The sequence below is a fragment of the Marmota flaviventris genome, chromosome 6 (genome assembly GCF_047511675.1).
Source record: "Marmota flaviventris isolate mMarFla1 chromosome 6, mMarFla1.hap1, whole genome shotgun sequence".
NCBI classification, from domain to species: domain Eukaryota; kingdom Metazoa; phylum Chordata; class Mammalia; order Rodentia; family Sciuridae; genus Marmota; species Marmota flaviventris.
In genome coordinates this window covers 6818484-6942369 of record NC_092503.1, presented here as the reverse complement: position 1 = coordinate 6942369, position 123886 = coordinate 6818484, and the positions used below count along the sequence as shown (strand labels likewise).

At 49.0% G+C, this 123886-nt stretch overlaps 1 protein-coding gene across 2 annotated transcripts; it reads right to left on the bottom strand.

The window, feature by feature from the left end:
• Positions 1-2429: 2429 nt before the first annotated feature.
• Agpat4 (1-acylglycerol-3-phosphate O-acyltransferase 4) lies at positions 2430-107258 on the bottom strand. 2 transcript variants are annotated; one of them, XM_027939542.2, is made up of 9 exons: positions 107137-107258; positions 71463-71729; positions 20937-21106; positions 10568-10729; positions 10155-10308; positions 7788-7890; positions 5079-5154; positions 4174-4372; positions 2430-3034 (listed from the first exon to the last, which is right to left on the bottom strand). In XM_027939542.2, the coding sequence occupies exons 2-9, from the start codon at positions 71638-71640 to the stop codon at positions 2940-2942; spliced, it is 1137 nt and encodes a 378-aa protein (XP_027795343.1). In that variant the 5' UTR covers positions 71641-71729; positions 107137-107258; the 3' UTR covers positions 2430-2939. The 2 variants fall into 2 exon arrangements, with proteins under 2 accessions (XP_027795343.1, XP_027795344.1); XM_027939543.2 differs by lacking the exon at positions 107137-107258 and adding an exon at positions 100969-101294.
• Between the last annotated feature and the right edge of the window lie 16628 nt (positions 107259-123886).

Genomic DNA, 123886 nt, shown 5'->3' with positions numbered 1-123886 from the left:
ATGGTCCTGATTTGCAGCGTCCATCATCAGCTGGTCCCTCACTGCACTGAGCTATGACTGGGGCCTGAGTTGTTGGAAAGGGAGGCGATGTCAGCCCGTCGCAAAGCATGTTGCATTCATGCCAGCTTCACACTGTCCTCTGTAAGCCGCACTTCAGGACTGCTTCAACTGAGGCCTTGAAGACAGTGTTGCTGAGGGAGGCTGAACACATTCCTAACGGGACACCACGAGTGGCCTCTCACGAAGTAAGTGCAGAGTCCCTTTGGCCAGGGCCTCCCGGGGAGCACTGGGGAGGATGCAGCAGCCTCACGGCTTACTCAGCCCAGGCAGGCAGAAGCCATCAGACACAGGCAGGCTGTGGTGGCACCACGCACTCCTCCAGCCAGTCCGCGGTCCCTTGGGACACCTGCTGACCAACCAGCTGACCGGCACATTGCTCCCTCCATTCATCTCAGCGCACATGTGGGAGGTTTACACAGCGGGAGCGCGCTGGACTCCCTCCAGCCTTGAGCAGGAGCCAGGGGCCTCAGGCTGCAGAGGTCTCACTGGTCGCTGCTTCTGCTTGTGATGGGGCACCTGTGGGTGTTGGGGTAGGGCGGGGGTGTGTTTGGGGGACATAGGTCACCAACTTAATGAATGGGAGGATGGCACATTTTCAGCATCCCCTGGTAAGTCCTGCAGGTTTTTGAGCAGTGGTGATGTGGACGCAGCCTCCCCGCCCTTCACGGCTGCCTTGATGCAGCAGGACTCTTCACGTGCCTCTCTGTGCCCTGGCAGTGACCCAGGAAGTAGGCGCCACTCCCACTGTACAAATGGTAGGTGGGCTGTGAGAGGCAGGGAGGCTTGCTGGAGGCTTGCAGTGACCCCAGCAAGGCAAATCACTGGGAGATGTAACTGGAATATCATGGGCACTGCAAAGGGTCCCTCTGACTGCCTCACTCTGGTCCTCAGTGGAGGATGGCCCTAAAATCCAGGGGCAGGCCTGCCACGGCACTCAGACAGGAGTGCACACACCTGAGCGCCTCACAGGTCTCACCCACCTAGGGGAAGCATCCCCGGGGGCTCACCTGCGGGTCCTTGTGCAGGGGAGCTACTGTGCTGGGCGCACACAGGGAGTCAGCAAGCGTGGGTCTCCCCCAAGTAGGTCGGGATGAGCTCCTTTCTTCATCTGTGAAGTCACTTGTGTGAATAATCACCAGGCTCCGCCGATATTGTCTCCTAGGCAGAAAGCGCTCTAGACCTCCCTTGTAACTCGGTTCCTCTAGGTCAGTGGTGCTAGGAAAGTGCTTAGTGACTCGATGAGCAAATATCTGAAGTGTGACTCTGAATAGGCTGAGCCTTTGGTGGGATGTTTGGCCAGCTCTGGTGTGGACCAGTTCATCTCTTCTGCAACCACAGCAAAACAGTAGGTCCTTTACATGGGAAAGACGTCTGTTTCATTCACGCTCCTAAGTGCCTGTCAATTCGATCGCCATTGGCATCTCAGCGTAGAAGGACGTACATGTTTCAGTTGTTCCCCTTCTGAAATGTCACTGCTTCATGTTCCCCTGGTGTGTCTGTCCTCTGTTGGCTGATTGGTCTGCAGAAGTCCTCCCCATTGGCCAGCACTCCCAGACCACTCAGTTTGCTGAAGAGCAGAACCTTTTAGTGGTGTAAATTGGTATCCAGTTGGGAGCCAAGATGGAAGACAGAAGCCCAGAATGTTCTGGTCCATGGGAGCTGCTCTATGGAGCACCAGGCTCCTTGGCTGCTAGGAAGGGGTAAGGTATATCTTCGTAATGACCCTGCTCTTTCTTGCTAACAGTGAGGCCATTTCCCAGATCACTAAAGAATGCCCAGGCTTTGTTGTTTTTTTCATGTTCGATTTCTTTTTTGTGGGGAGCCAGGGGGTACTGGGGACTGGGGATTGAACTCGGGGGCACTCTGCCACTAAGCCACATCCCCAGCCCTATTTTGTATTTTATTTAAAGACAGGGTCTCACTGAGTTGCTTAGCACCTCCCTGTTGCTGAGGCTGGGTTTGAACTCGTGATTCTCCCTCTGGAACCACTGGGATTATAGGCGTGCCCAGCGCATGTTCAGTTTCAAGATCAGCTTTTTCTAGGAGTTGGGCAGCTCCTTAAGATTCACACAGTGGACTCCATTTCAGCAAGACAAAAAACCAGAGCTGCCTTCTGGAAGACCTTTGCTGTTTAGGGATGTGTCTGCTAGTCCCCACATCCTGCCATCTCTGTCCTCAGAGAGGCTCTCTGTCACTGTTGGCATAGCCACCTAAGTGATCTGTGTGCCTGCAGGTGCCGCCTCACCCCAAGCTTCCTGGCAACCCTCTGCTGTGAGCATGACCCCTGCCAGGGCAGAGGCAGAATGGGGGGCAGAGCAGTCAGTGTAAACACACACCACAGGTGACCCAGACAAACACTTTAATTTTTTTTTTTTTTTTTTTTTTGGAGGCATAATTTAGTCATCTTACCTAAAGCACTTTTCACTGTCTCTGGCAATCAAAGGTTACAGAAGACTCAGCTCAGCACCAGAGGATGACAGGGGGACTCACCCCTCTGTCCCCAGCCCTGCTCCCCCCTGCAGCCTCCAAGACCCTTTGCATTGTCACAGAGGCAGGCCCACACGCAACTGCACAGCCACTCTCTCCCTCCCTGTCTCTCAAAACCACACACACACACACACACACACACACACACGTGCGCGCGCGCACGCTGGAGAGTGAAAAGAAAACCAAACCCACTAAATCACACGGGGAAAAAACGATTTAAGAGCATCATCTTCCCCCTCTGCCTCCGAGACCGAGCTCCGTGTCTGGGGAGGCCTTGATGTGTGCTCGTGCCGGCAGGGGCTACCCAGCCTCCATCATCGTGTCCCACTAAGAAGGCTGTGCAGAGGCCACCAGTTCCCCAAGGTTCCCTTTGGAGGTGACACATCCCTGAGTTAGTCACTCTGCTTCTGTTTGTTGTCGATGTTGCCATAGGCAGAGCCCTTGTCGATTTCTGTCACACCAATCATCCATCGAACTCCCATGGAAGCTGCAGAGACAGGGCAGGAGCAGAGATTAGCAGGAGGACAGACTGCAGGGAAGTTTGCCTCGCGAGAACCTGCGGAAGGCAGGTGGGTGCAAATCCCAAGCATCAGTGAGAGCTGGCAGATTTAAGGTGCCTTTTCATGACCCCAGCTTTAGAGTCAATCTAAAATGTCAGTCTACGTGACATTGAAAGGAACCGAGTAAGGCTGCTCGGTTGGGTTTTCATTCTTGTGTACTGGAAGTGAACAGCTGTTTGTGGGGCCCACAGAATTTTCAGCTTTCCATGCTGATCCCCATGGCAAAGAGGGTTCTTTTGCCAATGCAGGGTAGGAGCTCATGGGACCTCAGCAAAGGAGCCTGGAAAATGCAGGGCTCCAACATCTAAAGCACCCAAGTTCAGCATGCCTGGGCGAGTATTGGAGCGGTGAGTGAAGTCCCTGCCCTGGCTGAGAGCCTTCACACCTGTGGGTGGGAACTGTAACCACCTCTGCAGGACCCAGGCCCGAGCCCAGTTAGCCACCAGGAGGCTGGAAAACAGGGCTGCTGCTCAGAAGTGGCCGTTAAGTTGTTCCCTCTGGAGAGGGCAGACTTCCAGAGGTCCTTGGTACAAGGACCACACCTCGGTCACCTTGATGTGCCCCCCATCACAGGGCCAGGCAAACACTGTGTGTGATCATCATTCATGAACCAACAAGGGAGTGAACAGAGTCTCCCAGAGCAGTGGCACCAAGCTCTGTAGACTTCCTCAGTCATGGATGGGGCAGAGGCCACAGCCCTCTTGGGGTGGGACACGTATCCCATAGGTCATTTAGAAGTAAGGAGACTTCTGCTTGAGGCCACCTCTCGAGAAGCTGAGACTCGAACCCTGGCCTGGTCCTAGAACTCACATAGAATTACTCAATGCTACTGTAAAGTAGAAGAGGGGAGCACAACACGGTCTCTGCTCAGAGGCCTGTGAGGAGGAGAGGAGCAACACAGTGCCACGCAGGGCGTGGCCTGTGGATTGGCAGCCGCAGTGCCTCGAGGGCAGTGTGCAGCCTCACAGGCCCCTCAGCCTGGCTCCACCCTCCCACTGCCAGGTGCTGTCGCCCCAGCAGAGCAGCACCACTGCCTCCACTTGGAAGCCTCTTGCTCTCCACTTACCCATGCAGAAGACGAGGATGAAGGTGGCCAGCGTCACAGAAGAGCCACTGCTGACCATGCTGACCAGGAACTGGAAGAAAGGGTAAAGCAGCAGCGAGGCCCAGAACAGCCAGTTGAGCAGGGCCCAGGGCCGCCGCGGGGGGACCCGGGGGGTCTCTGGGAAGACACCTGTCCTGTAGTACTCCTCCTGAAAAGCATCCTGGGGATAGAGGAAGGGACCCTCTGATACAGCACTGGACTTGGCTGAGCTGGCCTGCCCAGACCCACCCAGGACGCACACCACACTGACATTCTGGCCTCTCCACACAGGACCTGCAGACTCCACATGCAGTCCACCAGCACCAACACCCTGTCTGTGCCCTGCAGCTTCCCAGGGGCTGGGACTTCAAGACCACACAGATGACAGAGGGCCTTGAAGCCTGCAGGTGCCACTCACAGGAGGTGATGGAACACAGGTGTACTTCTTCCGTGAGAGCAAATTAGGGAAATATTAGATGGCCCCTTCTCAGTATGTCTTGGGAAGAAAAAAACAGTGGAAGCTAAGGTCCTGCTCAGAGGAAGGAAGGACGAGTCAGGAGCCCAGCAGCTGACCACAGATGGCAAGGAGGAGGGGCTCCTGCAGGTCTGAACCCAGCCATGGCAAAGCCACCCTCAGGGACTATATCCTGCTTATGCTGGTGATGTTCTGGATTAGGCAGGCAACCAGATTGTTGACCCAGAAGCACTTTAGACTGCATCCATTGCCAAAGATAACTGTAGCATCTTGCAGGAATATTCTGCCCCAGGGCCACAGCCAGGAACCAGCAAGGGCTATGGGGCCTACCTCGTCCTGGCCACTACACCCATAGACGGCTTCATTCTCTCTGTGAAGCCCCTTAAAGACATTTCACTTGTCTTCCCCTCACCTTCTCCTGGTAGAGCTTGTGGAGCCAGGCCGAGCACTTGTCCTCGTCTTCGGGGATGTCTTCCATTGGAATCCGCCTGCAAGGGCAGAGAGCAGCTAGTGGTGGGAGGCCACACCCGGTGCCAGCAGCACTTTCAGCATAACAGTGCCTGCTCTCGGGGCTTTCATTCAGGTGGCATACACAGTGTGGAAGCAAAAAGGAGTACTTCCATGGAAGCCAAAGTGTCGTCGTGGCCCAAGCAGGATGGAGCAAGGACCTGATTTGATGACACAAAGATGGTGAGACGCGGGGACACCTGCCCTTTTCTCTTTTCCCTCCTGCCTAACAGGAAGGCTCCCTGAATCTGACACTTGCCTTAGTCTCCATGAAAGATGATCCAACACATACAGAATCTACATGTAGGAGATAATACGCCAGTCATTTTTTCAGCCAAGTAACGACTTCACGGCAACGGCCAGATACCTCCCATCAAGTGATCTGACCTGGTAGCACCAAGGCAGGCCCCTGCCAGAGTGTCACTACATGAAAGGACCTGGATGGGAGAAACCAGGGCATCTGCCCCTCTGGACTCAGGGATCCCTGTGTCACTTTGCACCCCAGTGTTTACTCACAGGTTCAAGGGTGGCCCTGGAGCCATTGCTAGTAGGGGCATGAGGATCATTCTGCAGACAGCCCATCAAGAACAAGGGGAGATGCCACTTTGCTCTGACTCCTGTTCCATGTCTGTCTGTCCCTTTCTCTCTCTTGCTCGCTTTCTCTTCTGAGGCTGCTGGCTCTGGTGACTTCAAGGACTGTGAATTTACACTTGCTTTTGTCCTTGAGAAAGGACAAAAGGCTCGTTTCACTTCTCACTGCTCAGGAATATCTTAGGAAGAAGAGACACTTCAGAACTTCTTTGCCAAGGTGTAGCTGTTCAGAGAATGGAGGCTGGGATTTCACCTCATAAGAGATGACGGGAGCCACCGCTGTTAGAGTAAGGGCTTCCTTCTCAGGCAGAATTCTACAGAGGTAAGCTTTTAACATAATTAAGACTTACCCTGCAAGTTTCTCTGGAAATATCCTTTCCCCTTTCCTGTCCCTACATCTCTTTCCATGGATACACCATTTCTTTCTTTGCTCTTCTGATCTGCCCTCGTTTGCAGATCAGATCTTTCAGTGTGGTTCATGAGGAGGTTAGAGATGCTGCCTGCAAACTATTTCTTTACTTGCACCAAGGAGCTCGGATGGTTCTGCTCTTTTCAGTAATGTCCTTGGCACTGTTGCCCTGGTTGTTTTCATGCTTCACACTGAAGTGCAGTGTACCTCAGAGCAAGGCCTCAGCCATCCCAACTGGGTCACTACAAGGAGAGAGGTGCATTGAGTAGCAAAAGGAACCTTCCTGGGGGCTGGGGAGATAACTCAGTGGTAGAGTGCCTGCCTTGTATGCATGAGGCTCTGGGTTCGAGTCCCCAGTACATTATAAAATCTCTTGGGAGGCCATGAGTGAACTTGACGAGACCGGAGCCAGTTTTGGGGTGTGTGCTCTGACTGCCACATGCTCTGGAGAGTTGCAGTGACCTAGGAAAACAGCCTCATGGGCCTGCATTCCCAGTGGTCCGGCTGGCTACTACGTGGAGCTCCTGCCAAGTGTTGAAGGAACTTGGGAGAGAAAAGCGCATTTTGTCCCTGAAGAAGACCCCCTTAGGGAGGGTGGGGATTCCCAGCCTTCTCTGGCAGCAGCTGAGTGAAAGACAGTGGCCACCCCACCATTTGGAATATCTCAGAATGCTGCTCTCTACTGCCTCTAAGGATCTGGGCTCGATTCCAGGCAGGGAGTGGCTTTGGACTTCAGCGGTCAGCCCACCAGCACATCTCCTCAGGAATGTTCAAACATCATGTTGAGCCTAGTGAGGATGGTCAGCCACTGGCGTTTCGTTGAGCCGTGCTGTAGCTTGGCATCAGTAGAGTCTTGAATGGGAAAATACATACCACTTGCCTGTGTCTCTGCTGGTGGGCATTTCAGGGGCTATTGGTCAGACTTTGGAGGAGATGACTCACAGCACAGGAGACCAGGCCAATCCCACCAGAGTCATATTGGACTTAATGAGTAAGTCACTGACCTAAGGCAAATCACCCTTGCGTTTTACCATCGGCAGCTTCTCTAAATTCTTCCTGCTCACCTTGGTGACATTCTGGAGATTAGACAGTAAGCCCATTGTATTAGTCAATGGACAGGTGAAGAGAATTGGCCTAGGGAGGGTTTTCCCTAGTCATGACTAACTGGAGAGTAACCCATGTGAGGTCTTGCAGGAGTGTTCTGCACCTCTACATCTCCTGGGTGCTGTTACTCGTGTGTATTTGCACAGGGCAGATCCATCTTCCAAGAAAAGGGTCAATAAAACAATTGCTTTACACTCAATGTCTAAATGATTGATTATGAAATATGGTCTGCCCTTTCACCAGCCATGGCTCTGGGATGAAAATGAGTTGGTCTAAGAGGATCAAGAAGTAGCTGGGAGGGAAAGAGGCTTCCCCAGGTTAGATTGTTCCAAATAGTAGAAAGTGACTCGAGTTCATCACATAAATATAGACTATAAATGAGTTCAGGGTAAAACAGACTGAATGCAAGATGTTAACCAGATGTCCCTAGAAGAAGGTCTCTCAGTCATTTGTGACTTATTTACTTAGTAACGAGCTTTCTCTTTTCTGAAAAGGAAAGAGGCAGCTTACCTGACATAGCAATCGGCATGATATTTCTTTCCATTTAGGACTCCCAGCAGTGTTGGGTTTTCATTATTTCTGAAATTGAGTGTACAGTCATATACAGCTGGGACTATAAAAATAAGACAAACACAGAGCAGTATATAGCGGGTGGACCCGTTTCTGTTTTGCAGACACACATTCGAAGACACAACATCGCTAACTGGTTGTCTACGAATGGCACAATCAGATTTCCTTGTGCCTTTTCTATGTTGTTCAAATGTTCTACACCAAATATGTGATCAGGAAACCCCGTTATAGTACAGTAATAGAAAACAGAGTGATTGCTGAGGTCAGATCAATTTTAAAATCGTAGCAATGCTACAATATTAGATCTAGATGTGTGATAACAATGATTGGCATCTTTCTAATATGCATGACCTGTTGTGCTCACAAATGCCCATATTCACACAAATAGGGGCAGAAGACAAGTTAATGGGAAGCATATCAAACATCTAAGCATGTCTGTTTCCTGGGAGCATTTTTTTCCCCTAGAACAACAGTGAGACAGCTGCAAACCTACCATAAGATACTGACTGGAAGTCCTTCAGGAATTGAATCAGAGTCAGTTACAACATGGCCAAGAAATTATGCATGATGTTAATGGCCCACTCCGTGGTGAGGGACCCTGTCAGCACATTGGACTTAATGTGAAAAGTTGTGGTTGTAGTCCCCAGACTGCCCCTGCTCAGAAAGCTCTGGTTCTCAGGATGGAAGATGGCGAGAATGAACCAGTAAGTGCTAGAAATGCCTGGTGGAAACGTGGACTCTTGCGGTGTGAGGGACAGGCATGGACAGGGGAAGGAACAGGGATTTGTGTCAGACTAGACATGAATCCCAGGGCCACCTTTCTCAGTGGGGTGGTGTTTGCTTGGACAGGTGTCTCAGCCCTCCAAGCCTAGTTCTGGAGGATGTAGTCCTTCTGATGCCTTTGTCACTGTGGCTGAAATGACAATCAGGTACTGGCTGCAGGTCCAGCACCTTGTACTCACCACATTATGAGCCCGGCCCTTCATTGACAACTCTACATGTACCATTGCTATCAAGAAAAGGAATAGAAAATACTAGGAAGCTTCAAAAGTTCTTCATCTAGTTGGGAAAGTGGGGAACCCAGATTTGAAAATGATAAAATCACTATCATGTTTTCTCTACCTGTTGCCTGACCCCCCCTGCAGGTGCTGCAGGCCCACCATCTTTGGCAGGGGGAGAGGGTCCCTCCTGCTGGCCTGCAAGAGTGCCTGAGAGCAGGGCCCCCAAAGTGAACTGCACCACAGAAAACAGCTGGTCCAGCCAGGCACTGAATCACCTGCCATCCCAACATCTCATGAGGGTGAGGCAAGAGGATCGTGAGTTCAAAGCCAGCTTCAGCAACTTAGCAAGTCTCCAGGCAACTTAGCGGGACCCTGATTCTAAATAAAATATAAAAAAGGGCTGGAGATGTGGCTCTGTGGTTAAGCGCCCCTGGGTTCAATCCTTGCCACCAAAAAAAGAAAACAGCTTGTCCTCCATATCCTCAGCATCCAGCTAAATCCTGAGGCTGGCCTGGGCAACAGTTCGGGGTCTCTTGCTCTTTGTCTCACGAGGAGGAGAGGAGAGATGAGGACAAGGCCACAGGAAACCAGCAACATGAGGCCCGAAGCCATGAAGTGGCTCTGGTGACAAAGGGCCCAGCCTTGCCCTCCTCTCTCCACAGGATGGACCCCAGCCTTTCCTGGGTGTACCTGGCATGTGACACCCAAGGAAGGTCTGCCCAGCCAACGGAGCTGCCCCCGAGACCCAAAGCTGTGTGGTGGCCCATCCAACCAGAGGGCAGTGAGGCCTCCTTCAGAGCCCAGGGACCAGGGATTCGGGAGCCGGGAAGCCACATGAGTTATCAGGGAAGAGTGTTTTAAACTGCAAAGAGGACTAGAGGTCAGAAACCTGTTGTTGGTTTCCTTGTTTCTTCTACCTAACAATAATTCAAGGCTCGGAACTCGCAGGTCAGCTGCCAGACACAGGTGGTTCATCATCTGCAGTGCCAACAGATCGGCAGGAAATACCCCAGACCAACAGGGCTCACTTGGGTCTGTAGCCAGGGGCCCCTGCAGGATCCAGCACATTCCACACAGTCACACGGTAGTGCCACTGCTGAGCAGCAGAGGGCAGTGTTTGCTGGGATGCACTAAGGAGAGGTGCCCAGCAGGTTCTGAATCCCTCAGAGACCCTAATTTAGCCGTCACTCCTGCTGCCAGCCACATGCCGGCTCCAAGGCATCACCAGGGAACGGCACTGCAGATCACAAGCTGTGGACGCCCTGTGCTGGCAGGAGTGGCAGTGCTGCAGAGGCCGCCTCCTTACCTACATCCCTCAAGCACCTCACGGTGATGGCGAAGCCCTTGGTGCGTGGCAGCAGGTGGTGTTTGAGGCTGGGCAACCCCTTGGCTTGGGCCACCTGCATGCTGATCTGGTGTTTCTTCTCTGTGAACCGTGTGCCCTCGCAGTGGATCAGGAACTGGAAGGTAGAGGAGGGACTGTCACACAGGACCCTATGGGTCCACAGTGTTCCATGGTCACACACAATCCTAGATCACACGAGGTTGTCAAGTCACACGTCCTGAGATCATACACAACCCTGCAGTCACACCGCCTTGTGGTCACACACCACCCCAGGTCGCATGCAATTCTGTGTTCACCCATGGATCCGAAGTGACACAGAGTTGTGGCCACAAAAGGACCTGCAGGGATTGGCAAGACGTGCTGCTCCCACGTACAAGATACTTCTCGGGGTAATCCCGGAGGTGCAACAGGCTCCTGGCGACTGTCTCACGATCTTGCTCCCACTTGCGTGTGCAGAAGATCATTTCCGTGAAGTACCACATCCAGCCAATGATTGGGACGTAAGACAGCTCTTTCTTGGCCAGGACCTTGGAGTTCTGAAACAGGAAGCAGCACAGGGTGTCCATAAAAGAGAAGACGGGGGGGGGGGGGGGGGAATCACCCCTTATGGCTCTTGGAGGTGTTAGTGGGAAAGGAGAAGTGTTCACACGGGAAGCCGCACTGCGTTCCAGAACACCCTGTGGCCAAAGCTGGTGGCCCTGGAGCCCTTCCCACTGTGTCAATGGGAGGTCAAGGCCACTCACTGTTGGGGGGACAGGGAGGGAAGGCTGGGTGCGTGCTGCAGGCAAGGCAAGCCAGAGTCATTACACATGAGGAAGTGGAGCCCAGAGGGGTTCTCGGGCACAGGCCCTTGGTGGAGCTAAGTCCATCAGACCAGCAGGTGCTCGGGCACTCTGCCAGCTGCTTGCTCTCATCTCTGGAGCAGTGCCTGAGTGCCCGCCACAGACCTTCCTGAGGCGGTGCAGGGTGCGGCAGCCTGGCCCACCAATAGGTTGGCATCCCAGCCACCGAGCCCCAAGGGCTGCCGGGGGTGGCCCCAACCAGCTGTGCCCAGAACCCACAGGCCCTCTCCAGGCTGGGGAGCACCAGGGTTTCCAAGGGTACCAGGGCGGGGACACAGAACAACTGGCCAGGATGCTCCTCCCTCAAGCTGGGGAGGTCTCATATCCCAGGGGAGTCAGGCTGAGCTGCTCCTGACGGCTGCCTGGTTGAGCCCTAAACCTGAGCCACCCAGGGCCAACGCGAAGACGCCCCCACACGGTCCTTCCTTCCCCCGCTCCCACTTTCTACCTTGTTTAAAAAGCAAACTTCGCCCTCCCTGTGGGGAAGAGGAGCACGAACACATTTTGATGTGCTTTTTGTTTTGGACATGGAAATCCCCTCAAAGAGAACCTAGCCATGCAACCTGAAGCTGGCTGGCCACAGCCGACTCGGAGGTGAGTGCTGGCAGTGTGGACACTCTCCAGCGGGAGCGATGGCTGCCCTTTGCCCACCCAAGGCCACACACTTTGTATGAGTTCTATGTGATTCTAAACCCACGGGAATGTCCCGCACTTTACAAACCAAGGCTCAGAGACATGAAGTGACTTGCTTGGCACCACACATCACGTGGCGAATGGCTGGGGAGGCCGAGTGTGTTGGCCAGTCTCCTTCTGAGGCTGAAGTCAGTGGGGCACAGGAGCAGACACGTGGGCCACCTTCCCAGTAGCCGTGCCCTCCTCCTTTTGCACCCAGACTCCCTTCTGTTCTAAGGACCCTTGGCACAGGGTCTGAGTGACAGGAGCCCCGCTCCATCTGTGTGGCTTTGGTCAAGAAACAACCTTTCTGAGCTTCGGGTTTCTCAGCTCTGCCATAAGGAAATGGATACTAATCAGTTTCACAGGGTTCCCACAAAGGTCGAGTAGCCCGTTACTTATAATTGTAGTGCACCAATAAAAATGTGGGGGAAAGGGCTGGACAGCATATGGAAATTTCCACAAGTAGTGAAGGGTGTGGCCCTTATCATTGTCCCAGGCCTAGCACAGAGCCAGGGTCTCTTCATTCAGCCCATTTTCTAAACCCAATGTTAGCATCACAATGATAAATAAGTCATATTTATCCCAGCATTAACCAATGGGCTCTGTGCTAACAGACTTATGTGACTTAACTAATTTATTACTAACAGACTAGAAGTTATGGTCCCCAGAAACAAATTATAAACATCAGGACCCTCTCAGGCCCATCAAGGTTTCTGTGTGTGGGTGGCAACAGCCTTAAGGAATTTCCAAGAAAACATACACTGACTCCAGATTGAGCTTGAAGGTAGACCCGACAGGCTCTTCTGATGAGTTAGTTATGTACAGACCCATCCAGATGCAGCATGTCTTGAAAATCTGAATTTCTTAGGTAGTACAGGGTAATCCACAACCTATGGGGCTGCTGAAGTGTCCTGCCCTGCCATTTTCTACTGGTATAGGGTCACCTCGTCATCATACATTCTACAGCTAAAAGTCTACAAAACTCGTGTGTGTGTATGAGAGGGTATGTGGGGTGGTGAGGGGTGCAGCTCTCCTTCTCATCCCATGAGGCAGCCAAAGTCAGGACCACTACCACCCAGGGACACAGCCATCCCATGAGCCCAGAAGGCAGTACCTTGGCCAAGGGGGCCACCAGTACAGAGACCCGTGGTAGTGGAAAGATCCACTCTGCCTCTCATGGATCCAGTGCCTTCCAGGCCTGAGATTGGGTGGCTGCCACCTCACTTGTGCCGTGAAGAATGATCCTCATGTGTCCCTTCTCGTTACCCTTACTTCAGCATTACTCTGTGAGTGCTAGTCAAGGTCTCCCCCAACACGGCAGCCTGCCGCGGGCTAGCTTGAAAACCCTCAGTGCCTGTGCTGGATGTTAAGGTTCTCGAAAAACCGTCAGCACCTTGCCCAGCCACATTCCTGTGATGCCCCACAACCTCTGACCCTCCGTGGGGACCTGCAGAGAGCCTGGTCAGGGGTGAAGACCACTCAGAGAGATGAAGGCATCGTTAGATAAATCTTTCAAACACAGGACCGTTCCCACAGGTTTATCAGTTTGGCTACCAGTCAGTCATTTGTTTAACCCGTGGTCATTTATTTCTACTACATATATAAACTGAGGCCTCGTAAGTAGAAATTCAAAAACCAGTGAGACGTTTGTAAAAAAAAAAATAAATAAGCTAGTTGGAATGTTCACACTTCAACACTTTGATGTTTTTCTTGACCATGAACTGGAGAAAGCAGCCAACTGAAGTTTGGTGGAGTCCAGGCGAGAGCCTAGTGGGCAAGGAAGAGCAAAGCGGGGCAGTTTCTGTTCTGTCTCTGCCACTGACTCTGCAAGGAAGTTGTTGAGCGGAGCCTCTCTTCAGCAAGGCTCATGCCTGCAGAGGACTGGCTGTGGCCAGGCCAGTCGTGAACTCTCAGTCCCTACCAGAGTCATGCACAGGAAAGAGAGCGGAGCTCAAGATGATGCACCAGGAGAGAGAGAGAGAGAGAGAGACAGAGACAGAGACAGAGAGTGTGTGTGTGTGTGTGAGAGAGAGAGAGTGAGAATGTGGGTGTGAGTGTACAAACTCGAGTGCCACAAATGGGGCCCAGTATTGCTTATGCTCATTCCTTCCTTTGCTTTCTACATTCTTGATGCCTGGAGGAAAATGCCGGGGACTGTACTCTACCAGAGAATTCTCCAGAGAGTCGCTAAACAAAATGAACTCTGTTTCACAATTAGTCACAGCCCTGGGGGAAATGCGCAAACCACACCTGAAACAAAAAACCCACTCTCTAAGAATTCATTTCTCGTAGACTAGAAATAAGTACGTGTGGTCCCCCAAAGCCCAGCCCACTGCCCGCAGCTCTCGGGCTTCGGACAACATCTTCACCTGCAGCCCCCAGTCGACATCCCTCCCCTTGCCAAGCCCAGGTGGTATGTTCACAGCTGGGCAGGTGTGCCTGGGGACAGGAGCAGCCTTTGGGGGCCAGTCAGGGAGCACAGTCCAGCAGGACATTTATCACCACTGACTCTGCTCCAAGGGGTCATGGTGATCAGGACAGAATGGAAGAGAGAGGAGGTCCCTGCACACGGCTCTGGACTGTCCTTCCTGGATACAGGTCCTCATGCCCCTCTCAGTTCCTATTCCAAACAGCTGGCACAGGGCCTTCCTGGGGTGGCTCTAGGCCTGAGCAGCTGGGAAGACAAGAAGGCATAAGAGGGCAGGTGGCACAACAGGACTCCCAGGGGCAGGTCGTGGGGGCAGTTTGCCCTGTGTGCAGTCCCATCTAAGCAGCAGGCATTTGCCCCACAGTCGCAGGCGTGTGGGTGGCAGGTGACAGGGCCCTGAGCCAGCACGGGGGGCAGGGCAGACAGAACTGTGAGCAGCATCCCAGAGCAGACCATGTGGCTGGCACAGTACATTGTGCCCCAGGGGACCAGGCCACCCGGCCAGCGCTGCCGCCAGCCTCCTTTACAACTGGACGCTCGTTAAGACATTGCCAGAGAATTCCAGTCAATGAAAGAGGGGCCTTGCCATGTCTTCCGAGGGCAGCCAGAGTCGGCTGGTGTGCCCGGGACCACTCGTCAGCTCACGAGCGGGGGCTCTCCTGAGCTGCCACTCCTCTCCTGGCTGGTGACTCACCTGGTCACCTTATTGTCACTATCCTCTCAGGTTCCTTGTCCGTGCCACACCTGGCCCAGGAGGTGAACCGTGAGGGCAGAAGCAGCAGCCTGCCCACTCCCTCGGTCCCCACGGGGCCTGCCTGGTGCTGCAGACAGGGTGGACGAATCCCAGCCCAGATGTTCCATAAGAACGGGGTTTCATCCGCACAGGGATCTCGCACAGAACATCTGGGTAAATCCCAGGTAGCAAAAAGCTCTGTCCTCAACTTTATCTGGCTTTTCAAAAATAGGAAAATGGCACAAAGGGACCAGTGGCGTCCCTCCCTGGGCACCTTTGCTGTCTCCCATGAGCTGGTAGACACTAGGCGTTAGACTAGTGCTAACATAGTGACATTCCTCCCTACCCACTGTCCCAGATAGCACTGCCCGCACGCCAGCCTCCCCTTCCATCCCTCCTGTGTCCTGTCTTTGCCACAGTGGGCCCAGCTCCTCCCCGGGACTCCGACAGCACCAAGGTTAACACCCACAACCTCCCGGGGCACTCCTGGGGTGCTCCAGGGCACTGCCCTGTAGGGAACAGGTTGAGTACCAGCCTGGCCACCTGCATCCTGCCACCCCAGGTGAGCATGTCCTGTTGCCCTCAGATCACGTGGCCTCACAGGAAAACCATGCACACTGTCCCTTCACCTCCCTTCATACAGCACTGGTCCTTGGAGACACCTTATCTTTCAACCCACAGCACCCAGCACAGTGTCTTCAAGGGCTCACACCCACAGTACACAACTCCTTGGACACATACTGTGAAAATATGTGGCTTGTTGCCATCATTAAGGATCTTATTTAAGGGGGCTAGGGTTGTGGCTCAGACAGGGTGGAGTGCTCACCTGGCATGCATAGGGCACTGGGTTCGATCCTCAGCATCACATAAAAAAATAAAATAAAGATATTGTGTCCGCCTAAAACTAAAAAATAAATTAAAAAAAAAAGAAAATTAGTGGCTCAGTGGTAGAGTGCTCACCTGGCATGCATAGGGCACTGGGTTTGATCCTCAGCACCACATAAAAAAATAAAATAAAGATATTGTGTCCACCTAAAACTAAAAAATAAATTAAAAAAAAAAAGAAAATTAATTTTTAAAAAAAGAATCTTATTTAAAAGGCAGGACCCAGCTTTCTGAGGGACTTGGATGTCCCTTCTACTCAGGAATAGTAATTCTGCACTCCTCTATCTTTTTTAGACAAAGAAATACAACAAAGTTTCAATCTGTTTTTAGACTGAACTGCCTCGTTCACCCTGGGTCATAGTTACTAAGCAGAAAATGGAGGTCTGAGATGTTGGGCTGGCCCCGGTGACTTCCCGGCCTCACGCCCCTGAGTGCTGGCTGGGTACACTCGTCCTCTTCTAACAAACGGCAGACATAGAAGTGATGGGTGTCCCTTCTAAGTTCCAGCTACAAAAGTGCCCTGGCTTCTGTCCTGAGTGCTCGCTCTGGGGGGACTGGTGGCCATGTGCATGCCAAGGCCCACGTGGCAGGGTCAGCGTGACCTGCAATGAGATTGGAGGTGGGCCACAGACACTGGAGGCCCTGGGTGAGACCACCTCCCCGCCACAGCTTGACTGTGGCCTTCTGAGTGACCTTGCTGAGCTGTGCCTGGACTCCTGATCACATGAGCAAAGGTCATTGTCCCGGTGCCTGGGGACGTAAGCTGCTCAGTTTGAGGCTCCTCCTGCTGCCGTGGATAACTCAGGGATATGGCTTCTTTGTCCTTAAAGATGTCCCAGGTGGCCCTGGAGTGAACCTCCAAGCCACACGTCCCCAGCAGGTGAATACTGAAGACAGCACAGCTACATCTGTGCAGTGCAGGGCTGGCACTGCCCAGAGGCGGACAGTCTGGACCATGACGTGTGCATGTTTTACCAAAGGGAAAGGCAAGCTAACGGGGCTGAAGCCTCAAGCCTGTGCCTGACACGCCAGTTTTTCCGGCCTGTGGTGGCAAGCACCCTCAGCTGTCCCCAGGGAAGAAAGAGCCAGTGGGCATCTGAGATCCCATGACAAGGCTTTGGGGACCTGGCCAGAACAGGAGCCGAGTCTCTGGGTCAGGCTGGTGGACTCACCCCTGGCCATACCAGTGGGGCCTTAGGATGCTTTCAAAGGTTGGAGGCTTCTGTTCAGGAGAATTCCATGACTCTCCCCTCAAAACGAACCTGATAACCCCTTGTTCAAGAGTTTTGCAGATTTCACTTTAGTTGGATTCAAACTCGTTTCCTCATGGACCGTTCCACAGGTGAGGAGGAAAAATGCCTGCTCAGGAAAATGCTTCCTTCCTTTCTTAAAAAGCAACCTGCTCAGCTCCAGAGGGGTCTCCTCAGCTCAGACTCCAGAGGGGTCTCCTCAGCTCAGACTGGACTCTCTTCAGCTCAGACTCCAGAGGGGTCTCCTCAGCTCAGAGTCCAGAGGCATCTCCAGAACAATCACCACAGCTCAGCTCCAGAGGGGTCTCTATAGCTCAGGCTCCAGAGAGATCTCCAGAGTTCAGACTCCAGAGGGCTCTCCTCAGCTCAGACTCCAGAAGGATCTCCACAGCTCAGACTCCAGAGGGGTCTCCACAGCTCACGCTCCAGAGGCGTCTCTCAGCTCCGACTCCAGAGCCATCTCCAGAATGATCTCTACAGCTTGGCTCCAGAGAGAATTCCATTACTCAGGAGAATTCTTCTCAGCTCAGATTCCAGAGGCATCTCTGTAGCTCAGGCTCCAGATGGGTCTCTCTGCTGTGACTCCAGAGGCATCTCCAGAATGATCTCCATAGCTCGGCTCCAGAGGGGTCTCCTCAGCTCAGGCTCCAGAGGGGTCTCCTCAGCTCAGAGTCCAGAGGGGTCTCTCAGCTCAGACCCCAGAGGCATTTCCAGAATGATCTCCTTAGCTCAGACTCCAGAGGCATCTCCAGAACGATCTTCACAGCTCAGCTCCAGAGGGGTCTCCTCAGCTCAAGTTATCAACAAGAGAGTGATGAATGCAGGGTTCGTCTTAAAGGTCATTGAAGACAAAAGATTCTGCAGACCATTACAAGGTGCTGTCCTGTCCAAGGTAGTAGGATTCTGGGAAGAGGCCAGGCCTCTCCTCCAGCACTGTGGGTTGTACTGGGCCACAGCTCCTCTGCCAGGCGGCAAAGCTGCTTTTTACTACATTTGGAGGGGGGCTCCTGGCACCTTCCACCAGCTCCCCATAAGGTCCCTGGTCCCCATCCTCTCGGCCTCCGCATCCTCTCTGCCTCCTCCCTCCCCAGGGCCTACAATCCACCAACACTTGGCCCCACTGGGGCTACAGCACATGCTGTTTCTCTGGTGTTTATAGAGAAAATGGGATTCACTTCCTCTCGCTCTCCTCCCGATTCTAAAGAAACTCAGGGGCTCTTTAGTGAGAGTCCATGAAACCTGAGGCCCCATTGAGCATCCAGTGAGGTCAGAGGGTGCCTGGGCCAGGCTTTGAGACCCGCCCCCTCACCTCCAGGTGTGTCTCCCAAAACCCTCTACCTCCTAAAACCAGTCACCTACATCTGGCGACCCTCCACCCCTTTTAGCCACATTAGCTGTGTGGTTTAATAGTGTTCGAGGAAATCCTCTAGATCTGGTATTCGCTTAAGGAATGGAGAGTGAAGATGAGGAGCGCCCTGGGCACAGGCGGGTGGGCGGGTCCTGCACGCAGGAGGGAGAGCCTCCAGATCTTAGAAAAGTACTAACAAGGGTTGAGAGGGAGTCTGCCTCCCTCTCTGGGCCAGCGTCCCTTCCCAGCCCAGGCCTCCTCTGCCCCGGGTCTCCTTCCCCTCTCCTGGGCCCCTCTCTACCTCTGGGTCCCCTTCCCCTTTCCTGGGTCTCTCTCCTGCATCCTTCTCTGCCCCTGGGTCCCCTCCCCTCTCCTGGGTCCCCTCCCCCCCTCCTGGATCCCTCTCTGCCCCTGGATCCCTCTCTGCCCCTGGATCCCTCTCTGCCCCTGGATCCCTCTCTGCCCCGGGTCCCTCTCTGCCCCTGGGTCCTCTCCCCTCCCCTGGATCCCTCCCTGGCCTGGGTCCCTCTCCATGGGCCACCTCCCCACGTGCACCGTGGGGTTCAGCTTGTACTCACTGTGCTGGCCGGGGGCCCTAAGCCATCTGTTTCCTGAGCTCTTAGCTCCCATGGCTCCATGTCCCACCTGGTAAGGGCTTGATGACTCCCAGCCCTCGGACTGAGCCCTGGTGCACCCCAAGCTAGGGTGGTGCTAGGAGCCTGGTCCCCCGCTGCTGGCCTGTTGTTTAACATCTCTGAAGCAGGTCTCAGGCCCTGGAGCCCGGCTTTCCCTCCACACCTCCCGGGGAGGAGCAGGACTCTGGACGTGGCTCACTAGCTGCTGCCCTTGGGCAAGGTCGGGGCTCTGGGAGTTCATTTATGGAGTGGGACTGATGATGTACAAGGTTGGCCACGGCACAGATGAAGGGCGTGGAGCACAGAAGGAGCCCAGGAGGCCTTCTACACTGGCCCAGGCACTCCTGCCATAGACTGCAGGCGTCTTTACGGTTCTGAACAGGAATGCCACCAAAGCCACTGGAAAGCCTGGGGTACCACTGCCTAGACGACCTGTGAGCACTGGTCCCAGGGGGTGTTGGCACATCAGGAAGCAGGTTCTGACGGCCATCCCCAGGTGCCCCCTCCCAAACACAGGAAGGGTCCCATCTCCAACCAGAGGTCTCCACGACAAACCAGGTCAGGGACTATGACATGTTCAGGGTGCTCTTGTCTCAGAGAGAATGCAAATCACAGAAAGGTAACCAAGACCCCAGGCCAGGAGCTCTGAGGCAGAAGAGGGTGGGGCAGTGGCTCCCCTTAGCCATGATCCGCTTTCTACAGTCTCAGTTACCCAGAGTCAACGGTGGAAAATTCCAGAAATAAACAAGTCAGCAATTTCAAATAACTTTTGTTATAGTAGATTACTATAATTATTCAGTTTCATTAGTAGCAGTTGTTGATTTCTTACTGTGAATAATTTATAAATTAAAATCTATCCTAGGTTTGTATTTATAAGAAAAACAGTACACACTGGTGTTCAGAAGAATCTGAACAATGTAGAGCAACCTCAAAATGGCTTGGAACTTATCCCCCAAAGATAAAGGGGGAAACTGTGCTAAAATTGTTGCTTTTGTTTTGAAAACACACACTCTCTCACACACACACACACCAAAGAAGCATGGAGAGTAAATAGGAAAATGAAAGAGAAGCTATCAGCAGGAGGCTCCCTCACCTTCCCAGATAACCCAGCCCCACAAACTCCTCCAGCCCCTGTCCTCCGTGGTCTCCATGGGCTGCCAAGGACAAGGGTGACATGCACAGTCCCCGCTGTCTGCAAGGCATGGTTCCCAGGTACAAAGCCCTGGCAGAGCCCTTCCCGCCCAGGCCCACGGGCGGATGCTGCGCTTCCCACTGCGACTCTCCAGTGCCGCTGCAGATTCAGGGATGTGACATGACCGGCTTAACCGTGACACACCTTCGTGCATTAAAGATGACAAAGGTCAATGGGGGAGACACAGTTCCAAAGGTATGTGAGCTGCATGCAAGAAGAAATCAAACCAAATCGAGAAAAACAGAATTTAATAATATTTTGGAATTGTGCCATTCAAACTTGCTCACGTGGGAGCTCAATGTTCTTAAGCCTGCGATGATGGAAATTCAGAGATGAATTCCCTGAGCCACACAGGCAGGCGGGCAGGGTAATTAAGAATGTGGATGGGAGTCAAACTGGACAAGTTCAAATCCAAATCCAATTACAGCTGTGTGACCCTGAGCAGAATATTTAAGCTCTCTCTAACTTAAAAAGGGAGGTGGCATATGTCACCCACTGGCATATCACCTGCTCTGCTTCTATAAAGATGGAATGAACTATTAAAATGCCTGGCCTACAGCAATGATGAGGATCCCCCCTTATTGCTCATAAGATGTTAATCCTGATCCCAGCAAGAATGAAAAGCAGCTTTTAAAGAACATTTCATCCGGCAAAAACTCTACGGATTCTTCGGCAAACTCTGGAGGAGAGCAAAGAGGCAGGTTATGCTAGTGTCGTTAGAGAAACGCACGAGCAGGCAGCCGCGCCCCGCTTACCCCTAAGATCCCGAAGCGCTCCGCCAGGCTCCAGCCGCAGAGGAAGTCGATTTCAAATTTGTGGTTGAGGACGACGATGGCGTTCTCCGTGCCATACTTGGAGAAGGCCCTCGGGTCCGTGTAGATGGTGCACTCTGTGCCCGACCACCACTCCAGCAACATCACCAGCTCTGGAACAAACCACAGTGACAGGACACTTATTTGCCATCCTGTGATCTCTGGTGGGTCCCTCTGGCCAGGGCTCTGCCCTCCCCACTGGGAAAGGAAGAACTTTTAGGCGTCAAGTCCGGGATCCTCTCAGCCTAGACCCAGTCCTTAGGAGGGTTTAGAAGGAAGCATGAGGGACCTCCAGCTCCAGGGAACAGGGGAAGCTCTGGGACAGCCAGCGACGTCCGCCCTTATGCGCCTTGGGAGAAAATAAAATAAATGACACAGACTGAAGCCACCCCGCATCCACGTCCTTGCGTCAACAGCAGAGGCAGCGTGAGCTGATGCAGGAATTCTAAACCTCCTGGAAAATGACCAAGGGGCACAGTCACAGACTCCACCAAAGGACAACAAGTGACCATGTTTCCTCTGCTATGGGCGATGTCTGTGGGCACCCTGGATAAGAGGGGGCTGTGGGGCACAGAAGCAGCTCCAGCCCCAGAAGGCAGGGGTGGATCCCAGTTGTCATCCTCGAGGCTTTGATAAAGCTGATAATGTGCCTTTAAAGGAGACTGTGAAAATGTAAGACTTCCTCTTTCAGGTGAAAATGACCAGTTTGAGCATACTCTTTAACATGCCTCTAAGTGATGAGTTTCCAACCTGGTAGCCTAAGGAAAGCCCCTGGGGTGCATGCTGTCCAGAAACACTTCAATGTGCATGGTCGCACAGTCCCCCCAATTTTTTTTTATCACCCATTTGGCAGAGGGCTCCCTCACCACCCCACCCCCCCATGCACACAAAGGTAAGTGGTGGGACCTGGGCCGCCCTTTCTCCTGGAGGCTGGAGATGTTCTTAAGCCTGCGATGATGGAAATTCAGAGATGAATTCCATGAGCCACACAGGCAGGCGGGCAGGGTAATTAAGAATGTGGATGGGAGTCAAACTGGACAAGTTCAAATCCAAATCCAATTACAGCTGTGTGACCCTGAGCAGAATATTTAAGCTCTCTCTAAGGTCTCACAGTCTAGAGGCCAAGGAGGGGCACGGTGGGACTGTGGTCAAGCTAACTTCACAGTGCCACAGTGTCCTAGTCCCAGGAGTGGCAGTCACATGGCGGGCACACAGAGCACTACAGACAGGAAGCTCCCACAAGCCACCATGATCTGTACCCTTAAAAACAAGAGAGAATGCTCACTTCCTTTTGTAGAAGCGGATGGTAGGTGGCTGCCTCTTTCCAGGAGTAGAGAGCATGCCCTGCTCTGTCCAGCTGTCCCACCGGGCAGCGGCCTCAGTGGATCCCCACGGGGCAAGCCAGGGAATAGTCACGTATAGACGGGCAGGGCCGCCCAGCAAGGGTCACACTGTCCCCATGGGGGTGGGGGGTGGGAAGAGGCTCTGGTGCTGCAGGGATTTCTGAGAAACAGGAGGAGCAGGACCCATCCGCTCCCTGACCAGCACATGGGAGTCAGTGGACAGAGCAGAGACGCTGGTGCCACTCACACCTTATGAGTGCCATGGGCTCACAGGACATTCCTCCTGCCTAAGCCAACATGCATGCCCACCAACTGCATGTTCCCCAGGACCCTCCCAGCCCAGCACTTATGATTACAGCACGAGATCATCTCCCCCATCACGACCACAGGCTCCACAAGGCAAGAGCTTTATTGTTGGGTTCTTCCTGACCCGAGTGGAACCCTAGTGCCCACCAAGCACCTGGCACGTTGGTATTTTCTACCAGCACCATGTGGTTGCCTAGCATGTGTGAGCACCATGAGAGGGCTGGAGGACCCAGGTCCCCAGATCAGACTCTGCTGTCCTGGGGATCCCTGCCTAGGGACGACAGCTCAGGAACCACAAAGCAGCGTGGCAAGGGGACAGAGACGCGCCTGTCAGGGATGGCTGCAGGCTGTCGGTTCAGGGAGTTGGCTCCAAACCTGCAGTGCCACTCACCAGGCATGAGGCTTTGGCTTGTGTCTCAGTATCCCCCCGGTCTGTAAAACAGGGGTGGCAAATGCTTTTAGAGACTCCGGGTATGAAACGTGACCCTGTGTGCAGGGTGCCCAGAGCATAGTAGGTGATCAATAAACAGCCAACTTTTCAAGCCGTCCTGTGCATGGTCATTTTATCATCCACAGGTTGTGGGACCACTGAAGGGCGGGGGTGGGATGGAGACAGACGAGACCCAGAGAGAGTACTGCAGAGGCTGTCGGACCAGATGCCCTGCTGTAAAGACAACAAGAAGCCCCCAGAATATTCTGAAACAGACACACACCCAATTTCTATTTTGAAGCATCAATCTGACGGAACGGGGGACAGACTGGAATTGGGAAGACAGAAGCAGGTAAGCCAGTGAGGAGGAGATCACGGTGACCCAGCGAGGGGCCAGTGGCCGGTGGGCTCCAGTGAAAGACCCAGTTCCTCACTCACCTGCATGCACAGGCCACCGACTCTGCAACAGGACCCCAGGTCTCACTGCTGGGAGAGTTTCATTTCCCTCCTTCTTTTACCAAGAGGTTTCCATTGTTTTTTCTCTTCACAAGAAATATAATTATATGGTCCCGTCGTAAAAGACTCCAGACAGCCCCGCTGTATGCAGAGGAATGCGTGAACCTCCTCTTGGAGCTTGGAATGGGCCACTAGGCGAGCCAGAGCCGCAGCTCCCCGTTCCCTTTCTTGTCTGTTTCTGGGTTGGGAGCCCCACAGGGCTGCCCGGGAAGTTCAGGTGGCAGGGGGAAGGGCGCGGCTCTGCTCTGTAGGCACGTGCCGCTCTGATCTGCTCTGCACCGCGCTCCTCCTTCCCCTGGTTCGTCACCAGCTTCTCTGACCCCCTGGCCAGCGCTTGGGCAAGATGCCCATCCCGTCAACAGGGGCAGATCCCCGTGGACGCCAGATCCCCATCAACGCCTCAACACCAGATCCCGGTCAAAACCAGATCCCCAGCAACACCAGATCCTCATCAACACCAGATCCCCATCAACGCCTCAACACCAGATCCCGGTCAACACCAGATCCTGGTCAATGCCAGATCTCCGTCAACACGAGATCCCCACCGATGCCAGATCTCCATCAACTCCAGATCCCCGTCAACGCCAGATCCCCGTCAACGCCAGATCCCCGTCAACACGAGATCCCCACTGATGCCAGATCTCCATCAACTCCAGATCCCCGTCAATGCCAGATCTCCATCAACTCCAGATCCCCGTCAACGCCAGACCCCCATCAATACCAGATCCCCGTCAACATGAGATCCCCACCGATGCCAGATCTCCATCAGCTCCAGATCCTTGACAATGCCAGATGCAATAAGAACCAATTCAAGATCCAGCCCTCTCATGGGGCTCCCACCTGTAACTTTCCTCATTTTGTGTCCCTTGCCCCTCCTGCCTGCCCTGTGAATGCCCGGCTCCAGCCTCAGGTGCAGGATGAAGCCCTATGGAGACCCCCTGACCACCCCAGAGTTGATCAGGCAGTTCCTGTGACCAGCCCCTGAAGGCACCTGGCTGTGTTGGCTGTCCCAGTGGCTGAACTGACTGAGAACCTTCAGTGACCAGCCCATCCCACCCCTTCTCCAGGACTAACCATCATGAACAGGAGGGACAGTTGGGAAGGAAGGCTTCCAGCCTTTCCCTGGGCATCAACACACCTACACACACACACACACACACACACACACACACACACACACATACACCTCCTCCACAAATGAACCCAGGGGTGCTTAACTACTGAACTACATCCCCAGCCCTTTTATTTTTTATTTTCAGACAGGGTCTTGCTAAGTTGCTCAGGGCCTCACTAAGTTACTGAGACTGGTCTCAAACTTGTGATCCTCCTGCCTCAGCCTCCTGAGTCACTGGGATTACAGGCACGTGCCGCTGTGTCCAGCTATTAGCCCCACTTTAAAGATGAAGCAATGGAGATATACGGAGCTCTCTCATTCTTTGTTCAATATATAAAATATCCATTTCAAGGTTAAAAAATAGCTAAAATGGCAACTTCCCAAGTTCATGGTATGGGTGTAACATGACTCTCCAGCCATTCATCTATTGATTAGCATTCCCCCCTCTTTTGTACTATTACAAATAATATCATAATCAGCATCATTGAAAATACATGGTTTAAAAAATACTTGTACATGTATTCCTCCAACTTAGATATACAAAAAAAAAAAAAAAGGAATCAAGTGTTGAAGAGTACACATATTTAAAATTTTACAGATACTTCCAAATTGCCCTGCAAAAAGACCTTTCAGATCTATGATGAGTCAACAGTGAGAGAGTCCCCTTCCTATTACCTGGACACGCAATGCAAGCTCCTTCAAGGCGAAGCCCCATCGGGTAACACCCACTGCCACAGAGTATGAACAGTCCTGTCAGTCACACTGTGTCACCTTTGACGCCTGGCCCACCTCTGGCTCACCGCTGCCTTCCCATGTCCTGGCTCAGCCCCCAGCACATGGTGGATGCTTGGGAAGCTTCTGCCTTTAGCTGAATGACTTCCTAGTTGGTGTTTTAGTTAGGTGTTCCTGGGTAAATAACTGTGTGGACTCGGGTTTCATTTACGCTCCTGCGCCATTGCCAGAACTACTGCGTGCCCTCAGCCCGGGACGCCCGGGCTCTGTGGGTGCTGGGGGCTCCATCAACATGAAGGCATTCCAGCCTGTCCTGCCCACCGTTATCAATGGGGGCAACAGATTCCATACGTCCACTCGCCCTCCATGGTCTTGCAAAGGACACAGTCTTGGGCACTGTTATGGTTTGGATGTGAGGTGTCCCCCAAAAGCTCACTGTGAGACCATGCAAGGAGGCTCAGGAGAAGTGATTGGGTTGTGGGAGTCTTGACCCAACCAGTGAAGTTAGTCCTCTGATAGGGACTGACTGAGTTAATTTGATTAACTTGTTCGGGCATCCCCTGAAATGGTGGGGTGTGGCTGGAGATGGGAAATTGGGGGCATGGCTTTGCAACATAATTTATATCTGGCAAGTGGAGTCTCTCTCTCTCTCTCTCTCTGCTTCCTGATCATCAGGTGAGCTGCTTCCCTCTGCCACACTCTTCTGCCATGATGTTCTGCCTCACCTGGAGCCCCAGGGAATGCAGCCGGCCTTCTATGAACTGAGACCTCTGAAACTGTGCACCCTCAAAACAAACTCTTCCTCGTCTACAATTGCTCTGGTTGGGTCTTTAAGTCGCAGTGAGAAACTGATGTGACTCCATTTCAGCCTGTCTTGCCCACCCTTATCAAGGGTGGCAACAGATTCCAGCCTCTACCTCAGAGCAAAGCCTGTCCAAGGAAGGGGCGTGACCCTTGTCCTTGGAAAAACCCACAGAGCACTCCTAGGCACATACCCACCCTGCTGAGTTGTTTGTCTACAAATAACAGGAGAGATCTGCTGCACCAGGTGTCCCTGACTCAGTCGGGCTAGGTGTGGACCCATAGCAACCCCCTAGCAACCACCAATCAGCATGAGACAGGGAAACACCTGGGATGCCAGATGACCCTCCCAGTAGTTTATGGTGGTTGATAACGTGTTGGGAAACCATGTCGTTCAGCACGTACTCCCCTCATGGCCTAAACCAATCAGTTCAAAGGAATCCCCCTCTTGAACTAACCAATCACCCCTACCCATTGAATGTGCTAATCAATGTTAAGAGTTGTTGTTTGACTTTCCCGTGGTGTGGAATGATTTGCTGTGTGATGGTGTGACGCATAGAGTATCCCCCCAAACCTATAAAATCTCACTGAACAAAGGACCAGGACTCACTCCCTGGGACCGCTGCGTCGGGAACGGTTGTGAGTCCAGGCTCGAGCTTGCCATAAAGACTCTTGTGTGACTGCATCGGATTGGGCTCCTGGAGGTCTTTTGGGGTCCCACGAATCTGGCATGACAGCAGCAGTGAGGAAGCTGACCAAAGGGTACCTCCAACAAGACGCAGAAAGACACCCAGGGCACCTGTGGGATGACCCTGACCTGCGGCTGTGGAAAACACCTGTGGTGTAACCTAAAGGAGGAAAGACTTACTGGGGCCATGGTTTCAGAGGGGTCAGTCCATGGCCGGTTGGGTCCTCTGCCTTGGCCCATCGTGGTGGAAGCATTTGGAGGAACAAGGCTGCTCACCTCAGCCACTGGGAAGTGAGAGAGAAAAGGGCCAGGCTCCCGACATCCCCTTCCCGGGCACACGCCCAGTGCCCTAACCTTTCACCTCTCCAGGTTCCACCGCCTCCTGGAAGAGCCACAGGCGGACACCAAGCCTTCAGTCAGTGGGCCGTGAGGGACACTGAAGACCCTGTCTTCAGCACCGGGGAAGGGGGGCCTGTGACAGGAAGGTCGCTGGCCAAGAGCTAGGGTTGCACAGAACCAGCGCCACGGCGGGCCAGGGGCCTGCGGTCAGTGGGACAGGAGGGTCCAAGAGAACCAAGGCGCGGCCGTGCCCCGAAGCACTCACCTTCCCAGTTGGTCAGGGTGCCCTGCTCACTAGCGCTCATTAACAAGAACTGGAGCCTCTCATTGAGTAGAGGATTGAAAACTTGTAATGCTGATCCTTCAACCCAGACGCCCAAAGGAACTGAAGCCGAAGGGGAAAGAGACAGGGGCTCTGCTCCCCAGGACCCAGGCTGCAAATGACACTCAGGAGAAATGCCAGGAGGGAGGAGGCAGGTCGGCCGAGGCTCCAGGGCTTGGAGACTGGGGTGAGTGACGTCTGTGCCCTGCCCTGGCATCTGCTGGGCACACGGCACCCGGCCCAGGCTGTGGTAGAGAGACTGTGTGGGGGCACCCAGAGGCACATACAGACTCAGCAAGTCACAGGAACCCAGGCCCACCAACACCAAGGTCCTCACCAGGAAGGCCACTGGGGACGGCCAGGTGCCACCAGGTAAAGAGCGCCCACACAGCCCTGCTGACCCCCACCTGCACACTGGGCTATTCAGTGAGTCCAGGGCAAGCGATGGCCCCTGCAGCTGAGTCACCTGGGGGCCCTGCTGGTCCTCGCATCCCAGACACAGAGAGGGCTAAGAGGAGAATAAAGGACACCCGGCCACGGAGCAGCAGCTGTTGTCACCGGTGCCGCCCCCACAGTGACACAACTGGAGCACTTCAGTGACCCTCTACTCACTCTGTGACCCTGACTTTGTGAAGGAGGCTGACAGCCACTGGTGCCGTCCACTGGCCGCTGTGCCATCCCCTGGGCCCTTCCCTGGCTCTGACACATGGGCAGCCCGGGTCCTCCGCACCTGCAGACACCGCAGCCATCTGGCAGCTCCCAGGAGACAGCCCTCCCCAGCCGAGGGTCCTCCAGATCCTTCCACCTGAAAGCACCCTATCCTGAGGCCCCGCCTGGGGCTAGGGGTTAAGGCTCTCTGTGGCACCTGCAGTGGCTGAAGGCCCAGTGACCAGAGCTGCGGCTTGGCGTGTGGGGATGACCCTGGCCTGCTATGCCCTGGGTTATGGTGCCGTTCTGCTGGAAAGAAGTAGGTGAGAAAGAGAAGCAGAAGGACCGAAGGAGAAGTGGAGAGGAGGGGGTAACGGATTTCCTAGTGTCGAGGAGGAGGAGGAGGAGAAGGTCAGCAACTGACATTGGGTGAGCTCGTGACAGCTGTGTGAGACACCACTGTCCCCTGTGGCAGATGTGGACACTGGAATACAGACAGATGAGGTAGGGCCCACACCCCACAGCCAGGGCACGGGTGTGCTGCAGCGGAGCCCACCCAGGGCCACTAGCCCCACAGGGACGCCAAGAGGCCTAGATGCTAAAGCCATAATTACACAGGTGGGGAGCAGAGAATGAGGGGTGGGAAAGAGGAAGATGGGGGGCAACCTGCCTTGCCCTCTGGCAGGCCTGTGGGCAGCTCCTCGTCTGCAATATACACATAAAACACCAACTCAAAGGTTTGTTCTGAAACCGGGCACAGTGGCACACACCTGTAATCCCAGCAGCTCCAGAGGCTGAGGCAGGAGAATCCCAAGTTTGAGCCAGTCTCAGCAATTTAGCAAGGCCCTAAGCAACTTAGCAAGATCCTGTCTCAAAATAAATTATAAAGGGCTGGAGCTGTGGCTTGCCTGGCACTGGACTTGATCCTCAGCACAACATAAAAATAGGTAAAATAAAGGTATTATGTCCATCTACAACTAAAAGTGTTTTAAAAGGGGGGCGCTGGAGTTGTGGCTCAGTGGTTAAGTTATGGCAATTGCAGGTAAATGGATGAAACTAGAGAATATCATGCTAAGTGAAATAAGCCAATCCCCCAAAAAATCAAAGCCCAAATGTCTTCTCTGTTAAGTGGATGCTGACCCACAATTGGGGTGGGGGGAGGTCAAGGGAAGAATGCAGAAACTTTGGATTGGGCAGAGGGAATGTGGGGAGGAGGCACAGGGCGGGGGAGATGGTGGAAGGAGTTGGACATTATTACTGTGTACATATATGGTTACACGAATGGTGTGACTCCGCATCTTGTACAACCAGAGAAATGGAAAGTTGTGCTTCATTTGTGTACAGTGAGTTGAAGTGCATTCTGCGGTCATGTATAACTAATGAGAACAAATTAACAAAAGAAAATATTGTTCATTTCTACAGTTGTGATGACAACATTGTGTTCGTGTTTTTAAAATGTGTCTCATAACCCAGGGTGATGTTTCATGATGAACATGGTGGGAGTTTATAAATTTTCATCACCCAATTAATGATTCAGTAACTGCCAGTAGAAGGAAATATTCAGAGTTAAACGAGGGGCTGTGACTGTGGGGAATTCTGATGCAACTCTCTGTGCTCTTAGATTTTTTTTTTTATAATAAAAATAATTAAAGGAATCGAATTGCCTCTTCCACAGAAGAGGAGACCCAGCAGGCATGAGCCCAGGACACCCCAGCCTTGATCCAACATCCACCCCTCCCCTAGAGCAGCAAGGACAGATGGACGAAGAATTCCCATGAACAAGGAAGGCCAAAGCTGTCCATGGATTTTCTTTTCTCGTTTTTTTAATTTCTAAAGATGAAGATTAAAATGCAATTTGAAAATGCCCCACATTCCAATGCTGCTGTATTTGGAGAGATTAAAGCTCTGAAGCGCCCCCAGCCTCACCTCTCGACAGAGTGACTTTGGAGAGCTCAACCTCCCCAGGACTCCTGTCCTCTGACGGATGACATCTGTCACCTCTCAGGCTGTAGGGCAGCCTGGGTCAGCACCTGGCCTTCTTCACTCTTTAACCTCGGGGGGCTTAGGGCACCCCTGACCTTAAATCTAATGAGCGAGCACCGCGTTTGCTAAGTCCTCTCTGTCGAGGTCCTGGGTATCCTTAGGGAAGGAAGGACAGCAGACACTCAGCTTCCATTCTACTCAACAAGACCCAGCAGAGTGACATCCGGCTAAACCGGGTTATAGCGAGCTGCAAAGCCCCTGCCAGGAGCGCCCCAGCAACGGCCCCTGGCTACCCGCCCCAGCCTCACACACCTCTCTGCAAATGCTGTGCCCCTCAAGACAGCGACCAGCCACAGCCTGCGAGCCTCCCACCCTGTGCTGCCTGAGCCTTCCCCGCAGCCACGGGCGGTGTGCCCACTGCGCTCTGGCTGGAATGCCTAGTGACCTAAAGTCCCTTCCCCTTCCCATAGGCCCCCAGAGCTCTGCCATCAGACTTCCGCGTTCTTCTCCGGTGTGGCAGGGGACGTGCTAATGTCTTGGAGAAGGGAAAGCTGTCTGCGGCCGGGTTCTGTCCAGGCTCTCCCTCCCCGCAGAGGGGAGATGACCTTGTTAGGCTCCAGGCCCCAAGGTTGGACCTGAAGATGGGAAGAGGCAGGACGGTGTGCCCTAGACCTGGGGGGACACTCTTCCAACCTGAGTTTTCACGGAGAACCTGGAAATAGGGGCACGCCATGGCGTGTTGGTGGTTTGTCCCTGGGCCTCACATGCTGAGGCTGGTCCTCAGCCTGGCAGGAGAGGTGGGAGACCTCTCAGGGGCGCCTAGAGGGAGGCCGCAAGACCCGCCCCTCCCAGTCAAGCTCGGTCCTCCTTTCTGGCCTCCTATCTCTTCCTCTCACACACACTCTGGCTAGTGTGATGCTACCTGGCGTGAAATCCTCCCCCTGGGCTGAGCCGATGCCAGCACCATGCCCTTGAACCTACTCCTCAGTCAACTAAATAAACCTCTTTTCTTTATGAAATACCCAGCTTCAGATATTTGATTATAGTACTGAAAAATGGACTAATATAGACTTCAAGATGGTTCCATCAAAGTTAAACTGTACAAACATCAAGGAAGTGTGCGGAGATGTGCAAAAGCAGAGACCAACGGTCCCAGGTCAAGACTCAGGCAGCAACTTAACTTAAAGACAAGGCACATTTGTAGAAAGGAAGGCCCCAGGCGTTCAGGATTCAGGAGGCACTTCTCACCTCCAGGCAGCGAGGCCTAAGGCCTGCGTACCACTGGGTGGACCAACTCGGTCACTTCTCTCACTGCCTTCCCAGTCACCCTTCCAACTCTCTTTGCTGAGATTGCAAATGTACTCATCAACCTGAGTGTCACCAGATGTCACATGTGGGTCAGCCTTCAGGGCAAAAATGTGTTGGTGGGCAAATAGAGGGTTCAGAGAGTCTCACTCTTTCCATTGAGAAATCAATTATTAGCTGCATTTCTGCTTCATAATTGCTTGTTTCATAAGATTGCTTAATGCGAGTCCATCAGAGCCAGGTTAAAATGACAAGTCATCACACATCTTACCCTAAATACTGAGGACCACACTCTGGGAGTGGTAACTCTTCAGAGGCACAACCACACAAGGAACTCCACACACCCTCTGCTCTCCCCTGGAGCTCCCTGAAGACAGCCAAGCAATAGGAGGCCAAGAAATTCAGCACAGGGCACACCACCCTCTCACATCCCCGCGGCCCTGCTGTTCAATGCCCGGCCCTCCTGCCTCCCACCTGCCCTCCATCATTACCATCCTCACTGTCTCTGGGTGACCATCTCTCTGCCTCTAATTGCTGAGAGCCATAGCCGAGTCGGAATGACACATGGCATTTTTGCCAGAATGGAGTGGTTGACAGGTGACCCCAGCAAGCCATTGAGATGATAATGGTTATGTTAAGCTGTGTATTCAATTGTAAATTAGACCCCTGCTGTCCGCCAGGGCCTGCTACTTTGGAGTTCTCAAGGGGATTCCCGGAGAGTTCCCATGGGTTGGGGAAGTGCCAGAGGGGAGGAGGGATTTCCGGTTGGTGTGTGGTGTGACCCCGGGAGAAGACCACGTGGGTGGCGTTGGCGGATAAGTGCACGGTAAGAGTTGAAATAAAGTAGTTGCTGTTTGAACCTACAAGGCTTTGAATTCAAGATAAACTACAAATTATTTTTTAGAATGAGGATGTTGTATGCAATCCCAAGTGGAATACATACGAAATAATGAGCCAGGCTCTATTTGGGACAAATACTAACATATCATTCATTGTTTGCCTGAAGTTAAAATGTCGCTGGGAGTCCTGGATTTACATTTGTTAAGTCTGGCAATCTGAGCCCTCATCAGCCCAGCTGTGGCCATGGTAATGAGTCCTGATGTGGCTCAGGGATGCAGATGGGAGGAGCTGGAAAATGTCCCCAAGGGAAGAGCTGTGGACAGGTGAATAGGGATTCCAAAAACCCTGCCTCACAGAAGCCCAGGGCACCCAGCCAGAGAGGCTTCAACACCCCATTTTACAGATGACAAATGGAAGACCATGGCTCTCCCAGGTCACTGGTGCCACCCTTGGACCCTTGTTGGTTCTTACTCTGCTGGCCTCATGCATATGCAGAACACGCGTCCTTGGAGCTGAACTAGTCTGAACAGTACACCTGTCCCTGTTACATCCCGGCCGTCAGGAGGTCCATGAGAAAGAGCCTGATCTAGTCCAGCTGTGAAGCCAGTGGGCGTGACTGTGTTGCTAAACCCTATTGCTCGGCAGCCCTGGGGACACCGAGGCCAAACCGGGAGGCTCTCCAGCTGCAAACAGTCCTCTCACCCCATCTGGCTCTTGGTGTGAAGGCCAAGGAGAGTGCAGAGATGGCGCTGGAGGAGGTCCCAGGGCTCAGATGACGGCCACAGTCCAGACAGGGGCCCAGTGAGAGGCAGCGGCAGGGAAGGAGGGCTGGGGCAGTGGGGAGGACCAGCCTTGCTCCTGCTGAGCTCAGGCGGTGGGCTGGCCTGTCACACACAGGAGCTCAGTGCTGATCCCATGGTCACCTGTCCGGATTCGCATTCCTCCACGCAGCCAGAGAAACAGGCTCGTAAAGTGTTGAGGATTTCTCTCTGGTCTGTGCCTTCCACACAGGGACCTGGGGGGCCTGGGGCCACAGCCAGCACCGCACACCTGTCCCCTCAGCCACAGGATCAGGCTAGATAAACCACTGGTCTTGGTATTCAGACTCTCCAGCATCATCACGACCCAGGTTTTGAATCCTTTAAAAATATAATATTAAAAAGGCTAATGATTCGATTCCCACTGTAATAATGTATTTCTTAAGTGCTTGTCGTGGGCTGTACAAAGTGACGAATGTCTTACAAATGTACCTCTGGGATGAAGCAGGCAGAATATACTCCACAGGTGAGAACACCAGGAGAGGACGCAGCTGCTGTACCCCAGGCACAAGGCCAACGGACCTGCAGCCCACACTCAGCCCAGGCCGGTTCTACTCTAACTCCCACTCTCAACCACCATCCAGACTGCAAATCAAGAGGGGGAACTGCAAATAGTTATAGTCGGGTCCTGAGACACTCAGCTGTGTTGAAGCAACAGTGAACCTGTGTATCGAGTTTTTCCATTTAGTGATTTTTCATGTTTAGAGATTCTTCTGGTGCATTGAAAACCCCCCTAAGTTCCTTTTTTTTTTTTTTTTCTTGCTCCTTATGGACACCACCGGGACCGTGTGGGTGCAGGCTGAGGCTGGGCGTGTGCAGAGCTCCTAGGTGTGGGCGACTCACACTGTATTCAGCAGGCAGGCGGCTCTGTGGCCACAGCTTCGGGGACATCTCAGAACCAACGCAAATTCCTTGAGGACCACTGGGCCTGGGGGTGGGTTTATTTTGATTTTTTTGATTGAGGTTATAGCCACTCGAGGTTCTAGTTTTTTGGAGGAAGAATCTCCTCTTGGACCCTGGGCAGGCGCTGGGCTGGGACGTCTGCCGCACATGGCGGGAACCACTGATGCTCACGGGGCCTGGCTCGTATCTATGCTCAAAAGCACTTTTGGAGCCCTGACCCCTCTGACTCCTGTGGTCCCCTAGACTCACCTGGATGTCCTCATTTTTATGTAGACCTTGAAAACCTATTTTATCCTGGATTTTTAAGGGCTCACAGACACAGACTGGGCAAAATACCGTCGGCTGCCGTGCCATTGGAAATGGACCTCAGCTCTGTGTTAAGGTAGTTGACTTCTCGAAGCCTCAGTTCCCAACTGTGAAACAGGCTCACTGCTGTGGTCCTGGCTGTGATCCACACACAGCTGGCCTGGAGCATTTGAAACAAGGCCAGTGCGAATGGAGACACACCAGAGCATGAAACACTCCGGGAAGACTCAGCACAAAGAGAAAGCAGAAGACCTCAGTAATGGTTTTTGAATGGCTATAACGCAATTAAAAATACTTTGATAGAATGTGTTCATGAGATACATTGTAAGAATTAATCACACCTATTTATTTGCATTTCTTTAATGTGTCTACCCAGAAAGTTAGAAATTGTGTATGTGGTCCTCCGTATGTTTTAGCAGACAGCACTGACCTAGCAGAGTGGTAGAATCCTGGCAATGTCACAGTGACACCTGATAAGCCATTCCTGCCTCCCCTGTCACTTGTTCCCCAATGTGGCTGCTATGCCTCGTGTGCATGTGGGTGTAGGGTGTGTGTGTGTGTGTGTGCATGTGTATGTGCATGGGTATGTGTGGGTGTGTGAGTGTGGGTGTGTGGGGGTGTGTGGGTATGTGGGTATGTGAGGTGTGTGTGGGTGTGTGAGTGTGGCACTGGGTGTGGGTGTGTGAGTGTGGCACTGGGTGTGGGTGTGGGTGAGTGCAGGTGTGTGAGTGTGGGTGTGTGCATGTGTGTGGGGGGGTATGTGTGGGTGTGTGAGTGTGGGGGTGGGGGTGAGTGTGGGGGGTGTGGGGGTGTGGGTATATGGGGTGTGTGTGGGCATGTGTGGGTGTGTGAGTGTGGCACTAGGTGTGGATGTGGGTGAGTGTAGTGTGTGAGTGTGGGTGAGTGTGTGTGGGGGGGTGTGCACGAGCAGGCATATGCTTCCTCTGCCAGGCTGTTGCTGGGAAGCAGACGCTGACCCTCTCCTCTCTGGTCAGGAGACTTGGGGCTGGTTCCAGTCGCAGCTCCACACACAGTTGAGAAGCTCGTGGATGCGACAGTCTTTTAGAGAGAGCCACGGTGTGTCCCTGCACCCTTGCTCACTTGCCCCAGCTGAGGGGGAGTGACCCACAGAGGGTCAAGGTGGGAAGGTTAGATGGGCATTCTGGGCTGGGCTCGGCACTTCCACGAGAGTAAATCCTACTCCCTGGGACCTGCTCTCCTTGACCTTGCAGAGCTGCCCGGGGCCAGGCCTGCCTGGGCCTGGATGGGCAAATCTAATAAACCCTAAAACACAGGGTTTATTAGTAAACCTATTTATTTCTTCAGCTCTTACACAAGGCCTTCAAGTGAGCCTCCTTCAGCGTAAAGGGAACATTTTTGCCACCATCTTTCACGGCTTTGCTTAATTTCTCAAATTGTTCAGAAAAATAACTGAGAGGGGCACTATTGATTGGGACCCTCTTGGGATCTCAACATGATCTAAGTCCAAAATTGAACATGTTCTTTTCTCCAGGAGGACATAGTACAGTCTAATTTAACTACACCAGGAACATCATTCAGAAGTCGAAAATTTCCACTTAACCCGAGAGTAGCCGAAGGCAAGCAGTCAGCTATGACTTTGGGGGTAAGATTCCAGCCTTCAGGAGGAAAGAGCGATCAAAGCTGCAGGGGCCAACTGTCCTGGAACACGGACTGGACTGCGAACACCTTCTAAACCACGTTCACCGTGCAGCAGGTCCTGCGGTGAAGGCTCAGTCACTCCAAACTTTAAGCCATCCACAAACACAGGGACGTCAGGATCATCAAAAGCAGTGGCTTGAACAACAGCCAGGCATCTGTAAAAGCTCAGAGCATTTCCTAGAGTGCACTTAGTGTATCTGCTGACGTGCACGTGATGCCTGGTGACAGCTCACTTAGAACTCATCAAGGGGTCAGAGACGCAGAGGGAACAGAGGCCCGGAGCCACTGAGGGCTCCAGCCGCGCCCCGGCCCTCTCAACGCCGCTCAGGACCCGCGAATTCCAGGAATGACCTCTGGGAAAGCTGTCCTCCCTCTCTTGGTTCCAAACTTTACGCGTCTGGACACGGAGACACAGGGCATTTGCTGTGCCCCCAGGGCCCGTCAACAGGGGTGCTACTCCTGTCTTGCCTGTCGCCGGTCAGCGGCCAGGGGCGCCAGCCTTCCTGCGCTCAGCAGCCAGGCGACGGGGTGAGAGAGCTCGCCAGGCTCACACCTTGCCCAACATCTACTGGGAAAGCTCTCCCTGTCCTCTGCACAGTGACCCGGGCAGTGTGCTCCCACAGGGCTCCGTGACACATACAGCTGCTGCACTTGACATTCAAGAGCCTGACACGACTTAATGTCCTTAAGGATATCACAGTCACACCGCGGAAAGGTGATCCAAGCTCCTTCCTGGTAACTCGCTCCCTGGAGTCTGTCTCTAGGAGGAAAGAAGTGCTGCAGTTGGGACATAGGGAGGCTCTGGAGGCTCCTCTGGGTCTGACTTAGAGCAACATCAAGAAAACTTCAGGATCAGGGTAGTTTGGGAGGCCGAGGGGAAGTCAGGAGAAGTACGTTCTGGAAACCAAGAGAATATTTGAAAAGGAAGGAGAAGGTGATCAGTGCCAAATGACACACAGAAGTGACATCAAATAAGACACCGTGACTGGGGTGGGTGTGATCAAGTGAGGGGTCAGGCTGGGGGCAGGCAACCTGGGGTCCCAAGGAGGTCAGAAGCAACAGAATTGGGCGAAAACTAGAGTTGGGGTCGTGTTTAATTTAGTGTGTTGAACCCGAGGAGCCGGGAGAGGACAGCTGGGAGGACACATAGGAAATCTGATGTCTGGTGGTGACATCAGGACTCCTCGCTGAGCAAACACCAGAGAAGCCCTCCTAGGCGCCTGGCCCCGTCCTGGGCACAGGGGGATTCTGCGTGAGCAGGAGACCGAGATTCAGTCCTCTTGGAATTGGAGGGTCAAGGAGGAGCGGGCGATGGACGGGCAGGGGGCAGGGGGCGAGGTACAGGAGCACACCTCAGGTAAGGGGGAGTGGGCAGCTTGAGGGAGGGGAGTCAGGGAGGCCTCTGGGAGCTGGTCTCTGAAAACCCACCAAGGGAGTGTCTGGAAGAGGGTCTGCAGCAGCAGGAACAGAAAAGGCCAGTCCTGCATGGGACACACCAGGTGCAACCCAGGTCCGTGGGAGGTGGAGACTGAAGGACCAGGGGGTAGAAGGGGTGAAGTCAGAGGCCACAGCTGGTCAGATCACGCCTGTCCTTGTAGGCCACACCTGTCCTCACAGACCAAACCTATCCTTGTAGGCCACACCTGTCCCCACAGACCACACCTGTCCTCGTAGACCACCCCTGTCCTCGTAGACCATACCTGTCCTCGTAGACCATACCTGTCCTTAGAGACCACACCTGTCCTCGTAGACCACACCTGTTCTCGTAGACCACACCTGTCCTTAGAGACCACAGCTGTCCTGTAGACCACACCTGTCCTCGTAGACCACACCTGTCCTCGTAGACCACACCTGTCCTCGTAGACCACACCTGTCCTTAGAGACCACAGCTGTCCTGTAGACCCACCTGTCCTTATAGACCACACCTGTCCTCGTAGACCACACCTGTCCTTGTAGACCACACCTGTCCTTATAGACCACAGCTGTCCTTGTAGACCACACCTGTCCTTATAGACCACAGCTGTCCTGTAGACCACACCTGTCCTCGTAGACCACACCTGTCCTCGTAGACCACACCTGTCCTTAGAGACCACAGCTGTCCTGTAGACCCACCTGTCCTTATAGACCACAGCTGTCCTGTAGACCACCCCTGTCCTCGTAGACCACACCTGTCCTCGTAGACCACACCTGTCCTCGTAGACCACGGCCAGGACTTTGGGTTTTCCTAATGGGAGGCCATGGGAGGATCTCAACCCTGGGATGAAAAGTGTGGTGTGTTTTGAAGATGGCGGACGGCCGGCGGGTGGACATCTACGCTCAGCTCCAGACTGGAAAAGGGCAACCTCTGTGCCTGGGCAGCCTCTTTAAGTGACGGACAGGGAAGGAATCGGCACTGGGGAGGGAGCTCGTGAGTGAAGGCAGGATTGTCCTGGCAGTCCAGGGACATCACCAGGCTTGGCTTCACAAGTCACTTCTAGAGAAGATATTCACAGTTGGTCACGTGGGCGGGAACCACATTCCCCAACTCTGTTCCATGGAACCCCACCTGGTAACACTTTACTAGTGGATGCTGACAAATGGGGAGGTGGGTCATTTGGAAAAGTAGGGAGCTAACCCCCGTCTTCCCCACCAGAGCCCTCAGGAGATGGAGGGTACTGATGGGCAGCGGGTGTTTTCAGAGGAGGGATGTGTGCGGCCCCTAACCTTGAGCTGCTAGGGACACTGAAGACTGAGCCCCAGCAAACACGGTGGGATGTGCTGCCCTGGGAGGCTCCGGGTGATTTTATTTATTAAAGTTCTATTCCACGTGATCTTGGTGAATATTTTCTGTGACAAAGAATGGGACCTGGTCATGGTGGAGTTCACCTGCCACCTCAGCAACTTGGGAGGCTGAGGCAGGAGGATCCAAACTCCAAGCCAGCCTCGGCAACGTAGCAAGACCCTGTCCCAAGCTGAAAATAAAGAGGGCTGGGGATGCAGCTCAGTGGTCGAGTGCCCCTGGGTTCCATCTCCAGTACCTTGGGGAGAAAAAAACAAAAAAGAACTAAAATATGCTTCGCTGATATGCTTATTAAAGGGGTTTATTTTTTAATTCTCATTTTAAAAGTGGAAATTAAACGACTTATATATTTTTCTCCAAAATATAATGAAAACCTCGGTTACACTGCTTACTTTTAACCTGGTATGGTACATAGAACCTTCAAGTAATTTTTCATTCTATGGCAAATGGCGCTTGGCTGACAGTGATTTTGTCCCTCATCCCATCCCCGGGAACAGTTGGCAACATCTGCAGCATTTGGGGTTGTGACAGCTTGGGAGGGGGTGCAGGGTGCTGGCAAATCCCCTGCAGGGCTTAGGACAGTCCCCGTAACCATAATCATCCTGTCCCCATGTCAGTAGCGCTGCCATTGAGAAACGGCTTTGGGCCCTCTGCAGGGGCAAGGACAAACGGAGGTGGTAACCTGACCTGTCGATTGAAGTTGGATAAGGGACCGCTTGGGACGGGTTTGCATCCTGACTCGTCATCATCTGCCAGCTGCGGGGCCGTGGGCGAGGTATCTAAGCTCCCTGGGCCTCAGTCTCCTCGTCTGCAAGGTGGCTACAGCTTAAGGAAGCCGACCAGGCAAACAACAGGAGGCCCAGCACCTTGCTCACACACGTGGCCTCTCCCACTCTCCGGGGCAGTGGATGTGGCGGTCAACAGAAGAACTGGCCTGAACTCGTCTGCTTTTCCCAAGGCTTAACAGATGGCATTGCTCACTGGGGAAAACATCCGGTTTCTCTTATCCAAGATTCCACACGGATCTCCTCTAGAGAGCCCTCGCACCAGCGGACAGGAGACTGCTGCTAACACTGATTTCTTTTCTGAGGTCCTAAGATCTGTTTTGGAATCCATGATGCAGTAAGGTTTGGGGCAGACTGTTGACATTCATTCTGAGCATTTTCCACTGGCCTATTGTAGGACATCTGATGTTAGAGACAGGCTCAATAATGCAGGCTCCAAAAGCATTCTGGTTGTCTAATTAGAGAGAAATGATAAAAACCACTAATTGGCCTCTGAGTCTTTCTGCATAAATGACTCTTGGCCACACTGAGACAGGCGTGGGGACGGTGACACCTGTTCGCAGCACCGAGAGTGTGTCGAGCAGGTGTGTCTGCGTCCCGTCAGCACCGTCCTGGGTGTGTCCCCGGCCCCCACCGCCTGCGGTTCTTTCAGCGTTCAAAGCCCAGGCCAAGGAGGCTGAGGTTAAGGGCACAGACCCTGGCACGGCCTAGCGATGGCCAGTCCTACGCTCTCCTTGGCCAGGCTGCAGTTACTCAGACACTGACTTGGCGCAGGGTTGGGTGGTGTGGCGACACACGCAGACACACCAGCACATACACACACACACGTTGAATCTCAGGAAAACTCGAGAATGTACCTGTCCACAGGGGTCCCTTTAGGACGGTGGCAGGCTGAGGCCACACCCACCGTCCCAGCTCGGGGAAGGTCTGGGGTGATGCCCCAGCCCCCACCACCAAGGCCGATTCCTGCGTGGAGACTTTCCGGCTCTGGCCTCCAGGACCACCAGCTTCCCTGAAGATGACCAGAGTGACATGGGGGTGAAGAGAAAGGACAAGAAAAGGCACTGGCAGTTTTCCAGGGAGCGAACTTTGTCTCGGGGTGAATTTGGGCCTCAGGGAAGGAAGAAGCAAGGGCAAGGCTGATGGGAAGACAAGGACTCCACACTGGCCCTTCAGCGAGGCCAAGAAGGCCATGTGAGCCTTCCAGAGCGGACGGGCGGAGAGTGCCCAGAAGAGGCAGCGTGGACATTGAGCACTCAGTCACTATCATTAATACTCCAGATTAAGATCTGCGCTAAAGCATCTGCAAGCCAGAAAATAATGGAGTGGCTGTCCGGGTTTGGAGTTTTATCTTAAATAATAGGCCATTCAATCTCCAAACAACCGTGGTGAGATCCTGATTATCCACGGGAAGCCCTGCACCCTGAGCCTTTCCTTCCTCCTCTGCCCAGTGTCTGACAGGGCCGGCCTGCACCTGGGGAAGCCAGGTGTGTGGGCATATGCCACAGGCCTGCTTTGAAGAGAATCACCAGTGTCTTTTCCTCTTCAATTATCACTTCATCATTTATTATCAATTGTTACTTTATAATGTGACTGTAGGTCCCTCCCTTGCCTTAGGTCAAGAATCAGGGACAAGGGCTGGGCTATAGCACAATGGCAGAGCACCTGCCTGGTATGCTTGAGGCCCTCCCTGGGTTCCATCTCAACACTGCATGCACACGGATGCGCGCACACACACACACACACACACACACCCCAAACAAACAATCCAACAAAAAACAGTGACAAATAGGTTGTATATTTGCATCCAGATGAGGATCCAATTGTCCTTGGGGCCACTCAGGCCATTAAGTGCATCAACTGAATGGACACTCTTGAGCCTGGGGAGGTTGGCGGGTGGTAGCTGGGGGGCTGCAGGGGTAGCCAGTCCTCCATCAGCGGCATCGGAAGCTCCCCGGCTCCTGCCTGTGCTTCTCTGGCTGAGGAGGTTGTCCTAAGTCGAGCAGCTCGGTCCTAAGTTGTCAGCTTGGTTCCTCTGCAATAGTGATGTCTAGTCCTTTCTGGAGAACAGTAGGGGAGAGGGGACAGAGGCTTTGCAAGGGAGCCTTAATTCTTCACCTAATCAGATAAGGCGAAGGTTAAGAAGCCGTTAATGAAAATGACAATTTTCCTTGGGACTGGATTAATGAGCACCACAATCCCAAGAGAGATGTTAAATTACTTGAAGAAAAGAAAATTGCAGGAACCAATTGACTTTTTTTTTTTCCCCCAAGTCTTATTTTTATTCAAAGAGCTCTTCAGGTTAAAAATAGAACATAGAAATAAGAAAGTCATTTAAAAAACCGGGAGAGATGGTTTTCTGTTTCTTTTATTAGTCACTTCTGGGTTTCCAGGCTGTCATCTGAATTTCTCCCCCATGAGCTCCACCCGGGAGGGGCCAGGAGCTCTCGGGGTGGGCACAGAGCCTCTGCCCTCTGCAGCAGGGATTCTGAAGTAACGAGCCCTGGCCGCCTTCAACTCACCATGGTGCAGAGTCCTGGGTCTGGGGAGAGGGCCTGAGAGTCTGCGTCTTAGACCACCCCAGGGCCATGTCGAGGCTGGTAAAGGGCGGAGGGGCTGGTGGAGTACTGTGCCCCCACAAGAACAGGGACCTGGTCTCCACTCTGGAACTACATTAGCTCTATGGGTTCTCTGACCAGTCCAGAAGGAAGTCTCCACTTTGTGGACAATTAACTGGACCCTAGTTCTTTTTTCCCTTTTCCAGGGTTTTCACTTGGCCCGCCCAAGTTCACCTAGCTCGGCCTGCCATTCCCAGTCTAAGCCCCCAGAGACTCATCACACGCTTTTCCTCCTCCAAGACGCCTCCCTGACCTGGCGCTGGGACCAGGTGACTCTGTTCACACCCAGTTCCCTCTCCCACACACTGATGTGCCCCTGTATGCACCGGCTACCTACTGCTCAGTAACAAGTACCCCAAATCGGGTGGCTTAGGGTAACTATAAACAGTGGTCCCTGATGGCTTCCGGAGCCAGGAATCAAGGACATGCCAAGCCTTGGGGTTCTGGCTTGGGGTCCCTGGGAGGTTAAGTCAAGAATTCCGCTGGACTTGCCTGAGCTCAGTGAGTCGGGGCTGGTTATTGGCTGTAGATCTCAATTCTTCTTCACAAGGGCCTCTCTGAAGACCACTGAGACGTTCTCATGCGTGAAGGTCTTGGTTGTTGGCTTCCCCAGGTTGAGAGTGGACAGAGGGACACAGACGGGGCAAACACCAGGCAGAACCCACAAGTTTTATGGCTTCTTCGCCTTAGAAGTCATGCAGCATCATTTGTGCCACTTAATAGAAGTCACTAAGTCCAGCCTACCCCAAGCGTCAGTTTCTATGAATTGCAGGAAAGACGGTCAGAGACGCATTTTAAAATTATGATATCAACAGATTATACTTTCCAAAGATGGCAGTGACAATATCACATCTCCCCCAGGCTCTTTTAGAATGTAGTCATTCCCCCCTCAAAAGCAGGCCAGAATTCCCCTCCTCTTGCCCTGGGAGGTGCCGATGGTGCTTGTTACCAGGAGAGTGGGCAGAAGTAATGCAAGACTGTTAAGGTCAGATCATAAAAGGCAGAGCTCCTCCAGCGCTCTGATCTGGAACATTCCCTTCTGGAGCCCTGAACCACCAGTAGGGAATCCTACCGCCTTGAGGCTGCGATGCCAGGAGGAAGACCAGGCTACATGATGAGCTGCTCGCCTGACAGCCCCAATTAAGGCTCCAGCCAGGAGCTGACATCAACTTACTTCCAGACCTGGGGTCGGCTGTCGGCTACTGTCTCCTGCCCCCAGTGTCCAGCCTTTCCTCTGAGAACAAGCCTGCAGGGGCGGACTCCAGCTGTGCCCACTGGTTCCTGGTCAGATTCCAGACCCACAGAATCCACAGGCATAATGGAATGCTGTTTTCAGTCACCGAGTTGCGGGATGGTTTGTTACACAGCATATAGTAACTGGAACACACTCTGCATTATCATTGTTTAGTTATGGTCTCTCTCTCTCCTTGGATTGTGAGGCCATAGATCATCTGGGTCATTAGATGTGTCTTTCTTACTCACTCATGCATATAACGCTTGGCTCGAGATACAAGCTCAAGGAACGTTTGTTAAGTGGATAATGAATGGAGTTTGTGAAATTCCGGGGGAGAATTCTCTTTGCTTGGAACTCAAGAGTCCCACTGGTTGGAAGCCGGGAATACAATGAACTTACTCCTAAGCCAGCGGGGTGCACCCATCTCCGGCCCTGGAGGGTTTTGCTGGTTTTATTTTTCCCCTGCCCTTCCTTTGACACTGAAAGCATTTTATAGGTCTGTTTCCACTCCTCCGCAAGGACTTGCATGCCATTAACAAAATCAACAGTGAAAATGATCAGAAATGTGGTGGCGACCTCAAAGCCAGTAACACTTGGCTCATGGCTGATTCCAGGTCGTGACAGCTGACTTGACTTCTCATTCTGCACACATAGTCCGGAAGACGGGTTTAAAAATCCTAGGTTTTTCTCAGTTATATTCATACAAGTTGAATGCATTTAATCTTCACATTTATAAACATACACAAAGGGGTATTGTTCATGAATCATGCTATTTTTTTGTGTAAGCATAAAGTAGAGGATGGATGTGTGGACTTCGAGGAGGTCATCTGAGTTGCTCTGGATAAAGGTTCATCAGTACATGCTCATTATGTCCTTCAGCTGGTCCTTGACCTAATGTGTTATTGTATTGTGTTTAATAATGACAAGTGCCTCCCGCTAATATCCATGGAACCAATTTCATAACAGCTCCACCTCTGAAGGCAAATTCTCCAGGCCCTGCTAAATCCTCTCACCATATTTATCCTTCAGCAGAAGACGGTTATCTAGAAACAGCACTCAGTTCTCATTATCTCATTATCATCTCTTGATTACGTTTAACTCCCCGAAATTTTACAAATGCTAATTAAATCTTAAAAGGACAATGTCAATCAAAACTGATCTACGGTGGCTTGTCATCAGCAGCTTCAAATAACAATTTCCTCAAATGCAAAGCAAGTGCCCCAGTGCCAAATGCAGGGGACACACTCTGATGTGGTGGATCACAGAGGCAGGAAGATCTGCCCCAAGTGCAACCCACACTCTCAGGGAAGCCGAGCCGCCACTGGGCTTCTTTGGAATTATGAGTGAGTCGGCTATCAGAATGATTTCTGTTTTCTTCAACAGTCACCCCCAAATAAGAAAGATCATCACATTCAAAACGAGACCCGAGGACCAGGGAGGTAGCTCAGTGATAGAGCACTTGCCTGGCATGGGCAGAGGCCCAGGTTGGAGCCCCAGCACCACAAACAGAAAAAAAAAAAATTAAATAAATATATAAACCTGCTACAAACGACTTTGTGCCACTGTTCATTAAAAAGCACCAGAGAGAGAGAGAGAGAGAGAGCAGGGAGGATCTCATTGCTGATAAAACAGAGGAGTCAGCCGTGTGTTAGGGAGAGTCAGATAAAGACCACTGGCACGGCTGATCCTGAAACTGTGCCTTTCCCTCTGGTTCATGCCCGACCCTCCTGGCTGCCCCGCCATGGACGGTGGGATGCATGTCCCACTGACCACAGGGCCCTGTGTGACTCTCACTCCAGCTTATCAGAAACTCAAGCAGTGGAGCCAAGTGGCTAGAACCATCCCAAAGCAGGAGCAGAGGCAGCCACAAGGATCCCTGTGCCTGCATTTCCTGGGGCTGAGGTTAGAGGGTTCTCTTCCTGCATCAATGCTGGGCAATAATGCAGCAGCATCAAGAGTGACCAGGAGGGACACTTCAAGGTCAGAAACCTGAAAGAGCAACCCCTCCCAGCCAAAGAGGGCAGAGGGGCCTCTAAAGCACAAGTCACGGGTGACTTAAAATGCATTTGCTATATTTCCACCTACGGCATCCCCAACCACCATGGAAAATCAACTAGGAAAGTGGCTAGTTTTACAGTAAGAAGCAATAGCACTTTCAAAGGAGAAAGGGTTTCATAAAATGTCCTACTGGCAGGTCACAGAAAAACAATACAAAACAAAACATCAAGTTGAAGGGAAATCGATTCTTGAGAAATGGATTAGAGGAAAAGGCCATTGTAAGAGTTGAAATTGTAATAACAGCAAACGCGCGCACATAAAACCCCTTTCCTTTTGGATCTCATTTTCAGAGTCGTGTCTTCTACAATAGGACCTTAGGGGGCTGGGCTGCAGCTCAGTGATGACCACTCGCCTAGCACGCGTGAGGCCCTGGGTCCATGCCCACACTGCGAAATAAACAAATCACCCAAATAAATAAACGGACAGCAACAAGGTTCTCCTGGACTTCCAGGTCCATGCTGGAGAACACACACTTCCTTCTGTTCCACTAAACTATGGACGTGGCATAAAACGTGAACCTGAGTCCCAGGCAGGCTCAGCCCGGCGTGCAGTCATCGTCTTTCCAGCTTTAGTGGTACTTCCTTTTCTTTCCTTGAAGTCCTTTTGTTTTTAACAGCTCAGTACACACTCATGAGTACGCATGTGCACACACATCAGAGAGTGTCAACATCTAAAGATTCAATTTTTTTTTCATGACATTCACATCATTTAAGACAAAACCCAATAAGGTGTCTCCCCCTCTGTCCCTTAGGTCCCTTGGATTCACTCAAAACAATGAACTACTTGGATGGAAAAAAATAACCACCATCCATCATTTAAAGCTTTAAGATTCATAGCTGCAGAAAAATAAAACTTAGGAAAGAGAACTGGAAAAGGAGTATATATGTTCAAAACAAGACAATTTGATGCTGACTGATACAAATAAGGAATCCTTCCCAAGCATCTACACAAGGCACATCAAACACTTCAATCCCATCAGTTCATAATCTGTAGCCATTCAAGCAAAACCAGAGGAAATGTGTGGCCTGCCCAACAGGAAGGAACTGTGAATCACCAGCTGGAACAATGCCCCCAGGCCCCTCCGCGGGCATGAGTGTCAAGGGGAGACCCATGCTGGAGGGGGTCCCGGGAGCCCTCACCTTGACCCCCTAGGCGTCGCTGGGGAAGATGACTCACAGCCAGCGGCCCTGGGAAGTCAGGGCACCATACGTGGGACCGAAACCCGGTGCTGCGTGGGCTGGTGCTGCTGGGCTGTAGGATGAGGCGCCATCCCCACCAAAGTGGGACTGTGGCACACAATGGTGTCCCCCCAGGACCCGCTGGAGGACAGCTAAGCAGAACGCCACAAGACTGTGTGAAGGCCTGCGTCCTCCTCTCCTGGGCTTGGACGAAGCTCCAATCAATTTCTCTAACAGCGTGGGATACCACGTGGCTCAGGCCTGGAGAGGAGGCTTGATCACCCCTCACTCATGAGGAAAGTACTAGAAAACGTCTCCACACACCGACCCATCAAATATGGCAATGGGTCTGACAAAGAGGGCAGGGGTTTCTGTTTCTTTTGATGCTGACCTTGCTAGTCGGTCCCACAGCCAGGGACACGGGAGAATTGGGGCCAGCACAACAGGGGCCTCTGAAAGTTCAGGGCGGGAGGCACCTGGAAACAGGCAGGACAGAGCCAGGCCTGGGGGCCACTTAGGACCCCAGGTCAATCCTAATGGGCTCCTGAGGGTCAGAGGCCAAGTCGTGGATTTTGCCACCGGAATATAAGCTACAAATACGTCTTCATCTGTCTGCCCAGCTCCTAGAACAGAGGAGGCTTCAGCCATATTTGTGGAATGAATGAATGAAGTCAATCAAGGCACACACACCGATGGTGGGTCAGAGGCCAGAGGCCATGGCTAGAACCCAGGGAGGTGGGCAGGAGGCTGGAGAAATGCAAAGGCAAGAACTGAGGGAGTCCCAACGGGCAGCTCAGTCCTGGGCTCTGCACAGTCCTGTGCAGGAGGACCCAAAACCAGCCTGGCCAGCCTGGACCCTTCAGGTCACTGACCACATATGCTCTCAGTGGACACAACAGGGGACAGTCACTTCTTTGTCTCCTATGTGCTTCCCCATGTAAGCACTGGAAACTGTCCATCGACACCGTTTCTGGCTACCCAAGCCTCAGAGGAGCTACCAAAGACTGGTTTAATTATCAGCTGGCAGGCACGATCAACGGCTGGCCTCAGCTCAGAGAATGCCCCGGGGACGGCTCTGCGCCTCCAAACCAGTTCTGCCGGCTCCGCAGACGGGCTGGAGACAAAGGCAACAGGCCCGTCTGGGTCCTGAACAATCACCTGCACCACATCCAGCTCGACACCAAGTTTTTCTTTAGTGAGCGACCAACTCTGCTTTTACGTGATATTTTAAATACTGCTTTAAATCCCCCAGTGGGATATCAGGACGCTCCTTGTGTCTACGAAGCACAGTACAGTTTTGATACTCATTATTAAATGAGTCTCTACAATTGGGCAAGACATCCTAATTATCCTATTTAAGTTATGGTCCCACTCCTACATAACCCAGAGCACTGTATTTCTAATCTGTTGCTTGGTTTGTGAATGTCTTCGCAGAATTGGGTTTCCGCCCTCCGTGGGTAGGGAGCGTTCGCGCCCCAGTGGGCGTGTTTGTGTTGGGTCTCAAGTTCCCCTAAGCTGTGGCTCACTCCCCGTTCTTGCTCCTGACTTTGTGAAATGCACAATCGTACCAGCATGTGTGGCAGGACAGTGACTTGGTGCGGCCTCAGCCCCAGTGGTCACATCAAAATATCCTCCTTGTTCGGCCTGAGTGTTCCACAGGTCTATCTCTCTGGCACATGTAATAGGCAAGACCCATGTTTAAAATTCACAGCTAGATCTCTTTGAATCTCGAACATTCTGGTCTTTATGTCCTGGCATCCAGCACATTCCTGAAATACTGAGATCCTTCCCTGGCTCAGGACCACCCAGCAAAACAAAACCCACGGCTCTTGTTGGGAGCCCACACTCAAACAGTCCCAACCCATGGTCACCATCCATCCTGATCTGTCCTTTCCAGGTGGCTGCACCTCTCCTTTATCCTTCATGCAGCAAGATCACCTCTCAGTCTGCACGCCAAATTGGGCAGAGTTGGCAAAACCACGTTCATCTCTCTCCTCGCCAGCAAAAGTCAGCCTGCTCCCTCCTGGGGAGGGCTCCACCCTTCTCTGCCCCCAGAGCCGAAAGCTGTTGGTCTCAGATGCGCTTGCCTCCTCTACTACTGCCCCATGTCCAGTGGAGAGAGATCAGAGAAAAACAAACAAAAATGCCATTCAACGCCGGCCAGATTCAGGAGGTGCCAAGAGCTCTCGGACTTGACAGGGCTCCTTCACAGTCCAACAAAGACCAACAGTTTGGAGACACAGATACAAGTTGGTGATGTCTCTGTTTCAAAAACAGCTCTGACCCTGTTGGGTGGTGGGGTTGGGGGTGAATAAATTAATAGTCAATGGGTGTGAAGGACCGAGGCACCCAGGCGAGCCCTTGCGGGAAGCTGTGATCAGGGAGAGCAGAGCACCCCTGGATCTTCATTTCTCAAGCAGCTGTCAGCACCAGCAGGCCTCCTGGGTCCCGGGGGGCAGAGAAGCACAGCAGCTGCCCTCTCCCATGTTCAGGCTCAGCTTTGTCAGTCCAGGGAGATGGTGCGCAAGCTCAGACCACGTCCGGCCCCAGCACTGCTGACGTGGAAGCGATGGCCCTGGGTGATGGGTGCCCGTCCACCTGCCTCCCTGGCCGTCCGGGGCAGGTCTCCTGTCCACACCTTGATTTGATCACCGCGCCCCTCTCGTGTTGCACTTGTTCTCTGCCTTTAGACTTCCTTGTCCTTGTCCCAACTTCCTCTGGCCTGACTTAGCCATGAAAGATGAATGCACAGAAAGAGGGGCATGCCAGGGGGGAGACAGTGAGCCAGGTGTGGGCACACAAGGGGTCAGGAGAAGAGGGGTTCCACTTGGGAGGCCAGGTGTGGAGCTGGGGCTGGAAAATGCAGCCTCAGGACAGAACCAGGCTCCAATCATCTGGCTGCAGCGCTTGAGCCCAAGGCCCAGCTCGTGGTCAGAGCAGGGGCTCAGTGAGTGTCCACTGAAGACCCGGGGCATTTAAAAACACTCTCGGGTCTCACATGGAGGCTGCAGGGCTGTGGAGGAGAGAGACGTCTGCTCAGAGCTTACTGCAGTGACCCAATGGCTTTCTCGTATCCGAGGGTCCATCCACACCCATGCCAGCCCAGGACAGAGGCACGGGCCTCATCCCTGCCTCCTCTCACTAACCATGCATGTCCTGCTCTCCTTGGAGACGTGGGAATAGAACTTGTTACTTCCAACTGAAAGAACTTAGCTGTTGGTGTAGAAATTGATCATGAATGATCACACAGTTTGAACATCTTAAGGATTCTGGTGGAAGGGCTGACTCGGGGGAGCAATCACCTAATCAACACGTTAAGATTTCCAAGGAGAAACGCCAGATGAAGGAGGACCAGAATCCAGCCCAGCCCGCCTGCTCTGCAGCTGCCCACGGGGTGTGGCTGCCTCGGTCAGCTCCCTGCCACGCGCCTCACTCCTTCCTTGGACAGACGTTGTTCCCTCACTAGACCTTGACTGGGCTGAGGGGCGGGGAGCCTGCGTCCCCTCACCTCTTGGTACCAAGCACAGTACTCTGCTGAAGCCTGTAAAGACCACTGTCTGCCCCTCCCTAGCCTCTACAGTGCTCTGTGAAGGCTGATGTCTTGGATCTTGAAGGCTGATGTGCCCTTTGCTTCTGAAAAGATAACCATATGCCAGATGGGCATGCACCTGCACAAGACCCTCCTCACAGTGATGGTGCACACGGTGCTGTGCTGGGAAATGGTCAACAACCAGCTCGGGGCGGCGGGGGGGTGGGGGAGCTGATTAATAGCTTTACTGATTTCCATGGTGCAAATATCCCCACTGTGGTTGATGTCCAGCTGTGGATGTAAAATCACCAAATGAGAAGCTGGGAAGAGATGCACAGCAGCTCACTGTGGTATATAATTTCTAGAACTCAGAAACAAGAATGTAAATAACCTAAGGGCAAAGATTATAGTAAATGAAGTCAACTACCCAGGGAATGATGAGTTTTGAGTATTATCTTTGTTTTGTTGTTGGGGTTTTTTTGTTTTGTTTCAATTTATCTATTGGTACCAGGGATTGAACCAGGGGCACTTAACCACTGAGCTACATCCTCATCCTTTTATTTTTTTTTTTTATTTTTAATTTCGAGACGGGGTTTTGTTAAGTTGCCAAGGTGGGTTCTGAACGTGGAATCCTCCTGCCTCAGCCTCCCGAGCTGCTGGGATCACAGGTGCGTGCCACCACGCCCGGCTCATCTTTGTTTTATTACAGAACCTACTTCATATTTATGCTCTGAGTTTAATCACCGACTTGGAAAACCCCTGACATTTTACCTGCTGGCACTGGTGAATGGCCCAAGCTGTTCCTAGCACACTCCTGGATGCGGAGATGGGCCTGTGACTCAAACTGGGCCAGGCACTGGAGCTGAGGGGACCCTTGTCCTCCTTGGAACAGAAAGGAAGGAAGGGGGCAGGGCGCTGGCAGCTGGCATCCATGGGGAGGCCGCTGCAGAAGCTGAAAATCAGACAGCGCGTCTGCACAGGCAGCCACGTGGCCCGGCGCTCGGCACGCTGCTCTCGTGGCCAGGGCCCAGGCTCACCGCCCGCCCGCACTGGCTCTATGAGCTAGTAAGTCCCTGTCTTCGGCTGGAGCCAGCTGGGCTTTAGGCCCAAGCTGCCAGGGGCCCTAGCCAACCAAAGGCCAGCTGGGCACACCCCCTTCCCAAAGCCTTCCCTGCCGTCCAGCCCGTGGTCACCTCTCCTGCTCCTTGAAATTCTGCAGAACTGCGCCCCTCCCACCTCAGTCAGGAATCAGCCCCACCACCCTGTGTTTCCTTTCTCTGTGCTGAACTGGCTTTCACGGCTGACACTAGAGGTGCCCTCAATGCAGTCTGAGCTCATTCAATCATTATGACCTGAAACCAGGAAAGGCAGTGAGCTCCTCCAGGTCTTCCAGTCAGCGCTCCCTGCAGGCCAAATGAAAGTATGAGGAAGGACGCTGGGAGGCTCCAGTGCTCCAGGGGCTCACACCAGACTCCAAGTGATCTTCTGTCCATTCATTCACCCACTTAGACAGCCCTTGTCTAATGCCAGGGCAAGCGTGGCTGCTGGCTCTGTGACCTGACCCCTAAGCAAACATCACTGCCCTCAGAGTTCACACTGGTCAGCCAGGGTCGGCACTGCAGGAGCGCCAACTGGGAAGCACTGGAAAGGCACGTGCATCTCTCTGGAGCTCGAGGGAAATTGAGAGACAGTGTATAAAGGCAATGGAGTGGGACTTCAGCAGAGCAAGCTACCAGGCCCATTAGTAAGATACCCCCAGACCTGGCATTGCACACCTGCAAGTCTGCCAGAAGGCACCACTGTATTCTCTCAGTGTGGCAATACCTGCCTGTAATGCCACGAAAATGACCTTAAGCATCACACGCACATTATTCTGATGCAAATTACATGAAAAGGATTCTCCACCTTCACGTGCCCACAGGAGGTCCCTAATCCAGACAGGCCTCCAACTGCCCGATTATGTGTACAGTTTTAAAATGACCCTCAAACACAATGTGTGGACAGCAATGTTAGCCTTCACTTTTTCTCTACTGTTGAATTTATCAGTAAATAACTGTCTGAAGCAACACACGCGAGGGTCAAGTTCATAAAACACAGATGCTCAGCCTCAGTGGCGCTCGGAGCCCGCAGCCAAAGCATCATATCAGAGTCTGTTCAAAGATGCTCCTTGAGAAACGAGCAGTGGTGGATTCCCAGGACAGAGGGCAGGGCAGTAGACACTGAAACCTGGGCATCTGGGTTACCATAGTATCTGCAGGCCTCGCCTTGAGATCACCCACCACGGTCAGAGAAGGCACAGAGTTCTCTCTGGTTCTGGAGATGGGTTAGAGCCTAGAGACCTGCACTTGGTGTGAGCAACCTCACCCAGTTTGTCAGAGAGCATCCCAATTTTAGAACAGAAAGTCCCAAGGCTCAGTCTGAGGGTCATGGGAAGATTGATTACCTGAGCATTGCCCTGGGGAAACAGGACCAGAATGGGAGGAAGGGGTGAATTGGGCTAAATGGTCTTTGCCCATGACCGTGACCATCACCAGCAAAATGGGACCACAGTGGGACCTAGCCACCTGTGTTGCCTAACCATCTGGTCAGTCCAAAACACTATTTTTCTTGCCAAAAAGTTTTAATCCTGTTATTTTCAACAGAATTTGTTTATGTTCGTCCCTCTGCCCATCCACTCATGCATAAGGAAAACATTTACTGCTCCATCTGCCCATCTATCTGGCCTTCCCTTTTTCTACTCTACATACCTGAGACAAATCTGGTATTCCTTTGTTAAATGCTAAGGGCCAGCTCCTTAGAATGCCCTCAAAGACTGTTCTTGACAGATGCAGCCTCTCTGGCCTATAACGGTTCTCACAGATTCTTAAGGCTGGAAGAAGATTTAAAAGCTGTGGCAAGAACTCCTCCATGCTGATGGGTGGACTGAAGAAATCCCTGTGAATCCTTCTGCAAACTGGTTAGACCCTATCTGGGCAGAATCCAGAGGAGGAAGCTGCTGTGTTCCGAGCCTCCTGCTGCATTCGGGAAGGTTCCTACCACAAGAGACCTTTAGCATAGCTCTCTGCAGACGCCTGAGTCCTTCTTTCTAGGGTTGTGAGAATGCTGCAGTCCTGCTCCCACAGAGTGTCCTTCAAATGCAGGAGCACAGCTCTGAGACCCCCAGACCCAGCTCCCCACAGCCCTCAGGACCCACCCCACCCATCACCTCCTCTGCGCCCATTCCAGGTGGTCAGGCTGCCGGTCAAGCAGGCTCTGGCTCAGCACCGTCTGTCAGTGGGATGGTCCCACTCAGGGCGGGCAGCAGCGATCGTACCTGATGTTTTCATAGCAAGCTAGAATTTATTCCCCTTGTTTTACTAACAAGGAACAAAGCCCCAGGTAAGGCGACGCGTCACCAGGTGGCTAGGTGAGCACAGAGGGAGCCAGGCTCCAGGGCAGCATCCTTCCTCCCAAGGGAGCCATGGGAATGCTGGCGGCCAGCAGCTGCCCTCAGCCCTCCCGGAGGTGGAGAGCGTGGGACAGGTGTTATAAACAGTGTGATGGGACACTGGGACCCCTAAGCATTTCTAGTTTCTTCTTCGAAACCAACTGGGGAGTAAGATGCTGAGCAAAATAAGCCAGTCCCAAAGAACCAAAGGCAGGATTGTCTTCTCTGACTCGCGGAGGCTAATTCACAATGGGGGTGGGGCATCCAGGGAAGAACAGAGGTCCTGTGGATTAGGCCCAGGGAGTGAAGGGAGCCCAGGGGGTCTGGGGGCAGGAAGGACAGCAGAATGAATAGAACATTATTACCCATATAGGACTACATGACCTGGTGATTCTACATCACGTACAACAGGAAGAGTGAGAAGTTACGCTCCATTTAGTATGATGTGCGAAGTGCATTCTACTGTCACCTGAAACTAAGTAGAACAAACAAACAAAACCCAACTGGGGAAGCGGGACTACTGTATCTAGAATCCCTGCTCTACCTGGGCCGCAGTGGCATCCGAGAAGGGAAGGCTCAGGAAGTTTGAAAATGTCCCATCTGCCATCTCAGCCTGAGATAAGGTAAAATAGTGGAAAATAGCAAAAACACCTTTTGCCATTAGTCTTCCCTTTTGTTTTAATGAAATTAATTTCCCCCTTACTTCAAATTAGTGTTATTTAACTTCTATTTCCAATATATTGAGATGAAAAGGCTAACACAGTCATCTTCAAATGTTTGATTGCTTGAGAAAACTAAAAATGTACTACTAGCATGCAAATCTTTAAAATTTATGTTTTTTTATAACCTCAAAATGTATTTTTAAATGTTAATCCTATCCAGATAGATAGAATAAAAGACACAAAGAGGAGCCCTGAGGTTTCTTTCTACACCCTGACGCTTGTCTTTCTTAGCTCCTGGGAACACCCGCCCTGCTCTGAATCATCTGATGAAGTTATAAGACACCAAAGTCAAACTTACAGCTAATTTGAAAACTGTAACTCAAGTCACAAGTGAAACTTAATACTTCCAAAAACAAATGGGCTCCTTGACACAATTAATATATTTATAAACTATCAACAACTAAAGCAACTTGCTTAAACCACGCAACCACTCATACAATTCAGTCCAACATGGTTATTCTTAAATGTGCTGTTTCATTAGTGTACCTGTTTGAAACCTAGAGCATTAAGTTCCCTAATTAAAATGTGAAGTCATTTATTATACTAAGGGTCTCAGATTCCTAATAGAAGAATACACACACACACACACACACACACACTTAAGATACAGAAGCAGAGTGTTACTCAAAATAAACAAGGCACGGGACAGCACAGCTACATCACTCTGTTTAAGAACTTAAAAGCCCAGTGTCCTTTCTTATCACCCTCCTTGGACTGAGTCAGCTTCCTGCTGCCAGTCACCAGGGTGTCACCCACACAGCTGTGATATTACTTGACCCACTGAGCTAATAACACACTGATGGACTCGTCAGGTCTCAGTCCCAATACCTCTTTCTTTCCTCTAATTAAACTAGAAAGCGTTGACAAAAAGCTAATTTTGTAATGAGCATCATGTGGAAAAGTTCCATAAGGTAAAGCCCAGTCCTAAATAATGTCCTTTCCCTAGGAAGGGGCCAGTCACACTGGATCAGGGCCACCCTGATGACTTGGTCATCCACAAAGCCCCTACCTCCACACCAGGCCACATCTGCAGGCCCTGGGCGTTGGGACCTCAGTGTCCTGGGGTGGAGACACTGAGCCAGAGCACTAGGCACCCAGCTTTGGTGGCCTTTCTGTCCTCCCAGCTCCTTTCCACTGAGTTAGGACACAGGCTGACTGGGATCCGATCAGATCCTGTGCAGGCCTGGCCTTGCGGAACCACTGGCCCCGGCCTCTGCCAACCAGCTTCGAAGAAGCCTTCAGTCCATCCATCAACACATCACTCAACAGATGGATGGTTTGACAGAATCCCACTCATTTTGTCTGCCTTTCCTACTCTCTATTTCCCATTTGGTTCTTTTATGGTGTTGGTTTTGTTTCTTGTTTTGAAGATGTAAAGACAGTTTTTAAAAATCATCCCCTAGTTATAATACCTAAAAATAGCATGTGGATAAATGAATTTCCAGACTCTATTGAAAGATCTGGTATTAGCTGTACCCACAGCTTTGCATGGTGCTATTTTGACTTAATACTCTACTTAGGGTATAATGTGGTTCAAGGAAAGAATGACCCAGTGGGGTATCTTTCTCTAAAAGCTTATGTGTGGACACTTTTTTCAAAAAGCAAATTAACAATTCCTCCAGGTACGTGGGGTACGATGTTGCTCAGGCCATGACAAAAATAAATCTTGAACTAAACTGACGTCCAAGCAGCTTGGAATCCCCAGGGAGGGACTCGCGGAAGCCCATCCAGCGACAGCGTGCCAACGGCTTCCTCTACACCTGGGCATCCCGTCTCCGTGCCTGCTCTTCTGCTGGCTTCTCGGGGCTTCTTAGGGCTGCATCATTCCCACGGCAGCCTGGTGACATAGGGACGCTGCTGTGGTTTATTTAACTGGGTGCCCCAAAGTTCCTGTGTGGGGAACAATCCCCAAATTCATGTTAATGAATGTGGAGCTGGGGCCTCTAGGGGGTAATTAGGTGCTGAGGTCGAGGGAGTGGGGCCACTGTGGCCAAGAAGAGAGACCTGAGCTACACACCTGCTCTGACAGCGGTGCCATCGATGCAGCAAGAAGGGCTCAGCCGAAGGAGCACCATGGGACTTCCAGTCTCCATGACTGTGGACTGTAAAGTCCCCTGCCCGTGGCATCTGGCCATGGTAGAAAATGGCCTGAGTTAAGGCACGTGACGCACAAGGCCAAGACAGCATCTGGTGGGGCCACCTCCTCTGAAGTGAGGCTGCCGAACCCACGAGATGAGCCCGCCCGCCCTTCCTCTGACAGACACCCCTTGCTTGTCTTGCCCACACCCCACAGTCCGCTCAGTCGCCAGCACCCTGCTTGGGGCACCGCTTTGGCTCCCCGCCAGGAGCGCTGGCTGTCCTTTCTCTGCACTCCCTGGTCCGAGTCTACTTTTACCTCACTTCTTTTCCGTGCTTTGGGCCCATGGGTCTCCCCACCAGATGGGATCTCCTGAGGGCCGTGGCTGCAGGCCCTCGGCCTCTGTACTCCAAGTGCCAGCCCAGCAACTGCCTCCCCAGTGAACTCAAGAGCGTGTTTGTTCAAGAACACCTGCTGGGCAGCAGCAGGCATTCCACAGGGTCCCCTGGCTCTGAGACCGCGCCACATGACTGAGCACACCTTTGCCTAACATTGTCCACAGGTACTAAGATGAAATGCACAGGGCGAACTGCGGGTACTTCAAAGTGTAGCAGAGAAAATGGACTCTACATGGCCTTCGACAAGTCCCCCGAGCTCTCTAAACCCCAGGGAATGGATCCACAAAACGGGGCACTTCGGGAGTGATCATGTGACTGAGCAGGCAATGAGCTAGGAGGCTCAGCACAATGTCCAATACATGGTTGACACTTGGAGAGTTACAGCAAGAGAAATGAGCAGAAGGGAAACAGCTACCTGTTCTGGTCCTATTTCTGTTCTCCTTAGCCCTCAGAGTGTCCCTTGGAGGTTCTGGGTTTGTGAGCACATCACTTAACCACCATCATTGGGCCACACCCCAGGAGCCTCCTCTGATATGACTTCCTCAATACTACCCAAAGTCTATGTGACGGGGAAAGGGAGCAGGCCCACTTTGGCCGACCGTGGGACGAGCAGGACGGTTCCGGTCTGTGGATACGACTGGTGCACTGTGTGCCAGGCCGGACTTGGTAAAGACTTGCAAGTGGCCATGACACCCAGGCTGCAGCTGTGTGGGGACAGGGCAGCAGTGGCCTTGCTCTCCTCAAGGCCCCAGCACCAAGCACATACTAAGTGTTCCCTAATACCTGTGGGACAAGTCACCCCAAAATGACTTGGAGTGAGAGCTTTGCTGTTGATTCAATGCAGCCTCATCTGGTGGATGGAGGTGTCATCATCTGGAGACACACACCCCTCAGGCTTAGAGAACAGAAGGAAGATGGCTAAACTTTGCTGGTACCCAAGAGCACCCAACCACACCACCACTTGTGGAAGTCGAGGACCCTCCTGAGGTCAGGCCACTATAGCACACAGTTCCAGATGATAAGGCCTTGTTGACTTGTCCACACACATACTTCAGGGGAAGCAAAATGTCCCAGCCAGTGACAGCACTATTCCAAGGGAGAACTCACACCCCCCTGCTCAGTGCAGAAGAAGGGCTTTGGAGCCTCAGGCCGCAGGCAGAGGAGCTGAGGGGCAGTTCTCAGGGGCGCTCGGGGGCATGAACTCCCTTTCCATCTGATTCAACTCACCAATGCCACTGGTGCAGCTACAGTGAAGGGACAGAATGCTGGCCTTGGGTGGCATGGCTCCCAGCTGGAGAGTGGATCAGCCCTTGGGAGCTGTTAGGGACGGATCCTTAGACCTTCAAAGATGGGTGCGTTTTGAACAGTGGTCCTACAACAGCGGAAGCTGGTAGATCTTGTCTTCCTCGTTTAGCAGGCTCAGAGGCGGCAGGGGAAGGGACTTGGGAACATTTTAATGAAGACTGTTTCTAACACCTTAGAGGTGAGTCGCTGCCCTGAGAGTGACAGTTCAGCTTGGTCTTCTCATACTTCTCAGGGTCAGGAAGGCCGCTAGACTGCCTGAGAGCCAGACCAACCTGGCATGGACTTCCAGGGCACAGAATTCCCACCTGTGAGGTGGGAATAAAAGCACTGGACTGTCCCCCATAGCATCCTCCTGGTCCTGCCTTCTGTCCCACCCAAGGGGCCTAGAGAGAGCTCATGAGACTGCCATCTGCCCTGCCTGGCAGGACTTCCCCAGCATAGTGAGGTCACTGTGAAAGAAAAAAGCGATTGTCTGGTTTGCAGTTTATTGCATTATTGGAACTGTAATGCCAAGAGGTACTTGTGAGGGGGCGGGGTTCAAAAATCAGGCCTCCTGGGCAGGCCCGGCAGCCACGCCTAGACACAGTTCCAATACTATGGAAAAGCAGATGGGCCTGCCAGTCTCTGGGACTGCCCTGTGCAGAACCCAGCACCAACCAGAACCAACCCAGAACCACCAGAACCCAGGCCACCGCAGCTCTCCCGGAACGCAGAACATAGGCTGCTTCCCTCCACCAGCTTCACCTTGGTAGCTCTGCAGACCTGCCTGGTGACTCCTTGGCCATGACAAATAAAACAAGAGCAGATTCACACCAGAGAACCTCCGCCCTGTCCAGAGGAGGGTCAAATAAAACACCTTCCACCTAGCCAGGAAGCCTGTCTGCTCTCAAACTCACCCGGAAGGCTCTGACTGGGCAGAGAATCTGCTCCTCCAGGAACAGAGGGGCTCCCACTCGCTGCGGACTTCAGGTTCAGAGAGGCGTGCCAGGGATGCAGGTCTCCAGAAGCTGCAGAGCTCTGGTGCCTCCTGCCTGCACAGCCTGGGCTTCAGCCGGGGCTGACAAGTTAGAGCCCCGTCCTCCCTTCTAGACAGGATCACAGACAACCTCTGCCAGGGTTGCTGGCTGCTGCTGGAGCCCCTGAAGGACGCCATAGATGTCTGTCGTCATTAAGGCAGGACACCCATGGTGCCTAAGCGGTGGCTCCACCACTGGGATCCACCCCACTGCAAATACAACACAAATAACCTTCAAAAGGAGGGCGGAGAAAGCGGACGTCAACATCTTCCCAAGAACAAAACCATCTAAGTCCTTTATGAGAAGAATGTAAGATCCTGGTCAATTCTATCCCGTCCTCTGTATTTCCTATGTGGTTGGTTTTGCAAAGTCACCTGCTCAGGTAATCAACCACCACGGAAGGAAACAGACACCCTGCCCACCCTCCTTGCTCTCCCTCCTGCGGAGATCTGCCTCTGACACAGGCCCTTGCCCTCCTGGGCCCGGTGATTTGGGAGGGTTCCTGCGGCTCGCCCGCCCCTGGCCGCGCAGCCTGGGAGTGCCATGTTTTATTTTGCATCCTCACACTCCAAATTCTGCCCCCTCCTTGCCAGCACGTGGCCTTGCCCATGAAAGGAACTCCGCGGAGCCTGCGTCACGGGCCTTTGAAACCCGGCGGGCGCAGCAGGACAGCGCGGCAGGCTCCCACTGCACCCGGCGCAGCGCTGGATTTGGCAGCCCCAGAGCAGGGGCGGGGCGGCGGGGCTGTCTCCATTGTGCCTTGTCCCTCCAGTCCTTTTCAGGGGCTGTCTCCATTGTGCCTTGTCCCTCCAGTCCTTTTCAGGACACCAGCGTCATCTGTAGCCCTCCTTCCCCACCCCTGCTTTTCTTTTCTTTTTTCCTGTTTTAAGCTCTGACAGGAATAGTCTCCTAATCTTTCTGGTTTTGTTTTTTTAAAAATCCAGCATGTCAGGAGGAAGGAAAATAAATTGCCCGTCCTGGCCACCTTTCCCTGGAGATTAAAAGGCACATCTGCACAGTGCAAAATTCTACCTCCACGGCTGCTGACCCCGTCTTACTTGTTCTGACCTTCAGGAAGCGCGGTCCATTCTTACCGTGCTCATTCAGTACACCAAGCAGGCAGCCTTAGCATTTCCTGTCTGCATATCCAGGCAAAAATAGGGCAACCCCTGCCCCTTAAAAACCAGCGTCTAGATTACAGAACTTGCACGTGGGTACCACGAGGGGGGTTCTTGGGGCTGGACTTGCGCTGTCTGTTGGGGCGTCCTGCTCTTTTCTGTGCTTTGACTCTATCGTTGACATCAGTGTGGCCTTTGGCATGTGGGTTGGCATGTGTTACAACATCCAGCCCTTAACAAACAGTTAATGTGAGAAGGGAGATGGCATAGCTGTGTTAGTGAAGCGTGACCAGGGCGAGGGACGCATCGGCATCTTGAGGAAACACTCTATTCTGCCCTTTTCTTAGAAAATCAACTGCCAATGATGAATGCTGCTGATTCTGTGCGCTTAGCGTGATTCCTATGCCAGAAGACACAATTAGACCCTGTGAATAGTTTTTATCTGAAGTGGAGAGAAGAGCTAAACCAAACTGAAGCTGCATAAAGCACATAGCCCTGGCTACTCCAGCTGCAGAGCAGCCCGAGAGCTGTGGCCTGCCGCGTCAGAGCCCGGGAAACCTTCCTAATGCTCTCTTCAGGGCTTTGGAGGCTGTGAAACTCTCCAGGTGTGAGTGAATCTGTCAATCATAGCAAGGAAAAAGAAGCAGCAAAAAAGGCCAGCCCCGCACCTAAGGCCTGCTGGAACGCAGGCCAGGGAGAACCCTGCACAAGGGGCACCAGTCTTGATTTGAATGGACTCACTACAGGGAGGTGGCCATGAGCCGTGCCCAACATGGATCCCCTGCCTCTGCCACAGTCTCCCTCCCCAGGAGCGAGGACTGCTCCTTTACACAGAAGTCTTTCCTTCTCCTTTCGGATCACTAGAACATGTCTCTGCTACTGCTGGCCCCAAAGCCCATGGGCAGTTTCCCCTGGGGAAGCAGTCACACAGCACTGTGGCACACACACATGCATGGAAGTGCCTGCCCTGAAATGCTAGTCATCTTGCAGGATTAACTCTTGAGTTTCATTTGGAATTTGTTCTAAATAATTTAATTTATGATTATAAATATTCCACCTTGCTTTCTGCATTTGTTACTTATTAATCTGTACCAGAAACAAGCAGGCTAAATCACCTTCAGGAAAACATCTACATGATCCTGCCGTTGCCTTAGTGTGTCAGACCCACAGAGAACAAAAGATATAGTGCCTTCAGGAACTTGGATCCCAGATCTGATTTCTTAACTTCTTAACTCCTAATGAGTAATACGATCCTTAGCCACCATCTGCTTGAAATTTGGACAGGGATTATGATAGTGCAAATATCTGTGATTTTTAATTTCAAACTGAAAGATTTGGGGATCTCCCAAGGTGCATGCAAATTATATACATGCAGGTTTCCATGAAAAGTACAACCAACATTGCTGTAGTAAATCTAATTTTGTAAAAAAGAAAACTGTTGCTAGAGTGTAAAAGGCATTTAAAATTATAAGGTTAATTTCAGGCAACTAGCTCCCCTCTCAATTATGCAAACTCCTATCTTCAAACAGCTATAGCTCCAGGCCATCTCCTGCTTTCTCTGCCCTATCCTGACAAGTCTTTCCTTTTTCGTTACTATCCTAGATGGCTGAATACCAGGAGAAGAAGATCCAGTAAAACACATGCTAAAGAGAAGTACATTATGAGGAGTTGGATTCAATGGGTGTTCATACTTAACAGGCCACAGACAAATGGATTACAGAGATTTTTGGACCATTACATCAGCCTTATGCTGTTATGAACATTTTCAAGACATATTTATGTAAAACACTCTAATACAAGATATGATAAATATTGTGCTCAAGCCATAATAGAAATAGCATCCGACACATTTGCACATTCTGAGTTGGTTAAAGACATCATGAATAAGGATGTTGCTATCACTTCTTCCCTTACAGGTAGTTTACAAAAATAAAGACACAAAAGGTATTGGGACTGCAAGATGGCTGACTAGAGGTGCCTGATGTGTTTTTTCATTTCAAAAAAGGACCCAAGAAAGGGAAATCTTGAGCTACATCACTGGAGGGTTTGGGGTGGGGCACTGGAGTGCAGTGGGGTGTGAAAGAGAGATATCATGGAGCACAGAGACACGCAACAGCCTTATAAAGAAGGGAGTGAGGCACATAGCATCTACCATCCCTTCTCTGCAGGGGAGATCGTCCCTAAAGCCAGGGCAGCCTAACCTAATGGGAAAGCACTGGCCCCCAGCAGGCATGAAGCATTTGCTGCTGAGAGGCATGCAACTTTTTGTGGGCTCCAAGTCCTGTTGGAGAGCTACTGGGTCACTGCACTATAGCACTGCTCTAGAGAGAGCCCAGTAGCATTGTGCCCTGACTGTGCAGGCTCCTGCCATGCAGCCAGGGGCCCTAATCCCCCTCACACCCAGGTCACAGCCTGCAGTGCATTCTGAGTGGCTAAGCCCACAGAGAGCCATGGGAAGCAGGCAGGTTGTCTGATTACCCGCACTTTCCCCTGTAAAGTAGCTGGGCTGTCTATCCTGAGTGGCTGGGACACAGGGAACCCCAGGGAAGTAGATGGGTGGTCCTATTCACTCACTTCAGCCCTTAGGAACAGCTGGGGAGCCTGTCATGAGAAGGTCAACCCATCAATGTCCTGGGATGCAGCAGGCAACCCCACCCATTGTCCACAGGAAGCAACCAGGTAGCCTTCCCTAAGCTGCTTGGCTTTCTGAGGTCTCAGAAAGCAAACAGGAAGCTCACCTAGAGCAGGTTGCCACCCCCCACCCCCACCATGGCTCTGCAAAGGCATCTGCATGGCCCTGGCACACTGACAGATACCCCACCAGGGCCCATCAGTGAAGCCAACCACCTGTGGGCCTCACCCAGTACCACACACCCTACCCCCCCACTTCACCAGTCATCCTTCACCTATATGGGCTCACCATTCCCAGAGCTGTGGTAAACTCACCCTACCTAAGAGAGACGCATCCCAGCTGGTGGAGCACCAACCACAAATCCCTATCGTCTGGGCCACTTAGACAACAACATCGACATCTCCATCACTGTAATGCTGCATGAAACGGCACTGCTGCCCTCCCCTTGAGCCAAAACCAACAGAGCCTACGCAACCTACATCCCAGAACACAAAGTCAGGAGGGTCTTTAACTATGAAAACCACCCCACAAAACTGTCAGAGGTAAATGATCCACATCAATGTAGAGATGCAAGAAGCAGGAAAGGACACAGTGACGTGGGGCCTCCAAACAACAACTAAACAGCAACGTTTTAGAAACAGACCACGAAGAAAATGAAATCCACGAACTTCCTTTAAGAGAATGCAAAATAACGATGGTAAGGAAATATAGATATAAGAGAATACTGAGCAAGAATTCAGTGAGGTTAGGAAAACAATTCATGACCTGAATACATTTGGCAAAGAGATAGGGATCATTAACAACTACCAAATAGAAATGTGGAGCTAACAAACTCAAAAAATGAAATAAAAATGCAGGAGCCTCAACAAGAGACAAATCAAGCACAAAAAAAGAATTTTTCTTAGCTTGAAAAAAGGTCTTTTGAAATAAATCTATCACACAGAAGGAAAAAACCTTAGGGGAATGAAGGAAGCTTATGAGACAGAAGGAACACCAAGAAGCAAACAAATATTTGCATTATAGGTCCTCCGGAAGAAGGGGGGTGGGGGGAGGCATTAAAAAAATCTACAAAGTAATAGCAAAACTTTCTAAATCTTGGAAAAAATAAGGACACCCAGATCCAGGAAACTCAAAGTACCCATAATAGATTCCACTAAAAAAGATGCTTTCCAAGGAACATTATATAAGTGAACTGTCAGAAGTACTAAACAAAAAGGAGAATTCTAAAAATAGCAAGACAATGAGAATTCACATATAAGGGAATCCCCATGTGACTAATAGCAGACTTCTCAGAAGAAAGCTTACAAACCAGGACAAGGGGGTGATAATATTAAAAAAAAAAAAAAAGGTGGGGTGGGGTGGGGGGGGAATGATACATTCCAAGTCCTAAAAGAAAAAATTTGCCAACCAAGAATACTATGCCCAGCAAAACTATCCTTCAGAAATGAAGAAGAAAGAAAGTCATTCCAAAATAACCCAACTCTCTAGATTTTTTTTTGCTTAAAGATGCAAAAAAGATACTATCATCATGAAACATGAAAAAGTACAAAACTCACTAGTAGAGCAGATACACAAAAGAGGGAAGAGAATCAAACATTCTCAACACATAAAATCATCAAATCATAAATAGGAACATAAATAGGAAGAAAGGAACAAAGGTTTTACAAAACAAGCAGAAAAAAATGACAAGAGTAGTATTTATTTATCAACAATAATCTTAAGTGTAAATCCATTAAATTCCTCAATTAAAAGACTTAAACTGACTGAATGGGTTTAAACACACACACACACACACACACACACAATGATATGCTGATTTTAAGAAACTCACTTCACTATTAAAGACACACACAGACTGAAAATGAAAGGATAGAAAAGATCTACCATATACAGGGAATCAGAAGTCAGCACAAGCGGCTCCTCCTACATCATGTAAAACAGAGGCAAGCTACAAAATGTAAACAGAGACCAGGAAGACCACAATGTAATATAAGGACAGAAAGATCAATTCAACAATAAGAAATAACAATTGTGATATATATGCACATGTCACTGAGCACTCAATTATATAAAGCAAATGTTACCAAATGTAAAGGTAGAAATAGACTCCAAATGCAGGAATAGCTGGGGACTTTAATTTTCCACTTTCATCAGTGGGTAAGTCATCTAGACAAAAAAAAAAAAAACAAAACAAAGAAACATTGGAGTTAAACTACACTGTAGATCAAATGACCTAATAGATGTTTACAGAACATGTCATCCAACAGCTGCAGAAGATCTATTCTACTCATCAGCACGTGCAACATTCTCCAGGACAGAGCCTGTGTCAGCATGCAAAACAAGTCTCAACAGATATTTAAAAATCAGAACCATATCATGTGTCTTCCCTGGTGACAGTGGAATAAAACTAGAAACGACAAGAGAAACTTTAGAAATGGTACAAATATGTGGAAACTGAATGATATGTTCTTAAATGATCCACGATCAATGAAGAAATCAAAAGGACATTTTAAACTTTCTTGAGATGAATGAAAATGGAAACGACATACCAAAATCTTTGGGATAAAGAAAAAAATTACAAACAGGAAAGTTTATAGAAATAAATGCCTACATCAAAAAAGAAAAAAAAAAGTTTTAAATAAACAACCTGATGATACGACTCAAGGAACTAGAAACACAAGAACAAAACAAACCTAAAATTAAAGGAAGAAAAGAATAACAAACATCAGAGCAGAAATAAAATAGAGACTGTAAAAGAACACCAAAGACAGACGGAAGAGAGAGTCTGCTTTTTAAAAGGAAACAAAGTCAACAAGACTTTAGCTAGGCTGAGAAAAAAAGAGAAGCGGTGGAAATGAATAAAATCAGAAATGAAAAAGAAACATTAGAATCCACACCACAGGCAGGAAAAGATGCAAGGATGCCAAGGACCAAACGGCTTCCCTATTGATCTGACCAAACTCTTAAAGAAGAACTAATATCAATTTCTTCAAAGTATTCCCCCCTCAAAAAGAAAATAAAAGAAATAAGGGGGGGAGGGGGATAACAAAACCTAGCACCACCAAAACGGAAATGGAACAACCCTTCCAAATTCATTCTGTAAGACCAACTAAAACCAGAAAAGGACGTTGAAAACAAATCAAAGGGATAAAGAGAGAAAACCACAAACCAATATCCCTGATGAATACAGATGCGAAAATCTGTGCCAAATGCTGGCGAACTAAATCAACAGCACTAAATCCGAAACATTATACATCATGATCAAGTGGGGCTAATCCCAGGGGTGCAGGAAGGCTCCTCATGGGAATCAGGAAATGTGATACATCACATGGACAGGGTGGAGGCCCTAGACCTTCTCATCGCCTTAACAGATGCAACCAAAAATTTCAATGAAATTCAACATACCTTCATGATAAACACCCTCAAATACTAGGAAGGAATGTACCTCAATAAAGGCTAAATAATAAAGATAAACCCACAGCCAACATCCCACTGAAGGGGTGAAGGTCATTTCCAGTAGGGTCAGGACCCAGACAAGGAGGCCCACTTCCACCACGCTATTCCACCTAGTACTGGAAGTCTTAAGCAGAGTGTAGCATAAGAGGAATAAATAAAGGACATTCGAGTAGGAAAGGAGAACATCAGCTTATCCCTATCGGCAGAGGACATGACTTCATGACTCCACCCCAAACTGCTAAAACAGTCAGGTTGCAGGATACAAGATCAACATACAAAAGTCAATGCCATTGTTAAACACCAGTAAGGAAACTGCTGAGAAAGAAATGAAAGCAATCCCATTCACAATAGCTACGAAGGAAATAAAATGTCTATAGAGATCAGCTTAACTGAGGAAGCAAGTGATCTGTACAATGAAATTCACAAAATGCTAATGAATGAAGATGAAGAGGACACATGCACCACACCCCCCCACACACACATTCCCTATTGAATCTGACCAAACTTTTAAAGAAGAACTAATATCAATTTAGACAGATTGAATAATTGTTAAAATGTCCGTGCTGCTGGTCATAGTGTTCACCTGTAATCCCAGCGACTCAGGAGGCTGAGGCAAGAGGATCACAAGTTCATAGCCAGCCTCAGCAACGTAGTGAGATCCTATCTCAAAAAATCAAATGAAAATGCTGGGAATGTAATTCAGTGATAGAGCATCCCTGAGTTCAATTCCCAGTACTGCAAAAAAATTAAAATTAAAAATACAAAATGCCCATGCTACTCAAAGTAATCCATAGATTCTGTAATTCCTAACAAACACAAATGACATTCTTCATAAACATAGGGGGAAAAAACCCTCCTAATTTGTATGAAACCACAAAGACAACAGTCAAGCAATCCCAAACATAAGAGCATAGTGGGAGGCATCCTGACACCTGAATGCAAGACTTTCTATGAAGCTACGATATAGAACCAACACAGAGACCAATGGGATAGCACAGAGAACCCAGAAATAAACTCATATTTTTATAGCTAACTGATTTGACAGAGTCAGCAAGGACATACTCTTCAAAGGACAGTCCCCTCAATGATATTGGGAAAACTAGATTCCACATGCAGAAGAATGAAAGTAGATCCCCAACTCTCATCATTAAAAAAAAAAAAAATCAACTCCAAATGTATCAAATTTATATGTAAGATCTGAAACTTGATAATTGCCATTCTGACTAGAGTGAGATCAAATTTCAGTGTTGTTTTGATTTGCATCTCCCTGATATTCTTGATAATTGCCATTTTTCCATATATATTGGTCATTTGTATTTCTTCTTTTAAGAAGTGTCTGTTTAGCTGGGTGCAGTGGTGCACATCTATAATCCCAGCAGCTCCAGAGGTTGAGGCAAGAGGATTGAGAGTTCAAAGCCAGACTCAGAAACTTAGCAAGGCATTAAGCAACTCAGTGAGACCATGTCTCTAAATAAAATACAAAAAAAAAAAAAAAAAGAAGTGGGGGTTGAGGATGTGGCTCAGTGGTTAAGTGGCCCTGACTTCAATCACTGGTATGGGGAAAAAAAAAAAAAGTAGTATCTGTTTAATTCCTTTGTTCATTTGTTTATTGAGTCATTTATTCTTTTGGTGTTAAATTTTTTGAATTCTTTATACATTCTGGATATTAAGCTCCTATCTGAGGAGCAGATGGCAAAGATCTTTCTCCCTTCTGTAGTGTCTCTCTTTATGCTCTTAATTGTTTCCTTTGCTGTGTAGAAGCTTTATAATTTGATGCCGTCCTGTGTAGTGATTCCTGATTTTTAAATCAGAATGGCAATTATCAAGTATACAAATAACAATAAATGTTAGTAAGGATGTGGGGGAAATGTACATTCATACATTATTGTTGGGACTGCAAATTAGTACAACCAGTCTGGAAAACAATATGGAGCCTCCTCAAAAAATGAGGAAAGGAAACACCACATGACCAGCTAGAGCACTCCTTGAGATACACCCAAGGGATCTAAAATCAGCACCTACTACAGGAATGCAGCCACATCAGTGCTTCCGGCAGTGCAATACACAACGGCCAAATTATGGAACCATCTTGGTGCCTGTCAAAGAACAATAGGAAAAAAAGTGGTCTATCTACACAATGGAGTTTCGCTCAACCTTGAAGAAGGAAATTACAGCATTTGCTGGTGAATGGATGAACTAGAGAGCATCGCGTTAAGTGACATAAGCCAGACTCAGAAGGGTTGAATGTTTCTCCCATATGCTAGAACAAAATAAGGGGAAAAGAAAAGAAACAAAGAAAGAAGTTGGGGGCATCCCATGAAAATAGAAGAACGATCAATGGAGTGGAGAAAGCAGTTGGGGGGGACAGGAAAAGGGAAGAATGGGGGAGCAACACTGACCAAACCTGCCAGTGTGCGTATATGAACATCTCCTTTATGTGTATCTGTAATGCACTGATTTTAAAAACCATAAATAAACAGGAGAAAGATCAGTAAGTAAAGAAAAGGGAACAGGGGGAAGAAGAAGAGGAGGAAAAAAAGAAGTATGAGGGACTGAATTGGAGCAAACGTTATTTCATGCTTGTGTAATAATCACAATGAACTAGTCATCTGGCAAGGGGTTAATATCCAGGACATTAAGGAGTGCAAGCAACTCAAAATAAAATGATGATGGTGACGATGATGGTGATTGATGGTGATGATGATGGTGATAGTGGTGATGGTGATGATGATGGTGATAGTGGTGGTGATGATGATGATGGTCAGGTAGTGATGGTGATGATGGTAGTGATGGTGATGATGACAGTGATTGATGGTGATGATGATGGTGATAGTGATGGTGATGATGGTAATGATGGTGATGATGGTAATGATGGTGATGATGATGGTGATAGTGATGGTGATGATGGTAGTGATGGTGATGATGGTAGTGATGGTGATAGTGGTGGTGATGATGATGATGGTCAGGTGGTGATGGTGATGATGGTAATGATGGTGATGATGACAGTGACTGATGGTGATGATGACGGTAATGGTGGCAATGATGATGGTGATGATGGTGATGATGAGCTGATTTAAAAATAGGCAAATGACCTAAATAGACATTTCTCAAAAAAGATGTATAAATGGCAGACATATGAAAAAATATTCAACATGACTACTCATCAGAGAAATGCCAATCAAAACCACATTGAGATACCATCTTACCCCACTTAGAATGGCTGTTATCAAAGGGACGAAACAAATAGCAATTGGTGGCCAGGATTTAGGGAAAGCTAGCAGTGCTAACCATATAAATTAGCACAGCTATTGTGGAAAGCAGTGTGGAGGTTCCTCAAGAAGCCGGAAACAGAACCGCCACATACCTAGCACTCCCACGACTGGGTAGACATCCAAAGGAAATGAAATCAGTATGTCACGAGACATCAGTACTTCACAGTGTGTTACAGCACTACTCAACATAGCCAAGAGATTGATCGATCAACCCAGTGTCCACTGAAGGATGGACAGATGGAGAAAATGTGGTCCATACCTGTGTTAGAATATTACTCAGCCACGAAAGTGAATGGCAAAACATCAGTTGCAGCAACATGAACAGAAGCAAAGGATGTTATGCTAAGGGGAATCAGTCAGGCATAGAAAGACAAATTCCACAAGTTCTCATTTACATGGGGAAAGTTGGATGGTGGTTCCCAGCGCCTGGGAAGGCGAGGGGGAGAGGGATGGAGAGAGCTCAGCTAACAGGTGCAGCATTGTGGGGTAGAGGAGGAGTAACTTCTAGTGTGCTACAGCACAGTAGGATATTACGACAAAAATCAATGGTATATTTCAAAGTGGCTGGTAGAGAGGACTGGAATGTTCCCAAGACAAAGAGCAACGACTGTTTGAGATGATGGATGTGCCCAGTTACTCTGATCTGATCATTGTGCTTGTATATACATATCAAAGTGTCACACTGTACTCCCAAAATATACATAATTACTACGTGTCAATAAAAGTTAAAAATACATTAAAAACATAAAAACGAACTGGATCACTAGTAACTCATTTAGAAAATTGTACATAGCTTTTATTGTTTTGATTCAAATTCTTTTTTTTTTTTTTTTTTAAGGTTTCACAAAAATATTGATGATTTTGGACTGGTGACATAATCTAAGGTTACAGATTTTGAAGAGGACTTAATTTGAAAGCATTCATATTTTGAAATACGTTTGTACCTGTGCATAATGCTACTGATACAGCGCATGTTCCGCTTTTGAGAAGAGGTATGAGCTTAAAGTCAATCAACAGCAACGATGGAGCACATCTCTAGATACGCAGTGCACTGATTTCCCTTTTAAATGCCAAAACTTAGGCTAGTTAGATTAGTCATGTGTGAAACTAATGACATAAACACATTACATAAACACCAACAAGTGTGTATAAGAGCTGAGAAAGCCAAGAAGGGTTGCTGGATCCTCTTAATGTCCGTTTCTTGGGATGTTGTAATTCACTGTGCAAGACGTTACCACTGGGGGAAACGGGCTGAAGGGCATTTGGGATTTTACCTTATTGTTTCTCAGAGCTGCATGTAAATCTATGATCATCTCAAAATAAAAGATGGGAGGAAAGCAAGGAAGAGAACAGTAGAGAAAACTGTCATTCATTTAAAAAAATATATGCATATTTGATCCCCAGCATGGCAAAAAGAAGTGTATATATAGTGTGTCAATGTACATACGCAGAGAGACTCACAGGTACACTCACGGGCCAGATGTACCTACTGTTTCTCTAAGGATAACTAAGACCCAGGGACACGGATCGCATCTGAGAAGTGAGAACTGGGGGTAGAAGCCACACAGCATTCTTGCCCACTGAATTTCACGTTCCTGGCAGTCCTCATTCAAAGCACCATTTTCAAAGAGTGAGGACGAAAACAGACATTTCCAACAGAAAGCAGACCAAAACAAAACCCAGAACAGCGGAGCAGGGACCGAAAGGCCAGCGGACCATATCAAGAGCCACAGTCCCGACAGACTGGTCCCGGGGAAGCCGGGAGGACAGAAGTGTAAGGAAGGGTCTTACGGCTGGAGACGCAGTAGGACAGTCTGCAGTTGATCTTCCTGAAGAGCTGCTTGTTGATGGGCCAGAGGACGAGCGTGCAGAGCTGCGTGGCGTTGATGATGAGCCCCGAGGCGATGAACACGTAGCAGAAAACCAGGTGGCACAGGAACTGGGACTTCAGCAGTCCAACGAGGTCCATGACGTGAGATGTTCTTGTTCAAAAATAAATAAATAGCTGCGGTAGAATATGTCCAGACGAAAGGAAGACCCAGGACTCAGGAAAAGCCGCTGAAACACAAACAGATGCCAAACATTAGCCAAAGCGTGATGTGCTTTTGAAATCAGAAAAGATGCTCTGAAAAGAAAAATTTAGGCTCGAGATTAGACTCTGTGTGCCTCGGTCGATTTACTTTTATTTCGCAAATATTGCCACAGCGCTTAGTTCCTGCAGGTGCAGTCTGGATGCTTTTAGAACAACACCCCCTCTAACTCTCGGGAGCCCTCTGAAGTTGAGACCATTATTGTCGATGGGTCTCCGCGCTCCCAGCTGAGTGGTGGCCAGGTGGGCACTGAGCCACGTTCCCACGTGCTGTCCCCGGTCCATGCGGCTCCCAGCGAAGGCCCCAGCTCTGGGCCTTCCCTCTGCCCCCCGCCCCACCTGGCCTGTCCTTCTCCCTCTGTGTCTTGGTTGTTCTCTTCCTCCAGGTCTCAATGGCCCCTCCCTTCTGGCAGGACGTGCCTGAACTCCAGCCCTGGGCTTCATTTTGGGGACACAGTGGGGCTGGACTGGCCCCCCAGTACCCCACCCTAGTGCACATCTGCTGTCACTCTGCTTGCTGGTCCAGGGGCTCGCCTTCCTCCTCTGGGCTGCCAACTGCTCCAAGACCATCTTGAAGATCATCACTGTCTCCCAGCCCCGGAGACCATCATCAGCATGTGGACGGAACGCAGTTATTTTCTAGTATGTGCAGAATGATTGAATGAAGAGGTTGAACTTTGTGGATGCCAGTAAACACTCCTAACTATGAAGACAAGAGGACTCCCCCACTGCACCCCCTCTCCCCCCACACACCTTAAATGTTCTAAAATCAGACACGCAACACATACAGAGCAACCAGGTTCCTGGTCCTGTGACCAGACTCCAGCTCCAAAACGAAAGCATGAAGTGACCTCACAGTTTGACAAATGAAGCCTTTGAGGCAAGGCGCGAAGGCAGGGTTCTGGGAGGCTCTGATGCAGGCTGGCGGGAGCAGAGCAGGCTGGCTTCTCCTAGGAGCAGAATGTACCCCAGGAAGAACACAAGTTCCAGGATGAACTTTAATAGTTCACAATCTTCATCAATAATGCCTCCAAATGAATGACCTACGTAATAGCTGCACATCTATTATCTCCTTCAAGACGCCCATGAATCCTACTAGGTAAGTATTATTAGCCCATTTTTCAAAAAAAGAAACTGAGGCAACTCCTAAGTCGGGCAACTGACAACTGCTCTTGGGGCTTGGCTGTTTATCTCTGAGCTCTTTCCTGCACCTGTCCTGGCTGTTGTACTCCTTAGGTCTGAGGAGGGGCTTCTCTTGGGCTCAGAACAGCCCAGAAGTTATCCCAAGAGCAAAAGACCAGTGTGGAGCAAAAGACCATGGAGGTTCATGGGCCCAAAGGACGCTCAGAGTGGGGAAGCTGGCCTCTCCTGGGAACTCTAGGTTGGCTTGGGGACGACCTCAGCTGTGAGGATGGTCACAGGAGGTGCGCACCACTTGCCCAGGTGATCTGGAAGGGGTACTGCACCCTGTGTTACTCCCATGGCTTTCCGAGAGGGACATGCCACGGAACCTCTGGCTGGGTTTCTCTGCAGTCGGCGTGGCAGAGCTGGTCAGAACGGTCACGTTTCAGCCCTTCCTAGACAGCATTTCTGCAGACGTTTCCGGACTGTGAACTCGACACGGGCAGCCTCCTTCTCAGGACCAGGCACAGAGCTGGCAGAGCAGCCACATGCACAGGAAGGAGTGATTTTGGATACAGTTGGCAGCAGTCGCCGTTGGATGTTGAATATTCATGCAATTTATTCCTAGTACCTGGATTAGTCACTAATAGCTTCCAGACAGTCTTGCTAGAAGTGTGATTCTTCCCTGGGTTCCTGGGGTCTAGCAAACGTAGGTCACATACTTAACAAATCCTTTGCTGATTTGGCACCAAGAAAAGGAAACCAGCCAATATCAGATACGCGGGGTCCCGGGCCGCCTTCTTCAGCTCCCGATCAGTGGTAGGGTGCGAGGAAAAGGAAGGATTTTCTCCTTATAAAAGTTCAAGACCACCATATCCTCAGGTAAAACCCTCCCTGAGACTATCACACTGGGGCTCAGCACGACATTGGCAGTGTTCAAGGGGGGACTGGCGGCAGGCAAGCCTTCGGAGGAGTGGGCACACAGCCCTGGTTTCTTTGGGTTCTTAGGTTTTTGACCTCCGCCTCTGACCTCGAGTCCCAGTCTTAGACTGCTGTGGGGGCGGGGAGCAGGTGGAAGCCCTGGGTTGCCTGGGTTCGAAGCTCTGCTCTATGTCCAGTCTGTAAAATGGGATAATAGATTTTAATCCACCTCCTGAGAAGGGCATCGATTTTGGATTTTGTGAGTGTGATGACATTGGGCGTGGTGTAGCCTTTCAGAGGTGGGGCCTGGTGGGAGGTGGTTAGGTTACAGGGGGCACTGCCCCTGGAGGGATTAATGCTGGTCTAAAGAGTGCTCATGAGAGCAGATTGTCATAACAAATGAGACAGTCCCTCCTGGCTCTCCGGTCCTGCCTTGCCATGTGGTCCGTCACTCTCCCAAGCTCTGACCCTCATATATCCATCCACCAGGAGGCTTTCATCAAGGCCACGCAGAAGCAGGTGCTCTGCTCTCAAACCTCCAGAACTATATGCTAAACAAACATCTTTTCTTCATATATTATCCAGCTTCTGGCATTTTGTTATAGCAATGAAAAAAAGGATTTATAAACTGATTCTCAAATTTATATGTAAAAACAAAATAAGAATAGTCAGGAATTTAACTGAAGAACAAGGTGAAAATGCTGTGAGTTATTAAATAATTTAACTCTTTAGTCTTAGTGCTGATAATTAAGAAAGAAACAAGGTTAAATTATTTAGAGAGGTGGATAAATAAGTGAAGCACGTCTTAAGTTTATTCCAAATACAAGTTTGGGTTAATCGTCCTTCATGTCTTTCTCTTACAAGGTGGCAATTAGCCAATTTACTGTCAGACTGAGAAAAGAGGGTATAAGCATCTGACCAGGGTGAAAGAGCCAGAGAGAAGATGGTTTGCCTCTCCTCTTTCAGCTTTGTTAAGTACCTAGAAGGTTATGGGGACAAACTGCCCAGCAAACTCACTTCAGTAGCATACTACATGACGCAAGGATGTGATTAGAATTTTATGCTAATACCAGAGCAGTAACTTACAGAATTTGTAAATCAACAAAAAAACTATGAAGCTGTTTCCACATTTCTTATCATTAAGATATTTCTTATCATTAAGGGCAACAATGAAGAACTCATGTGCCCCAAATACCAAAACAATCTTCTTTTGCTCGTTTTGGGCACTTACAAAAGCAAGGGCAGTGGTCTGCACAGAATCTGCACAGGGTCTGCACGGGGTCTGCCCGGGGTCTGCACAGGGACTGCACAGGGTCTGCCCAGGGTCTGCCCGGGGTCTGCAGCGGTCTGCACAGAGTCTGCACAGAGTCTGCACAGGGTCTGCACAGGGTCTGCACAGGGTCTGCACAGGGTCTGCAGCGGTCTGCAGCGGTTTGCACAGGTCTGCACAGGGTCTGCAGCGGTCTGCACAGAGTCTGCACAGGGTGTGCAGCAGTCTGCAGTGGTCTGCACAGAGTCTGCACAGGGTCTGCAGCGGTCTGCGAGGGTCTGCACAGGTCTACACAGGGTCTGCAGTGGGTCTGCACAGGGTCTGCCCAGAGTCTGCAGGGGTCTGCAGGGGTCTGCACAGGGCGAGCTCTGCAGTGCTTTTAATCCTTTCCAGAACACACCACAGGACCTTGAGAATGGCCCCTCTACATGTCAAGCAGGGAACCCATCCTGCTGGGCATCTTGGTCCAACAGTCCACACAGTGAACCTTGGCTACCGAGGCCAGCGCAGGCCACCTGGAGGGCAGACAGAGGGGATACAACTGAGGCTTACGGTACAGGTGTCCCCAGAGTGAAAGGCAGAGAGAGGATTCTCACAGGAAGGGGAATCCCAGAGCAGCTATACCCGGGTGAGCTAATATGGCAAGCGGAAGGGACGTCGAAACATGACGACTTTGTTCAGAGGCGTCACAGGGAACAGACGCAGTGCCAGAAAGCCCAGTTGCACATCGCACCTGAACTTCCCAGCAGGAGAGTCCAACCCAAGAGCTTGACACAGATCTGAAAAATCATTGCATCAGTGTTTTAAACAGACAAAAGAAATTGTCACTAGGAATCACAATAGGGTCAAGAAGGATAACTTACTCCAAATTGTCCTTCTTTCCCAGGTTGCTGATAGATCAGTCGATTTTGAATTGAACTAATCATTGGATTAAGTTTCTAGCAGTCACTGAGGACATGATGGAAAACCCTCAACTATGGGTCGATTTTGTTAAGTTAGTTCATAGCTATTATGTGGAGGGTTGTATGAGAATATTTTGATTCAAACACTTCTCAAGGACATGGTCCTGAGTTGTGAAATAATAATGTAAGATATCTAGGTACCATTCTCAGCTACCTCTGTGGCTCTATCCATGGGTGTAAGTAGTGGCCACCTTTTGGTTGAAGGACTATGGCTTATTTACTTTTTCCTCTCTGTGTCTTATTATTCATTCCTATGGGCACAGAATGGGGCGGCCCTGCTTCCCAGCTCCCATGGAGGCCAGAGGACAGACACCACGCACGTGGGATGCAGGTGGGGTACTACGTGTCTCCAAGGAAAGAGCAGCCAGTTGCCTACTTGCAGAAAGAAGCATGGGTGGACTTCTGTTCAAGAGCCCGAGAGGCGACCGTGCAGCCAGTCAGCAACAGAGGAAAGGGTTCTGGAAGGTGAAGGAGCTGCAGCCACTCGGAACCCAGCCCCGTGGGGTGGGTGGAATGAAGCACATGGAGCTCAGGCCGCGCTCCAAGCTGGGCCTGACAGCTCGAAGCTGCTTAGCTGACACCCTTCGCTTCCCCATCATCACGAGGCGGCCGTGAGGGGTGAGCCGGACACACTGGAAACACCCACACCTGCCCGAACGGGGCCTGGGAGAGCAGGGCTCCCTCTGCAAGCAGGTAGGAAGGCAGAGAGGGCAGCTGATGTCTGGCTGCGCCATTTCTGGGGAAGCCACTGAGATGTAAACTGTTTTCCTCCTTAACGTACATCGAGGGGCCGGCCTTTCCTTAATGGGTCCTTCAGCAATTAAGACACCTGCCTTAATGGGTCGTCACTCTGGCCTACACTTGCCAAAGCCTCATAAGCCTTTACCTTCTTCACTACCTAATAATCTTAGGTGTGCTCCATTGCTCTGGGTGCCTCTGGCAGCATTTCTAATTCTACACACACACACACACACACGCACACACACGCACACGCACACACACACGTACGCACACACACACGTACGCACACACACACGCAGAGCCTGTGAGCCATGAGACTCCCAAGGGAGTTATGGTGGTAAAGCAGATGTACCGTATGCTGCCTGGCCCGTGTTGGTGGAAACACAGGCAAATTAAAGAAAGTGCAGAATCCACCCAGGAGAGGGTTCAAGCTGCATGGATTCTCCTCTAAACAGACACAAAGAGCTGTCAGCCCAAAGCATTAAATTAGGCAACAAACAAGAGAACCTCAGTTAAGATTTCCATATTCTGCCTTGTTCCATGTTGCGCGGCTCGTATCGTAAATAAGCATGAGCTTCAGTCCTGCTCAGGATAGGCTAAGGCCAAAACCGGGATAACTCTGTCAACAGCTTGTTTTCAGGGTTTGTTTATTTATCACTCACATTATAGTACTCAATCAGGTCAGGACTGTAGAAGAGGCAAAAATTTCTTTCTTCCAAAGAAATCAATCCAAAAATTGCTAAAATAATACTCACGCCAATTTACCAACATCATTAAAATCTAGACAGTTCCTTATTGAGAATCTTTCGACCTCAAAATCCATAATGGTTCATAAAACATACAAAAAGAGATCAAAGGGATGCAAATTCTTTTATACTACATTTTTTATTCCAAAGGAGGCTTATTTGTTTTAATGATAACTCTCCAGGACTCCTGGCCCCAGGTGAGAACAAATCCACTCCACCTTCCCACTACGCCATTCGAAACTCACAAGCAGGACCTTCAACACATGCACACGCCTGATCCCCTGATGCGGCTGACAGCCTGCCTCAAGGACCAAATCAAGGCCCAGGAGAGTCTCTCCTGGGCGGACGTGTCGCGACTGCTGCTGTGAGCACCACCGAGAAGCACCCCAGGCTTCCAGCACGAGGAAACAAAAAGTGCCTCATGGGAGACTCACCCAGCAGGAGGAGAAAGTGTCACCATCCTAGGTGGGTGAAAAGGACAAAGTTCCATTACAACATTAAGTGACAAAGCCACAAAGTCATAGAGGAGGATCATATTCTAAAACCGAGCATAGAAACAAACCGAAGCCAACCCAACACTAACAGCAGTGTCTTTGTGAACTCGCTCACACACTCACACCCCACGCACCCAACAACACACACCACATGAACGCTCCCCTACACACCAAACATGTATACACCCAACACACACACATATGCATGCACACACACGCACCCTATCAGACACACATGAATACACCGCGCTCACACACACACACACACACACACACACACAAACACACACACACAACTTAGCAAGTCTGCCCACCTGGAGCCTGGCCCAGTCCAGGCTTTAGATCGTCATCCTTAGGAAGAAACTGGCTAGGTTCATTCCAAGATCCTTTTTCCAAACCAAGCAAATCTACGCCCTCCCAAGGCAGGCTCTTGTTTTTTATCTTTTCAATGCATTTTTTCCTCCGTGGTTATTAAGGGATCAGGCTCCACCTTGCTTTTCCAACTCCCGCCTACGGAGAAGGTGCTGAGCGCTGGCTGGCCACTGACGACTGAAAGGAACGGAAACTGCAGGGACTGCCAAGAGAGCAGCAGCCGCCGGGGCAGGGACGGCTGGAGCGTCCAGCATCTGGACCCCTGCTCTTGGTCTGCTGGACTCGGTGCCTGAGGAGGGGGAGCTGAGTCTCAGGAGAGACCTGTGTGGTGGCCTCTGGGCGCAGAACATTGGATCATGGCTGTGCTCTAAGTGGAACGGACTTGGCCACTCCTCACCCCCAGGACAGCCAGGACCTGGGCAGCCCTGGGCGAGTCCCTTAGCCCTCAGTCCTGACAAAACAAGGCTAAGTTTAGTTTTTGGATTCCTTGCAGTTATGTTGGCCTAAGGCCCAAAACAAAACAGGAGAGAAAATATTCTAGACTCAAGTTCACTGTCATAGGGACCATCTCTCCCTAAAACACTTCTCAAAAACTCATCATAGTCTGAGAGTTCAGCAGAAGCCTATGTAAAATTAGCTTATTTAAAAATTTTATAGGACAGTGCTTTGTTCAAGATCCCTGAACAGTACATGATGTCCATTAAAACAAACTGAACTCTGAAGAAGCTATAAATCATACTCGAGATTTTCATTATGTCCTCTAACAAACAGTCCTCAGTCTCTTTCCAAATCCTAGCTATAGAATCATAAAGACTTAAGTCTACAGAAAACACATGCTTTCAAGATTCTATTTCATAGTTGGTTCTGAGTAGCTCATAACAGAAAAATTAATTCTAGAGAGCTTTCACAGTCAAGGGATCCAAGACTCAAGAGAAAAACGCAGATGGATAACCTAGGTAACTTCTTCTATCATGAGAAAAAGAAAAAAAGATGGAAGGAAATAAAACCGGATATTTCTTGTAGGCCTTCTGTAGCTTTCGCTTCTATGAGATAAAACATTCATAGTTCAACACCACAGGATTCTGAATAGCAATCAGATGCACACGATACATGTCTGACGTGATTATCTCATTGTCACAGAAAGCCACTGTAGGTTTAGCTAGTGCAGGTCAAGTGCAGAGCTTGACAGTGGTTAGATGTGGGCGCCAAGTCCGCACAAGACTAGGCTTTCAACGTGCCCCGTCAGGCAAGAAGCCCAGCCTGCTGGACGTCAGTCTCCAATAAGTTCATGGTACCACTTCCAAAAGTTGGGGTAGTGAGTTTTCAGGCTCCTGCCCTCTGTCAGTCCTGTGGCACCCCTGTCGTGCCCTCCTCCCACGTAGAAGGCCAACCATCTCCAGACCCTGATCCAGCTCTCCCCAAGGGCCATCGGGGGCTGCAGGGCTTGCACCTCTACCTGAGCTGGTCACTTTCTCAACAACCAAGAACATGTGAGCTATTTTAAAAGATGCTCAGTGAAAAGTAGATTTCTAAAGTGTATTCAGGCTGGGCGCGGTGGCTCAAGCCTGTAATCCCAGCTGTTCCAGAGGCCGAGGCAGGAGGATCGCAAGTTCAAAGCCAGCCTCAGCTAAGGGGAGGCGCTAAGCAGCTCAGTGAGACCCTGCCTCTAAATAAAATACAAAATAGGGCTGGGGATGTGGCTCAGTGCCCCTGAGTTCAATCCCTGGTATCAAAAAGTAAAAAATAAACTGTATTGTTTCTAGAAGTTTCCAGAAATTTTTTTTTTTCTCAAACCCTAATGATAGCATGCAACGAGAAACTGAAATGAAATAAGGAAAATATAACTTCTAGGGCTGGGGATGTGGCTCAAGCGGTAGCGCGCTCGCCTGGCATGCGTGCGGCCCGGGTTCGATCCTCAGCACCACATACAAACAAAGATGTTGTGTCTGCAGAAAAATTAAAAGAATAATAAATATTAAAAAAAAAAAAGAAAATATAACTTCTAAATGGGTAAACATTCATTCATTTCTATTTTAAATGAGAATATTCCAATTAATAAAGAAGACTTTTCAAATCCAGAAGGAAAGCAGAGTGTAGTGGAGTTGAATTGTTGCTGGGACTTCAGGTGGCAGTGACCTTCCGTTTGGTCGTAAACCCAGGAAGCCTGAAAGCACCTCAGCCTGAGGAGCGTGAAGGGTGGTTCCCTTGTGCAGCAGGGCAGCAAATGGCCAGAACTCAGCTCTGGGCCACAAAAGCAGGCCCGAGGGAGATGGCATCACCAGCTGGCACTAAAACAAAAAGGAGAGCTTTGTTCCGTCCACACACCATCACCTACTCTACTCCCCCCACCACCAAGGTGGCGTGGGCAGGCCTGGCAGCTGGCCGCAGGATCCTGCCCACGTGGTGCGGACGGAAGCTCGTGGAGAGGCCTGCTGCCCGTGTGCCCTTGGGTGGACAGCTAGGTTCAGGGAGTGCAGTGACTAAGCACAAGGGGGGCCGCAGGTCCTGCAGAAACAGCTCCCCAGCCAGGCCCCCACACTCACTGCCAGGCTGCTCCCGGCCTGCGCCCCTCCTCTGCTCCTCCGTGGCTCCCACACCACCCACAGGTTGAAAATCCACATAGAATGCTTCAGAGCCCAGAACGTTTTTAGTACCAATCAAATCATCTTCAGGTCTTGTGTGTGTGTGAGGCGTGCATGAGACATTGTGAGTTTCCTAATTGGACTTGGGTCCCATCCCTGAGATATCTCACTGTGTACATGCAAATATTTCAAAATCCAAAAATACCTGAAATCCAACCATTTCCAACAAGGGCGACCGACCATCTTTGGCCCCTGCACCACCTTTATTAACTCATCCACTTGGGGCTCTAAAGATGGGTTTGTTTTAACACGATTTTTCTTTTTTCTTCTGACATCCATGCAACACTGAGATGGCCCTGAGCTTCAGTGACTCACAGGACCTCCCCCTCCACAAGCCCACTCACAAGTTTCATTAAAATGCTGATGTCCTGATTTCCATCCTGAAGGCAAGCAGTTCAAAGCCATTGCTTTTGAGGTAGTAACTGAGCCTGGTACCGGTTCATTCCCCATACAGACGTCACAGAAGAAATGAGCTGTAGATACAATATGGGCCACGTATCTACTACGCGGAAGAGAAATAAAAAACTGGTACTGAAGGACCCAGACCATCATAACTTCAGTGCTTGCTGTGAACACCTGTATTTCCCTGGTCTCAAGAAGCCCTGGGATAAGGCCACGGGACACATGAAGAAGTAGATGAAGGTGTCTCTGCCTCCCCACAGGCAGCAAGAAGACTTCAGGGCAGGGGTGAGGCCGGCCGGAGCTCCCAGTGCAGACAGACCATCAAATTAAGGCACCCCCCACATTTTAAAAAATAAAATCTGGTCTTCAGTATTTAAAAATAAAACAAAATATTTAAAAGCCTATAAAACTGAGACAACAAAATTCAAAACTTTGCTGGAAATTTCCTTAAACTTCTATTATCCTCTAGTAGTTTCAGTTATTTTAATCCCCACTGGGGAACAGGCTCAACCATCATCTCTTCAGTTCTCTGCAACTTACCCAGGTCCACATGGCCGACAACTTCACATTCTGCCAGGACACCCTCGGGATGATAATCCGGAGCCACTAGAGACAGCCACACCCATTCTCTGGAATGCTGATAAGGTTGCACAATCTCTCTTTCAGGCAGCCTAGCCCGCCTAGCCCACCTAGCCTACCAGGGCCAACTGCTCCATCAGGATTGATCACTACCATTTCTCACAAGATAAAACACTAGGGCTGGAAAGATCAGAGATCACTAGATAAACAGGTCCAACCTCCAGACCTGGAAGGCTTCCAGCAGCACAGATAGTGAGACGCATAGCAACCAAACTTACAGCCTGGGTAACAACGAGATGGGCATGAGACAATCCACAAACCAGCTGATTTTGTGCAAATGCACACTAGGAAGCTTTATGCTGATCAGGAGCTAACTTTGCACTGGCATGTGCCACCTGGGCTTCAACCCCGCTGGGGAACCTAGAATCTGACTCTACAGTGGTGGAATCAGGCAGTGCAGAAGTCCAGAATTGAGAGTCAGGGCATCTGAGTTGACTCTTGACCATCTATGTATCCTTATGGGCTTGGACATAGCCTCTGGAAATCTCGGCTTCCTCATCTGCCACCAGAAATACTGACAGAGGCACTGATCCCACAAAGTGGTGGGAGGTTTCAGTGTGGCCAGGAATGTGCAGGGGCTCTGCAGGGCAGATGATAGGGCCTCCATTATCAGTTCCAATTCTATGGCTCAGAAAATGGGAAGATGCGATTTGTCCAAGCCCTCCACCCCAGTGCTGCTGGTTCTTGGGAACACGCATGCATTCCTACCTGGAGAGTCAGGTGGGCAGGAGCAGAGCTTAGAGGAAGCACTGGGCCAGCTGTCACAGCTCAGTCAGTGGGGTCAGCTTGGAGGAATTAGACTTTTGAAGCAAATGAGCAAGTGGCCTTTCTTTTCCTCCCTCATCTCAGATGCTAGCAACTGGGCTCTTTTTCTTGTCCCTGGTTGTGAAGTGCCCTTGACCCTTAAGTCCTGGAGATCCTGGCATTGCCAATCTTTATTTTCTGGTAAGGAGTGGGGGTGATAGGAGATCAATATGGCGAGGTCAGGAATCTTTTTTCTTTGATTTCCATACAGGGATGCCAAGCGAACCTAGGCAATTTCCCTGGCTTGATTCGAACATAATGGGCCTGAATAGAGATTTATTAGAAAACAAATGTACCTAAATGCTTTTCGGACATGAATCATTTATTGAAGACAGAATTGCTGGCTGTGAGTGCCCAAAATAAGTTGACTTACAGTATCCTTGTTTCTAGACAGCTCTGCAATATAGCCACAAGAATATTGACGCACTCAGATGTGAACAATGTTTTTGGGGTCATTGCGGACTGGCTGTTCCTCAAAAACTTTCATTAATGAGAGCAGCGATGAGACACAAGCAAGGCCTTCTTTCTCACGTTAGTTTCTTAATTCGGTCATAAAGCTCAGGAGCCAAAGAGGCTCGGTAAGCCAGCAATGTTTCTCCAATTTCTAAGTGGAATCCAGGATGGGTTCTTTAATTCATGCATACATTCATTTGTCCATTGATGTTTACCCATTCATCGGGTTGCCTGTCCTCGGGCTACCCGTTCATTCATTGAGTTAAAAATTCATTGACTCACATTTAAGTTATAGCTCTATTCATGGTGCTGCATTAGAGCCTGGGGGATCCTCAGAGAGCGGGGCTCTAGGTTTTAAGCCGGTAAGTACCATGCCCAATAAACTAAAACACCTATACTACCACTTGCCACAGTATGGACAGGTGCCCAACATGGGTTGATTCAGCCACAACTCGTAAATGATCTACTGTGACTTAATCTCCATGCTGATAACTCTGGAGCCTCAAAAAGAGTGTACACATGACAGCACAAACGGACAGAGTCCTTGCTGAGAAGACGGTCTCTTACAGTGAACACAGGGCAGATGACCCGTCAAAAGCCACCAGAAAACCCACACTTCCTCTCTAAACCATCCTCTCGCGCAAGCAGCATGGAGAGCTCCTCCATCCAACACGGCAACTGCGCAAGGCAGTACATCAAACCGACACGGGAGTAACCCAAACGAAAGCAGATCACCTACTGAAGCCCGGCAGCAGGGCAGGGCAGATGTTGGTTGAGGAACACAGAGCTGACTTTTGTTGTTGCTGTTTTTTGAACAAAGAATCTTCTATTAAAATACAAATCTGGTAAAAGCAAAGGAAATCCTGCTCACTGGGTAAGTCACCCCAAGTCACAAATTTCTTGAACAGTAACTTCCCCCCCCCATTTTAACATTAATTCACATTCGCCACAAAAATCTGCGAAGTTCTAAAATGTAGAATTTTAGAAATTTTACCACCTAGAACATTGACAACATTTTGGTTTGTTTTCTAGACTTTGGTGACTGTGTACAGGTTTTTAAAATTTTCCTTTGCTAGATAAAACCATGACAGAGGCTTTTTTATTTTTAAATATAGCTGTGATCTTATGTTCAATCAATTTTAAATGCCCTTTTTTAACCTTTAGCGTGAGATCATATTCAATTTCTGTGTCACAATGTAAATATCCTTGTAGTAGAAATACTAGGCATATCATAATTATCGCCTAATTGTTTCATTATTGTATATTTGGGCTTCTTTCTTTTTGTCTTTTCAAGAATAAATAATGCAGTGATTAACAAATGTGGACATTAAGATTTTAAGCTTCTTTCCTGGAATCTTGAGTTATTTCTTTAGAATAAATTCTCAGAAGCAAGATTTCTGGGTCCCAGGGACAAACATTTAAAGGTATCTGGTGAATGTTGCTTAATTGCTTTCTAAAATGTTTTCAACTATTTACATTCTTATCAGCAATATACACAAATACCCATTTATCACATTCATCAGTAACAAGAATTCTCATTTTAAAACAAATAAAATTTGCTCATGAGTGCATGCCCATCCCAGCTGATTTGGGAGGCTGAGGCAGGAGGATTGCAAGTTTGAGGCCAGCCTGGGCAACTTAGCAAGATCCTGTCTCAAAACAAAATAAAAGGGTCCAGAGTGTAGCCCAGTGGTAGAGTGCTTGCCTAGCATACATACTGCAAAACTAAAGAGACAAAACTAAACTCTCTCCATGCCTTAGAAATTGTGTCTCATTATGTTAAATTGCATTATTTGGATGGCTAAAAAGCTGTTCAGTTTTAAAATTTATTAAACTACTGCTTTTTTCAACCTGAATTCTCCATATTATCTATTATTCATTTATCTCTTGCATATTGATTTGTATGTACTCTTTATATATTAGATAGCATAACATCTTATCTCATTTAAAAATGAGCATTTTTTTCAGTTGTTTGCTTTTACTTTTAGGTTACGAGAGGTTTAAATTATTATGAAATAAGTCCTGTGATTTCTTTCACAATGTTTAAGCTTAGAAAAGTTTTCTTTCTACTCTACTTTCTTGTTCTGCAGAAAACTGGCAAATGTTCAGTTATTTCAACTATATTTATTTTTAAATATAGCTGTGATCTTATGTTCAATCAATTTTAAATGCCCTTTTTTAACCTTTAGCACGAGATCATATTCAATCTCTGTGTCACAATGTAAATATCCTTGTAGTAGAAATACTAGGGATATCATAATTATCGCCCAATTGTTTCATTATTGTATATTTGGGCTTCTTTCTTTTTGTCTTTTCAAGAATAAATAATGCAGCGATTAACAAATGTGGACGTTAAGCTTTTTTTCCTGGAATCTTGAGTTATTTCTTTAGAATAAATTCTCAGAATTTATTTACAGTTAATTTTATTTTCAGCACTTTGACTATCTGCCATTTCTTTGGGGGTACAAGGCTCTGTGAGGATCTGAGGCAGCTGATTTCCTAACACTTACCGGCTGTACCCAAGACGGTCATTGAAAGAGCCGTGTCTGCCGTGTTAATTGACACTGCAGGTTCATGCATTGAATACCAGCGAGCAGAGATGAAGTAACTGTGGGGGTCAATGCTCTACTCATTTTAGAGAGGAGAAAACCGGCGGTGAGCGTGTCGAGTGCCCAGGCCTGTCACTGATGGTTAGGGACGGGGAGGGCCCTGCTCAGCGCTGGCTCTCTGCTCTGGGAGATCTTTGATCCCTGGGCCTCACTCTCTTGGCCTTTCTACCTGATGGCTCTTCTGTCTCCTGGGGTCCAAAATGTCCCCCAGCATTTGAGCTCAGTCTTTCCAGGCTCCAGTTTGAGGTCCCAAAGGGGAAGCCGTGCCCTCGTCCTCAGCAGCTCCCTCGTGCCCAGTGGGAATGAGACACCCGGGCCAGCTGCCAGGCCACTCCTGGGGCTCCGTCTCCCCGCTCAGAAGAGGAGAGGTGCTCTTGACCGTCCAAGTCCTGTCCCTCTGCTAGAGGACGGCTTCCCTGGGGGAGCTGTTCAGATGTCTTTGTTTTGTCACCTGTTAGAGCACAGGCGGTGGATGCCACAGGCAGGGCGTTCAGCTCTCCTCCTACCGGGTGGGTCCTGTGGCCCAGGACAGGACGCAGGCAGGAATAGGGTCCTGCAAATCCTCAGCGGTCCTGAACGCTTCTCTCGGATGGACCCCTGGCCTGGGACATTGGGAAACATCCTGGAGGTGGAGACAGTGACTGGGTCCTGCAGGAGGAACCGGAGACCCTCTTCCAATCCAGGCCCTTTGTGTGATTATCGATTTCACGTAAATTCCCACCTTGGGGAATTCTCTCAATGGATTCTGTATGTATTTTAATCTTAGTTACACACGAGATTCCGTGCATCTTGACTAAACCAGATGGTTATTCTGCTTCTACCTTTACATATGTGTTCCTTCGGTGTCAAGTGTGTGTAACTAAGTTATTAATTATAAATAATCATAATAAATAACTAGAAAGTAATAATAAAAAATTTCGAAGGAAGCCTCAGTAATTTTGTTTTTTTTTTTTTCTAAAAAAATGCTCATCCAAGAACATAATGAAGTTGAAACAGAAAGATGGGGAAAATGAGGAAGTTTATTCATGACAGAAAAGATGTTTACAATATACAGTCAACAAAAACCTGTATGGCACGAGCCAACTTTTTTTTTTTTTTAATATTTTTAGTTGTAGATGGACACAATGCTTTATTTTGTTCATTTAGTTTTTTTTTTTTTTTAATGTGCTTTTGAGGATCAAACCCAGGGCCTTGCACATGCTAGGCAAGTGCTGTACCACTGAGCTACAACCCCAGCCCCACGAGCCAACTTTATAAGAAAAATAACAATACGGTCTCTCTGTTTAGGAAGTGCCCTGGATGGTAAGTTGTCTGACTTTTTTTTTTTCCTTCCCCAAATGCATAAAGTATTTTAAATATGCAAAACATAGTTCGTTTTACCACATTGATGTCTAGTCATGTTTGCTTCTTTAAAAAAAATTACAGATCCTGACGCTACCTCACAATCTAAGGTTGAAATGAGAGTTTACTGTGTGCGTAAGTTTTCACAAACAAGACCTCATTTATAATGTTGGGATCCTTATGCAATTTCCTTTCTACCCTCAACACTGTTTTAAGCGTTCTTCTTGAACATGTTCTACAACTAGTCAGTTTTAATGGTGATGGAGTATTTCTTTTGTGTGACTCCAACCAAATTATTCTGTACCCATATCGACAAGCATTTGGTTTATTTCGATCTTTTCTCACTGCTGCGGAGAGTGCAGCGATCAACACTGGGGTTGACATGCACACCTCCAACTTACTGTCTGTTAACAAACTGCTTTTCCAAATGGATGGTCAATTAACACGCCTGTAGGCTCCTATGGGAGAGACATCTTGGGGACATCCATTTTCTTCTTTCTGCTTCTCAGTACTTTCAATTATTTCACAAAGATTGTTAACCACAGGGCTAATATATTTAAGCTAAAAAAAAGGGTCCAATAGTACATACTGTCTTAGTTATTACTGTTATTGTTGCAATTATTAATTGTAATAACTCAAAAGAATTTTGATTTTTAAATTCTATATAGGTTTTATTTTAGGAAACTTTCATAGGGTTATCTATAAAAGGTTTCCAAGGGAAAAAATGGAGCTCAAACTTTTACACTGCATTTTCTGATTACAAAGGTAGATGAACACACACCATTTGATATTAAATAAGCACTGATTTATTAGGGTACCTGTTTTATGACTCGCTCAGGAAAGTTCTCTGGCTCGACTTGTTTGGCCACTCTCCTGTTCTGACCCTACCTTCCCTGGGGCTCAGTCTTCTCTTCTGCCTTTCCTGTTGGCCTATCTTACAAGACTACTGGAGGCATAAAATAAGACAACTGATTTAAAACACTCAAAAAAAGTTTAAAAAAAAAAAAAAGTGTTGTATACGTTTACACAACACACACACACGATTCATTCAGCTAACATTTATGTGGCACCTACTAAGTGCGATCAAACTTGTTTACATCGATCGCTCAAGAAATAACCACGTTAGAGCCCAGAGCAAAAACGTGGATTCCCGCAAGACCTCTCTCTAGGGCCACTCCATTCAGTTCTTCTCCTGCAAAGAAGCATGACTTAGCAAATCCGCAGGTCTGCTCGGGGCCACTTAGAACTTACTCTGGTAATCCTCAGATCTCCGCTTTCCTCTAAGAGCAGTTAAGGATCTTAGAGATCAGCAAACACGAACCAAAGGAGAGAACAAGATGGGGATTCAGCCCTGGAAGCAAGTGTGTTTGGCTGCGATGGTGCTCTTCACAGGAACTGTTTCTAAGAAAGCAGATGCTGGCAGAGTGGGGAGCTCTGGAAACTCGGGCCTGGGCTCAAAGATGCCCGAGTCCTGACCTTATTAAGAAAAAGCCTCCCGCTGCAGGACGCACCCAGCAAACCTCACTTGCTATCATGAAGGTGATGGTGCAGAGCAGACAGCGAACACCACGCAGCTCTACTGACCCAAAGACGCCAGGTGTGGAGAGGCTGGACCCCCCCCCCTGTTACCTACCTGGCCAGCACCATGGGACCACAGGTTGGACCACTGACCCTTCTAAAGGACATCCCATGCTTTTCCTGGGGAATCTCAGGTATAAAGTTTTCCTTTGTTGATGCCACAGTTATATTCTGATATGGGTCTGAATAATAAGGGTCTTGGGTTTGAGAGTCTGAGAGATCTTTGTCCTATATCATTGCTTCTTTAGCCTCAGAGGTTTGGGGAAGTAAATGAGAAATACTGGGCTTTGGTTCCTCAGATGACTGAGGTACCGTATGACACCCAAACTCCACTCGGAGGTATCTAGACCAGAGAAACGAAACACATGTGTACACAAAAACTTGTACACCTTTCACATCAGCATTACTCATAGTCAGAACAGCTGGAAATGGCCCGAATGTTCATCAGCTGATGTGCAGTATATCCATAAAATGGAATATTACTCAGCCACAAAAAGAAATGGATTACTGATACATACTTCAGCACAAATGAGCCTCAAAAATATGTTAAGAGAAGGAAACCTCATAAAAGGCCAGATATTGCATAACTCGATGTATATGAAGTGTTCAGAACAGCAAATCTACATAGACAGAAAGTAGACAGGTGGTGGCCCAGGGCTAGAGGAGGTGAGGGATGCAGAGTAGCTGCTGAGAGGTGTGGGGCTTCTATTTGAGGTCAGGAAAGTGTTTAAATGTGGACATTGGTGGTGCCTACACAACTGTGAAAATACTAAACACCAATGAATTGCGCACTTTAAATGAGCAGATTTCAGGGGATGTACACTATATTGCAATATAGCTGTTTTTTTTAAAAAAAAAAAAAAAGAAATAAAGAACAGAACACGGGTCTTGGGTACTTGTAGAAGACAAGATGTAAGACAGTCAACTTCAGTCCACATAGTAAAGTGGCCAGATATGTCGCAGCAGCAGCATGTTTAGACAAAGGAAATGAGTAAGCCCTCAGGAAATATCAGCCTGTAAGGAAAACACACTTCACCATCAGCAGGGCACAGAGCAGGCTAGCCCCCTGAGGCCAGGCATGGAGTGGGCTAGCCCCCTGAGGTCTGCTGGTGGACCTCAGTGCCACCGAGCCCGTTAGGGAAGCTGAAGCCCATCCTAGACTGACCTGATCTGTCAGCAAGACCCTAAACAGAAGCCGGACGGCCTCAACTTTGATCCCAACACAGGCGATGAGCAAAGCTCACAAGGACATTAAGAGCAACTGTCACCCTCAGCTCCCCAGAGTCTCTAGGGGCAAGGGAAATCCACCAGAGGCACACGCACCAACAGCCGCTTCTGCCGCCACCAGGGGTTTCTAGGCTGTGCGCAGAGGTTCAGAGAAGATCATCAGTGGGTTGAAGTTGTTTTTCTTTTTTTTCCATGCAAGGCTGCTTAGAAACAAGCTCTGCTGTGGCTCACCCCCAGCAGGAGGGCTCAGCTGAGCATCTTGGCTCTAGCAGACTCACTGGGATTAAATCTGGACAAAATTCCTGGACTCAAACTCTATGGGAGAAATGACAGGGGCTGAAGGAGCTCGCTCTGGTAGCCAGAGCAGGGCAGAGCAGACCTGTCCTCCCCGGGTCAGCTCCATGGGGCAGGTGTGGTGTCGGGCTCACTCTGTCCCTGGCATCCCACAGAACAGACACCGAGGAAGACACTCGTGAATGAGATTGGTGAGTTGCCAAAAGCTTCATTTAGTTAATGAAATCAGTGGGGAGATAAATAATTAAGAGAAAAGAAATGAGTTCCTAAGGCGGCAATGCTGACATTCTAACATACGCTGCATAGGAGATGATTTACCCTCAAGTTGGGGGTCAAGAGTGCAGTCCCTTGCCAGGCTCAGTGGTGAACACCCGTAACAGCCACTCGGGGGGCTGAGGCAGGAGGATCGCCAAGCTCCAGGCCAGTCTCAGCAACTTAATGAGGCCCTAAGCAACTTAGTGAGACCCTGCCTCAAAAATAGACCACACTCATCCAACTGTACCCTTCAAACGGGTGGATTTTATGGTATGTAAATTCTGTATCAATAGAACCACTAAACAGTAAATGAACAAATGGAAGAAGGGGATCATTGAATAGAAGAAGTCAAATTAATTTCTTTATGGAAATGTAGAAGGAATGTGAATAAGAAAGAATGGGAAAGAGGGTCGAGGACAGAAATGGGAAGAGAGCCTGCGCCATCTTGTACCTTCTTGTGTCCTAAGCACCGGCCCAGCCATGCCTCACCTGACCTCCCAACCCAGTTTCACCAACTCACACACAAGGACGCTCCAGTGAAGTCTGTCAAATCTCTACATAAAAACGACACCCTGGCTCTGGCATTTTCTCAAATGACTCACCCAATAAGGGCCGCAGTGGCCAAGGGTAACTCAGCATGATTCCAGTGTCTGCTTCCTGCCTCCAGAGATATTCAGGAGGAACCAGGTCCTGCATACCACAATAAAAGTTGTAGCATTTACACTTCCCAGGGTTGAAAACAAGGAACTCTACTTGTCTCCCGTCTTCCCATCTCCCCAGGGGACCTCAAAGATCGAGGACCTGTGGGGCTCATTCTGTTCCTGAGAAAGTGGTTTGTCTTGGCGGGAACAATGGGGATCATTCAAAATGGCAGCAGTTTCACCTTCACCCTGTTCTATCCTTTCCATCTGAAAACAAATTTCCTGACAACAAGGTTAGCAGATTCGCCCAATATTGAGAGTATTCAAGTACCATTTTGAGAACTCTGCTTTTTTTTTGTACTTTTTTTCCCTCAAAAATGTTACCTTCTCTGAACATAAACTTGATGCTTTTGGAAAATTTGAAAGGTGCATTTTAATTCATGACTTGAACCACAGAGACAGCCAAAATACAGAAGGGGGAATGATAATTACATTAACACACACACACACACACACACAAATGATTAAGTTCTCATCCTCTTTGGGACAAGAATTCTCTTACTTGGAGTAACTTCAGGCTTGGACTTTGGCACCTCTTTTTATGAATCTTCCTTCCTTAGAAACAGAGAAGTATCATCCACATAGAGCCATGCTTCAGGCTGGGTTTTGATAAGACTTGGCGGAAAGTTTAATCACGTGCTGGATGTGAAGGACTTGGCAACTGTTTCATCACAGATGTTTAAAGTTACTTTTTAATTGACAAGTTAAAAAGTATGTATGTTTATGGTCTACAACATGACGTTCTGTTGCACGTTTACATGGGGAGACGATTTGATCAAGATAGTTAAGATCCAACCTGCTTATCATTTGTGGTGAGAACGTTCAAAACCTGCTCTTTCAGCCCCATTCCAGCATAGAATTCATTATTATTAACTACAGTCATGATGCTGCACAATAGATTTCTGAGCACATCAAGGTCTAAAAGCCACAGGGCACCATTTGGAGACTGAGGTGGCAGTAATGTGACCCGCGCTATCCACAGTGCCAGCTGCTCACTGCTGGTTACTACCACTGCTGCCCAACCTTGAGGTCCTGCTTTTGTGAATCTGTCCAGTTAGGGGGGCACTGTAGCCACTCCACAGTAACTGGCACACATGGAAGCTCAATGAACTCTCAACTCAATGCAGGACGCGATGGGTAGTTTGTAGGACCTGGAAAAAATGAGAGTGTGGGTTTCCTTTTCCAAAGACTGTTAGGGACTTCAAGACTGTAAAAGCCGAGCCTCACTCTGAGGGTGGCATCCTAAGTGAGAGCCCAGTTTAGACACCATGGAGCTGCCCTGACTCAATGGTACTTTGACTTTACTGACGGGAAAACTCCTCAAATCTGTCCAACTCTGGAAGATATTTTATAACAGAAAGTAAGGACATGTCATTTGAAAAAGGGGTCTTCCTTCCTTCCTCCCTCCCTCCCTCCCTCCCTTCCTTCCCAGCAGCTAGCTCAATTGTATAGATTGTGAGCTGCCCTGCCCGGCCCCCAGCACCAGCTCAACAATGAATTGCACCCATTTCTGGAATCTGACCTCAGACCTGAGCAAGAGGTGCCCTGTGAAGGGATTCCCATTGCCCAGGAATGGTCAATGTTAGGGACTGGTGACTCTATGGTACCAAGCTAAAGCCCACTCCAACAAACAAAAGACGAAGCAATTCAACTCTCTCTCTCTCTCTCTTTTTAAACAAAAGCAGCCTCTGAACCAGCAGCTTGCTGCTATATGGCATCATAGCTCGAGCCAAGCTACTGGGGAGATGGAGGGGCAGCCCTCCCCTGGCCTTGGGCTGTCCACTTCTTAGCCCCTTCCTCCAGGGCTCTTTCATTCCTTCAACAAATATTTATGGAAGCTCCATCCTGGGGAGTGGGGACACCAAATGTTCCCAAGGAACTCGCTCTCCTGCAGGAAAGAATGGCGAGAATTCAAAAGATAAAGTGGAAGACTGCTGCTGCTGCCCCCTGGAATGTGCAGTGTTTTGAAAATAAAAAGTGAAAGTGAGGCCCCTGCCTCCCCAGGGGGTGGGGAGAGGCCAGGACAGCCTTCGTGCTGGTGTGGTTTCTGAGCAGGCTCCTGTCGGTGCTTCTGAGCCCCGGAACATGCTGGCCCCTCTGTTCCTCTCCCTCTTCCCCTTTGCTGATTTGCCAAATGTGTGGGCTCGACCCTGGAGACCCTGCTCAAGCCCTGGCATCAACACTGGGGCCTCCTTCCTGTCTTCTCATGGTCCCTCGAGGCCAGTTCACCACTCCCTGTGTGAGTGAGTGAGACCAATGGCATGAGAGGTCCTGCACAGGACCAAGGCCCCGTGGTGGAGATGAATGTCACTTCCCTCTGCACACATGTCCACCTTCCCACAGGGCTGGACTCCTTGGGAGCCATGATGTATCCCATCCTTGTATCTAGAATTCCCACATGGGTCTGGCCCTGGTTGGTGGTGAAGAAATTCTCCCAAACTGAACAGACTGAAGGGTCAGCCATGTCCACCACACAGTATTTCATGTGGGGAACTAGGCATCTAATCTACCTTCTGTCCAGATATAGATGTTGATCAGACAGCCTTCTAGAACTTTCTATCATGCCACTAAAAAAACACCCAACACATGTTAGGAAACCAGCCAACCAGCCAACCAGGGAGAAAGGCACTCCTGCAGCGGGGTGTGTCCTCTTGATGCCTTTTCTCTGTATTGTGAGTGGACCTCAGCTGCTTGCACTCACAATATGGAGCCCAAACATGCAGGACCTGCAGGGGCTGCCCAGGGTGAGGGTGTCGACCAGGACACTGGCACAGGGACTCAGAGCCAAAGGACTGGTGCCTTTGAGGGTAACACAAAGGCTACATGAGCTCCGCATCTTCACCTCTAAGATGGAGACGACGTGCTACCAATAGCTGCTTTCCCAGCCTACCTGGGAAGCCAGGCGGTCGAGCTTGGTGAGCCAGGAGTTCTAGTGAAATCAGATGAAGCCTAATGAAGCACAAGGGTGTCAACAGCATCTTTGCTCACTGCATATTCAGATTGGGGCCAGGGGGCCACACGGCTGAGTGCTCGCGCCCAGACATGGGTGATTCTGGCTCCTAAACGGGTGACATGTGTCAGCAGACTTGTTGGTTTAATCTGAGCTAAACTCCGTGGTCAGGAACGCCTTTCTCCATTTTCATCAGGCCCTGCCCCACAAGGCCCGCTGTTCCACCCCCATGAATCCTTCAAAGGGAGTTGCACTGGGCTGGATGCTCCACCTCTTGTGTGCAGTTGCCTCAGCAGCGCACCATGTCCATTTTCAAATGATTGCTGTGAACTCCTGGATTGTGTAGCACCTCACAGCCACAATTACCAACACAGTTTTAAAAAGAGCAAGGCTGCACGCACACACACACACACACAGATACACACACACAAAGATGCACACAGATGCACACACAGATACGCACACACAGATGTGCACACATAGAGATGCGCACACACAGATACACACAAAGATGCACACACACAGATGCACACACAGATGCAACACACAGAGATGCGCACACAGATGCGCACACACAGATACACACAAAGATGCACACACATGAAGATGCACACACACACAGATGCACACACACAGATGCAAACACACAAAGATGCACACAGATGCACACACAGATACGCACACACAGATGTGCACACACAGAGATGCGCACACACAGATACACACAAAGATGCACACACACAGATGCAACACACACAGATGCGCACACAGATGCACACACACAGATGCACACACAGATACACACAAAGATGCACACACATGAAGATGCACACACACAGATGCACACACAGATGCGCACACACAGATGCACACACACAGATGCATACACATGCTAATGAAAGCGCTCCACCATCCTTCCTTCTTTTTCTCCAATATATCAAGTAAAACTTGGTTTGCCTGTCCCTGGTGCACCTGTCCCCGGTTTGCCTGTCCATAGCTCTGCTTTTCTCCTCCAACATCTTTCTGTAAAAAGGGGGAAAAGGAATGCCTATTGGTTCCTCTTCCATTTATTACTACAAGTCCCACCCAAGCTTTGGAGATTTGGGCCCAATTATTCTCCAGCCCCACTGGGGAGCATGAGACCCTCATAGTGATGCTCAGGACAGCTTGTTAAGATGTGAACTGGCAAATTTCACACAAGTGTTGTGCTCAGATTTCAAAGACAACCCCAGTGTAAGCACCTGCATGAGAACGTGAGGGTAACGTATACACTGTGGCAACAGGATCAGCAATTGCTTGTCCAAGGTGACGGGAGAGAGGAGAGCACAGAGTAGGCTTTGGAATCATCCAGAGAAGGGGTTTCTCTAGCAGAAACAAAGGAAGGTACGTAAAGGTGGTGACCAGAGACCAGGGGCAAGAGAACCAGGCAGCCCTCCATCAAATATGCCATCAGAATCGGGGAACAGAGAAGGAAAGAATCCAGGCAGGCATACTCTGGCGGGTGACTCCATCCCACCCAACCTCACGACTCAGATTCCTCATTTGGAATTGGATGGTAGAAGAAGAAGCCAGGAGACCACAACAAGGTCCTTGCTCCCAGAGTTACTCAGAGACCACCCAGCTCAGTTTCATTCTCAAAACCACCACAGATGTTCCTTCAGTGTGGGAGGCTGCAACTAAGTCTGAAAAGCCTCTGCTGTGTCTTCAAACTCCATGGGAATTGTGCATGTCATATCAGGGCCTATGCAACTTTGTTTCAATTTAATAAATCTTTTCCTTGGAAGTTGGGCATCCTGGTACACACCTGTGATCCCAGCAACTTGGGAAGGTGAGGCAGGAGGATCGCTAGTTCAAGGACAGCCTGGACAACTTAGTGAGACTGTCTCAAAATAAAATTAAAAGGGGCTGTGACTGTAGCTCAGTAGCATAGTGCCCCTAGCTTCCAGCCCCAGCATTGAAAAAAAAAAAGGTTCCCTCAGGTCTTGCAAAACTGTCACTCGAGAGCGAGATGACTGAGATGATCGCAGCTCTGCACACACCCGGACTACCTCCGCACGCGGTGCCTCCATTGCCGAATGCACATTCACCTGGACGCCTCACTGAGCAGGCCAGGAAACAAGGGCCACACTCAAGGGGACCTTGGATAAGTCAAATCCTAGTGCCAGGGACAACGCACACCAAGACTCAGCTCCTGGTCTGAGTGAGCTCAAGGTCTCGCGGACAGAAAGTCAAAGGCCGTGCTTGAGGCCCAGTCCAGGCTGTTCCTAGTCCTGTTCCCTCTCTGTCACTCCTCATAGTCCCTAAAAGGCCCCTGTCTACACTGCTCATGGAGAGTGTTCAGTGGAGCAGGCAGGCAACCCCCCAGGTGGTCACTGATGAAACATTCCCAACATACTGATGGCATGTTGACTGACAGGTGGCCAGCTCAGCACCCTCAGGACACAGCTAGATGCAGACCTTACAAAGTCCATGTTGAAGGGGGGGCATTTCTCTAACAAGGCTTCACTTGATTCTTCCCTTGTCGCTTTGAAATTCACGTTTTTTTCTTTTTGTCCAACCTTCTCCCAGATCTTCTCCTCCCTAATCTCATTTTCTCTGAATCACCTCTTTAAAAGCCCCCTGTTCCTGCTGATGGGCAGAATCACAGCCTTTGGGACAGGAGTGTCCAGTGCTTCTCTTTTGCTAGCAAAACAATAAACTGTCTTTTTCCTTTTTCTCAAAACTTGTCCTTGTCATTGGATTGGCATCAGGGACAAGGACCGAGCTTTCAGCAACATTTTCTCTGGGGAGCAAGCCTGACTGGAGCTGCTGCTGATCTGACTGTGGAGAGACAAGCAATCGTTCAGCCATTTGAGAAGATGGCGGGAGTCAGAGGAAGCCCTAACGCAGCGAAACCTGGAACCAACATAAAAAATAATAATAATAAAAAACTGGGCAAACTCTCTATGGTCCTTTCGCCCAGTCACCTGTAAAAGTTCACTCCTTTTAGTCTTCTAGAAATGGGGATCAAATTAGTGTTTTAGTGATCCCGTGAAACTTCCATCAGACCATTCGGTCTTGGTAACTTCTTAAGTTTTCCTCTGATTTGAGGGATTGAGATGGAAAAAAAAATCTCTGCACATTTTGAAGCTAAAGGAAACTTCTTCAGCCTGAAAGAAGATCCAGCGAGACTGGGGAAAGGCAAGAATGAGCCCAGGAAGTATGTGCAATTGTTTCACCACAGAGCAAAGTCATGGCGACTCTAGGACCTAGTTAACCTTTGTGGTCCTCAGTTTCGAATCAAATTAGAGAAAATTCGGTGTGGATGGCGAAAGGATGAATGAGACACTTTCTGTAAAGTTCATACCACAGCAGGCTGAATAAAGTGCTGCTTTTTGAGGTGCATACGTGGCAAGGTTAAAAACTCAATGCAGTGAGCCACACTTGGAAAGAATAACACAGAAAAGTTGTTGTTGTTTCCTGTATTTACTACTCTAGAGTGTGGAAGAGGCCCTCGATACATTATCCAGTTCTGCTGACCTCTCAGACCGACTCCCTCCCCTCCATCCCCCTTCCCCAGGTCTGCAGAGGGACCCTCTAACTACCTCATGTACAAGGTGAGAATTGAATCACCTTGTACATGAGGTACAAGGTGATTCAGTTCTTGGGCCCCTTTACTTCCTGCTGGGAGAGCCCACATCCTTCCTAGGGTCACAGTGAAACTCTAGCCTCGCCCATCCTCCAAGTCCCTTCCTTACCAGGCCAGATCCCTCCATCTCTGGGCCAGATCCCTCCATCTCCATCTCTTTCTGATTCCCATTCCAGCCTCCCGGAAACCAAGTGCTGTCTCCCTCACCCCCAATCTTGTACTGCCCAGGTGACCTACAGAAATGCTACCCAGCACTAATCTTGCTTATCTCCCAGGACAAGGATGCCTGAGGCCAGAAATTCCTCTTCCTGCAGGCTCTCGAAATGGTTGGATCTAAGAGAGCGGCCAGAGTGACCCCAGGCAACCGCAACCTTCATTAGAACCCAAACTGCAGGCCCAAGGACCACCCCTCCCACCAGGGCCATAACTGTTGACAATGGCCAGGAGGAGAACCAGAAAGAAAGGAGCAAAAAGGAGTGGTGCTCAACCTCCTGGAAAATCTCCACCCATTCCCAGAAAAGACAGAAATATCCTCCCCTTCCCGGCCCCCCACCCCTTCCACCCCTTCTGTAGCCTCCAACTCCCCGGGGAGGGTAAGTGATTTGCAAGTCTCCCTCCCATTTCTCCTATTCTGACCAAGGATAAAAGTCCCCTGTGCTGCTCGCTGGGAGCTTGGTCTTGTTAGTGGTTCCACAATCCTGAGGGAAAAGAACTAGTTAAGGGGCAAAAACATTGGTAACATAAGCACATTAGGATGAGTGTCCCCCACTCCCAGATGTAACTTAGGGTTTACTCTAGGAAATATTTCTGGAATCCCTGACTTGACGTCTGGTGGGTGTGTGGGTGGGTGTGGGGGGTCAGGTAGTCCCCTTTCAGTGTCCCCACAATGCTCTGTGTACACACCTGATCTCAGGGTGTTCAAATGACCTATTTAGGTTGCTACCCTGCCCTCCTCCAAGGCATAGCTGGCATCAGATTCATTCTTGCACCCCTAGTGCGAGGTAATTGATAGCCTGAACACAAGAATTTGGCCAAAAATGCTCCAATAGGGTTCTGGATGCTCTAATAGGGTTCTGTGTGAGAAGATAGAATAAAAGACTCATCTCACTCCTGTCAATCTTTAAGGTCTGGAAGGAAGGGAGATGGGAAGACACAGGAGTTATGGAACCCAAGTGTCCCCCAAGGGAGAACAACTAAGGCCCTAGCTGAAGGGGGCGGAGCAGCTGGCCCAGGAAGGCCATCAAGGTGGCCCCTCATAGGGGAAGCAACAGAGAAGGGAGGCTTCAAAGGATGGGGTTGGGTGGTGGGAAGCAAGTTCATAGCTGGGGATGAGATAGGAACTTGGGGGATACAGAAAGGAAATTCTCTCAAAGGAAAAGTATCCATAAGCCATTGGAACACAGGCAACACTATGAACTGATGGAGAACAAAAGAAGCAACTGGTGAGCAATTCAGTCCTCATCCTTGGCCCACGTCTTTGCCTGCAAAAGTGACCCAATGTGGGGCAATGGGCCAGCACACAGGGAGACCAGGGTGAACTGTGTAACCCTATCCCGACTCCACCTCCAGCTCGGCCCTAGCTACTGTGGAGCTACCGTCCTCCATAAATATTAACACCCCAAAGCAAGGTTTGCTGCTTCGGGCTCTCGAGATGACCCGCATTCTCCCTTGCCTGTCTCTGCTTTCCTAATCGAGTCTCTGCCTGTGCCTCTGACACATCCTTAATTTCTGCCACGACTTTGGTGGAGAACCCACAGGTCCTGAATGGAGGTTCCTCCAGGAACTCCCCGCCTCCTTCTCTAGCAGGAATGAGACTCCCGGCAAGAAGTGGGAGGAGGACCTTAGTAGATTAGCTGTTAATCATCTGTGAATCAAGGTTAAGCGAATTCTCCCTGAGGGAGAAGGAGACCAACCCCGCCAGGCAGGGGGAAGGGTCCTGGGTGGAGCCCTGTCAGGCCACCCAGTCACACCCAGCTCCCAGTTGTCACTCTGGTTACGAGAAACCCTGGTTCCGAGAGCATTCTCCATGCAGATTTACCAGAAGCCCCACGTATTTCAATACTGCATGGTTCCACGTGTGCCTTTCACTCAGTGTATGATTTTCCAAGTTCTCTTAAAGTATTTGTGAATTTAAATTAAGAAATTGCCATTTTGGTGGGGACACCCCTCCTCCCCCATCTTTGTCAGAAAATGAGTCCTCAGAAGGTTTACGGGGCCGGGGCTGGGGCTCAGTGGTACAGCACTTGCCTAGCATATGTGAGGCACTGGCTTAGATCCCCGCCACGACATAAAAATAAAAACAAATAAAATAAAGGTACTGTGTCCACCTACAACTGAAAAAAAAAATTAAAAAAATAAAAGGAGACAAGAAATCGAGGAGCAGACCAACAGGACTTCAGAGAACAGGAGTTGCATGTGCAAATTCCCTCAGGCAGTGGTTCCCAGTGGTGGGCAATTCTGTCCCTTCAGGCAATAACTGGAAATTTCTGGAACATGTTGTTAGGACTAGGGCTAGGGGGACTATTATGGCATCTAATGGGATTGGCCACGGATGCTGCTCAGCAGCCTAGCCCACGCAGGACAGCCCCTCAACCGAGAATTCTTTGGCCCCAAACCTCGATAGTAATGAGATTGAGAAGTCTTGCCCTGGGAGAGCCTGGCTGAGAGACCACACGGGCCACCTGACCACCCGACTTCTTGCACCCCATTTTTCTCCAGGCTACAGTGCCATGTGTGTTCAGGGCCAGCTGCTCCGTTTTGTGCTAAAAACAGTACAATTAAGAACCCTGTGCCATCAATAAGAACCACTGCAGTAATTAAGATAAACCTGTCAAGAAATAATTATCATATACTATAGTCCTGCATCTAGAAAGAGTTCCTGTTTTTTGAAGGCTGAATAGAGAGAAAATATCAGAGAAACAGACAGACGGTGGAAGGGTGGCTAGACAAGGTGTCCACATATTCCAGGACGGAAGTGGCTCATCTTGTCTCCTTTCGGCCCACCTTCCCCCACGGTAGAAAAGGGAGGACAGAGAGGGGATGGGCTAGGTGACTTACGAGTAGGATCCAGGGTAAAATTTCAGATGACCGCATTGACTGTATGCTTCTGGCTACAGCATCCCGGGAAGAAGATGTGCTTGGTGCTTTAAAATTTCATCAGCCTTGGTTAACCTCTGCCCACAGAGAATTGACTGCTCAGGAGGAGCCCATGTCGATGGGAGACAGAGCAAATCTCACTGCTGGATTAATCCATTTCTCCCATTCTCATTTCCAACTCTGTCCAAGATGAGCCCTGGCAGTATCTTTCCAGATCTGCCTTTAAACTTAACAGTGATGAAATTCGACAAAAGGTTGAAAGAAAACCTTGGATTCCATCCAGCCACAGCCTCGGGAACCAGGAAGAGCAGCCCTGGGAGTACCCTTAAGTGCTGCCGCTCAGGGAGCTTCAACCTTGGCTAAATCCTGGGCTGAGCACAGCTTGGATTCAGATGTTAACCACAGGGTCCTCCCCTGCTCCCATCTCAGGTCTTTGACTAAAACACAAAAGACCACATTCCCTGGAAATGATGGCAGCACATCTTATCAGCACTGCTGAGTTTTCCTCCAGTTTCTATAATACTTCTCTCTTGCAGTATTTCTGCAGCTCTTACAAACTAGGATGGAAGCATGCAAGGGGAAGGTCTCTGTGGTCCAGCTTTGTTCATTATTTAAAGGAAAATCTCCTGCACATCTGCTCTGTACTGGGTTGAGCACCAGGCACTGGGAATCCTGAAGAATTTGCCACAGCAACACAGGCATACTTGGGGGTTTCAAAGCCAGGCTCTGGAAAGCAAGAAACTGGGTTCAAATCTCAGCTCTGCTACAATCCTAGGTGAGTCAGTCTTTTTTTTTTTTTTAACCCGGATTGAACCCAATGGTACTTACCTATTGAGCTACATCCCCAGCTTTTTAAAAATATTTATTTATTTAAAGACAGGGTCTCACTGAGTTGCTTTAGGACCTTGCTAAGTTGCTGAGGCTGATTTTGAACTTGTGATCCTCCTGCCTCAGCCTACAGAGCCTCTGGGATTACAGACATGTGCCACCACGCCTGGAAGTCTTGCTAATCTCTACTTGCTTTCTCTGTAAGGGGAAAGTGATAACAGTTTTGACATGCTAGTGTGTTTATGAGGATACCATGAATTAATAAACAGCCTGACATGCAGGGAGCACTCAATGTGGATGGCATTTTCACATATCCTATGGGCCAGACACCTCACTGTCTGCAAATTGCCTGTCATCCCCCATACTGAGGAACCCTCTCCTGCAAGCATTTTAGTGTCAGCTTCAAACTACCATAAAATCCAAAATGCACTCTCCTCTTACAGACTCCACAGGGGAAGGACCTTGAAGTAGCTCCTCGGTCTTACCCAAGAGAGCAGAGACAAGAAGTGACAGGGATCAGCTTCATGCTGGAGGGACAAGCTGATCTCTCCTGAGACTGAAATCACAAAGAAAATGCTGCATTCTTTCTCCCCAGACCAGCCAAACACAGGGGCAGGTCTTCCAGATGAACTCTGTCTTGCTGCCCATGTGATTTCCAGACTAAGGTAGAAATGAAGTGGGGCAAACTGTTCTACCAGGAGGAGCTTTGCAACGTGAATAGGAAGGGAAGACCACAGCACAGCTGTCGAAATGGCTTCTCCGCCTGGCCTGGGTGACCCGCTATTTCTACATGGCCGAATACAACTGTCAGGGGGCAAAAACCCCTTATTCCTATTGGAACAAGACATGGACTTGGAATGAGTTGTGGGGAATAAGCTTCACAGGAAATGAGGATTCATGACGTCAGTGGGCATATAATTTTGATGAAGGCAGCTTCTCTTTTTAAAAGCATGCTACATTTTATGTCTACCTGGGGGGAGCTTATAGTCCCTGGGAAATGTAGGAGCAACTCAAAACAAGAGGAAAGCTCCAGATGATCTCGCTTAGCTTGTTCTTTTGGAAAGAGAATACCCAAGCCTTTCATACCAGGGCCGGAAATCCTGCTTCTTCCCATTTTGTTAATTAACAAATGTTTCCCAGCCTTACACTCAACCAACAAGGGGGAAAAAAGTAAAATAGACAACAATCAATGACTAATCACACACTCTTCCCTATCTAGCATGATCTATGTATAAAATTGTTCAATGAAACTATGTTCAGTGTCATTAGCTGACAAATGTGTCTGTGGAACGTAGGGGTCCGCTGGAGTTGCCACGTTGCCTCCCTGCTAGTTCCTAAGCTTCTTAGAGGAGAACTACTTTCCTGCTTATTGCTATGTCACAACATACAGTGCCTGTGACGTCACACTCAACACTATTTGTTGAATGGATGGATAATGGATGGGTGGTCTGCCTGTGTGGGTGAATGAATGAATGAATGAAGGGTGACTGGAAGCTGTGACTTGGAGTCAAAGACAGAAGTAGAGCAAAACAGATTGGAGCAACAAAGTGATGACGGAAGGAAAACAGGTAGGCCATCTTGGTGGAGCAAGAGTACGTTCTGGAAAAGGCAGGTTAGAAAGATGGCTCCATGATGATGTTCGACAGACATTGCTCTGAGGACATTTCTTCTAATCCTATCATTAGAAGAAAACAGGAGTCAGCCAGTCACAGGCTGTCCCTTCAACGCCCACTGGAGGGGTGAAGGCTCTGGCATTGAAAGGGCCTGCTCTGCTCACCTGACCCATAGAGATACACAATAAGCACTTGTGCAGAGGGGTCCTCTTCCCTCGGCCTTGGCAGTGTTGCTGCCCCTCACAAGCACACACAGGAAGCCAGATTTCTGGGTTCTGATGCGAGCTTTCTAACTCATTCTGACATAGACAGAGGCTGCTGCACTAAAGCTGCCCAGGTTCTGTTAACGTTGCACAAGCGCTGACATGTTTCTCCAACAGGGTACCAAAACCCACTCAGAAACATGAATGCCACCTGTTTCCATGCCACCACCCTCCTTCCAGAATATGGCAGGAAGGACAAATTGCACTGTCCACCAAATGGCCATCAGAGCACCCACGACTTTAAGCAATAGCAGTGGTGGTAGGAATTATTAGGAGGATGTCTTATTAGGGTACATTTGAGGTTCCCTCTTCTCAAATTTTTTTCTTACATATTTAAATTTTGACTTAAGTCTAACCTTTTAAGTTTTGAGCTCCAGCTAAAACATTAATGGATTACGAAGGATTCTGCACACAAGGTAGCGCTAGCACACCTGCAATCCGGTATGATCCACCTGTAGGCAACTTGGGAGGCCGAGGCAGAAGGATCTCAAGTTCACAGGCAGACTAGGCAACCTATTGAAACCCAGACTCAAAATACAAATTAAAAGGGGCTGGGGATGTAGCTCAGTGGTAGAGAGCCCTGGGTTCAAACCCCTGTACTAGGGGAGCAGGGCTGGGGTGGGGTGGAAGGGGTGGGGATAAGGACTCCGTCTTGAAGTCAGTCTTTCTTTTAAGTCCTTCTTGAACTGATTTTTTTTTTTTAAATTCTGTTCCTGAATCTGTATCTGCTTCTATTCTTTCAGCCAGCACAGAGCATACCTGCTTGGTTTCTCCACTGAAGACTGACTTCTGCTTGGACCAGGAAGCTTGCTAGATCCATGATCCATTCTTTATCACCCATCTCTGCTTTCTGGGGCATCCTGAGCAAGAATTCCTCCACCTGGTGAACTTCAAGGACTAGCTGCATGCCACTTCCTCCTCTCCAGCTGGGTGCTCTCCTGCACTGTACCACCCTGTTAAGGTGGATTTTAAACTTGAGAGCAGACCTTCTAGCCTGAAAATGGACCTAGAAGATGCACATTTCCCCTGTGACTAAGATATACCTTCTACTTGTCTCACTAGTTTCACAACAACCGAGTCAGATTCTTGCAGATGGTGAAAACCAAGGCAATGACTGCCTCGCTTCAGTTGTTAACTCAGCGTCACCTCCATTCAGCCTCTTCCAGAGAGCCCCGAATTCACATCCGCTGCAGCATTACCTTCCCTAGCTCAAGACGGCTAATTATTTTAACCTCTCTCTGAATATCACAAAGTGGTTTTCATTTTTTTGTTTGGGGCTATGCTTCCATAGGGTTCTTACTATTCGTTGAATTCCATACCACTAGGCTTTTTGAAATGCCTGCTCTGGAAACTCAAGAGAGCTCACAAAGCAGACTTTGACTTATACACTGTCAATTTGCTTTGGAAGGTCATGTGGGAACTCTACATCCTTTGGGTCCATTTTCAGGCTAGAAAAACAGTGACTTGGCATAAATTCCTTCCAGAACAAGCACTGAAAACCTACCATCCCACCGTCTCTCTATGTGAACTGACATGTGCTTTTCAAAATGAGGGTCGTATTCTTTTGACAATACTTATCTGGGCTGTGCCCTTTAAATCTTCCCTTGTCTTTCCTTTCAGTTCTAGCTTGGTACCTGCTATTTATTTAGCCCCAAGATTCTTGGATGACTTCTGAATCTGAAATGCTCGGGATCTCTCTCGCGCTGTAGTCACTTTTATAAGACATAGATAATAGCATGTTTAGATGAGCCTCTCTGAAAACAGAGCCTCATTAAAACCGCCCCTTCTTCCTGCTCCCACCTGGCAGGGTTACTCAGGATTCTAAGCAATGTTTTAGGCTTCCTTTGGTGAAGGTGGGGATCGAACTAAGCAAACTTCACAGATCTCATTACAAATAATTTTAGGAATCCAGTATGGAGTTGGTAATGTAATTTTGGTAATTTAGGCTGCCCATCAAAAGCATAGGGTCTTTTATTATTAAATATTTCCTCGTGGACTGAAAAAAAGCATCAGTTTAAGAAGCATTTGTTAATAGGTCCATTTGGATTATGTCTTTCTAAGAGATGTGTTATTTGATTCTAATTATATTTAATTTGCTAAAAAAGTAGATAATAATTTTCTTTTTTTTTTCTGAAAAATCAGTCTTTCTCCCCAAACAGAACATGAAGACAATTCTGTAGTTTTAACTTGGGACTTGTGATATTTTGGCCCTATTCTCCTGGCACACCTACACATATATACATACACACACACACACACACACACACACTCACAAACTTCCTTCCCTCTCTTGACTTTTTTTTTTTTCCTCAGCTGAAGATGGTTAACTAATAAGCACAGATGGGTCAATCCTACAGTTTTGGAACAGAAAGTCCATCAACCTTCACTTTTAACAAGGGTGAACAGGCTTGGTAACCCACCTAAGGGCAATGCACAAACAAAACATGGAGAATTCTGCTGGTTGTTACCATTTGTTCCCCCCAGGTCCAAACTGAACTTTGAATTAATGCTACCGTAAGTTCACACAAGAGCAAAGACCCATCTTAAAGATACTGAGCTATGTAGGCAAGCCTGGGTAGCTGATAACTATTTATCAGTGCGAGTTCTCAGGCACTCTCTGAAAGTTTATTTCAAGGATCTCACCTCCTTCCTATAAACACTCCTTCTCCTTAGCTTGCAGTCAATATCACATCTTAAGAAATGTTTAGATTTTCTAAAAAAAAACAAAAAAAAACACCCAGACACTAAAGACTTGCATAAACATCAAAGTACTCCGTTTTTAATTCCTAGATATGATGGAGAAATTCATAGGCCCCAAAATAAGTAAATAAAGAGGTGATTACAAATGCCTGTTTCCTTGACAACTCCCCTCCCCCAGCCCTCCTGTGATAGGGAAAAACCAAAATGAAAGTGAGGAGGGGTAGCCACCAAGCCATGCTGGATTCCAGCAAGCCCAAGCAACAACAGGCGCAGAAAGGAAATACAAATAAATCAATTTAGGTCGGGTCTGCATTTGGTGTAGTATTTTTGTGGTTGCCATAGAAACGCCAAAGACGGAAGAACATGTTGCACGACACAAAAGAGAGCAATATGTATCAGGAACATTCTCCCCAGCTTCATCCTTAGCGGAGAAAATGCTTGCATCGGGGGCAGTGGGTGGAGGGGCCAAGAGCAGCGGCTGCAAGTGGAACCCCGCAAGGCACGCTCCCCAGCCCCGCACAAAGCCGCGGTCATCGGGTGGCCGCGCAGCCGCCCCCGGCTCCCCGCAGGCCCCCTGCACCTCCCCACGGCCGCCCGCTCCCGCGGCCAGCCTACCCTCCAGAGGTCCGAGGAAACCCAGGCGAGGAGAGCACGGTGCGGGAAGGGGATCCAGACATCAGCCACACCCAGAGAAGGTGCCTGGAAATGGCACCAAGAGCACATACCTCCTTCCTCGCAGCCCTGGGCACATGGACTTAAGAGCCAGAAACTGAAAGGGAGCCGGCTGGGGTTCAGAAATTGCCACTACTTTACAGGAGCTGTAAGTCAGCCAACACTGGAAAGAAAAAGCGAGACTCCACCCAAGGGGTGGACCCTTCGGGAAGAAAAAAAAGTGATCCTCAGCTGACGTCTCTCCCCACCCATGTCACTTCCTTTTAAAGCTAGGATTTAGCGGCCAGAGGAGGGAAGGTCGCACGGTGTAATATGAGTCACCCCTTGCCCCCTCCAATTAGTGCGAGGAAGTGCCCGGTCGCCTGCGTTTGGAATCACGTTTGAGGTCTGGCTGCGGAGGGCCGGCATCACCAACAAAGCGGGCCAAGGGGCCTTCTCGGCTCCCCCCTCCCAAGTCCTGTTGCATCCCCGCGCCGCCGAAATGGCTCCTCAACCCAGCCTCCCCCCGGGGCGGGCGACCTGGAACCATCCGCAGGAGGCTCAGATTGAATTCGGCACCCCGAGAATCCATTTGTCCGCGGAAGCCCCTCTCCGCTCCTCCGCTCTGCTGGAGGAAGCCCCGCGGGAGAAGCCCGAAAGCCCCTTCTGCAAAAGCACGCCTGACGCCCGGGAGATGAGACGGTGGAACCCGGAGGCCGGGTCTGCAGAACCGGGGTCTGCCTCTGCTCACCGGGGCTGGCCAGCACTGCGTGCGCGCTTACGCACGGCCCCACCGCGGGGTCTTGGAGGGTCCCAGCACAGCTGAGCCCAGAGTCCCCGCAACTTCAAGAGGGCAGGCTGTGGCAACGACCAAAATGCCAGGACTCCGACGATCCTGGAGGATTATTTCAATCTCGAACATTTGAAGGTGGATGCCCTTCAAATGTTCGCTGTTAGAGCCATTGTCTCAAATAGTTGAGTCTTTACAGGGGACTGCGGCGCACGCCCGCCCCGGTCTCTAGATGGTTGCAGTCCACAAGGCAAAGTAGAACGTGCTTCCCGAGAGCTAGGGCACACTGCATGCCAAAGAGCCACAAAAGTGCCCAACAGTGTGTCAAGCATGCAGAGAGTGAAGAGAGCTCTTTGGGTTGTGACAGGGCCAGGGGAGGGCATTCATAACCCAGGACCCAGGATTTGGAAGTGAAAAAACAGCCTCTACCTCAGAGCAAAGCCTGTCCAAGGAAGGGACATCACCTTTGTCCTTGGAAAGACCCACAGAACACTCCTAGGCACATTCCCACCCTGCTAAGTTGTTTATCTACAAATAACAGGAGAGATATGCTGTGCCAGGTGTCCCTGACTCAGTCAGGCTAGGTGGGGATCCATAGCAATCCCCTAGCAGCCACCAATCAGCATGAGACAGGGAAATACCTGGGATGCCAGATGACCCTCCCAGTAGTTTATGGTGGTTGATAACATGTTGGGAAACCATGTAGTTCAGCACGAACACCCCTCTTGGCTTAAACCAATCAGTTCAAAGGAATCCCCCTCTTATAGTAACCAATCACCCCTACCCAACTTGTTCCCTCCAGTGAATGTGCTAATCATGTTTTAGAGTTGTTATTTGATTTTCCCGCGGTGTGTGATGATTTGCTAAGAGATGCTATGATGTATGTGGGGGTCCCTGCCTTCTCCAAAGAATGTATAAAACTGCTGTAAACCCTGGGCTGGGGGGCCTCTCAGCGTCACCAGTTGCTGTGTGTGAGCATGGAGGATCGAGCTAGCTCGCAATAAACACCTCTTTGCTGCTTACATCGATCTTGGTCTCTGGTGGTCTTTTGGGGGTCCCGAATTCAAGCACAACAGAAGCTCCTCTAGGGCCAGAGGCATTTGGATCACCTGGGATGGGAGAACAAAGAGCACCAAAGCACAAGGATGGGCATCAAGGACCTTGGAGGCATAAAAGATCAGAACTGAAAACCCTCTTGTGGCAATGGTTTATGTTAGTGTCGCTGTGGAGATATGTTTGGTCATCTAGTAAATGCTTGTCAAGGATATTGATAAGCTTCTTGCAGCAAAGCAATTTTTAAAAAGTTCTCTCATAACTTTTCAAGTTAACACTTCATGAACTCATTGCTGGAGGAAAACGTGAAAGGGTTTTCTCCAAGTACTTCTCAAATAGAGCTAGTTGAGTTTTGAATGGGAATTTATTTTAAAACCTACAAGTGCATAAATTTGTGCTGTATTTATAACAAGTACAGTCAAGATTTCAATAGAAACAATGAGAAATTTAAAATTTTGACAACTGTAATTCTTATTCCATCCTCAATACTTTAATGTCTTTATTCCATTATTAACATTAAAATTAGTATGCTCATTTTTGCTAACACTGCCTATTTAGACAATGTTCCTCACAGTCCCAATTATCTAGAAATAAGGCTGAGAAACAGGGGCAAAAAATTACTACTTCTAAAAATTTAAAGTGGAATTACAACATGAATGAATTAAATCCTCTGCACTTTATTCAGAGTCCCATTTACAATCAACCTTTATTTTACACGCCCTTATTCAGCTATTTTATCTTAACCCAGAATTGTGATTGTTTCTGAGTCACAATGTAACAATCCAGTTCAACAAATACTTATTGAGTAGTCAATCCACAAAAGCATGAATAAGACATGGACATTGCCCCAAAGGGTTCAAAGTCTTTGAAGGGAAAGAGAGGGGTAAACAATTAAGATGCAAATAGAGGTCACGATTAACATCTGTACAAGGTTCAAAGGTGGTCCAGGGAATGGGCAACGGGGAGAGGGAGGGTGGTGTCTAGGTTTCTTAGCTCACACAAAGTCTAAAATGGGTGGGGTGAGCCACATATACATCCATAAGACAGAAAGAAATAAACTTTGTAAGGAGTAAATCAGCTTGAGCATCCCTAGTCCAAAATTCTGAAATCTGAAATGCTCCAAAATTCAAAATTTTTTGAGCTCCTGCATACCAGTAGAGAACTGCATACCCACCTCATGTGATAAGTCACAGTAAAAATGCGGGCAGACTAAGAATAGTGAATAAAAATCCCTGCAGGCTGTGTACAAGGAATATAGGAAACAAAAAGAAATGTCATGTTTAGCCTTAGGTCTCATCCCCAAGATATCTCAGTAAGTATAAGCAAATAATGCAAAATCAGAAAAAAAAAAAATCACTTCTGATCCCAGGCACTTCACATAAGGGTTACTCAATCAGTCCACCGGAGAGAGAGGAAACAAATTTAGACAGAGACCCAAGGAACAAACTCATAGCTCAGAAAAGGATGTGTAAATAATTAACCCACAAAAAAAGATGCAACCTCACATAAAAAAAATTTCTTCAGCTGTCCACTTGTCAAACACTAAACTAAAGAAACTACAGTGTGCAGCAAGACCAGGATGCTATGCGACAGGCCCTCTCCTCTTGCTGAGGTGGGAAATTGTTACCATCCCTGGAATTCAATTAAACAAGCTATTTCACATGTTCTTAATTCAATAATTAAACTCACTAGAATATATAGCAAGGAAATCAGCAGAGAGAAATCCAAAGATTTAGGCACATACATGTACATTTGTCAAAGACTGGAGCCATGCTGACTGACGGTGCAGGTTGGTTCTTCCAATGATGGGCTAGTTACGTGGTGGACCATTCTACAAAAACTAAAGTCCTGTTTTGAAAGATGGGGACACTTTCATGATACAGTAAATGAAAGACAACTAAGCTATATAAAAATGTAATCACCTTATTACAACTATACGAATATGTATTATATTGTGTGTAGGGGTTGAGTAAGTGACCACCAAATTCATGTCCATCCAGAACCTCAGAATATGATGACCTCATTAGAAAATAGGGTCTTTGCAGATGTGATTAGTAAAGATGAAGTTCTACTGGAGTAGGGCCTGAGAGCCAATGACTTGTGTGTTTTCTAGGAGGAGGAGAGACACAGGGAGATACACACACACAGAATGAGACCTTATGATGGTGAAGCAGACTGGCATGATGTGTCTTGGGCAGGGAACAGGACCTTTGGTAAACATCAAAAGCTGGGGGAGATGCACAGGACAGAGTCTCCTTTGGAGCCTGCAGAGGGAAGCAACTGTGCTGACCCTGTCATTTGGGACTCCTGACCCCCTAACTAGTGAGAGAATAAACTTCTGTAGTTTTAAAGCACATGGTTTGTGATCATTTGTTATGGTAACCCTGGGAAATGAACAGTGTGAGTGAAAAGGTCATTGAGCACTTCACAATGATTGTTTCTGGAGAGTGAGATGGAGGGTGATTTTTTATTTGCTTTCTTCTGTTTTATTGCATTGTATAAAACTTTCTACAGTGCATATGTATTACTTAAAAAAAATTACGATAAAAAAAACAAATGATCCTTTTCTCTTTCTTTTTTTTAAGAAAATGTCATGTTATGACCAATACACAATGGTGCTTGAAAAATTGTTGAGTTTTAACCACGTCACTGTGGTGTATAGTGTGCCAAGCGTCAGTGTGAAGTGATGAGAGCATCATATGTAATCTCCATCAAGACGACTCAGCTCTCTCATTATAGCACCAAAGTAACTACAGACAATACGCAATCAAGTGAATGTGGCTGTGTTCCAATAAAACTTCCTTTGTGGATATGATACTAAAAAAAAAAAAAAATGATCCAAGGTTTCACTCTAGGGCGATTTAGCAAAGAAGAACCCATGATGATTATGACATGCTAAATCCCAAAGATGAAAGTGTGCTCACCATCCTCTACAGAGGTAGCATTTGTTTTAGATCAGGATTGTCTTTCTGAACTAAGTTTGGGGGCTTAAGTGATGAGTATCTGATCTAAATGTTAACTTGCATACCGTATACTTAATGCTGTACTAGATAGTTGAGGGATTGATTGTATTATTTCAAACTGCCCTTTCTCTTAGTGCATCATTAGCTATATACGGACAATATTTAGGCTTTATTTCCATTTGTCTTGTGTTGTAAACAACAATATAGATATCCATATAGATGCACATACTCAGTTTCAAAAGTTCCTCAAGTTATAAAATATGAAGATATCATATCTGTAATTACGATTAAGTTCACTGTACACTAAATTAGGAATTGTGACTGCTTAGAGGAAGTAAAGAAAAGTGTAAATAACAACATTGGTTTGATATTTGGAATGCATCATCTTTTTTTTTTTTTTTTTTTTTTTTTTGCTGTATTGTGCTTTTTTTTTAAAGAGAGAGAGAGAATTTATTTATTTATTTTTTGGCGGGCACAACATCTTTGTTTGTATGTGGTGCTGAGGATCGAACCCGGGCCGCACACATGCCAGGCGAGTGCGCTACCGCTTGAGCCATATCCCCAGCCCCTGGAATGCATCATCTTAAATTAACAGTTATATATTTCAAGATCAACCCCATTTGGGTTTTTCTAATATGTCATATCTATTTTATTTTTTTCTTTGCTTTACATTTTTTTAAAATTTTCATACCTATTTTAAATGACCAATAAGCTCTCAGTGTATTTGTGGACCTCCTGTTGATCAGCTCTCAATGGTGGGGATCAAATTAAATCCAGAGCCTCATGTATGCTAGGTGATTGCTCTACCTACCACTGAGCTATGTCCGCAACACCTCTCCATACATCTGAACACTGAATGTTGTCTTAAAAATTATCCTTGGTATTCACTTAGCTCTTTTCTCTTTTAGACATCTTCAGCTCAATTCAGTCTGACTGGGCATGATGCTGAAAAGTGATCTATTCCCCTTTCCTGAATCCCAGGAATGAGCATCTTGAAATCATATAACCCAGGAGCAACTCCTACCACCATAGAAGGAACCAAATTCAAATTAGCATCCAACAGATTGACAGCAAGTTGGAAAAGACCCTAGTTACACACTCTGATTTTAAAAAGATGAATACTAAATGTTGTGCTGGTCTTCATAATTAAATGATAAAAGAGTACATTAGTTAAATTGCTCTTCAGATGATTTTTCACTGTCTTTGTGCTTTACTTTTTTTTGAGAGAGAGAGAGAATGAATCTTTTTTTTTTTTTTGTAGATGGACACAACACAATGCCTTTATTTTTATGTGGTGCTGAGAATCGAACCCGGGTCCTGCCCGTCCTAGGCGAGCGCTCTACCGCTGAGCCACAATTCCAGCCCCATTTGTACTTTACATACTGTGATTTAAAAAAAAAAATATAAGCATGTGTTACTTTTATAATGCAGTTTTCATAGAAAAGTAAATCTGTTTTCAAATTCTAAAATCAACATGGATTGTTATCAGCTGTTGACATGTTGCTCTTTATCTGGCTGTCATTGAAGCTTGTGTCATGGTGGCTTTTTAGGGGAGAGCTTCTTCAGAGTATGATGGTGGCCCAGGGCATGTGCATCCCAGGGGGCTTGTTAGAAATGTGGAATCTCAAGCCCCAGCCCAGACCTACTGAGAAAGAAACTGCGTCTGAACAGCACATCCAGGAGACTCATTCACACCATGAAGTTTGAAGAGTACAGCCGTTTTTCCTTTAGTATCGAGGAGGTTGGTCCGGGATCCCTGTGTACACCAAGATCCTTTGATGCTCCGTTACCTTAGGTAAGATGGCACAGTATTTTCATATCTTCTATGCACATTCTCTTGTACATTTTTATTCATTGTTTATTAGAGCTTCATTGTTATAAATAATAGTTGGGTTCACCCTGACAAACTCATACCTGCATGGAAACCAATGTCACTTCATGATCCTCCTTCTACACTCTTCTCCTTCCTCTACTCTACTAGACTTCCTTTCGCTCATCTATTAATTTGTATTTGACAGTTCTTTATGTAATCTTATCCTTCCCTCCTCTTTCCTTTATTTTACTCTAGCTTCTGCATATGAGAGAAAACACTCAACCTTTGAGTTTCTGAGTTTGGCTAATTTCACTCAGCATGACAGTCTCCATTTCCATCCATTTGCCAGCAAATGCCACTCATGCTTCTAAATCATCTCTAGGTTACTTATGTAAATGGATGTAAACAGATGCTATACTGTATTGTTTAAGGAATGATGACAAGAAAGAAGTTTTTAGATGTTCAGTACAGACACATAAAACAACAGCCACCCTATTTTCAATCTGCAGTTGGTGTATCCATGGTGCAGGACAGATGCATGGGCCACCTGTTCTTGTCTTCCAGACCTTCATTTTAGAGAGAATGACAGACAGGGACAGGGAGGCTGGCTCTGCTTGTCCAAGGACACTAGCATGTAGTGAGCTGAGAAGCAGCCCCCATGCTTCATGCTTCTTACCTCAGAATTCTTTCCAGTATATCTCTTAGGATTTCAGATTAAAAGGCAAGTCTGGAAAAAAGAAATCTGTTGGCAAGAAAAAAATAATAAAAAAGAGAATTCCTACTTAAATTCATGATCATCCTCCAAAGTGTGGTTCTTAGAAGCCCATCTATCTTTTCCATATACTTCGAATTTATAGTCAGCCCCCCCCCACTACACCCCCCAAAAACTCAACATTGAATTTGGCAACCATCAGACCTGAATTCTCACAATACACTATTACGTTAGCTTAGTCATTAGTGACAGAGCCCTAATTGTTGTGGAGGTCGTTTTGGGAGGGACATCTGGAGGAGTCCAGGCTCTTTCCTGGAGTTTCTGGAGCCCCACCTTCCTCATTCCCAAAGTCATGGTTGGAGTGACGTCTAGATGGACAGTATGTGAAGCACCTGACACAGTGTGGAACTTCAAAAAAAAACTTTCTTCTTTCTCCTCCCTCTCCCTGGTGGGCATCACTCTCTCAAACTGCAGAGACATTTATCCAACAACCTCGGAAGGTCCTTCATTTACATATCCGAAGGCACTTCAAATTGAGCAAGCCCACAAGTAGGTCTTCAGGCCCCAACTGGCCAGTGCTCTGGAGTCTCCCAGGTAGTGGGTCCCCTCTGTGGCCCTTGCTCCCCTTTCCCCAACCGTCCTGTCAATCCTCTTCTCGTGGACATTAGGGACAGTCTCCGGTTCTCCTTAGTTCCCTGTGACAATCCTCCACTTCACCTTTCCACTGTGGGTAAAAACTCCGATTCCTTAGAGTGACACGCAGGACCCCTGTGGGCGGGCCGCATCTCTCGGTTCTCATCTGTCCCGCCCTTCTCGCCCTCCTCAGCAGCTCAGCTCCAGCACCTTTACGCCTGGCTCCCCATCCATCCCCTCCAGGAAGCCCCAGCCCAGCTCCTTGCAGAGCAGAGAGCCCTGTGCTCACCTCCGTGAGGGCACTTACTGCAGCGCAATTGGCTGACTGTTCCCTACCGGCCTGTGAGGGCAGGAGCTGTGTTTTCAAAGATTCCAGGACAGGACTAGCTGAAGGAGTGAACGTGGTCCGTCCCTAGCATCTTCTTTTGCAGTGGGCAGTTGGGATGCCTGGTTTCTACTCCTGTAACTGGACAAGTCTCATTCCAGGCCTTCTGCTTGTCCTTGGTTTTCTCTTTTTTGGAACCAGGGATTGAACCCACAAGTTCTTAACCACTGAGCCACGTCCCCAACCCCTTTTATGTTTGATTTTGAGACAGGGTCTCAACTAAGTTGCTTAGGACCTTGCTAAATGGCTCAGGCTGGCTTGGAACTTGCGATCTTCCTGCCTCAGCCTCCAGAGTTGCTGGGATTACAGGATTGTGCCACTGAGCCCGGCCTGATTTTCAGATATCATAAATACATTTTAAAAAATGACTTAACACTCCCTAAAATTGTCTCCTTCGTTGTCCTATATGGTGTTCATTTCCAGTCATTGCTCCCTGTGTTCGTGGGTTATTTACCTATAATCCTAGTGGACGTAGAACATTTTCATTGTATCTTTACCTGGGACATCCTAAACAGATGTCCTTGTCAGAATTTCCATAATGACCTTCTCAGTGTTTTCCAGAGAGCCCACATGCTCAGCGAAAAGTGCTTCTCCTCCTTGTTGTCCCATGCGACAGTGTGAGCTGCTGCCTTCAGCTACTTTTTTTTGCTCTGCTGACTGAGCCCTGACCACTGTGGACCAGAGAGTGTCTCTTTTTCTACTTTATAAATGAGGAATCTGAAGCCTAGCTGTGCTGCGTCACTTCCTCAGGGTCACACAGCCAGGGCCCACCAGAGGCAGGAGGTCAAGTCAGGTGCAGTGAACTCAGAAAAACCACTTCTTTCTTTTCTTTTGCAGCGCTGGGGGTGGAACCCGAGCCGACACACGTGAGCAGGCCTCCACCGCTGAGCCCACCGCACAGAGGAGCACCTTCTTCACCTCTGTAGTGTGTCACTGTGACAACAGCGGTGTTCTTCCTCTGGGACATTTCCTAAGATAGAGTCCAAGAAGAGGAGGGTTTTGCAACTCCCTACCTGCTTTATGGGATGTACTGACACATTCCTGCTCATCACCTTTTCATATCCTTTGTTAATACCTTAACAATGTCTTACAAGTTTCACAATTTTGAAAGCTACCAGCTTTAACTTTTGTACACTACACGAGGTTCAAAATGTTTCAAAGTGGTTTTTCTTATTCTCATCATTTTTATTTACTCTTGTGTGAAACTTATTTTACTTATTTATTTATTTATAGTACCGGGGATCAAATCCACTGGTGCTCTACCTCTTAGCCACATGCCAGCCCTTTTTATTTTATTTTGGCCAGGTTCTCCAAAGCTGGCCTTGAACTTGTGATCCTCCTGCCTCAGCCTCCCCAGTTGCTGTGATCACAGGTGTGCACGAGTGTGCCTGATGTGAAACATATTTTTATTCACTGACTTTATACCTGCAGTCTTGATACTTCTCATTCACATGTAAATTTTATTTTGTCAATCTATTCCTTTGCACTCAACTGCTTCAATAGTCAATATTAGTCTCCTCCTCCTCCTCCTCCTCCTCCTCCTCCTCCTCCTCCTCCTCCTCCTCACAGTACTGGGAATGGAACTCAGGCATGCTGGGCAAGTTCTCTACCACTGATCTACATCTCCAGGCCATTTTCTATTTAAGTTCCTCTTTTGGGTTCATTATTTTATGTATGGTGTAAGGTTTAAAATGATCACCAAATTTCCATAAAATACCAAGTGAACTTCCCATTGTCTTGGACCATTCCAGGGTTCCAAGGAGACCTTAGGGCTCTCTGTGGAGAGAGACAGAGAGCTGTAGTTGGGGCAGCCTTTTCTCAAGAGGGACCAGAACTCTCTGGCCGCCTCCTGGCTCAGGAGAGCAGGCAGAGGGCAAGGGTGACGGCTGAGCTCCCCTGGGCCGCGCCCCCCTCACCAGGAGCCCAGCTCGGAGCTTCCTCCAAGTTACAGCCCCAGGACAGCAGTGCCAGCCAGACGTCTCCTGAAGACCTGGCAAGCCCAGGGCGATGGGACACAGCTGGAGCAGCTGGCCGAGCTGGCACCTTCTCCAAGCAGGTGACTGATGACACCCCATCATAGCAGAAGAGAAGCAAACCTGCCTCCAGGAAGGGGCAGGAGAGGCTGAGCACTCTGTCACTGTGGGGCTGGAGGACCGTTGTCACCCTGGGTGTGAGTGAGGGCCGAATCCTTTCTTTGGGCTGTGGCAGGGCCACTGGTCACAATGACACAGACGTTGGCAACAGCCACCCCTGAGCTGGCTATTACCGCTGTCTTCTTGGAAATGACCAGGCTCCCCCTAATGCTTTTCCTGGCCTCTCTCCTGGGAGACAGGCCCCTGGGGAGTTCTCTCTAGCTCCTGTGCTTTGCCTCGGACTTCTGCAAATCCTACTAGGGGGGGTCACTCTGTTGCCTTAGGGATCTGGCCTTGCCTTCCCACTCTGTCACTGTCCCACGCTGTCTGCGCCCGAGCACCTGCAGACAGCAGAAGAGCTCCTGGGACCTGGCCTAGGGACGTGGAGTCCTCCCCACATGTGGCAAGCACAGAGTTTGGCCGCTGTCTACCCAGAGGAGCAGCCTTTGAGGGGGAACACTCGGTGAGGCTGGCCTTCCCCTCCCACAGACCCAACTGTGCCTCTTCTCACACACTTGGCCTGTGGCTTGGCCATCATGTGTCACGAGCTGGTGTTCAGTCACCTTTGTGCACTTCTCCTGGGACTCCAGACTGCAGGTGTCACTACTGGAAGGTGTCTTGAGATGACTGCACCGAGCTGCCCAGTGAGGAGGCCGCTGGGGAATTTCCTCAGGGCTTTTCCACATCACTTTCTACTGATATAACAAGAGAGATCTGAGTTGTTTGTTTCTCAGATAAATCTTAGAGGGTTTTTTTTTTTTTTTTAAATAACAATCAAGGATTGGCTACATTGTGAAATAAACTTTCCCAAACCAATTCTATAGTTGGGCCTAGAGGAAGGAAAAAATGAATTGAGAATTTAAAAAATTCAATTTAGAAGGAAAATGTGTTGCACCCCATCACAAGGCTCCATCTGCTCCCTTCCGTCCTTTCTTGGTAATCTTCTCCCTTTTTATAGAATATTTTTAAAACAATTATATCCTGAGAAGAAGGGAGGAGAAAACCCCACAGTGTAATAGAATCACTGTGGGACCATGAAGAGGAAGTTGGCTGAGAAGGGAGTAAAAATCGTAAGGATTAAAAAAGAAGGGATCGTTGTGACATTTTGATAAATAAATTCCAAAAGAACCTACAGCAGTCCATTAGGATTCATAAGTGGGCTCAGCAAGGCCCAGGGATAAACCCAATGGCATTTTCCAAGGCTGCCCGTGGACTCTGCTCTCCCTGCCCTGCCCCCTGCAGTAGGACTCCCATCCTGTCCAGATGGGGTCCCCTCCCCTCCCTGCCCTCTGGGCACTCACGACCCAACTCCAGCTGAATGTGTGCTGGGAAGGACGCTGCGGAACTCCCAGGGCTCCGCCAGGAAAGGCCAAGCGCCTCCTCCAGGGCAGGGAAGTCCTTGTCCTCCAAGGTCACGCTCTGAGCGGTCCCTCTCAGAACCCAAGCCCCAGAGGGGTCAGGGTGGGTATTTTGTGGACAGTCCCAGTGGAGTCTGGCCTGTGAGTCAGTCCAGCCCAAGTGCCCAGCATGTGACCAAAGAAACCTTCAGAGGGACACAGCCCCCGCTGTGCAAGCCCAGCCAGCTGCTCCTCTTCTCAGCGGAGGCCAGGACACCTTGGAGCAGAGAGAAGGCCCTCTCTGTGCTTGTCTCAATTGCTGATCTGTCAATGGCAAAGTAAGATGGCTGCTGTTCCATGCCAAGTCCGGGGTGGACTGTTATGCAACTTTGGATGAATAAAGCATGAACCAATAATAAACAATTAGATAAATGAGATAAAACTACTTACAACAGCATGAAACATCTTAACACCAAAGGATGAATCTAATAAAAGATGCATAAGGTCTTTGTGAAGAAAATTGTAGAACTCCACTAAGAGAAGTTAAAGATTCAGACAATGGGAGAATACACGAGTGTTTTAGTCAGCTTTTTCACTGCTGTGACTGAAGGATCCAATCAGAACAACTAGAGGAGAAAAAGTCTATTTAGGGGCTCACAGTTTCAGAGGTTCTGATCCGTAAGTGGCTGGCTCCATTCCTCAGGCTCACAGTGAGGCTGAAAGAACATCATGGAAGAAGAGTGTGGCAGACGGAAGCAGCTCCCATGATGATCTGGAGGGAGAGAGAGAGAGAGAGAGACACTCCGTTGACCAAATTACAGATATATACGCCCGAGCCCTGCCCCAGTTTCCACCTCCTCCAGCCACGCCTACCACTTCAGTTACCAGTTGATCCCCATGACAGGGTTAATTCACTGATTAAGATTCTTACAACCCGATCATTTCTCCTCTGCACCTTCTTGCTCTGTCTCACATGTGAGCTTTTGGGGACACTGCACATCCAGACCATAACAACGAGGGAACACAAATCCAAATATTTATGTAAAGACATAATCGTCCCTGAATTGGTCTCTGGTTTTGAAGTAATTCATTCAAAATCAAAAGCAAAGAGCCAAGCGTGACCAAGAAGGAGGCAGGGGCTCCTCACCTCCAAGAGCCCTGGGCATGTCTCGCAAAGCTAACCTGATTGAGAGAGTGCAAGAGTAGAAAACAGACCAGGGTACAGAGTGGAAATAGACCATGTACTAGGGACACCTGATTAATGACGGAAGTGGCCCTATGGGGCAGTTGAGAAAGAGTAGTCAGTAAAGAAGAAAAAAAATATCAAGTTCTGAGTCAATTGGAGAACTCCTTCCTCACATCGGCTCCTTCTTCACACGGTGCCCAGAAGTTATTTGCAAGTGGGCTACATATTTAAATATGAAGGGTGAGATAAGAAGGCATCTGAAAGACAAATAGGAACGGACCTTCTTCATGACTCTCGGGGAGAGAAAGCATTAATTATAGAGAGAAAAAACGGAGAAACTGGATTGGCTTAAAATGAAGAAGTTGTGGTCATCAAAAGATCCTATCAAGAGTCAAAAGCAAACTGCAGAGTGCGAGAAATATTGTGATGTGCGTGTCTGACCGACAAGGAGTCCTGGTCTAGAATGTGTTAAGAGATCCTTCGCGCCATAGGGAATGCCAAGAACTTGGTCAGGCATTTCACAAACGAGAATATCTAAATCACCCAAACCCTTTGGAGAGATGGCCAACCTCCCTGGAACACACCGGTCAGGGTGGCCAAGACCAGCCGTTACCAAGAGCATGGAGCAATTGTGGCTGCCCTCTCAGAGGGAGGAAGAGCTCTGCAATCACGATAGAAAGGCAGGGACCTGTTCTGAGAAGGCCGAGGATGCACGTGCCCTGTGACCAGCGAGTCCTCATGAGGCTCATACCCAGGACTGTCTGCATGGGAGAAAGGAGGCGCGCATGGTGACTGCCCTGGCGGCACGAGCTGCAGTAGCAAAGGGCAGCCAGCGACCTGAGGCTCAGCAGCAGCAGCAGAGCTGACAAACTGAAAGGTTGTGCGGCATTTTTGCTGTGGGATGCCGTTCAGCAATGGTAACGAATGGAACTCAGCGACACGCAGTGATAAGAAAAAATACCACGAACATTTGGACCCAAGGAAGCTAGGCACCAAGATTCCCTACTCTGCCCCACTGTTAAGTTGGAAACTGGGGAAGACGAGTCTGTGTCGCAAAGTCAAGATGTGTGTGCCATTATCCATGGAGATGCAGAAGAAGTAGGGGGTGGGAAGGGGTAAGGAGGCTTTCAGGAAATGAAATAGATCATGTACTTCTTGTTTTGGGTAGGCACTCCTTGGTGTATGCATTTTGGGGAAATGAATTGATATATATGTATACTTATGATTTGTGCCCCTTCATGTTGTTGCAATTTAAAAGAAAAGCTTAAGAGGGACTCACAGGCGTAGCTCAGTGGTAGAGTGCTTGCTGGCATTCATGGGCCCCAGAATTGATCCCCAACACTGAAAAAAAGAAAAGAAAAAATCTAAAAAGTACTCACTGCAACCTCTCCAAGTGTTATCCAAAGGAAAATGTGAGTTCTCCCCTCCCAAACAACAAATTTTAGGCTTTCCCAGATCAATTATAATTTTAAAGTCAATTTCTGTTTGTTCAGGGTGTACTGAAACGGCATTGACTCTGGCTTTGACTTCTGAAAAGGGCTTCAGGAACAGTATTGTCGGGAAGCGTGGCTGGATGTGATTGGCAGAGAATGTAATAGTTTGCATTTTCGAGCGATTCTTTGGTAGATATTCTGTGTGTGGGTTTCCCACATGGGTCTCATTGACTCCTTTCTTTACAGCATGGCATAGACTATCATTGAGCATTTTTTTAAAACCAGTGCTGGCCTGCCTGCACTACTTAATCCCAACTCTTTGCGGGCTGGCTTGATGGGCATTGCCAAGAACCAATCACAGTGATCCAGCCAACAAGACAGGACCAAACAACTGGCTAGTACACTGAACTTGGGACATGATAAAAACAGAGGAACAAAGATGAGTCCAAGTGTTTTGGCTGAGCAAATGCGGGAATGAAAAACCTGTCAGTAGAACAAGGATCTGAGCTAAAGATTAGCACTGATTTTGACATCTATAATTAAATCAGTGAGAATGGGTGTAGGCAGCAGGAGTCTGAAATTCAGGAGAGAGATGTAGGCTAGAGATAAGAGTGTTGGTGGAGTAAGCCTAGAGACGCATTCAAAGTCACCAGACTGGGTGATCTCATCTTAGGGTTGGCAAGCAAAGCTCAGCAGGCCCAATTTCTAGAATTCGGTTAAATAGTGTTAGCACAAGTCTGTTTCAAGCAATATTTGCTTGTTAGCCAGGTCCGTATTTGGCGCCAGGCAATATTTGGGATGTACCTGGACTACAACAGGAGCTGTCCATCTGAAACTCTGAGTTTTGTATTTTTATTTGTCAAGTGTGGCAATGACATGGGAAGTGAGAGTGGGGACAGGAGAGGCCTGAAGATGACCACTGGGACCCTACAGCAATAAAAAGGCCAGAGAGAAGAAAAGGAATGAATGAAGAAAACCTTAAAAGGCAGAAAGCACCTTGGAAGTGTGGTGACCTGAAACCCTGGGTGAAGAAAGGCCACCAGAGAGGAGGAAGTGACCCTGAGGTCCCCAGTGGGACAGGGACTAAAGTTAACCAGCGACTTGGATGATGGAAAAGCCAGTGGTAACCCCAAGGGGAAGGTACCTCCCAAGAGCACCAGCATTTTGTGAAGCTGCTTGTAACTGCTTCCTACAGTGGAGGACAGGAGCACCACGTCAGCTGTCCTTACTCAAGTGATAAAAGTGCTGAAGATGACTTCTGCTTTGGGGCTTACGGTAGAATCTTTCCACCTTGAAGTTGAAGTTTTCAACATGTTTCACAGCTGGCGTCCCTCAGAGAAGGGCCACTTTGAGCACAGACAGGACCCAAGGAGATAAGAGGTAGCATGTGAGATGAGAACAGGGAAGGTGACTGACAGGACAAAGACCTGGAGGCTCCCGGCGCACTGAGCCTCGCTGGGGAGACCCTAGGGAAGCACCAAAGACGCCCAGCGGGGACCCATGCGTTCAAGGGCAACTTACCTGCGGGTGTCCACCTGCTATAGCATCCTCTGGGCTACTTCCCAAAGCTCCAATTTCAAATGTGTTTTTCTGGAAAAATAAGGCATCGATGGTGCCACTCGAATCCTTCAGATCTTGTCAAATGTGGCTGTAGCCATGAAGTCTCTTATTTCAAGAAAAAACATGCAGAGGAGCGTGGGCACTGTGTCACGGCGGGTAGGACTGATTTCTCTGAGTTGGCAAAATAAAACAAGCCCACAGAAACAAGAACATCTCGGGCTTCAGTCGTGGATTGTACAGTGGTGGGAGGTAGGTGACTGACACCGTGTAACATCAGCCTGGATTAGGACATTCTCTCACAGCGAGAGCAAGTCAAAGGGACATTCTGCTTCACTTCTGACAACACAGAGCTCATCTCTGTGCCCTGCCCACATCACCTCATGACTAGAAACCTTAGACTTCTGTGCTGAAGAACTGAACATCTGTACACAGCTGCCAGTCACTAGTGGTCATCTACTTGCCTTGAAAGAAACAATGATGTTCACGCTCACAGCCCTGTGCCTAAGCGCATAATTCAGGCACTTAAATCTAAATTCATTTTGTTTTTACAAATTAGCCCTCTGAAAAACTCAATGGCATGGCTTTGAAAGGTATTTTGCAAAGGTCTCTATAAGCTTATTTCTATGTGACTTTGCTTATGAAAGCTTTTTGTGTATTGCACATTTAATCAAATAGGGATATCTGATAACCATGCTGCTGGTTCTTCAAAGAAATAAAAACACCCAATTGCATTACACTAAATGGAAAACACTACATATTTATTAATAATGTGCGAAAACTTCCTTACCTGGTACCGAAGCTAGTGTGCAGAAGCTCTATTTTCCAAC

Excerpts from the sequence above, each read along its gene's own strand:
- Agpat4 (XM_027939542.2), bottom strand. The coding sequence starts at position 71,640 with ATGGACCTCGTTGGACTGCTGAAGTCCCAGTTCCTGTGCCACCTGGTT. Across the intron at positions 10,730-20,936 it reads AGCGCTTCGGGATCTTAGGG|AACTCCAAGGTCCTGGCCAA; the intron begins GTAAGCGGGGCG and ends TTCCTGTTTCAG. Across the intron at positions 7,891-10,154 it reads GAGGTGCTTGAGGGATGTAG|TCCCAGCTGTATATGACTGT; the intron begins GTAAGGAGGCGG and ends TTATTTTTATAG.